This window comes from Amblyomma maculatum, chromosome 7, assembly GCF_055883805.1.
Source record: "Amblyomma maculatum isolate TAMU_Amacu chromosome 7, ASM5588380v1, whole genome shotgun sequence".
NCBI classification, from domain to species: domain Eukaryota; kingdom Metazoa; phylum Arthropoda; class Arachnida; order Ixodida; family Ixodidae; genus Amblyomma; species Amblyomma maculatum.
The window spans coordinates 13,869,746-14,013,924 of NC_139350.1; the positions used below are offsets into that span (position 1 = coordinate 13,869,746).

Genomic DNA, 144,179 nt, shown 5'->3' on the forward strand with positions numbered 1-144,179 from the left:
CATTTTTGGACACCTCTCGCTCTTTCTCGTGACTATAAAAGTCGCTTTCACTTTCAGCGTCCTGTCTGCCCTCTTCATTCCCGCACCTAGCGTGCACTGCGCTATCCTGAGGCCGCAAGCGGATGAGATCCCGAACATCGTCGTCTCCAAAACTAAGGCCCCTTTTTTTAGGCAACATATCCTAGTGATCTGAGCACGCGTACGGATAATGCTTCAGCAGGTTTTGTGAGACGGCTTCATCTGTGTGAGGGACTCCGAACGTTGCCTCGATCTCGACGCGGGCTATCGGCAAGCATACATTGCTGGCCCGATCTGCCTGCCTTTCACAGGCATGCTGGCCTGTTAATTCTTCAAGCCGAATGTCTAATGGGTGAACAACGTCCTTTTTAGCAGCCACGTTACGGAAAACTTTACGCGGTTTCCCATTTCCCGCTCGCTCCCGCCAAAAGGGCTGTATAACTTGCAAGTTGTAGCCATTAGAGCGAGACGAAAAGGCTGCTCTTGGTTTACGGCAACCGGTCGCAATATGCCCAGGCTCTTGGCAACGGTAACAGACGACCGGTTTCCTACCTTTAAAACCTCTTTCCTTTGTCGCCTCTTCCTTTGTGCTACCTGTTGCACATTTCTCTCCAAGTGGGGCATTAGCCGACGCGTTTCTCGTGCCAGTCTTGGCTTCCTCATTTGCATTAAACTGCGCCTGACTATGCCTACCAATCTTCGATCCGAATCGGACGTGCTCTTGCTCCGATTCTCTTCGTTGCAGTTTCTGATCTCTGATTTTGATTTTTGCGGTTACCGAGCTTTCCTAATTACTAGTCGCGTTATTCTCGGAGCGTTTTATCTCTGCAATTAGTAAATCCAATCTTTTGAGCTCTAGTTACCTTTCTTTCGCTCTTTTAATCCTGCGGGCCTCTTCCTCAGCCTCCATGAACTTCTCCTGTATGAAATCCCAGGTCTCGGAAATTTCAACCTCTTGAGCTCCACACTCCGGAATTACCCTCACAAGTTGCGACTCTTTAACGCTTTCCCCGACTTCAATGCCCAACTCTTCATAAAGCAAAATCAACTGCTTTCTCTGGTTTGCTCAGATCCATGGCCACCCTCGAACGAGGACTTTCCCAACAAATTGTAGCGTGATAACCGCTTTACCACGCACGCTACCCAAAAACAAAATCTACTGGCTTTTATAAAAATCCCTGAGTTATCAAACCTGGCAGATTCTCAAAGAAAGTCAAGCGCTCACCATATTGCCGATGCCAGCACCAAGTGTGGACGATCCCATAGCTGCCATACAGTTGATGTAGCTGGGATTCGGGGCCTAGGCTTCACCGCCGTCCAACCATGAGAAGCCGGGATGAAGGAGCAGGAGCAGCCAGGGAGGAGAGCCAAAGAATCGCGTTTTTATAAAACGTTTTACCTGATGGGATATGTGCAGGTCAAGAGAGGAAAACGGAGCTCTCTGTGCAAACAAAATCCATCAGTTAAATATGGTTTCTTATCCCCATTTCCTAGCTGGGGGAACAAAGTTCATCGATACAATCCAATCAGTGGGGGCAAGGGATTACTTGAGGTGCCGCCCACTGCCGAGGGCGAACCTCCTTGCACATCTTCTGGCGGCGAGGGTAAACTTCATCGATGTCTATGACGATTTTGTGCGGGCGATGGAGTTTCGGTACTAGGGCAAAATAGTCCGAGAAGTCGCCGTTTGGCGGTGCTCATTTACTCCGCGAAATTCCAAGGAGGTCACCCGCTTGCCTCGGGAATTCGGCGAGCATGGTCAATGCTGCTCCACGTCGCCACGCGCCTCTTGCCCATTTAGCACAAGAATGGGTTCCCGGCTGTCGCCGCCGTGGCGCCACGGGGATTAAGGCTCGAAGGGCAGCTCGTCTCTATCCCAAAGGAAGGGAGGCGGGAAGGGTTGGTCGCTGCAGCCGGAAACAAAGGTCACTTTGCCGCCGTCGCCACTGCTCCGCTGCCCTTGACGGGGGTTGCTTGACGGCGTCCGGGTTTCTCGCTGTTGCCGCCGTGGGTGTCAAGGTGGGTTAATGCCCGAAAGGCGGGAAGGGTTGGCCGCCGCAGCCGGAAGCAAAGCGTCACTCCACTGCCATCGCCGTCCCTTCGCTCCTTTGTTGGCGGTCGCTCGCCGGCGTCCGCTAGGTATGCCTCCATTTCCAGCTGCTGGAGTCTGCGCACACCTTGGTCGGAACCCCTGTCATAACAGGGCCAAACAGCCGTTTAGTTTGAGAACAACTGTAGGTTCCTGGCCGCTCGCGCCGCAAAGCGCTGAAACCTCAATATGAGGTTTGGCAAAAGAATGTTCTCGTTAGGCTACAGGGGGCTTTTCGACAATTTTCAGGCCAATATTGCAGATGTACTGCGTAGCTTACGACTTTGAATAAAGTTACTGCGATTCTTAATTTTTGTTTCCGCAGTTGCAAGCGATACTAGCAACCTGTAATAACGTTTGCCGTGTCTAATATAGCGCGCTAACACACAGCGCAGACGAGCGAGGAGGTTATGTGGCATCCGATAGGTTTTTCCATGCTAGCTGTCTTCGCTTGTCGCATTAAATATTAGCACTCTGTCCGAGCCACGCGTCGTGTACGGCCAGCTATTGCGCTACCTAGAGAAAAGTTACCCGAGAAACAGCTACACGGGTGTTATGCTGGTTCAGAATGCGGATGAGCATTTCATAGCAACCTTGTAGGTCAGGTTAGCAGCTCAGAGGCACACAAGAGCACATCTTATTCAGTGTCAGGCATTTTGTTTATGGTGGCACTAACATCGTAACTGATCTCGCGCGTCGGAAGACCGCTGCATGCGAGTTTTCCATTTACTTTAAATATGAATTGCAGGGGGAGGGGAGTGGACAAAACAAAAAGAACACGAAGAGCAGTATTCATACATAGATTCGAAAAACTAAATCGTGCGCGTTATAGCCAAAGAGTGCGAATTAACGCCAATCCCAAGCAGCCTGCAGTTGTAAAATTAATAAACTAGCTTTTTTTACTGCTGCTTTCCTTTATTTTAAGAAAGGCGTCCCTAAGAATAGTTACTTAGCTGTAGATAGGTGTCAGCAGGAGTACAATCCTTACTCAATGTTCCATAATGACACAGATTTAAAAAGAGCATTGCCACATATTTGGCTCAGCGTTTTTTACCTGTATAGATGGCTTTTCCGCATTATATTGCCTTTGTTAGGTGAATGGGTACGCCTACCAAATAATTACCCGTCAGGAGAGAACAATGATACACCAACCTGATTCCTCCTCGTAACCTTTTTGATTTCGCTTGGCCGGTATTCTTGAATGACTTCGTCTGGAAGCATGCAAGAAGTTCTTGAAGGGCCTCTTGCGTCATACGCCTATATACCTATACAGATATATAGTGGGTGAAACAGCGCGAAAAGACGATACACACAAGAAGAGACGCACAAAAGACGTACACACGTATCTTGTGAGTATCGTATTTTCGCCCTGTTCCACCCACTATGCAATTGTACCAACTCGCCCAACAGTCCATCCTACTTCTATACAGATATGGGTGAATGGATGGAAGGTATATAGGAGCGTCCTTTTAAACGGGGTTTTAGAGATTGCTATCATGCTCATTCTTAACCTATACTATAATATTGTTTTAGATCGGTCATTCCATTTAGCGAATTTTTATTTCTACATTATTAACAATTTGTTACTCTTCTGCTTTCAAGCCACCAGTCTTCCAATCGTTTTCTGCTAGCTTCTACCGTAGGTTCATTCACCCAGCCACTGGCATCCCTAAACCCCAGAGCAACAAGAAGAGTGACTGCGCCTGCATCGACTTCCGGATGGATACCATCATATTCGAGTATAAGATGATTAATTGCTTCCGTGTATTTCCGTGTCGTGTATATGGTTACATTTCGTTTTGTAGCTGCGTCTTCTAAGGCACCCTGATCTAGCTTCAAAAAGTACGGCACTGCCTCTTGAGTTATCAAAGAAAGCTTCCTTCCTGACTTAAAATAAATATAAATTGGTTTACATGAAGGGAAAGGCGCAGTATCTGTCACACTTGCTCTGTGGACTCCTGAACCGCGCCGTAGGGAAGGGATGAAGGTGGGAGTGAAAGTGGAAGGAGAGAAAGAGGAGCCGTAGTGGAGGGCTACGGAGCAATTTCGACCACCTGGGGATCTTTAACGTGCGCTGACATCGCACAGCACACGGATGCCACTTCGTTTCGCCTCCATCGAAACGCAGCCGCCGTGGTCGGGTTCGAACCCGGGAACTCCGGACAGTAGTCGGGCGTCTTACCACTGCACAACCCCGGCGGGGCCTTTTCCGCTTTCGGTATAGATCCACACTCTGTTTCTTTTCCAAAGAATGTAACTACCTTTTACATTCTGTGTTTTTAAACTCTTGCTTAACGCTTTATATCTCCTCGTCCTTGTGATCAGCATACTTACTGGTTAGTTTCTTAGTTCTTTTCCTCCATTGTGAGTCAACGATTTTTAGGTATAAGTTTTTAAATACTTTAGCTGCCCATCTGTTACTGTCCAAATTCCTCAGGCATTCTTCATATAATATTTTACTCTGAGCTTCCCGTACTTCGAAAGATCCCCGGCCCATATCTCCCTGTACCACCTTGTTTGTGGTTTTGCCGTGGGCACCCATTGCCAATCATCCGACGGCACTCTCATTTAATTCTAATGTCGACTGCACGTCCAATTTTAGGCACAAAACCTCATTTTCGAAAGTATGCCCAGGCTCCATAACTCCTTTTCAAATACCACGCAGCACCTGACACCTTTTTTTATCCCCGCAATGTCTATGCTTCATTATCCCGAGATTTCTTCGCCCTTTTTCCCTCAAGGTTTTCAATATATGCCAACCCCTCATTTACCCATGCCGCGAGATATTTAAAACTCGGGGTATATTTATATTAATATCTCGGGGTATATTTATATTTATATCTGCCACTCTTCGTATTCATGGCCTTGTATTTAAGGCCCTGATCAGTTGAGCCGTTGAAAATCATCCGACCCGACTTAATTGCGCTAAAACAGAAACTCAGAGCGTCCCCTTCGTCTCTGTACTTAACTAGAGTTTGCAAGTCTTCCTAACTATCTGCTAACAGCACAACATCGTCTGCATACATTAAACCGGTGAGGCGCTGCTCTACCACATTTCCGCTTTCTATATGACAGGTCAAAACCCAAGTTAATTTCTGGAATCCTCCGTTCCATATTTATCATATAAAACATGAACAGCAGCGATGATAGCGGGCAACATTTTCCTAATTCTTTGCATACTTTGTCAGCTTCCGTACTTCTTATCCCTTCCTATGTAATTTCTACTTTGCTATCCCGGTATATTTACTATAGGAAATCTCTTATCTCATGAACGATACCTTCTTGTTTTAATATGCTCAACATGAGTTCCCTGTTTACGTTGTTGTACGCCCCGTTTACGTCAAAGGAGGCCAAGGTCTTTTTTCCAGTCTAGATATTTCGATGAATCGGGTAAGCACGAACAGGCTATCATCGAACCGCCTACCATTTCTAAAGCCGTTCTGATGTTCTCCGAGTATATTCTTTGACCCATGCTTGCATATTTTATTCCACCGCCTGCATGGCCAACCTGTATATAACAGATGTCATAGTAATAGGCCGGTGGAGGTTTTCCTTTATAAATGAAATTCATTTTACACTGCCGCCAGCTGTCAGGAATGTGCCTATTCGTTATAACTGTTTCCGAAGCTTTGAACAGCGTCTCCTTACTTCTTGAACCAAATTCATTATTTAGCTTCATCGGAATTGTATCTATTCTTGTAGATGTGCTTATGAGAATTTTGTTTCTGCCTTTTTTCACTTTAGGTTCGTCAGGTCTAAGCTATTGTGTATTTGACTATGTTATGTTGTTTCCTGTTAAGCACATTATATGTTTATAAATATATATAATATATATATATATATATATATATATATATATATATATATATATATATATATGTGCGTGTGTGTGTGTGTGTGTGTGTGTGTGTGTGTGTATTGTGAGCGCAGTGCGTGAACTTTCACCTCTTTCATCTGTATAGATCCATCACCATCATCACTGACTGCTGCTCGGAGCGTCGCGCGCTGTGTGCCAGCTGGTTCTAAAGAAAGAACAGACGTTCGTGCAAGTGCTGCCTTGCAAGTGGTGGAGGTGCGATTAGTATTCCCCACCTCTCGCTTTAGACCCACCTACCGTTCTCCCTGGAGCTCCGTTCAGGCCTTCGCTTGCGTCATCGGCTCTGTGCTATGGATGAGGGCACCGGTGCTCGCTCACCCCCGGCGTCGCCTGCTCCTACTGCGGCTGCCCCTGCCTGGACAGTCACCAACCGCCAGCGCGATCCCCAGATCTTTGCCGGCCTTCGCGGTGAAGATGTCGACGACTGGCTCGACAACTACAACAGGGTGAGTACATTTAACAGCTGAGATGACGCTCACCATCTGCTAGACGTCGTCTTTTACTTGGCCGACGTCGCCAAAACCTGGTTCCTCAATCATGAGGATGACATCGCTGACTGGCCTACATTCATGGACCAGCTAAAGAAAATTTTCGGCACTCCGGCTGGTCGCTCAGAGCAGGCAAAGAAAAAACTCGAAGCTCGTCTCCAGCAGCCCGGCGAGTCCTATACGTCCTATATCGAGAACGTTCTGGCCCTTTGTCGCCGTGTCAACGCTGCTATGCCTGAACTTCAGCGTGTTCACCGCTTAATTAAGGACATCAACACTGCTGCTTTCAGTGCCTTCGTGGTGCAAAAGCCGTCGTCCATGTATGACATCACATCTGCATGTCAACGTCTGGACGAGCTACAGTCGTGCCGCCTCATGCAAGACCCCAGTGATGGCGGCTCCCTCATAGTTGGAGATTTGCGGTGCCTAATACGTACAATGATCCGAGAGGAGCTCTACGGCCTCACCAACCCATTTGCTGTATCTCCAACTCTTCCACCAGCAACCGTGAACTGGCGCAGCATCATCCAAGCTGAACTGAGGAATTTCAACTGCACTGTGGCACTTGCTCCACCGCCCATTGCCTCCCAACCTCCCTCGCCGCCTCCCATCACCTCCCAACCTCCCTTGCCAACCTATGCCGAGATTACTTCACGAAAACCCACCCCGCCTTACACGACTTGTTCGGCACCCGTGTCGGGTCACGTCGCTGCCATGGCACCATATCCTACAGTGCACCGTCCTGTTCCAGCCTGGCGCCACTCCCGCCCTGTGTGCTACTATTGTGGGATACGTGGCCACATTCCCCGTGTCTGTCGCCGCCGCCAGAAAAACAAGCAACGCGGTTATGCCTCCTTTGAACGTGCCCGCGTGCGCCAGCCTGATGATTCCACACTGCCTTAGTACGACGTTTACCGGCGTTCTTCCTCTCCTCCGAATTTCACCGATGTTTCACGGCCCTCGCGTCCTTCCCGACGCCAATCCCCTTCACCTTTTCGCCGCACGTCATCGCTTCGTCCTGCCTCGCAACCCTTCGAACCTAGAACGGAAATCTAACCGAAGCAGTTTTTGGAGGGAAAGCTGCTTCGAGTTCAAAATCTACAATTCCTCCTGGGCGATTTTCGAATATCTTAGTAAAGGATTGTACGTTGATGCCCTCATAAACCCGGCGCCGCTTATTCCGTCATGCATTTCTCTCTTTGTTCGCATCTGCGCAAAGTCCTCATCGATAACCAGCGGCATCATATTGAATTTACTGTGCTTCCCACGTGCGTTCATCTCATGATCTTGGGGTGGGATTTTTTATCACCGGCGTCTGCCCTCATCTCTTGCCGTGAGAGCCTTATTCATCTTGCGGACCCCGATACATTACCGACTTCTGATTGTTCACCACCACACGTATTCGCAGCAGTTGATTTCGTTTTGCCCCTAGGACGCGAGCAGCCGATCATCGTGGCACTGGACTACCATCTCAATGGCGAGGCCTTCGTTATGCCCGCTCCTCGGTGGACCTTCGACGGCCTAGCTCTTGCCTCGTGCCTCACCTCCTTCACCCGTGGTTGCGCGGTGGTTGCGGCCCTCAATACAACTCTCCAGCCGTTCTTTCTTCCCAGAGGAGGCACAGTTGGGTTTATGTTTGACTGCGATCCCGTTCCCCTCAACACACTTTCCAGCGCACCACCGCCTGCTGCACAAGCCTCCATTTTCGACATCCTCTGCTCTCGCAGCCGCCATCAGCCCTGACCTTACATCCGAGCAGTCCACAGCTCTGCTAGACGTGATCTTGCGGCACCGAGAATGTTTTATGTGTGCGCCTCAGCGTTACGGAAGACCTCCGTCACCTCTCATCGCATAGGGACGGACGGCTCTGTTATTGTTCGACGACGGCCGTGTCGCGTTTCGGCAGCAGAACGCAAAGTCATTGCGGAGCAAGTTGCTGACATGCTTCTCGAGATGTCATCCGGCCTTCCACAAGCTCCTGGTCCTCACCTGTGGTTCTCGTATGAAAAAAGATGGCTCATTCCGCTTCTGCGTGTATTACCGGGCACTTAACAAGATAACGCGCAAGGATGTTTAACCCTTTCCCTCGTATTGATGACGCATTAGACTGTCTCTAAGGCGCTGAGTATTTCTCCAGTCTCGACCTTCGCTCGGGATACTGGCAAAATCCTATGCATGATTCAGACAAGGATAAGACTGCCTTTTCTACCCCCGACGGTCTCTACGAATTTACCGTGATGCCTTTCGGACTCTGCAATGCGCCAGCCACCTTTGAGCGCATGATTGATACCGTGCTTCGCGGCACGAAATGGAAAACACGCCTATGTTATCTCGACGACATCATTGTCTTCTCGTCGAAATTCGCTCAGCACTTACAGTGTCTCACTGAAGTCCTCACGTCCCTTGCCCAGGCGGGTCTTCAGCTGAATACTAAGAAATGCCACTTAGCCAGCAAGACCACCAAAGTACTCGGCCATGTCGTCAGTAAGGCACGAATCCAGCCTGATCCAGAAAAAATTGCGGCTGTCGTTAATTTTCCTCGGCCCCAACGTCAGAAAGATCTTCGCAGCTTCCTTGGCTTAGCCTCCTACTTCCGCATTTTATTCGGAACTTTGCAACAGTTGCGGCCCCGTTACACAAGCTCGTGTCTTCCCAAGTGTTTTACACCTGGTCCACTGAATGTGAAGACGCCTTCAAAGTTCTCAAGCAGGCACTCACTTCCACTCCTGTGCTTCGCCATTTTGACGCTGACGCGCACACCATACTTCACACAGACGCCATTGGCCACGGTGTTGGCGCGGTTCTCTTGCAACGCAACGAGTGTCTGAAGAGCAAGTCGTCGCATACGCCAGTCGTACACTTACTGCAATTATACTATTACCGAGCAAGAGTGCCTCGCCGTAGTTTGGTCGATTCAAAAATTTCGACCTTATTTGTATGGGCGCCACTTCACCATTGTCACAGACCATCACGCACTCTGTTGGCTGTCATCGCTGAAGAACTTATCCGGTCGCCTGGGTCGCTGGGTACTACGTCTTCAAGAGTACACCTTCACCATTACCTATAAATGTGGGCGAAAACACCTTGACGCGGATGCCCTCTCTCGCTGCCCATTGATTCTTACTGCCGCGGCCCCACCTACGGCCTCCTCGTCCTGTCATCCGAGTCAGCCTACTGCTGGCCACCTGAATGTTGCACCCATCGCTATAGCTCCACTCGAGATCAATGCTGATTTCTCGTCCCTGCAGCTGACTGACCCTTACCGCCGCACAATCATCGCTCGCCTCCGCGGAGAATCAGTTGTCCCAAACAGTCGCTTGCGCCGTCAGCTTCGTCGGTTCCGATTTCACCATGGAACACTTTACCGCGATGTTTATCACCCTACGGGTCAACGCTGGGTACCCGTTGCACCTCGCTCCCTTCGTTTTAAAATTATGGAGACTTACCACGACGACCTCATTGCTGGACATTTAGGCCACTTTAAAACTTACGACCGTATCAAGAGCCGCTACTTCTGGCCTGGGCTTTCTGCCAGCGTCGCCAAATACATTTCATCATGTCCGTCTTGCCAGAATCGCAAGCGTTCAACATCCCCTCCTGCTGGCCTACTGCAACCTTTACCTTGCCCATCTGTGCCTTTTGACACGGTCGCCATTGACCTGTTTGATCCTCTCCCTTTGACGTCAGACGGCAACTGTTTTGTTGTCACTGCCATCGACCATCTAAAGCGGTACGCTGAAACCGCCCCTTTTCGGTCCGGTGCCGCCTCTGAAGTCGCCGATTTTTTCCTGCGTGCGATACTTTTGCGTCATGGAGCTCCCCATATTCTCATTAGCGACCGTGGAAAGACATTTTTTTCTCAAGTCCTTGAGGAAGTACTGCGCGCAGCCAACACCGTCCATAAGACTTCGTCTAGCTACCACCCTCAGACCAACGGACTCATCGAGTGCTTTCATCGCACTTTGTCCGACATGATATCCATGTATATCGCTCCTGATCACCGGAACTGGGACAACGATTTATCTTTCGTTAACTATACGCGTACAATTCTGCTGTTCAGCGCACTACTGGTTATAGCCCTTTCATTATAATTTCTAGGCCGTCAACCATCGACAGTATTCGACACTACTTTCTTCTCTGCTCCCTCCTCTACGCCTGAATCTCTGGGCGAAGAGTTTGCCACTCGTATGACCCAGTGTCGCCATCTTGCCCGTTTGAACACTGAAGATGCCCAACAAGAACGCAAAGCCCTGTATGATCAACGCCATCGCACTCCCTCCTTTTACCCCGGTGATGAAGTTCTCCTGTGGACACCAGTCCGCTCTCCTGGCCTGTGTGAGAAGTTCCTCCATCGTTATATTGGCCCTTATACAGTACTCCAACAAACGTCTGCGGTGAACTATCGCGTTATTCCCTCGCACACCGTCGCAAGTCGACGTCGTGGCTCCGAAGAGATCTTCCACATCTCGCGCATGAAGCCTCATGCCCGTCGTCCTTCATCCCTGCAATCAGCGACCAGGGTGGCTGCTCTCTTGTCGGGGCGTTTGCGTGAGCGCAGTGCGTGAACTTTCACCTCTTTTATCTGTATAGATCCATCATCATCATCATCGCTGACTGCTGCTCGGAGCGTCGCGCGCTGTGTGCCAGCTAGTTCTAAAAAAAGAACAGACGTTCGTGCAAGTGCTGCCTTACAGTATATAGTCTGTCCACTGTCTTTTCTGTCTCAATAATGCTTTAAACACATTATTCGCATAAGACATTTCTTGGTTGACTGTGATCAAATGTGATTTTTTTTTCTATAAAGAGAACTGAGGAAAAACGGGCTAGAAGTTAGTGGTGTTTTTTGTTACCCCGAGCTAGTGTTTCTGAATGGGGGTCCACGAATAGCATTTAGCAGTGAGCGCCAATTTTGTGTCTAAATTTATTCGCCACTAGCGAATTGGTTTCGTCTAGGGCCCGTGGTTTTAGTTGACCACCGTGACCACGCTGATAAAGATATTTCGGAGAGTTAATTTTGCCCTCAACCAATTGCTTAAGTGAATTAATTTGCGAAGACAGGCTTTGATAAAAGGAGCTGCTTTTCTAGGTAATACGCGAAAAATGTCTCAAAAATTGCTTTGGCCTGCTTGCAAATTTATATTCCTGTATCATAAGTTTTGTGGCATTATATGAACGATCCAAAAAGAGGATTTTTATAATTTCGTTGCGGTTGAATACGGGAGGTACCGTAGTGGAGGTACATAGAAAGGGCCCGTGAGGTGGAAAGATAAATGTTACACGAGGAACTAAAGTGAATGTTACCAAGCTGAGATGACGCAGTGTCAGCCACTTTGGCGGTGTTCGCTCTGGTGGGCCAACCTTAGCATTTCGCATGGTGGCTGTCGTTATGCTCCGCACATTGGGCTGCACAGAGCTGTTTATTTGGACATCGAGAGCGTGACCAGTCGTCGCTGCTTTCACTCTCCTTCTAATCGCCCTTTCATCCCTGGTTCTTTGTCGTCTTTCATGCAAGGAAACTCTTCGTCCAGATTCTGCGTGACGGCTGATGCAGTGTCCTTGTCCTTGATGCTGGATGAAAAGGGTGGACGTTAATTTTTCACTTTTAGGATCCCACATATAAAGCAGTTTAGATGGTACAATAGAGGACTAGCAAATCTGCTAGCTGGTGGTCGCAGTATGCAAGAAACGTTCATTATTGCATAAGAATTTGACAGCTGTGGAGGGGTTGAAATACGACAGCGAGAAGGTTACCGCTTCAATATGCTCCCTAACTCGTTCTCACGCTGCCATGCTTACTGTTTCAACATTAAAATTCAGGGCTATTTTAGCCCGTTGAATAGTGTTCTTTAGTGCAGCTAATAAATATGAAAGGTTGTTACCGAATGGTGACCCACTAGAAGAAATATTATCCCGTATTCTATAAAAGCTCGCAACAAACGTTCGTGCGCTTTTCGACAATGTAGTAGTGTTGTAGGCTAAGTGTTACTTTGGAGGGTAGTTTACATACAATGCACGTGAAAAGGGACTGACAGCAAACATGAAGGCCAAGTGACGCCACAAACATGAACTCATGAGTGTAATATCAAATACCTTCTCCTTTTAACGTCATCCATTGTGTCAGGAAGAGTGAGCCTGTAGGTTTCCGGTAGCATTAATGCCAAGACGACGGACAGCACGCAGACACCACAGTCGACGGCTTTCGGAGCCCAAGGCCCGATTATTATTCCCTGAAATTCACAGAAATTGGAAATGGTGATTTTTACGTAGTATAGATTAGATAAAAATATGTTATCATGAGGTATTTTCGAACAATAAAAGCTTTTTCAAGGGTAGAAATATGATAATTGGTATCTGCCATTTTTACTATGTTTTAAAACCTATCTTTTTCATTGAAGGCCAGACGTTATTCTCGTTTGCTGTGGTTTTTACGGCAAGCCACAAGCTTTACTGCAGGGTTTTCTGCAGCTCAAATGACTTATTACAGCTCTCAGCCTGCAAGAACATGCGTCAAGAAGGTTTGATTTAAGATGATGAATTTTGGTGTTAACGGCAATACACGAGAGCTCCAACATTCACTGCAAATACAGTATCTACCCTATCCCCTGAAAGCTGGAACCTATTCCACAAAGGCTTTCAAGAATATCGCAGATATGGAGCGTGCCTCCATCAGCTATTCCGAAGACTTCATGAACTCTGTGTCTACTGTCCGGGATTTGAAGCGAAAGCTTCACTATGCTAGGTAGAGCCGGTCTTTTCGTCGGCTTCAATTTGACCTTCATTTGACCTTCAAGGAGGTGTCCTCTTCCTCGTCGCTCATGTGGCACGCGGAGATGGCGGAACTTGGCTCTTCTGCTGCATACATTTCACCAGAAATCATAACTTGACATTAACAGGATTGAGCGTAGGTATCCACAATTCTGTACTGTCCACCCCAAAGTATACAGCGCCTTCATTTCCACTAAACATGGTTTAAAAAGAGGAGCAGCCGTGTTTTCTGCGATGTCAGTGCACGCTAAAGAACCAAGTTGGATAATATTACTCCGCAGCCCTCAGTTGCGCAGTTTCTACTATTTCTGTGTTCACTCCCACCTTCCTGCCTTCGCTCACAGTGCGGTTAGGTTCCCGCGATAATATCGGCAGATACTGCGCCTTTCCTTTCTTATAGACCAGTTTACAATTTACAAGAGTAAGAAAAAAATTGAAACGTGAGGTTCAACTAATTAGGTGTAGGTGTACATCATACCGTGGTGTACCACCAAGAGTATTATGCTCCTTCGTTACCCCGAAACCTTACTTAAAGAAAAATGATGAAAAACTGTGGATCGAAAAGGTGCTCTTAATGAGGGTGGAAAGCTCGCAGCTTGCACTCTATCACTAGCTTCAAGCTATTCTGAAACCCCATCAATTCTTCGTTGTTTTCTTTTTTACTGGATATGAAATATTTAAAAATATTTTATAGACTTCAGAAAAGCCGTTTATTTGCTTCCTCATGTCTCGATTCTTAATATTCCTACTTCTATTTTTAACTGTGTTCAGTATTTTTATTATTGTCTACATGTATTTAAACAGCGTGTATTGAATGTTTCCTCGCCTGGTAATTTTACTGTAACCTCGGGAATCGCGCAGGCGTCCGCATTAGGTCCTCTGTCTTTTCTAGTGTATATGAGTGATATTGTGTAACATATGACTTATACAGTACGTTTACATGAAGTGATTGTATCATCTGTCACAGTATGAAGAATTTTTCAGACTCCTGTCGTTCGCAGTGCAACTTCGACCGCGTACAACAATCGAGTTTGAAGTGCAAGATCGCCCCAAATTCAATAAAAGGCCAGCTCATTTTCTTTAGACTCAGGCTTTCATGGCTTCCTATAAATGAAATTAAATCGCACTGTCCACAGTCTCTGAATATAAATTACCTTGCTGCTTACTTTTCCTCCAATTGTATACGTGGCACAGCCATATCGAGCATGATGCATCTAGGCTTGTTCAACACCTTTAGACGAAATTTTAAACGGCCCTTTTAAAAAGTGAGCCTGTATATTTCACTTATATCCGCATAAATTTGAAGTACACCTTTCTTCTTTGGTGCCTGCGAATTTTAAATTTGGCTGACGTGCTAGAGTGTGTACAAGAGCTACAAAGCTCGATGTTCTCTGGAAATATTATTTCAACAGAAGTGTTACTCACATACACTGAAGCTTGGGTAAGAGATTTTATCTACACAAAGAATAAATTGTCTCTTAGAAATATTATAACAAATTTGCTAGGGGAAATAAAAAATCGTGATTCCTTTGAATAAGCTTGATCATAGAGTAATTTTAGAAAATTTCAATTCAAAACGAACAATTATCAATGCTAATTTTTCTTCTAACCATTTATGACAGGAATCGGCTACCTCTAAACCTTCGACTGGGGCTTTGGATTAATGTTCCTAGACATACAGTCTGATATGTTACAGCGGCAGCGGTCTTTATTTTCCACCCTCTCCTGATGTCCGGTAGTGGTTACATTGCATGGTTTGGTTCGGCTACTTATTTGTTTATTACGTATCGTAGCCCTTGCATACTGGAAATGAAGGTGTTTACAATGAATTAAGAAGTAAATAATGAATGAGAATACAGGGATAGCATAAGATATTCACGCAGCAAGAATATGCGAAAAATGCTCTTCATCTTATCACTTCATCACGTTTGCTCAAAAGAATCTCGCATTCATGAGTGTATGCTCACGACGTGCACCTTTGTCAGTTGTTTCATAGGACGAATCAGAAAAATAGAAAACGGAATCACGGGCATTGCTAATAAGTATTATTAGAAACCTGATATAAGCGACCACTTTTGTTAGTCTTGTAAGTGGGTTTCTCGTATCGAAGGCGACCCGACAGAGCCTTCGCAAAAGTGACCGTCCTAGGCTTTTGTGCCAACAACTGGATATCGCGCCGTGCGCTCGCGGTGCGGCTACTCCAGAAGCTCATCTTCCACTTAAAATTACCCCGGCAAAATAATGAATGACAAATTTGACGACCCAAGGTGATAACAACACACAGCGGTGGTAGTGTGGCTTTAGGCACAAATGGACTGTTTCTCTCTTATGTCGGCGAAAATCAGCAAGTGACTTCACGGATTCCACGATATAGTTGACAGGGGAAGTGCGCTCGAGGGTGCGTTAGGGTTCATAATATTTGGGAAGAAGTTTGAAGGAGAGGCCGAGAGCTGTAGATGCCACGCGAAGCCGGACGAGAGAGCCGGGGTTGGAAGATTCAGGAATGTGGGTAGAGTCCATGAGTGATTTTTGGGTCACTGCTCTCCAGATGCCAAAGATTCAGCGAGCTCACGGCATTCATCAGCGTGCTTGGAAGCTACAAAGACAGTGGTGCATTCGGATGCATTTGGTAGATAAGGAAGGATCGTGTCCAGCAGAGAGGTACGTTCGCGTCCGTAGAGCAAAAACATTTGTGGGAAGCCAGTAGTTGCCTTTGTGGCAGTGTTGTAAGCATGCGTTATGACTGGCAGGAGCCTATCCCAGTCGGAATAGCCATGCGCGACGTACATCGAGATTATGTAGCCCGATGTGAAGTTAAACCTTTTTGTCAAACCATTCGTTAATTGATGGTATGGTGTAAGAGTCTGGTAGGGATGTTAGATTTTTGCAATAAAGATTCCACTCCGCTGAAAGGTAGGTATGCCCTCTGTTACTGAACAGTTTGTGGGGTGCATCATGGCGCAGAATTATGTGGTGCAAGATTAAAGATGCCAGATGCGATGCCGTAGCCTCAAGGAGAGCCGAGGTTTCAGCGTAACGAGTCAGGTGATCAACAGCTATGATAACCCAATAGTTGCTGGAAGTAGAGTATGGAAACGGGTAATAAAGGTCGATCCCAATGTGGTTGAAAGGCCGCGAGGGGCAAGGAAGAGGCTGCAAACGGCCCAAGAGAGGTGTTAGGGCCAGACTTGCGACGTTGGCAGTTAGCGCTGGAGCTGACGTACTTGCGAACGTAGGTGAAGATACCATGCCAATAACGGCGAAGACGAAGCCGAGAGTATATTTTAAAGGCACTGACATTAGTGTACTGTGGGTCATCGGAAATAGTGGGCATATTTGTGACCTCAAATGAGCAGGGATGGCAAGTAGCCACTTCCTACCGCCGGATGCGTAGTTACGGTGGTACAGGAGACTTCGCGAATGGCAAAGGAAGCAGGCTGGCGGTGGGGCCGATGGATCTGAAATGAAGCTGATAGGTTAGCTATCCAAGGATCCTGTTGCTTCTAGCCGGCCATGTGCAAAGTATGTGGCAACGAAGAGCATTCGACGTAGAAACAGCAGGCGCTGAGAAGTGGTAGGAAGAGCGGGTCAAGGCATAGGCGTCGTTGTGGTTCCGGCCGAAGCGACAGATTTATTTATTTATTTGAGTACGTACAGATCGCCCCACTGGGCACTAGTGTACGGGGGATACGAAAGAGAAAGTCAAAAGCACTGTGAACAGATGTACAGTATTTGCCAAAGGTGTAGAGCCCAGGGGGTCTGCTTTCGAACCACGTCGTGCGGCTTGTAATGCATTTCCAAAGTTTCAAATCTTATTTTGGTAAGACATTTTTTATGCTACCCCCTCCAATGGGAAGGTTTCCGTGAATGCTAAATCAGCGCCACTACACTGCTCAGAAGCAGACCCCCCGGGCTCTACACTTTTTACAAAGACTGTAAATTCATACAAAATGCCCAGAAACAATTCAGCTAAGAACGGTAACAACACTTGAGAAACGCTGAGCAAATCATGAAAGGGTGAAATATATATATATATATATATATATATATATATATTGTGGGGCTCCGCAGCCCTTTAGGTGTTTTGAACCGCGCGCGCGTCTTTCTATTTGTATTGTGTTTGCACGGGCAGCGCCAGTGCGCATGAGCAAGCAGATAATCTTGGGGGGCGTGATGTTAGCGGCGACAAACGAGGGTAGATAAGCGCGCCAGAAGCGAGGCGCGTGGCTTTTTTTGCCCCGGCGGAGAAGCCGGCGAGCGTCATGGGCCAGCAGGGTCTGCACGGACGACTGAAAGAAGATCGACGACACGAAGATGGAAGCAGTGCCTGCAGGAACAGCCTAGGCGTATTCCTGTAAGTTGCTGTCCCGCGAGGAACAATCTTTCTTGTGTCGCCGTTAGCGCTTTGGCCCCATTGCTCGTTTTATTCGCTCCGCAGTGTGTTTTGTTTCGCCGCGGTAAGGCCCTGACATTCTTCCCGCTTTCCGTTGGGGTTCTATTGTCGCGCGCATGAACAGCCTGTTCTCAGCGCAGTAGCTCCTTATGTTTCTTTGTTTCGCTTTTTTTTTGTTTATCCGGAATAAACCGGTGTTTTTTAAGAGACTGGATTTGTCACTCGTCGGGCAAGACCATGGCTCGCGGACCCGTTTTTTGAAGGCGAGGCCTTCATCTGGCGCCCAACGTGATTTTTGCTCGAGCTTTGGTTTGCCCCGCGAGTGTCGCAACTTTAGTGAGAACATTCCATGTTTTCATGCGTAGCTATGGCGGATAATAGGGAGTTTTAGAATAGGGGGACCCCAAGGCTTGGGGCCGCCAAGGAAATAACGTGCGGCAGCCCAACGTGCTGGCCGAGCGGCGAGTTTTAGAATAGGGATTTTCCCGACGCAGCGGAGCCGGACTTGCGTTCGTCGATTGCAGCGCCACGACGGTAGCCAAGGTAAAGCATTTTAATATATAAAAGCCAAACACGCTATCTTATTCGTCAAAAAGTACTATTATTGTGCAAATACTATCTTAAGACTACCGGTTATATAAACCGTTTTCGTCAGACAAGACGAAATCGGCCAATTGTCAATCCAGGCCGAGACCGGGAAACCTCATTTGAACCTTCCGCGCTTTCTGCCGTCTGGTCCCCATGGCAACCAAAGGAGGCAAACTCGCTAAGCCTAGCAGCTCGGTGAATCCGGAAGCAATCTGAAAACATAGTGCGTTTTATCGCTAAAATTTGGTTGTGCGGGCATCATGAGACATAGCATAAGCTTCGTTAGCCTTTCGTTTTCCATGAACGCGTAACACCATAGAGCGGTGACGACGAATGTGTGCCGAGGCGAGCGGCCGCCGCTTGGCCGAACGCCGCCATGTTGCGGTAACCCAAGCGACCCAAAGGCGGCTTGGGGCGAACGGTATTTCCGAAAAATAGGGGCCGCCCCTAGCATTAACCCAAGACCCCAAGCGCGCCCTACGTTCTGCGCATGCGCATTTCAACGCCCCAAGCTCCTTGGGGGCCCCAAAGCTTGGGGCCCCTATCCTAAAACTCTCTAATGTCAACTTACCTGGCGCAAGCGCCCAGTTGAAAGCTGAATTTTCACCTCCCACCCATGCGGGTTCTATGCATCAGCAATTAGGAGACCAGAAAAGTGAACCGTCGGATTTTCAAAGCGGAATTATTGGCCTACTGTCCCAGCTACTTGCGTCAAAGGCACAATTTAGAGAAGTGATGGGAAGCGAGCCAGTTTCGTTAACGCCCACTCCCTTGTATCGCGATAACCATCTACAGCTAAATTTGGCCGTGCCGAAGTTTGAAGGATATGCCGAAAAAAAAATCTATTTGCAATTTTCTTCATGAACTCGATGACTATCAGATAGCAATGACAATTTCGGACAGTGCTCTTGTCACACGTGTGATTCCTGTAGCTTTAGTAGGTTCTGCAGCAACCCGGAGGCATAGACAGCGGCCATTCACAACAAAACAGGACTTTGTACAGCGTTTTCGGGAAGAGTTTTTGCCGCCTGACTACGTCCTCCGTATCAAGGATGAGCTTTGTGCCAGGACGCAAGTCGAACGCGAGGGTTTGCTCGAGTTTTTGCGCAGTTTTCAAGAGCTGCACGCGCGGGCAGATCCTGGAGCTCCGGAACCAGAGAAGGTGGCTCATGCCATACATTGGCGCCATCCGAGGTATCAGCCATGCCTCCAGCGCCGCCACTTCATGGACTTCGAGGACATGGCCAGGGAGGCCTCCCGCATCGAGGCATCTTTTCTGGCGGAGCTCAACTACAAGCCACCTCCCCCAGCGGAGACCTGCCTCGAGCCGTCCTGTGCATGACTCGGAACATGGGCAGCCCACAGCATGATGACCCCCAGCTGCTGCCTGGGGGCAGGCGACTTCCACGAGGTCGTAATCCCTGGTGCGCCTCCTCCTGAACCAAGCCGACTGCAGGGGATGGCAGGCCGGACCATGCCTCCTCCGGTGAGTGACCGAGTGCAAGGGGTGGCAGGCCGGACCGGGCCTCCTCCGGTGAGTGACCGAGCGCAATGGGTGGCAGGCCGAACCGGGCCTCCTCCGGTGAGTGACCGAGCGAAAGGGGTGGCAGGCCGAACCGGGCCTTCTCCGGTGAGTGGCCGGGCGCAAGGGATGGCAGGCCGGACCGGTCCTCCTCCGGTTAGTGGTCGAGTGCAAGGGGTGGCAGGCCGGACCAGGCCTCCTCTAGAGAGTGACCGAGCGCAAGGGGTGGCAGGCCGAACCGGGCCTCCTCCGGTGAGTGACCGAGCGCAAGGGTTGGCAGGTCGAACCGGGCCTCCTCCGGTGAGTGACTGAGCGCAAGGGGTGGCAGGCCGGACCGGGCCTCCTCTGGTGAGTGACCAAGCGAAAGGGGTGGCAGGCCGGACCGGGCCTCCTCCGGTGACTGGCCGAGTGCAAGGGGTCGCAGGCCGGACTGGGCCTGTTCCGTCTGCTGCCTGCTACAATGCGGGCGAAGGAGCGTGGCCAGCACAGAGCCTGGTGTTTTGGTCATCTCATCACCCGGCGGCCAGGGTATGGGGCTGCTGCAGACGTCAGCCTAAGCGACGTAAGAAACGAGGAAAGAAGTCGTCTCCTCTGGCCTAGATAGCCCCGGCACCAGAGGTGATTGGCGGCCCCTTGGAGCGTGAATCACGGCCCTAGGACATCAAGGACCAAACGGTAAACGATTCGCCATCCACTTAACGCCTTCAGGATACCCGCCCTGATATTGCACCGTTGGTGGCTGTCAAAATAGCGGGGATGGAAGTGCCCGCTTTACTGGACACAGGTTCCACTGTTTCTGTTTTTGACAATGAGGTCAAGCGAGCATGCGATGCAAGACATTTGCAGTTACGAGAAGTGACCACAAAGCTTTGGATGGCATCACCACAGATAGCCTCGGTAAACTCTGCGGCACGTCTGACAGTTACCCTGAATGGTCGCAAAATAAGGCAGCGCTTTCTGCATCTTCGCGGACTCTCTTGGCCGGTAATTTTGGGCCGTAACTTCATCTCGAAGGCAGGAATCATTGTCGACCTAGATTCAGGCAGCTACCGGTACGGCAATACTTCAGAACCACTCACGTTCATTGCAAACATAACAGAACACACAAATCTACTGGTCGCAGACCCCCCCTCAGCTGGAGTGGCAGAAAGAGGTGTTCTCACTGTCCTGCAGTCTTTCACATGGTCACAAACGGAAAGATTCAGAATCCAGGCGCCACTCGAGCTGTTCGCTACCATGCTCACGGAGGCTCCTAGAAAAGCTAACGTGCTGACGCACAGGATTGACACCGGCAGCTCCCGCCTGATCCGTTTCAACCCCAGGCCGTTGAGCGTCCACAAGCGAGGAGTAAGATCCTCAAAGAGCCCTGGCTTTTCCCGTTGTTCTCGCGCCTAAGAAAGACGGCACAGCACGGTTATGTGTCGACTGCTGGCGAGATGTCCGCTCGGCCCCACAATATATATATGTATATATATATATACATATATAATGGACTGTATCCAGTCGTCTCATGCGTGGCGGTATTAAACGCATACGTGATGAAGGGCAGTATGGTGTCCCAGTTCTTATGCCCTGCGTCCACATACATGGCTAGCATGTTGATAAGCGTTCTGTTGACGCGCTCAGTCAAGCCATTTGTCTGGGGATGGTATGGCGTCGAGTGTCGGAAAGTTACGGCGCATAAACGCATGAGCTCTTCAACAACATCAGCAGTGAATTGTCGGCCCCGGTCAGTGATGACAATTCGTGGCGGCCCGTGTCGTAAGATGACTGAGTGCAGCAAGAAAAGCGACACCTGATGCGCCGTAGCAGATGGAAGAGCGGCGGTTTCACAGTAACGTGTGAGATAGTCCACGCAGATTACAATACAGCGATTTCCATCCACGGACTTCGGAAACGGACCTACGAGGTCAATGCCTATTTGATCAAACGGTGCTGTCGGGGTCTTCACAGGGTGCAGCAAGCCAGACGGAGTTGCAGTTGGACGTTTGTGGCGTTGACATTGCTTGCAACTGGCAACGTATTGTTCAACCGTCGAGCGCATTCTGGGCCAGTAAAATCTTTCTTGAGCACGGTGGAGTGTTCTAACCGATCCCAAATGCCCAGAAGTTGGATTATCATGCATAACACGCAATACGTCCGTGCACAACGTCTTGGGAACTACGAGTAGGTATCGCTGGCCGACAGGCGAATAACTCTTTTTCCATAGGAGGCCATCATGCACACAAAAACGGCTTGTAGGTACGTTGGCTTGGGCAAAGAGAGGCTGCAGACTGGTATCATTTTGCTGTTCCGTTTTGAAAACATTCGTGTCGGGGAACGCTGGCTCGAGGGTCGATATATAATTGTCGAAATCGTCGCTTTCAGGTCCAGTCGTGGCCATTGGCATCCTAGAAAGACAATCTGCGTCTGCATGACGCCTCCCGCTTTTGTAAACCAGGGCAAAGTCATATTCCTGTAACCGGAGGGCCCAGCGTGCGAGGCGACCACATGGGTCTCGAAGGTTCCGCAACCAACAGAGTGAATGATGGTCAGTTACGATAGTAAACGAACGTCCGTACAAATATGAACGGAAACGCTGCACAGCGAAAACTACAGCTAGGCATTCCTGTTCGGTGACTGTGTAGTTTCGCTCCGGCTTGCTCAGGGTACGACTTGCGTACGCGATAACATGCTCTCGTTCATTGTGCCGTTGGACAAGGACTGCACCAAGACCGATTCCACTAGCGTCCGTGTGTACTTCTGTCATTGCAGTAGGATCGAAGTGACGTAAGATGGGTTTCGATATTAAAAGAAACTTCAGTTGACGGAATGACGCGTCGCAGTCTGGTGTCCAGTTAAAAGTAGAGTTTTTGTGGAGAAGGCACGTTAATGGGTAAGCAACGTCAGCAAAGCGATGTATAAAGCGTCTAAAATACGAGCACAACCCTAGAAAACTGCGCAACTCCTTCACTGTCTGCGGGGGTTTAAAAGACTCAACAGCGGCAGTTTTCTGGGGATCCGGCATTACACCATCACCATTGACAAGGTGTCCTAGCACCAGCGCTTGGCGCTCTCCAAAGCGGCACTTTTTGGAGTTCAGAATTAGGGCGGCGTTGTGCAGGCAATTCAAGACACGTACTAGACGGTCATTGTGTTCTTGGAAGGATTTCCCAAATATCACGACATCGTCCAGATAGCAAAGACAAATGTCCCATTTTAAGCCGCGCAAAACTGTGTCCATAAAGCGTTCGAATGTAGCTGGCGCATTACACAGCCCGAATGGCATAACATTAAACTCATAAAGGCCATCTGGCGTTACGAAGGCTGTTTTTTTCTTATCTGCAGGGTCCATTGGAATTTGCCAGTAGCCAGATCTGAGATCAAGACAAGAAAAATAGGACGCACCAGAGAGGCAGTCGAGGGCATCGTCTATGCGAGGAAGAGGATAGACGTCCTTTTTCGTAACAGAATTTAAACGCCGATAATCGACGCAGAATCGCCACGAACCGTCTTTCTTGCGTACAAGAATAACAGGGGCAGCCCAGGGGCTAGATGACTCCTGTATCACCTTTTTCTGTAGCATGTCCTCCACTTGCTCATGAATGACTGCGCTCAGATGGGGACACGCGATATGGCTTTTGACGAATGGGACGAGCCGAACCAGTGTCGATGCTATGATGGGTCCGATGTGCAGGGCGAGAGGTTGGTCCATCTGTTTCAGAAAAGTCAAACATAGGCGAAAAAGGTAGAAGAATATCCACAAGAGTACGGCGTTGAGGTGAGCTGAGATCGGCGCTGATCATGCGGGAGATTGAAGTTTCATCAGCAGGCAAAGGTACGATGGCACTCGTAGCATCTGTGACCAAAGCAACGACGTGGGGCGCATCGGGTCCACAAGAGGCAAGCTTCAATCCCGTTGGTAAAACTGCGGGCTCGGACGATGGGTTGATGGTCCATAACGAGGCACTACCATGATGCACGGATATCATACAGTGAGGGATAATTACATTTTTCTTCAGGCATGCTGAGTGAACTGGGTGCACCATGGCCTGGAATGAAACCTTCTCAAGAAGTGGAACGGACACGGGGACGAACATGGCAGACAAAGGTGGAACTACTGTGTCTTCGGTAATACTAAAAACTGTTTCTTCATCACGGCCACTTTCAAAAAGTGTCGGCAGATGCGAGCCATCAAAATGAACCTCTTGACTTCGGCAGTCCACGGTAGCGCCACAAAACTTCAAGAAGTCCATTCCTAAAATGATGTCATGCGTAGAGTGGGGTAAGACTACGAATTCGGCTTGAAAAATTGCACCACCCACAGACACTTGCGCACTACACACACCCAGTGGCCGCAACGCCTCTCCACTCACACCACAAAACGTTGAAGCACGGTCATATTCAAACATCACTTTGCGTCCCAACAAGCGCCTAAACTGATTACTCATCACAGACACAGTCGCACCCGTATCCACCAAAGCTAATGTATACACACCATCAATAAACACACGAATTTTGTTTTTGAGCATTAAAGTTGGAGGGATGTTGGCACACAGCACATTTCCAGCGGCCTCACCCCCATTGGTCGCGCTGGTTAGTTTTCCTGCTGATGATGCTGAGGCGACATGGGGCGCCGTCGTGGTGATGGAGAACGACGCGCACGGAAGGCGGGTGGTGGAGTAACACTTCTATCAGATGCAGGGGAGTGGTCGCGGATATTCTGGTTATGGATGTTGCGGTAATACCCACGCTGAGTATTTGATTGTTGAAAAACGGGATTGTATTGCCGATTGTTGGGTACTGTTGGAAGCGCCGGACGGTTATAGCGAGGTGGGAACCTACTGCGGCAGTATCTGGCGATGTGACCTTCGACGCCGCAGCGGTAGCATATCGGCGGAGAAGGTAGAAAATGCTGTTGCGAATAAGAGCAGGGAACAGCTGGGTGCGTCGTAGGTCTGTCTGAATGCTCATACTGCTCAGGAATCCTGGTAGATCGAATGGAAGATCTATGGGCACTTGAGGCGACGTCATACCTTGGGGCGTCAGGCACCGACGCATTCCGGTTGGCGAAATGCATAGGAGGATAGTCAATGGAAGCTGCAACTTCAGGAGCTTGTGGGAAAGGCTGAACGGTAATCGCTTGTGGTGGTGAAGCCGGCCGTCTAGATACCCTCTGGACAGAGACCTCAGCAGATTCGTGCAGGGGAAGTGGGTTGAGCCGCAGGAGTTCTTCCCGCACGATTTGCCGGATCGTCGACGGAAGATCTAGTTGGGCGTGGTCATCAAGGCTGGCCACGGTAGGCACGTTGGCCAGCCGCCCAAATTTTGGCACAATACGACGCGTTCTCAGAGCTTGAAAAGCGCGGATGTGTTTAATGACATCGGAGACGGTTTCAAGGCTGTCTTTGGCGATTAAAAAGTTGTATACGTCAGCCGCGATACCCTTCAAAATGTGGCCGACTCTATCTTCTTCGGGCATGTTGGAATTGACACATCTGCACAATCGGAGGATCTCTTCTGTATAAGTGGTACAAGTTTCATCCGGCAACTGAGCTCTTTGGGCAAGGGTCTGCTCAGCCCGTTTTTTGCTCGGTACAGAGTCACCAAAACGCTGTTTGATCTCTGTGGCAAACCGTTCCCAAGTTGTCAAATTGTCCTCGTTATTCTCGAACCATGTCATCGCCGTGTGAGTTAGAAAGAAGACGACATTTGTGAGCATGGTGATAGGGTCCCACCGGTTGTACCGACTAACTCGTTCATAATGAAGTAGCCACTTCTCAACGTCCTCACCTTCCTCTCCTGCAAAAGGTCGTGGTTCCCGGTAAGGCTGGCAGGGAATAGAGCTGGAGGGGGCAGGCCTGTCACCAGCCTGGCTTGCAGCGTCGCGGCCGGCGCGGTTAGAATCGCTGTGGTCCATGATGTTTGGAAGCGGTGGCAGTCCAGCAAGGCGGCGACTACGTCGAAACTCCAGTGGTTCTTGCTGCGCCGTACTTGGGGATCGAACGGAGCACCTTCCACCAAGTTGTTACGATGAAATAGCAAAGGGGTGTTTATTTACAGTGATATGGCAGTGGGATAAGGTGAAGCCTACTAGCCCCAGGCACCAACGCTTCGTCTTCTCCTTCTGCCTCACCATCACCATCCCTCATCGTCGTCATTAGCGTGACAATATGAAAAGAGAGAGAGAGTACCGGATGTGATATTCGGAGGTCGTGGGTTCAGTTCCCACTATCGGCGCGTTGTTTTTTCTTCTACTTTGTGTTTAATCATCTTGCCCCTAAACAGATTGCATTACTAATTGATGCGATAATTGAAGTAAAAATTTAAAAAAAGACAGAGTACTATCCCCAATGCTTTCCTTGGCCTCGCTGACTGTTGGCTACATTTATTCTTATATATATATATATAGCGAAAAAGTAGCATGCAAAAGCTCTCTGTTGATAAGGAGAGCAGTCAATAACGTATGATGCATAGTACAGTGAAGCATCAGTTAGTCACCGTAAATGTGTTTTAAGAGCGGCTGGAAAGCTGTTGTCATCTAATAAAAATATTGCGTTTGGAAGGCTTTTCCATTCACCTATTGTGCGTTAAAAAAAGCTCCTTTAAATACTGATGTCCGACAGGCAGTTTTGCGTCTTTTATGGCCATAGTCTCTTCTACAGGAAATGTATGTAGGAGGTGCAAGGTAAGCATCATGGTGAATGCCAATGTTTTTGTTATAACACGAATTTTTTGTTATACGATACCACGAATATTGTTCTCTTGGAGTGACTTGTCTCCAAGCGACAGGTCTATCGGGCTATCCGGCCTGTTGAATCTTTCGACAAAGACAACCATAACAAGAAATGGTGGTCTGTGACCGTGTTGAAAGGGCTGCCGTACACGAAAAGGCGACACTTGGAGATCGCCCAAATTAGGGCTAGGCATTCCTTTTCTATGACGGAATAATTAGATTCTGCTTTGATCAATGAACGGCTCGCGTAGACAACGACCTACTCTTCAAAACCGAGTTAACGTTGCGCAAGAACAGAGCCGAGTCTGACGCCACTGGCATCGGTATGAATTTCAGTTGGAGCAGTTAGACCGAAGTGCAGTAAAATGGTAGGTGAGACGAGGAGATGGCGCAGAGTTCTGAAAGCTGTGTCACAGGAGTTTCACCAATCACTAAGGTCTTTTTCACCGTGCAGGAGGTTCTTCAAAGGTGCGATAATGGCTGCGAAATTTCCGATAAAACGTAGGAATTATGGGCATAGGCCCATAGAGCTGCGAAGTTCCTTCACAGTTGACGGGTTCCGGAACTCAGCAAGAGCGCGAAGCTTGGCAGGATCAAGAAATACGCCGTCCTTGCAGACGACGTGGCCTTAAATTTGAGTTCGCGAGTGCAAACGCGCCACTTCAAATTTATTTGGATTCCAGCTTGGGTCAAAAAGTTTAACGTGGACACCAAACGGAGAAGTTGGCTTTCGTAATCAGAGAGAAAACGACAATGTCATCTAAAGAACAGACAAGTTTTAGACTTCAGGTAATGAAGTACCGAATCCATCATGCGCTCAAAAGTGGCTGGCACACTACAAAGTCCGAAGGGCATGATGTTGAATTTGTATAGGCCATCAGGTGTTACAAAATTGGTATTGGCAGGCGTGGCATCCACTAGAGGGAGTTGCCAATATTGTGATCGCAGGTCTGAAGACGAAAAGAATTCGGTTGCTTGTAAGCAGTCGATAGCATCATCAATTCGAGGCAGCTGATAGATGTTATTGTTTGTGTTGTTGTTAAGGTGCTGATAATCGAAGCAAAACTGTAGTGTCATCGTTTTTCTTTACAATGAAGACAGGCTAGGCCCACGGACGCTAGAATGGCTCCCCGCTGAAGCAAATCCTCGACTTGGTCTTCACTAATCTGTTGTTCAGCAGCCGAAACATGGTATGGGCGTTGACGCAGTGGCTTGTGTGTACCGGTATCAATATCACGGGTGACGGTAGCTATGCAGCCGAGGCGGCTTTTTGAAATATCAAAGGAAGAATGATACTTGTCCATAAGTGAAGCTGAGCGTCGGGGTGAGGCGAGGCTTGCTTCTGCAGAACCAAAAAAGTCTTCGGCTGCAGCAGAAGTAGGTTCAAACAAAGTAAGTGAGTAGGCAGGAAGAAGCAGGAGTCAGTGCAACAGTTCGGGACGATTAAGGCATCGATGAGCTGGACGTGACCAAGGCGCTCACCATTAACAAAAGAGCAGGGGCGCAGAAAGGGTTGGAGACTTATATTACGCTGCAGCGGTCTTGGACAGTGAGCACAGCGGAGGGTTGAAGCAGGGCGTAATGAGATGAGAAGCTTTCGGACGGGGTAAAAATAACGGCGCCGTCAGGTGCAAAGAGGCAGGAAACAAGAATGGTGATAAATGAGCGCGGAGAGGCCTCGATGTTTCCAGCCACAGGCAGCTTGCTGTGCGCAGGAAACAAATTGGTATCCGAAGGGGATTTGCACGGGAGAAGTTCGAGGTCGGCGCGAGCGCAGTCAATGATGGCGTGATGGACGCAAATAAAGTCCCAGACTAAAATGAGGTCTTGTGATCACGACGAGATAACGTCAAATTGTATGGTATATGAGGAGCTTTGAATGACAATCCTGCCTGTGCAAACCGCCAAAGGCAAGACTCGCTGTGCATTAGCGGTGTAAAGCGAAATATCAGGTAAAGACGTCGTCACTTTGCGCATGCAGCTTGCCGCCGGGCCGGATTATCCAGGGTTCAAAGGGTTCAGATAAACTTTACCTTCCGCGTTCCCAGGGACCCCCCAGATCTCCAAATTTCAATGAGAATCAATAGGTTCCAGCTGGCTTTCAGTTGGGCGTCAACTTGTAGGAGCTAGCAAACTAACTGACCTCTGTCAATGCTGCTGTTGAGGTCAGTTGTGTGCTTTATTAGTGTGAGCGTATGAAGTAAAACGTGTGAGATAAACAATAAATAAATAATTCTAAATTGTTTCTGCTAGCTGACAGCCACCTCAGTAATTTGCAATTTCTGTGAAGGGAGACGCGGGATTCCAGACAGGTTAAAGTTGAAGCTCTCGTCAAGACGCCAAAGAAACGCTTCAAGCAAAATGCTTGAAAACGCTTATAGAAACATAAATACCTTCGTTCACTTCTTAAAATGTGGAATTTAAAATGTAGAGCTGGTATATGAACATATGCTCGGAAGTTGAATTTCTGTATTATATTCAAACACATATTTTCTTGGTTGAGTGCACATGTAACATTCTGCAAAAAAATTTGGGAGAGGGATTAAGCTTCATCTTTTAGACGCGACAGCACGGCCTGTTCACCCTATTCAGTATTCGCCCTATTTTAAAGGAGCATAAACACTCAATTTTGAAGCGTCAGAAGGAATACGATTGCTTTCTTGGTTATACAGAGCTGCTGCCCAAGTAATACCAACGTCCCGAACACATTTTAATTTGATTTGAAATACTAGCCAGGCAAGGACACCGTTTTCAAAATCTATCGACAGTGACATCTCGGGGACGAAAACGTGTACATAGGTAAGCAACATGACATCATCAAACAATGTTGACGTCGAGTCAGCAGAGCAAAGGCCAGTGACGACACAGGATATCTCCGTGTCTGCCCATCGACTGGGATCTAAGGGAAAGCTCTCCGCTTCTGCACGCGTGACTCGATGACGTTTCACACTGCCATCGTTGCTGCATGTTACAATTACATCATTTGGTGTAGATTTCGCGGTCGGCGGGTTTTTCAAGCACAATGCTTGGGTATACTTTGTACGCGCACACGAACACACAGATCGGATTCCGAAAAGGGCAAGCACAATTTATTCACTCGTTTCATTGACGCCGCACTTGTGCAACTTGAACCTGGTGTACATTAAGGCCGCCTGTTGCACTCGGGTCTCAGGACCAAGAGCATTCCTGCACAAGCGCACAGCTTTCGGCAACGGCGCCGTGAGCTGGCGCTCCGGGAGACGTGAACTGTGCCGCCGCTCCACACCTGCCCTAGACGTCACTGGGCCTAGCTGGTTTCATATCGAAGCGGCAGCGGACGGCGCTTCGGATGGGGTTAACGCTGTAAAAAACGATGGACTTTCGAGCCTCTTTACTGGGAAGCCTATCACATAAAATATACATCCTTGATTCGCAAGGCACCTTCAGCAGCGGAGCTAGCAGACGCCAGGCGAGTCGCACTGGATAGCAGCAGCAAAGTGAATGTGGAAAAAAATTACGAAGGAATCAGTGACTAAAGTAGTGAAAAGCGAAAGCCTGAGTGCCGCATTCTGCTGCGCTACTGGCACTAATTAGTAGTTATTGAATTATTAGGTAATTGAGTATGTAATAAATACTAATTAGCAAATATGAACTGATTAGAAGTTCAGTAAGTAATTCATTGCTCAAGAATTAGTTAGATTTGATGAGGTCATTATTGAATTATTAGGTATTATTGGTAATTAAATATTTCATTATTTAGTAATTGATCATTGATTGACATATGGCCATTTAAGACACAATCGCGCATAGTGTGGTGGTGCGCTGTAATTGGTCGAGACCTCTATTACGTCATCCCGCCTCGGCCAATCAGAACGTCGCAAAAGTGGGACATATTTTGTCCTCGACAGCTTGAGTCAATAAAGGCCTTCGCCTTAAAAAGCTCGCTTGTATCGCTGTAATCACTCTACCAGCACCTCAGTATTGGTCAAACAATCCTCCCAATTTATTCGTTATTCATGTTCCTTTGTACGGAGTTGTTATGCCCGCCAATAAACATTTATCCGCGCGAAATTACCGATAGCGGAGGCTACCGGAGCCGATCGCGGCGGCCACGGCTTTGGATGCCTTGCCATGGCCTCTGAGATCACCCTCGCGCGCGTGTTTCTCTCCGGCCGTTCCAATCGGCACGTGCCCCAGCCAAACATAAGTTTATCAGTTCCTCCAGGCACCACCAGGCGGCAGTGCGCGCCTATGCGTCGATGCATCGTCCAGCCCGCTCGCGGCGTATCTCCGGTGGCGGTTCTCTCGTTATTTGCGCGTGTAATTGACGAAAACTTTGTTACGAGCGTGTCACGTAGCCTTTCATTTTATGCTGGTTTTCCAGCAAAGACTGACCGCAAGGTGTGTCCGAAATGTTTCACAATTTAAGTGTTGTGTTTACTACCGAAGCGGAGTGTTGATGTTCTTGCTGCGTTCACATAATGCGGTCCGTTCTACCTAGAATTTACGCATTGTGCTAGTGTAGACAGTTTTCTTTGCTTGTGAAACAGTTACTCGTCAAGACTACCTCGTGTAGGTGGTAGTCTTTGAGTGCCTAACGGTCACTCGTGAAGCCGGCAGTCAATCAACGTTACGAGCATATGCTAGAGTGGTCAAAGGCATGCATATTTCTCAGCTGCAAGGTCTTGTTGCAGTTTAGTGAACTGATGAGACATTCGTTTTCTTTCCCATTTTTAATCCTAAAGCTTCTGCACTTGCTTGCAAATATAACAAATTGCAGTGAAGCGTACATCGCTACATTCTGTGTGTAGCGTACATGTCGCTACCTTATGTGCTTACTTCGAGAGGTGCTCTCTTCTAGCTTTCTGCAGCAAGAAAGGACCACGCCACTGAAACCACGAAGATAATCATAGAAAAGTTGCTTAGGCCACAGCTTATCAATGCAGGAAAAATAGTAATTGATCAAGCAGCTTACCAAAAAAAAAAAAAAATTCGCTGAGCAAGATAGGAGCTGCGTGTTTAGTCTGGCGAGTTTTATCTTTGCGAATAGAAAACTACGCAAGTAGTCATCATGTGGCGATTCAACTTTGTAAATAATGAAATGTTTGTGTGTACTTCTTGATTGTGCTTGCCCGTATTGTTTTTCTCTTTGCAAATAGAGAAACATGTCTTTTTTTAAATTGCTCACAGTGTTTGCCTCGTTATTTGGTTCAGAAAGTGGCTAGTATCATTACAACCGGCGGATGTTTAGTGCCAAAAATATTTTATTAAGTTCCGCATATTATTGAGAGTTATTGAAAAATTGCTAACTAGTGTGGCAGGCATGTATGATAGCGCCATTCTATCTAATCATAATTCGTTTGAATTAACCCATTTGCTCGGCTTGGCCCTCTGCGTGTATAGGCACAGGAGTTAAAATTTAAAATAAAAGCACTGCACCCAGTCTGTAGCATATGCAAACAAGTGAAAACAAGAAATAAGCTGAAGCAACACTTGCTGTTGGGCTAGTTGGTTCAAATCCATATTTGTAAACACAGCTCGGAACAGGACGCAACACAAGAGAACGAAGGTAGACAGGACGGAGCGCTGTCCCGTCTACCTTCGTTCTCTTGTGTTGCGTCCTGTTCCGCGCTGTGTTCCCAAATATAAATAAGCTGAAACTCGCGTTATAATTGCGCACATTTATGCTATGGGGGGCCGCGTAGTTTACAAACGAGGCAATAGCTTCTCCTTGCTTTCGATCGTATAAGCTGATCCGTTTTTAACGGGATCACTTCCGAAAACCTCGCATATACTCATATGACGGCAGAGGTGCCTGAATGTGCCCCTATTACCCTTCACCTTTATCGAACTTTTTTTTTACTACGCAAGCTTGCCATAAGGCATATTATAAAGACCCATGTAAATTGTTTTCCGTAAGGACTCTATCGAACTTGCGTGCCTAGGATCTTCCAAGGCTGCTTTAAAACCGTGCGAGAGAAACAAATAGCTATCGTGACATGGATCTAAGTAATAATCATGTGGCTGTGGCGGAACCATTTAGAGAATTGCATTCGTGCGATGGATGTTTATGTAAGTCACCGCACTCGTAAACACTGTATTTAGCGAGTTAATGAACTCGCAAATGTACGGCGTGTATATACACACTGACAAAAAAAAAAGAAAAGAAAAGACGCGGAACCGCAGCAAAGAGTGCCAGAGCACGCATGCATGCTTCGGGCAGGCATGCAACTTCGGGTAGTCGCTGCCTAACTTTACGCATGTGGGCCTTATATTATTAGTACTTTAACGATAGCGAAATTGTTGGCTGCCGTCTTGGCCTCGGCATTTTAAAGCTGGCAGCTCGACTGTGGTACGAGCGCAAGCTGAGGAAACTCGTGTTTTATTGGCCTCGAGATCGAGCAGAGTCGCCACCATGCGGCTCAGCGGCGAAACCTACTCAGTGTGGATGCGTTTTCGCGTTGCGTGCCAGCCCGCAGTGATTTACGCACGCGCATGCGGCGTGTACAAGAGTGTTTTTTTGTTTCGCGGTTCCTGTGAGCTTTTGCTTACCTATATGCCTCTTGCAAAATAAATATGAACAGTCTACAACCCCACACTTCATTAAAAAAAATATACTTGTCCGTATCGAGCATGTTATGCTTGTATAAGGACATCACCCATCGCGGTCTTCGGCGCTTGAGAACCTTTGACATGCAATGTCTCAAACGAAGTGGTACTGTCGTTACCGCCGTGGCAAAACAAAATAGATCGTTGCCGTCAATAAAAGTTAATGCAAATACTCAGAAATCGCATATTCCCGTTTCTGTTTGAAATACCGCAGCTACTAAAACATATACCACCGCAGACTGCTTCATATAGCAGAATGCAGTTTGAACAGACCACTCTATGCCTACTATGCCGTCTGTATGCACGGTAGAGTTGTGCGAGTACTTTTTTTTTCTTTTAAACCCCTGTCGCGGTTATCTCGATGGTAAGGGCGCTCGACTGCTGATTTCAATAGCGGGGGATTCAATCAGAGCTGTTTCTAAAGGCGTTCCTCTGCTGTGGGATTTGACTGCACAATAAACAATCCCACGTGGTAAATGTGAGTTAATAATGAAAAAAAAAAAACGACACAAAAATCAGCCTCTGCAATCATCCGTCATAGCCGATGCCGCTTTCATGCGTTTCACCCGGGCCAATATACATTTCTTTTCTTTTTTTGTTGTTGTTGAAGGCTTCCGCTCATCCGTAAAAGTTTTAGTGAGCACATTTTGCTTTACAGAAATGCTCGAATGTTTTCTCTGAACCTAATTGTTACCCTAAATATTACATAATACTCCTGGATCAATGTACTTTACTGGTAGCCTATTATAATCATTATAATCCCTTTTCGTCCAAGTGCTGTCTTCCGAGCAAGCTCGTCATTTCTGACAAGGGAAGTAAAACAGTTTCATGCGGGCTTAACATCAGTGTTTAGTTCGGGAATAAATACATTTTTATAGTCGCATGATAAGATGACCTCCATTTCTTTCGGAATAGTTTTATATCCGGCATCTATTTTGGAAGCAACCCTAATATTTTACTTCGCATAAGATTTAGTCACTGCGAAATAATTCGTGATAAAGAAATTTTCAGCCAGTAAAATTGCTTCCCAGTACATGACAGTGCCCATGAGCAGTTTATAACGATGTCTTCGCAGCGAGTAATTCGTAGCTTGCACTTTAACGTCACGGAAAAAATCGCTGATTATTGTAAATTCTGTCGTGTTTAAAAGTTCTCTCACACGGTGAAATTTATTCGAATTGCAAAACAAAATAATTACACTACTAATTTACCGTTACATATTAACATCACACACATCAGAAATCCCTTATACTTTCCTCGGTTTCAGGAAATCATTTACAGTTAGTGGCGCATGCAGTAATACACTATCACGTTCTATGACAGTGGCCGCAAAAAGCATCTCGGCAAATTCAATCCACTCAGCGCTTTACACGTGAACAATCAGCTATCCTGTGCGGCGAGGTTTTCTGTATAGTGTCGGCGTGATCTCATTTTTGGGGAATACTTGTGCGTGGGTGTCTGGGCCAGAGTTGATGTGCATTCAGTCTAGAGCAACTCGCCATGCAGTGCGCTGCCAATGCTACATTTAGCCTGCTTAATCCTCGAGTCAAGTAGGATATAATGAACCAGGCTTTCTCGATTCATTCTAAAGTACTGCAGGTCAGAGCACAAACCTTGTATCTGCGTGGGCTTGACACTAAATTCGCCGGTCTCACTCGCATGAGACACGCGCAAACTGTTTAAAAGTCGATAAGAAAAAACAAAGCTGTTCTTAGGCAGGCCCAAGCATTAGGCGCGTAAACGCCGTACAGCGCAAGAAAACGTGGAAAGTAAATGTCGAAGACTTGTGTTTGCGTGCTTTGTTTTCCTAAAATCCACTCCTCTTCTGCTGCATTGGCGAAATCCTTGCATTTTTTCTGCAATATTGCAGAAATACTGCAGAAGGCACGTTTTCATTGCCAGCAAACCCGTCGTAAACTCGGAAGCAGACCTACGCAGCGTGCGTTTCTGCGAGCGCCGGCGGCTGCCGAACCACACTACCGGAGTGACGGTGGCGCCACCTCTAGGTCGGTCTTGCGGCGAATAGTTTGCGCCAAGCTGCGGCGGAACACTTGATGCATTAGGGTGCCTCGATGCCCGCGGGGGCGCGCGCATCGAGGCACCCTAGATGCATAGATGGCGAGCGCCGCGGTGCGGCGAAAGACGCTGCCACGCCCCTTTTCCAACTTGCGCTCTCTCCGGCCGATTGGAACGGCCGGAGAAAAACGTGCGCGCGGAGATGCTCTCGGAGGCCATGGCCTTGCATGTCCAGATCGGTTTGACAGCGCCAGATGGCGCTACATGCTTGGCCGGTGTAAAGTCACTTGATAATTTGAAAGTAGCGACACTCTCCTCCGCGCCGCGCTTTCCTCCTCGATTCTCCTCGCGCGGCGGCGCGAGCGCTGCGCACGACACTCTTTTTCTCCTTGACGCCCGCCGGCCGGCCGCAGCAGTGAGTGAAGCGCGAGCTTTTGGGCCAGGTCTGCGCTTCAGGAGTGCACAAAATTTTTGAAAAATTGCGAAAAAAGCATTGAGAAGGCCGAAAGTAAAGTTGATGAATTGATTGGTTTCTTCTTAGAACTGTTTGAATGGGGAGTACTGATATACTAAGCTTTCAGGCGAGTTCTGTGCTACAGACACTTTTTAAGTCTCATGATAAGGTTTTACTTTGTGCACTTAATCTAGTACTGCCTATGACTTTGTGTTTGTATTTTTTTTAGAGCTTGAAATCTGTCACCGCGGTAAAACTTCGGAAAACGATCCAGGCTGGTTCTTTGAACTTCAAGATCAGAGAAGGTCAAAGCAGGACTTAGTCTATTTCGCTATACTGTCAAGCTATCTCTCTAAGCATAGTATATGTCACGTGATCAACCATGAGATCGGATTGTTGGTTATTTGTAAATGTATTTCGATCAATTACTGAGCCAAATTAATTGTAATTTAGTAAATTGCAATTAAAATATAAATTTTAGCTGCAACATCGAACCGTATACCGTTGGAAAACTTAGGCCAAGTGTAATGGCACTGTGCTAGTTAACGATCCGAGTATAATCTGCGTTAATTAGTTAATTTTGTATAAAACCAAATTTTGAGCCGTTCCTTGCTGCTTCGAGGCAAGGAACAGGTTTGCCACGGCAGTCTTGATATGATGCTGATGGAGGAATTAAATAATTTTATGAGTATGCGGCCCCTCACTGACTTCGCGTGTGGTTAAAAGACAGCAGGGTACACTGGGAGAAGTGGTGGGCCCTATTGCCGACACACTTAAGTTCTGGGGCAAACATGCTGTGGTCTCATGCGCTATGTAAAAGAGCTTGATTTCATTGAACGCAACAATCAAATAAAAAAATTACAAGGTGCACCTAGGTCTTCAACGTGCGGAAATGAGAAAGCATATAACTGCCAATTCATTAACTATCGCTATCCTATCTATCGCTATATCTACTAATGCCAGAGACCTATCGTAACTGTCAATATCCGCAACGAACACTATCACCTCACTATCCGGGCCTATTACTATCATTTACTATTATTATCCATAACAGTCACCATCCCTACCTATCACTATTCATAACCATTACTATTTAATCTGATGCCGCCCAATGACCCATTGACAACTTCAATTTTCATTGACTTACGTTGTCAGTCATATCTCTATTATCTCATAATATCTGACGAGACAACTATACATTGACTTTTAATTCTTATACTTTCTTGTTTTCTCATAAATGGAGGTGGGAAAAGAGCAAGTCACAGAAATAACTGACTACTATCAGAGCGAGATTCATGTCTCTGTCGAGGAGGCTTCCTTTACTTCAGGACAGGTCGGTGAGAGAAAATTGATGGAACTGCATTTGGCCTGTTTTTTTTTCGAGTTCGTGTAATATTGGCGGCTCAAACTGGTCTTTAGTGAAATGTAACTAAAACATAGACCGATGAGTTAATCACTCAGGATAGGTGAAAAAAAAAATCGTCTTGCATACAGTTGAAATGAGTAATATGTTACAGTAATAAGAATTGTTGCTCGCAAAATGTTCCCCTATTTTTACATCATAACTATAATCATTATTGATTGTTAAGTTTAGTAAATACAGAAAATTGATGCAATGATTCCGGCTGATTTGACATCGATGGGATAACTTTTCTCGCAATAGATGAATACGCGGAGTCGCGGTTTTAGAGCTCCAGCTTTCAAAGCGAAGGTAACCTGCCAACGCCTAGTAGTCATGGTCAAAGTGAAGCGTGTGTGATCATATGAACACCTCCTGCACATTGGTCGTATCCCTGATAAAACTAACGCATATTTTTTAACCTACGCTTGCGTCGAAGCATGGCATCACGAAGAATTGAAAAATAAATTCCCGTACGACCTAACTAGTGCAGATTACCCGCAATACCTCGGGTTTACTTGCCAAAGATTTTTTCAGGGCCAGCATTAATTGCTCCCGAGTAACCGACGCACACTACAAGTACAAGCTGGAAAGGCTAGCTCCTCTACAAGCCCAAATTTTGATTTTTAGTGAAGGAGGCCAGGGATCCTAGCATAATCGCGACAAATGCAATCGAGAGACTAATTTTTCAGTTATCTCTGACAGCAAAAAGCAGATTATAGCGCCCTGTTTCTGACTGTACAGAAGTCGAAGCGTGTTAAATGATGGAGCCTTGGAGCCTCGCAGAATATTGAGCATGCTGCAGAGGACAACCTTATTTTTATACAATGAACATGCTGCCGCCGCAAAAATATTGAGGAGCAAGCAGGAATAAAAAACGCAGCGTCAGGTGACGCTGCGGGAAGTGAGAAAGACACCCGACGTCGCAAACAACTCTGTTCTTTCTAGGAATAAACGTCTTTCGACTAATCTTGTGAATCCATTGACTCGTGCCCAAGCCGTCACGCTTGCCTTGAGATATCATGAATACCGCATAACCATCTTCAGGCCGCTTGCTGCAGTTGTACGTGCAACAGCGCGGCATAGAGCTTGCACGCTGCAATAAAAGCACAGCGCGCAATATTCGTTCGCCGAGACTAGGAGAAAAATGGCGCGAAGGAAAAAGAAAACACAAGGAAAACGCCAGACGCGCGTCGGTTTCCAAGGGCAACGGCAGGGAGACCAATCGTCGCTCAGGAAATCGGGCGGAGAGCCGGCCTTCAGCGAAGGGGTGCGCAAGGGGCGAGGGGGAGGCGAGGATGTAGCGCGGCGGCGGCAAAGTTCAATCATTGGCGTAACTTTCAAAGTATCAAGGGGCTTTAGGCCGGTGTAAGGGAGGAGCCTTAGGCCGGCACCACACAGGCTTGCCGAGTCGGAACCAATCAGCGCGTGAGCATGGGCAGGGTGACTGACATTGTCTGATCGGGTCGTGTTTTGTTTTTTTACTGCTAAAACTATTTTTATTCGGACGTCAGCTTGGATCTCACAGCGCCAGCAAACCGGACTGAGGGAGCAGCACCTTCATAGTAATCTGTATATTTGTTCAACATATCTAACCAGCGGATATTTTCTGCACACAAACCGCCAAGCTTTTGTGGCTGCTGTTGGTTCCTACTGGCGCTTGCGAACGGGTCGAAATCAAAGTGCTTGGCAATGTCTATATAACATCCGCGCCTTGGGGCGAAATGACGTCGGAAAACTAATTATGCTACTGTGAAACACTGTTCGACGACAAAATTTTCTTGCACGTGCGACTGCAAGCAGACGAAAAAAACGCTACCCGTTGCGTCATTAGATTGTGTGCGTACGTGTCGCCAGTCTTGCCAGCAAGAGGCGCTCGTATGGCGTTCGCTGAGCATGATAGCTACTGCTTTCACCCCGTTTCAAAGGGGACGCTCCTATATTCCATCCATCCATCCATCTCACATCTTTGACGTCATCGCGCGCTCCTGCTCGGAGAGCTCGAAACCGAAAGCGATCATGATAAATGCCCTGATAATTAATTAATTAAGCCGTTTTGGAGCTTTTTCGGTCGCAGTTCCTCTTTTTTGGGCCAGGGTGGATCGTGTAAAGCAAAAATACCGAAATAGAAAATGTGAGTGTCTATACTCCTTCAATATAGTGTAGACATGCGAACAAGGATCTGCAATGAGAGCCGGCAGATCAAAGCTATTAACGCGGTCCTTTATTACACTTCGGGAATTAAAGTGCCCACTCTATTTTCTGTGCCCATTGCAATTTTCGCTACCACCATCTACGGCTGTGGCGGCGGCTTCTCGGTGGAATTAGTTTCATCCTATATATCGTAAGATGTAAATTTATTCAGCAAACTGATAGCAGAAAATATGTGACACATGCAAAAGTGCGTCTTTTGTTTTCAAAGCACAAATTATGTGCAAAATATGAGTTCCGGTAAAAACGTTCACGAAATAATTGCCCCCGGAGCAAACGACGCCGGAAAAAAGTAGCCCCGGGAAAAAACGTTCCCGGTGAAAAACTCCCCATTTGTGAAGTAGGAAAAAAAAAGCGCCCCAAACGGTGCAAGCCTTCGTTATGTCATGCGAGTGCCGTGCCTTGTGCTCGGCATATCAGAGGTGCCTGCCTTATTTTCAGTGCAAATGACTTTTAACGATCTAACCTTAGACTTTTATAGCTTTGAAGAAAAATTAATTTCTATTTCTGTTTCCTTCCTTTTTTTTCTTTTCACATGTAGTTTTTTACGCTATAAGGCGCAGACAGTGCCAGCCAGTGCTCTCCCTGTTGCGAGCAGTTATACTCTCTAGTATACAGCGCTTGTTGGCTTGGAAGTCGCCTAATATCGAACAGATGGGAGACGTCCGTAACAACAACAAAAAAATTATTGCAGCGAAGCAGTGACCGCGCCTTGTTCTCGTTTTTTTTTTTTGGCTGGAGGAAGAGCTCGCACCAGATATAAGGCCAGACGCTTGGAACGGTTTTTCACCATGATCATGGTAAACAACACCTTCCTTAGTACAGCATGTACCGTCTGTTGCAGAAGTTTGCAGCCCAACGCGCCGAGCGGAAGAGCAGTATCGCTCCCAAAAGGCGGCGCTGCGCCCGCCGGCGCTGCCTGGTGACGCAGCTATATAGAGTGAGGAGGCTTGTCCTCTTCCCCTCATCCCGCGGCTGAGAGCAAAGATGTGCGATATGGCGATATCAACCCCGGGATGAGGGGAAGAGAACAAGCCTCCTCACTCTTTACAGCTACGTCACCAGGCAGCGCCGGCGGGCGCAGCGCCGCCTCTCTGGAGCGATACTGCTCCTCCGCCCTGCGCGTTGGGCTGCAAACTTCTGTAACACACGGTACATACCCAGCAGAAATACACCAACAATCCTTGAGCATCAGCACAAAAGAGACAACCCTCGTCATCATAAGACCATGACGCCCTTGGTTGTGGGCGATTACCGAAGAATACCATGCGGTGAGTTTTCAGATAGTAATGTCAACCAGCCCATTCAACTTGTATTAATGAGTGCTTAATGAGCTGCGGAGCTCGGGACTACGCACTGTATGGAACCAGGCAGATGGCATGCTGGGAAGGGCATTTTCGCTATGCTATTTTTAAATGCCTTCTGCAGTTTTTGTAAGCATGTCAGGCGCCTAGAGGGACTAGCAGACCCACTTCTCAAATTATCGCTACATTTATTCAGAGAGTAAAAAAATGATTTAAATGCGCAATTTCTGGCGAAATCAGTTCTGGAAGAATTCATTCTGAGGGACCATTTTGGCCTTGGCGACACTTTTCCTAGGTGACGCTTTCTCAGGGGGTTCTTTTTTCGTGGACGTTATTTCCATGGCAGAATCTTCCGGAGACGTTTTATCCGGGGTCGTTTTTACCTACACCGCAAAATGTACATATACTGTCTTTGTAAATGTGGATTATCTTCATAAATGTAAAAATATACAACTGATTATTTAAGCGTGTTTACACTTTTACTTTGTGCTAGATCTGTAACGATGTCATTTTTGCAGTCGCCATTATTTCGAAAAAATTTAGCTGCCCTCAACATGAAAACGTTTGGAGTAACGAACATTTGCCGTACTTTAAATCCGCATATGGAACATAATATGACTTTTTCTGTAGAATCACTGCCTTGGACGAGCTTTAATTTATCTTGATGAGAAATTAACAAAACTTTTAGATGATTGAAAGCATATTACGGGAAGCATTTGCGGAAAGCCTATGAACAAGGCTCATCTTGATGTGTTCTCAAACGAAGCATACCATCCTGGGCTATTGAATTAGACAAGAAACTAACATCTCGAGAAGTTTATTTTCCAAGAATGTGCGTTCTGATTATTGAGGACTGTGTTTTTGTCCTATCATTTCCTAGAATACCTCAGTCTAGATCTCAATCTGTCCGTGTGTTTTGCGTTAAAGTGTATGATCAGGCGATGTTCATAGACAGTCCGCATATTCTTATAGTAAATATTATTTTGTCTGTAGGAAATTGTAAAACACGTCAAGTCTCATGTATTACAACAGGGGGCGAGGTAGGGTGCGTGACGGGGAGAGGAGGTAAGAGGGGCCCTCTTAATTTTTGAATCGGGCCCTCATCTCTGTTATTCCGGTCCTGGCTTGCAGCAGTTTTCTGCTCATCACCGACACAGCAGCGCCTGTATTCACAAAGGCCAAGACAGCCACACCCTTCACAACTTAAGCACATTCTCAGGGACGCGAAAAAGCCTTATATTTTTCGACGTACTCGCAGTTCTTGCCTCGGGGAACTGCGCTGATTAGTTTTCCTTAGGCGCGCTGGTATTTCGACGCAGCGGTGAAACCGAGCGCCTCGGTGATGAAGAACGGCAGCGAGCAGGTGGTCAGTTGGCAGCAAAATCAAGGTCGGCGGAAGCGGAGGGACGTGGGGTGTGTTCAACAGGCGCGTGGCGTAGGGTCGTGAGCAATCTGTAAGCGCCACGACACGGCGACGAAAGTAAATTATGTGTCCAGGTACACCGTGCTCTTAACAAATCGGTAGATTGTCCCGAGTACGCTGAGGGTTCGAACGAAGAGGGGTCGTCCTAGGGGATGAAGAGCTGCTGGCGGCAGTGGAGGGCGAAACAGAATATCCGAGTAGGGGCGGGGGCGCCTGACGACTTCGGCGTACGTGGCGGGCGCAGCGACAGGAGCCTGCTGAAGAACGGTTGATAGCCCCTTAGTCACTTGATCTCAAATCACAACCTGAAGGCTTGGGGTCAGGTTAGATGAAGTGCCCGGAACACAATGAAGAAGGGAGAGTTGTCGTGCGACCTCCTCGCGCACAGTCCTTAATCTGGTCAAGCAGCAAGCTGCTGGTAGCCGACACAGCCAGGCTGGAGAGTGAGTCAGGTTGCAGTTCCATGGATGGTGGTTGTGCTGGAGTGCGCGGTTTGCAAAGCTCATCATAGGTGTGGCAGAACCTGAAGATATCGGCAACGGGGTTGGAGTTGCAAGCGACAAGCATCTGTAATGCGTCTGCCTCGATGCCTTTTATTATGTGCCTGATGCGATCGGCTTCCGGCATGGACGCGTGAACATGGGCGCACGGGCTCACTTCTTCTACTGTATATAGTTTGTGATGAAATCACCATGCAGCCGGCTTCTAGATTGCAGGCGCTGCTCGGCGCGCAGCTTTCAGACAACAAGGAGGCCGAAGATGTCCGACAAGATCCGCTTAAAAGCAGGCCAGGTGGCTGTACAGGTGGTAAAATCTGCTTCTAGGTTGTGACGCGCCACGCACAGGTGCGCCGCTAGTTCCGCCGCTGGCGGCGCTTGCTACAAAGGAGAAGGAGGAGGATAGCGGTATCCCAGCATATGCGCGTGCAGGCGCGGAGAGGAGGAGGAGAGTCTCCGCTCTGCGCATGCGCGCGCCGGCGCGGAGTCTGACCGAGAAACCGTCTGCTGGCATCGCACGCTCAGTGCATAAAAGTGAATTCTGTCTAGAACGGCAGTAAACTTTGATGCATTCATCGAAACTCTGATTGTGTTCGATGCAACGCTCAGTCACCCGCGGCCAAAGCTTTTGCTTCACATTGAGATTAGCGACGTTTAACTCCTCGAATTTTTTACATTCTGCGAAATAGGAGTACCTTATTACATTTAGACAGCACGTATTGCCGAAAATTGCCCAAGCATGTCATTTCATTTATAACACGCGCGTCCATGAAACGAAACGCGTCGCGGCGTACATGGTGCTCTGCACTTATTTCCATGCACAAACTGTACTGCATGGCAAACACCCGGTCGTATCCGTTAAGATGCGTCAGCTTTCACAAATGAAGCTCGCCATTTAAGTTTCGTGATGTAACTCTCTCATTTACCTGTGGATACGCATCCATTGCGAGAGCAATAAATCTGCACCGAACGAGGTATATAGATGACATGAGTTGAAATGGGCTCGCGTTTTATGGAAATCGTGAGCAGCGAACAGTCTGTAGACATCTCGAGGTGTGATTTCAGTTTTAATAGTAATTCAAGCTCCATTCAGCTTAGAATTTGTGCCGAAATTCGAAATGCTTTATGATGACGGTACTTTCAGATTTAGCTCGCTCGTGAATGTTTACACGCGCTAACTTCGTGTGCTTCTTGTACTTCCTCTTTCAACCTTTTGTTTCTGGTAAATCCGATGGCGTTTTTACCCCTTCAGTGACCGGGCTTGTAATTGCAAGAAATTTGAGCATTGCACTGGAAGTGGGGCAAGCAAATGTCTGCCAGTCCTTGATTTTCTTCTACCGTTCTGTTTTCAAGTGAGGCAATTGAAACCTTCTGTGGGAGCACGAAAAAATACAGCTTGAACCACATCCTTGAAAATGCACGTGTGCTCCTCCGCACACACCTTGGCTGGACGTAACCACCAGCGAAATGATCAAGTATTGCTCTGGTAATTTACATAGGCACCGTACGAATGCCCTGACTAAATATCTACTTGAGTATGTCAAGTACATACAGTGGTGTGCTCACTTCAGGAATCTCGTCTTGAATCCGGCTTCATCGCTTTGCTTAATTGCTCTACTTCAAGTTGCAGACTCAGTTGACGCTTGTCAGAACTCCCAAGAGAAAGTCCGGAACGTCGGGTGGTTGATCGACACAAGAACGAAGAGTCAGCGAACCTTACCTAGCCGCAATGAGACAAATGCTTACCAAACACACGCTGCGCTTTTTGCATAGCAAGACCGTGCAAAAAAAGAATGTTTGTTCGACATTCGTAAGTTTCATACTTGGGCCACGGCCGCTCGATGGGAACGCACTGGGTGTGGCCTGCTGCGTCGCGCCGCCGTGAATGGGCAAGCGCGTCCTTGGAGAGTTTACAGTTGCGCCCGCTATTTCCGCTGAGGGCGCCACGGTTCGGGGACACGTCACTGCCGGGGTCGCCGGCTCTGAGCGCGCGGTTTGCTTCCTTTCTGGGCGCGTTCGTCTCGCGTCTGCGTGGTAAACGCAAACTTTATTGTGTGCGCGTGTGCAAGCGCGTTAACGTTGAGACGGGATGCGTTTGTTTTTAAGGCGAAAGCCGTTCTAGGCTCATGGAGCGAATATCTGTGCGCAAAAGCTGTGCCTGTAATCTGTGCGTCGCATCTGTGCACTGGTGTGACAGTCGCAAAAGTGGACGTGCAAGGAGGGAGATTAAGAATGAAAATGATTGATGGTGATAGGTAATCAATAAAAGTTGTAAATAGACATTGATAAAGGTAATGACTAATGCTAATGACTAATAATGGTTAATAATGACTAAAATGATTTGTAATGACCAGTATATCAAACTACGACATGTAATGACCGCAATTGATTAGAAATGAGTAAAAGTGCATAGCGATGTGTGGTAATGACTATAATAGCTAGGCATGACTCATCATTACTGTTAATGACTAAGAAATGACCAATATGTGAAACGACGACATGCAATGACCACTGCTGATTCTAAATGAGTAATCTGCTTAGCTGTGAGTGATAAGGGCTGCAATCCCTTACAAAAATGAGTTTTGAAACTCTATTGTTGGACTATTGACCGCCTTTTGAATTTACTGAATTTCGATAGACATTCAACCCCAGCTGAATGCAATCTTTACAGGGCCAACAGAATTTTTATTGTGTTCTACCCAATAGACTTTTTGTGCAATTTTTTCTATGTGCTTTTTGTTGTCAGTTTTCAACGTTCACGAACAATTAGCGGGTACTGTTCATGCTGACCCATGTTTTTAAGTACTTTTAGGCACAAATGATAAGAGCATGATGTGACAATTTCGTTATGAATTTTTGGTCTCACTTGTAATCAACTATTGGCCACATTCTGCAAAGGGAAATATAAGAGCAGCATGCAGTTGCGTGCTCGTTCATGTTATATAAAAGTACATATTAACGGTGCACACTTAGCTCAAGCTTCGCAACACAGTGAAAATATGCCCTAAAAGCTTCATGATGGCAAAGCCTCCACTAATAATGCAAATACATCGTTGAATGTCAATCAGAATCCGTAATGGACCAGCTTCTGTATGTCGCAGAAGGTAACTTTAGTGGTAGGACATATTTTATATTTATCATAAAACAAGTTCAGTGAGTCATCATACTAACAAACAGGATCCTAGATTGAACCTACCATGTAGGGCAGGACAGAGCTTTTTTAAACCAGTTCCAAAGTTCACTATATATATGCTTCAGGGTCTGACATTCTGCCCAAGCATAGGTATTTTTGCCCGTAGCTTATTGCCGCAAAATGAGGTGCAGTCTGTATTGGAATCCTCCACCGCTCTATGTCTTTGGAGAGTTTTACTGTATTTTTGTCTTTTCTTTCCTTTCTTAAAGTGGACACCATGCTAAAATGAAGTCACTTTAAACATTGAGGGGTTCTAATAATCACCGATTGATCCCACGGATACTATAGAGTTAACACGCATAGCAAAAACATTCGCGTATGAAAAAAAAAAGAAGAAAAAAACAAGATTGCATGCGTCTTCTAACGGCGACTCTTCTTTTCAAGGAAGCTTTCGGCCGCCGCCTTGCTTCTGTCCGCATCCCACTTCCCCCGTGCCCCGCGAACGGCGCCAGCATGTCCGGAGAGGTCGAGGGTCGCTTCCTGTCGGCTGGGGGGAAAAAAGGGGGGAGGGAGGAGGGGTTGCTCCCGCTTGGTGTCCGCTCTCTGCCTTTTCCGTGGTTTGTTTTCACGGAGATGACCTTGGCTTCAGCAGTCGCGCAGCGGGGGTGGCGGCTTTTCACCGAAGCTGTTCTTCTGCGCCCCGTTTTCTTTGCACGCAGACGCGGGTACGCTGAGTGCGGCGATGTGCCAGTTCAGTTGGCGTTTTCCCGCCACCGTGGTCGCATCTTGCACTGTGAACGAAGCACCGTATGTAGGTTTTTCGCTGGTGATTATCACGAAGATCGTTTTGTTCAAATTGGAGCGCGATCGTACGAATTTAAGTCTTCGGAGGACTCCGCTCTTGGGCGGCAGCTCTGCGCAAGGAGGACGTGTTTAAGAAGTTCAACAGTCGCAGGCGTTTTGGATTCTAAGCGAAAAGCCGGCGCGGGCGGAGGGAGCGTCTGTACTTTGGTGAGTGTTTTACTTTTTCCTATTCGTGTTTGTGCCAGTCTTGTACAGTGTGTGTTACAAGGTGAAGCCCGCATGTAAATATTTCTAGCAGACAAACCAGCCTCGTCGGAAAAAAAAGGAGGGGGAGAGAGAGAGAACGAGGCTAGTCTATACGCGGACGCTGGGGCCGATGGAACGCCAGCTGGAATGGCGACATTTTCTTTCTTTTTTTTAACCGGTGACCGTTTTTGACGGATTGTTCGGCACAGTGCTGTACTCTTTCGATACGCTACTCGCGCTGAGACGGACACATTATCGGGATCATAATATGCCTCTGTCACACATTGTGGATTATTGAATCTGTGCAGCTCCGCCATTTTTGCAGTGTTTGTTTTTGTTTCCACTCATTTTAGTGCCTATAGTTGGTAATTTTGCTTCAAGTTTTCTGGGTAGTAATGCTTGTGACCTGCGCTTTGCTATTTATATTCACAATGGGATCTTTGACGGCAGCATATATTGTTTATCAGGGAGAAATGAACGATGTGGTAGTGCTGCCGAGCTGTGGAGGCGGCGGTCGATGCCGTCTAAGCAGTGAAAGACAGTGACAACTCATTTTAGACAAGAAATTTCTTGAGCTATGACGTGGAGCAGCGCACAAATGGCTTTGCTCTATTTTTAGGTTAGTATATACCGCAGCTTAATTATGATTTATATTGTTTATTTCAGCATCACATGCGAGGAGTTCCCGGACGTAGCAGCGTTTTACGCAAAGAACAGCCTGGCGTCATACCTTGCACATGAATTGAAATAAAGCAAATAAACAACCCAGCTCATGTTATGGGTTCACCAAAGATGCATATTTTTTCTTTCTCATTAACGCGCATTTTTTATTTTGTGTTCCCTTTCCGCTGCGGATTAACAGAAAATGCTGCGTGATCAACGGTTACCCAGGAGCAGGCACGAGGTGGTTTACATTAATGCAAAAGTAGCACAGCACATATCCTTGCTGCAGTCAGTCAACACATTCTATGTTCTGCTCGACCAATCAACAGTTTAGTCAGTTTAGTGTAGGTTAATGAGCGAGTAAGTATAATGGGGCTTAAAAGATCAAGATCTGTTTTGTTCTTTTATGCCTCACTATGCTTATCAATAACCAGCACTGTTCAGACAGGATTGTTGATTGGTCGGGCAGAACATAGAATGTGGTGACTTATCGCAGCTAGGAGATGTACTGTACTACTTTTGCATTAATGAAAAGCACCCCGTGTCTGCTCCTGGCAAACCGATGGTCGTGTACTCTTTTCTGTTGTTCAGGAGTGGAAAGGTAGCAGAAAATCAAAAAGCGTCACTTGCGGAGTTTCTGAAGCATTTGAGCCTGAAATCAACAGAATTTCAGTTGCGCGAATTCCAAAAGCGCCCTTAAGAAACACATGGGCCACTATTTCATAAGCGCTCAACAAGAGGTCAACACTGCATCATCCAAGATGTTGTCGATTATCGACAGACTTTCAACAGCGTGTATTGACACAACGCTTTCGAATTTCTATAGAAACCCTACATGCATTTTTGTAAGGGATGACTACGCAGGCAGACTCACCATGACCGGGAAACGTTCAATATATCAAACGCCGACTTGAAATGATGAACTGTGGCAAACAATGAGAGGAAAATGATAGGAGAAGGGTAGGCTTTCGCCGTCCTCCGCTATGAAGAGACATCTAAGAGACCCTCTAATTTTGTCAGATGAGCTCGCTTCAGGCAAAGACAGCAGCGAGGAGTGGAAATGCACTCGGTTCCTCTGAAATGAAAGCGGCGCTGAGGTTAAAAAGTCCAGATGCTGAAGCAAAATGCCCTATCAGCTGCCATAGAATTTGCTACAAGGGACAGCAGATTGGACTTGTTGGTGATTAATTGTAGGTTAACCGTGCAAACAACGTGACGGGAACACAGGAGAAGACGGCACAACCGTGCTAGTTGTGTCGTCCTCTTTTCCTGTGTTCCCGTCATGTTGTTTAACCTATTTAGTTACCAGGGAGCTGGCCAGTGAACTGGGACTTTTAACAATGTTTTGTTAAGCAGATGTACACGATGAGGTAGCATCAGAAGCTTTTCTCGCAGGTTACGTTGCGAGGACATATGAGAAAAAGCTACGAATGTTTTTTTTTTATATAAGCATGCAATTTGTTCTAAATTTTGCCGCGCTAGTCTGAGTGGCCTTGCAAGCAAAGTAGCCTGTGTATACAACGTTTGTTTATACTCTTGAGACTGTCTGAGCCGATGCGATAAAATGAAAAGCCACGTTCGACAGAAAATCCGGCGCCCGCTCTGTCGGCAGAAATTCGGAAGAAACCTCTCTGGTAAGAGGCACTTTAGTTGGTGATATGGCCATACACCTTTGGCGTAATGAGAACACATGACATGTTCAATGTGGCAGGAGCTGCCAAACCAGAGAGAGTCAAAAAGATGTAAGAGTGAAATGGGAATTACTGAAAGCGGGACCCTTAGATCCCAAGTCAGGCACACTATACTCCTATAGGGCACGTTCGTACGGCTTCGGTAAAGAGGGGCTTTATATAGCTATGTGTAAGGTGCTATATCATATAATGCGGTGGCTTAAGACTGCATTATAATGATATGCGACAGAGGCGGCAATTACAGGATACGGTGAATAAACAGGTAGCAAAGTGCGGGCACTCTAACGAGGCTCCTTAAGGAAACTTAAGAACCCCAAGTTTTGTTTATCACTACCAGATTGTTGCTTATTTTATGCGATATTTAGTAATCGTTTTGAGGCGACAAGTCAGTCGTGCAAGAGCCTGTTGCAGGAAATATGAGCCAACTGGACCAGTTACAGGTTAATCAATACCAAGGACAATGGAGACTTGATGTACCCCGCAAAGGAAGTAATCAAGCTTTGTCTGCTTACGAGCACCTTCATTAACAGGATGATGAAGTCTGAAGAGGTCCCGCGAAGAAGCAAGCTGTGTAAACATTTGATTTCATCATTGTTTTCTCAATGTACACAGTACCTGCAGCTAATCTATAAAAACAATGATCGTGCCCATGCTAAGGCGATATGCAGGATATCGTTAAGTTGCTGCCTCTACTAATAGCGAGCTGGGCTGGAAATGTCAGTTCAGTTCAGTTCAGTTTATTACCTTAAGGACCCCCTTGGGGATATTACATAAGGGGTGGATTATACAAAAAAAAAATAAGTACAATGGTTGCCATGTGGGTTGAACATACAATATGATCTGTTTGTGCTTTGGAAAAGTTGGATGGGCAGGTAATAGTGGCGATGCTGTGGGAAAGGCCGTTCCGATCTAATGCTGCTCGGGGGAAGAAGGAGGCAGCGAACGTGGTCGTATGGGTCCGAGGCCGGGCAACTTGAAGAATGTGACCAATGCGATGCGATATGCGAGCTGGTGATGTGATATAGCCTGCGTAACTGTGGGTGCTGTAAAAGAACTTATGAAACAGGTTTAGGCTGGCAATGCGGCGACGAATAACAAGGGTTGATAAGGCGGATTCTGCTTTTAAAGACGACACGCTGACTTGGTATGAATAGGTATTGTGGATGAATCTAGTGGCACGGTTCTGGACGTATTCAAGGGCATTTATGAGGTATATTTCAAGGTATTCATTGTTTCAGGTTTATTGAGGTATGTCAACTCAACAGTGGAGCGATGTTTATGGCTATGGCATAAACCTCTCTCAAGAAAGCTTTTCCGTCTGCAATTGGTAATTTTCTTCCTTTTTTGTGTGACCATTAAATAAGCGTACTCGGCTGCTCGCTGAATCTCGGCTGCAGTTGCTCTCTGAAGCGTGAACATTCTTGCGATCGCAGCTAAGAGTTTCACAACAGGAACACTCGATGCGCGTTCTTCCATTGAAAATTACTAACCAGAAAAAAATGTATTGGTTTGCGAGCAGCCAATAAAAATAGTAATAAAAACCTTCGGCGCATATACGTAGCACCTTGAGGCAGACCGGCTCTATCTAGCGCGCTTACTTTGTTCGGTCATGCGAAATGCGGGAAGCCATGACGGAAAGCGTTCTGGCGTATAAAGTTTAAGGTCTCCAACTGAGTCGAAGATCCCATGTTATCATCTAGATTTAACCTAATAAACCTCTTCATATTTCCACCGTAGCATTTGTCAGAATAGAAAGGTTGGTTACATGTCGCATTTTCACAGAGGTTGCTCATACTAGGACATTTTTTTATTGGATAGCGCTGGCAGCTTAGAACAGGTTGACATCAATTTGTGTATAAAAGGTCTATGCAGGAATGAGTAAATGGTATGAAAATGACACACGGAATTCGCGACATAGTTAAGTGGTTATGCATTAGGCTACCACGGCAGCTGAAGAGCTTCCAATTATTCACAGCCGGGTCACATTTTCATGTGACAAACAACTGGATCCGAATGCAACATCACGGTAATGCGAGCTATCCAATCGGGTGGCCTTGAACCACCGTCACTATAAGTGTTTCGGGGTACACTTCAGTATACATCCTTGCCGAGCAAGCGCTAAGTGCTGACATGGTCACACTAGACGCGACAGTATATACTAATTCGTGTTGACAAATTGTGTGAAGCGTAGCTTTATATCCTTGAAATAAAAGGCTTCTACCACGCCGACGCCTCCCTCAAAGCGCAGCCAGGCGCAGCTCTCTGCGCGCGGCTGTCCCCGAACGGTGGCGCCGCGGCGGTGGCGACTGGAAGTAGACGCCTCCCGCTGGTTTCGGGCGACGTAGCAGGCCGCACCTAGTGCGCTTCCATCCAGCGGCCGTGCTTGGGCACACGAGGCGTCAGTGAAGCCCCTTGTGGAGGAACTTGGATGGTTCAATTGGTGATGAAGAACCCCAGCTGAGGATGCTCACAGATACACTAGCTATATCGTCACATGCAGAAAAGAGGCATTGTGCGTGACTTTGACTGTTCTGAGCATTTTATTATCATTTATAACTATTATATTCGCAGTTTTTCAACTTTTGTTTCTATTTTACATCCGATATTCACGCGGGAAACGTCTTTTTCACATTATAGAAAAGAAATGCGTAGGAGTAGAATCATTGCTTGTATATAATGAAAGTAATACAATTACATTTTGCATATATTTTACAATATAGTTGTTTAAGCGCAGATTTGAATAAATGCGCATTTTTTAAAACACCTTAAGGAATTTCCTGGTCTTTTTTAACTACACCGAAAGAGTTAAGAGTAGACGACATAGCGCCTTTAACACCCTATGTTCATTTAGGGAATTATTGCCATTAATAGACTGGACTAGGCTATGGAAAAGCGTTAAGCTAGTTTGTTTGTGGTCGTTTTTGTCAAAAAGAAGGCCACTATCTGTCCAATTCCTGGGCGGAAATCTACAGTTACAATAAACGACATATATTAAATGGTAGATATCTAGTGAGTTCTAATCGCAGTCGCAACCTATCCCTCAGCTCGCTAGCTGAACGATGCTAAATAGGACACCAAAATTGCGTCACCACTATTCAACGCTGTACACAACGCAAGTGCGTAGAAATTATATTACAAATTCATGCGCAGAAGCAAACTGTGCCACTTCTCTGTGGCCGCCGAAACTACCCCACGGTGGTTGGAAGGAAATTCGGTGTGCAAAAAAGAGGGTAGCCGCGTCTTACCTGTCGCTCATCCAGGTGAAAGTGAGAGGAAGCGGGAGTTGAACGAGATGGAAAACAAGGATCGCTTGACACGACCGAGGAGCTTGAGTGACATGCCTTGTTGACACCTGTTAGCTCGAAGAGTTGAGGAGCTCGTTCACAGAAATTTTTGCGCTTCCGCCATTCGACGTCTTTAAAATTAATATACGAGCTTCTGGAAGTTAGATGAACGGGTCTGGTATGGCTCCAAATTAAGTAAAACTTGGCGAGAAGGTTCTTGTAATGGCGGTGTCTACCCTTTTTGCCATACTTCAGCGTATTTGAGATTATGGGGTAGAACGTCCCAAAGCGACTCAGGCTACGAGAGACCCTGAGCGTATTTCATATTTCTGTTTCTGCACTGCTGCTGCCTCTTATTTCATACTGATTTGCTCAATATGTCTAGTTGTTCTAAGTGTGCTAAACGAGGCCCTTGATATTACAATAATAACACTGATACAAAGTGTTACATATTTAGAACCAACCTAATTAACAAAGTAAAATTTTGTCATCTTCTGTTGTCAGCAATACAAAGGAAGAAATAGTTGATTTTCAGACAAGTGTAACTTTTAAAAAGACACAAGTGAATCCATGAAACAGAGCAAGGGATGCTTAAATGTTCCAATGCAGCCTTGTGTGAACGAATCACGAACCCTAAAAGACGTGTTCTGGAACCTCCCCAGTGATGGCGATAAAATAACTTTGAAATTAAAGACTTTGCTTGCACTCAAGGGGAGCCTGTACTTTCCTCGTTCAAACCATCGGCGAGGAAATAATTGCTCTGTGTCTGAGGGCGCATATATATATATATATATATATATACGATGAACAAAACCCACGAGCTCGAGGCTATCAATTAGCCTCCGGCAGAGCCTGTCGTCTAGATACTGCACCTCGAAATCATCAAATATAATAGCAGGATCGCTAACACACGCACATGTCTTATTCTTAATAACATCGGCCTCGCACACGTCTCGTGTACGACGGTCCTTATGCCTGTATGAAATATCTGTCTAATCTAGAAGCGGAAGGCACTTCTTTTTTGTTTCGTTTTTACAGGTCCTGCAGTGTTTGCGACATGGTAATACTTATTGGAAGACAGATTATTGAAATACTTCCTAACCAAATATTAATACACCTTCCCGTCTGACCGACATAAGAACACCCGCAGGAAAAGAGAAATTCACAAACCACACCACACACACAGGCAGCCTAACGCTACCTTTGATTCACACGGCAAATAAAGGGTTACGTGTAAAATAAAAAACCGCAGGTCACGTTATGTGATTTCGAAGGAATGTCTGGATGGCGCTAACGCTGTAAGACAGCTGTCCCTGCATGTCTGGCTGTAAACAGTTGTAAGTAGCACGCAATCTACGAATCCCGCTTCACGAGAGCAACCGAAAGTTGGAGGGGAAAAAATCTTCGCCCGCATGAGAAGGTGCCGCCAAATGCTGCTTCATCATACCTGCTGCTTCGTATTACGAGCCTTAATTTGAGCAATGCCATGTTGTTCATTGATTCCCTATCTTCACACTGTACATCACTTTGCTAATTACCACTTGCAGAAAATGTTATTTCCTCCTTTTTTTTTAATCATTTGTGAGTTTTGCTTCTGATTGTAAATAAAACATGGCTCTAGTTTTTGTCGCTGCCTGCAATCCGATTCCAATATACGAAAAAGAAAATATTGAGCAATAATTTTTCCCAAATCCACAGCTGCAAAGGCGCTTTCGAATGTGTGGCAAATATCTGCTGTTTATGCATAGGATTACAACTCTAGTATGTTTAGTTTTTCACCCTGACCCAATATCTGGAAAAATCTAGCAAATTTGACCTTCATAATTTAGAAAAATTGGTTTTTAAATGTTGACAAAATAGATTTCAACCTAATAAAGATCCTAAACGGAGGATGGCTGCCATGCTGGCTCAATAGTCAGCGCGATTGACTAGGGAGCCCAGGTGAATCCTACTCTAGCGGCCACGTTTAAATGTAGACCCAAAAAACGTATAAATATCTTGAAGTTGTGGTGCACGTTTACGGACCCTCACAGATGTTTAAGAAAACCTCAAGAGCATCTTCAGAGAAAGACTCCGAGGAAGCAGGAATAAGATGTTTTCAAGTGAGGTATGTTTTCCTTTATATCAAACGCGCCCCTATTCTGATGATGATATTAAGCGATTTAAATGCGGAAATGCATAACTTTATATTTCCACCTTGCATTTTCCGACCAACCGCCCATTAGCGATGATAGTAATTTTAAAAGGCCTGATGTCTTTGCAGCGTGGAGAAAGGAGTGTGGTCAAGGAAATTCAATTTCAATAAAAGTCTAAAATAGGTTCCTCGCAGCGCACTTGTACGCCCCTAGCGATTGGTGCGGCGATGCGGGCATGTACCCCAGATAACTGACTACAGCAAAATCATGCACACCGAAAAGGACACCTCGCTCATGTGATCGTTAGAGCGCAATTAGAGCGATGCTAGCAGTAGGGCTGCTAAACACTGGGGCGAAGTTTGTTGTCAGGTAAGCACAAAGAGAAGGACATAATAGCAGCAATTTTAGTGCAAACATACGCACAAGACACAACGGGAGCTATCAGTTAAATTAAGGAAACCGACAAAAACTTGAGGAGGCTTTACATGCGCCATAAGAGTACGTCACTGCATTGCTCATGCAAACACTACTACGCTGCACAAGCGCCAATGCACTCTGCATTCGCTCAAATGAACCAAAGGACATTTGTTGTTTGTGCTCTCTCGGCATGCTGGGGGCCTGGTTCGATTCTCAACAACTAAAATTGACCCCTTTATAAATGCTAAAGCTTTACTTGCCTCATAGGTGACGCGAGCAGGAGTAGCCAGAAAGTAGGACAGACGCTGACATCGCACAGCACACGGACGTGTTCCGTGTTTTGGTGGAGGCGAAACGTAAAAGGCGTCAATATGCTTTCTGATCTCAGTTCCTGTACATACTTCCTGCTCAAGCTGACTCAATGTGCCCAAATTCGTAGACTGCACCCAATTACTCGTGGTTGCGCCGCAACTAGTCCACTGCGCCATCCACCCAACTGAGAGTGCATTTATCGTGTACTGTAAATGGTTTGGTTTTGTTTATGGTGGCAATGTCCCAAAGCGAGTAAAGCTATAAGAGACGCCATAGCTTTAGTCCACGGAAATTTCGGTTACCTGAATTTTTTTGGCATGCACTGAGAGCATAGAGGCGTCTTACGTTTTGTCTCCACCGAAAAAGACCGCCGCTACCGGGATTCGATTCTAGTTCCTTTTGTACAGCACTGAGCGCCCTAACCACTGCGCCCCCACGGAAGGGTGTACTATAAATGGAAGGTCACAAACCCCTCACTTCCATGTCGTGTCTACTTGGCCTTTAATAATACGTACCCCTAACGGCGCTGCTCCAGAAAAAATTCTCCCAGAAGCGTAGCCGACTGTCACTGACTATCATAGCCTACGTGCTGTTGATACGGCAGCACGTTGCGGAGCAAGTTTCTAAAAAAAAATGAAAGTTCCGCAGCTTTGGTAAAACAACAGATCTGGCGAAATCTACATCATGATGCTTCAGAGTATCTCTGGATGGTATGTTTCTTTTTCGAGCGTTCAGGGATTTATTGTGCATACCAGCAAATTGGTGTCACTAACTTCATCGGTAATTTTGAGGACTGATCAAGAGAATTTCCTGCAGAAGAAAATTTGTAATTAGCAATCAGTAGAGGTTCTACTGCAAGCTTGGGAATGAGATGGCAGGTTGAAAACGCTGTGATCGCTTCATAGACTAAGAGGTAATGGGACTGTTGAACCCAAGCTTACGTTTGCTGCTAATGCCTCATCATCCAGCTTTCGCTCACATTACCCAACGTCTACAAACCAAGCAGTGCACTCACCAACTCTTTCGTGAAGGGCGCCAGAATTGCGCCAATGCGGCTAGTCGTGACCGTCCATCCTGAGGCCAGCGTCCGGATCTGGGTGGGATAGAGCTCCGAAATCTGGATGAAGTTTACGGAGCTGGCGCAGGAGCTGAACAGTTTAGTCATCAGCATGAAGCAGAGCTGCACCCACCAGATACCTGCACACAAGTAGAAGGACTCAGGGTTGTTGCATTCGAAACTTAGAGGCTGAGACCGAGAGCAAGGGTAATATTTATGTTCATCTGGCATGGTTTTGAAGAGAGGTTGAGATTTACTGCTATGAAATCCTAGCTTCACGTCCGGAAATATCACTGCAATTGTTTTCTAGACAACTTGCATTTAGACGTGTGACTGAGCTGTGTACTCCCCATATATGGAACAACGTCCGGCAATTCTCTTGTAAGGATTTCCCTTCTTCATCGTTTTTTTCTCGCTGTAACGATTGACGATATATAGCTCTCTAATTGAAGAGAGTAATCATTCTCGTGAGTTATGCCTCGTTTGCGTAATTCCGCAAATCTCACCTTTATATTAAGGTGCACGGACACAGCGTTCGCAGCCAACGCTGTAGATACCAAGAAATACTAAATACAAGAAAAGATACGAAATACCAAGAAATAGTTCGCCCTGATGTCGCCTTAAAGCGTACACGGCAAACGGGCGCGAGAGCGCAGAGCTAGCATCTTGGATATCCGATGTGGCGTACGGTCCCTACTAGGCAGCACCAAACACCCTAAAATGCCACTCACGTCAGAACTGTGAAATGAGTGCATGGCGCAGCATACTCTGCGCCTGCTCAGCAGCTAAAGTAATGAAGATGTTCCTTTGGACGCCTTTTTTTACAGCATCAAAAAATAGGCACAGAATACCAGGTGTTAAAGCAGAGATTCTGGTAATTCTCTACCGGCACATAGCGGCAGTTCATTTGAACAGGGTGATCATTTCGAAGTGTGATAATATACGATACTAACATTAACACGCATTGTCAGGTCAATATCCCCAGGCAGCACAAAGCATTGGGCCAATGTTGTAAGTACGACGGCAAACAGTGGCCCTACATTGGACCAGCCTAACCAGCATGCTCCCAACATAGGACATGCCAGTCAACACCATGTCCAACAATAGCGCAGATGTGTGTATTTCTAGACGCAATCACTGGAAAATGAAAAGCTGGAAGACTCGCGAGGTTACCATTTTAGTTTTGGGCATTCACACGGTGGTAAAAAAATGACAGCTTTTCGCGCAGAATGCGAGCATGAAGGCCCTATGGCGCACAACATACATATCGGCAATAAACAACAAAAATAGTTTGTTCCGCCTATTAGTTTAGAGTTAGACCATTCCAACCGCGCTAGGCGGTGGCAAAGGAATAAAAAAAAACTGTACAGGAATGAAAATAATGTGCGCTGTCGAGTCATTCGAAAAAACGAATGCAGCCCAGAAACACTGTTTTAATGAGGCAGTTTTCCATGCCCTTTCCAATTCTTTCATTCTAGTAAAATAATTTCGAATACGTTGCTTGCTCACCGAACGTTATCGTCTTTTTGTGCAATCCGCGTTAAGGTGAAGGTGATTGCGAAAAACGTCTGTGTGTTGCCTGATGCCACAGCGCATCAGGACCTCGACGCGCACAAAATTGATTCTCCATCATTCATTGCTGTGTCTGTCACCGTCGATTTGCGAAGTCGAGACAAAACATGAGCGAAGAAATACTGTTACAGCTGGAGAATGATAAGGACGAAGTGGCGCACTCATTTGTGGAAGATTAAGAAAAAGAAGTGCGTCGAACGGGGGGCCCTCGTAGCCTGGCTCCTTGGCTGTTCCTCAATGCATATATCTTTAATCCTCTTTTGTAAATATATTTCTTCATGTTACAAAATTATATGCCAAAATTTAAAAACCTTGAACAATTCACAAATTCCTTAGAATCTTCAGAACTGCGCGGTGCGCTATAATTGGACAAAGGCTTTATCGAAGTGGCCATAATTACTTGCGCAACAAAATTATGCAAGGTGTTTTTAATGGTTTTGAAAGCTGAGGTAGTGTAGAATAGGTGGAAAACGTTTAAACAATGTTAAAACTGTTTTTTTTTTCCCTAAAAACTTTCAATGTTCGCTGTTTTCTCTAAATTAGCGCGATCGTATCTCTGTATCCAAATGTCATAAAAATATGAGTTTTAGCTGTTTGCGGATAATTATGCTGAGAACATATTGTGGAATTATTGCTGCTCTACCATGAACCTTTTCTGAAATAAAGGCCTTCAAATTAGGAAAATTTTCGTTTCCTGGGCCGATCTTGAGAATTTTTATAAAAACACCTACTCATACCCGAAAAGCGAACATTAACTGAATACAAATAAAACCATGTATATATTTAGTCAGATAATTTTCAGCTAGCTAACTTGAACATAATTTGTATAATCTATAACCAAAGTTGGCGTGAATAGAAGAGAAGCTCGGAACTCCGCCTCTTCGACATTATTAATCAGTCATCACGCAACAATATATATTATTTTAAAGTAAATATAAAAGGTCGAACGACCATCCTTTGTTCGATCATAGGTGGCGAACGGAAGGGGAAAGATGACGCGCGCATTTGTCGATGCACCAACTGTATGGATTTACGCAAGAATGTGGACGGTAGATGGGAAGACTTTCTATTTTTTTAGAAAATGTTATGTCCGTGGTTGGCTTGAAGAAACAATGCGTTTGCGAACACACAAAACAAAAGTATTTATTAGAACTCGACTCAAGCGGTTCGCGCTGGCGGCCGCTCATCGGCGCGGTCCGAAGTCACGGCTGGCCGGTGCAAGCAGAAGAGGGCTAGGTAAAGGAGGAATTGAATGTTGAGAGGATCGTTGGTCCTTCGTTCCTACGCGCAGCCCTTGCGAACACAACACCGCGGCGGGAATCGCGCACTGGTTGAGCGGTTCGTTGTTCCCTCTCGCCTACGCGTCTACGTGCAAGACACAACAGAAAGCATCCCAGCTGCGCTGCTGTGCGGCCTCCTCCCGAAGCGTTCATTTCAGAGCTTGTTGAAGACGCTACAAGACTTGTGACAGCTTCTTAAACCTTTCTTTAATTTCTTCCCTCATTAATTTTCTTTTGATTGTGCTGCGCATAATTTTCTATTGCGCCTATACATGTCCATGTGCTCCGGTTTGTGCTTGCTACATATCAGTGAATAGCTGAGCTGTGAAATGTCGCCGGAGTACGGATTACAGCAACGGCGGGATACCATCGGCATTATCGGAATCAATGAACGCCGTCATCTTAGACCGTGAGTATATATCTTTGCAGCATGCCATTGCTTCATAATTGGTTCTATATAATCTCCTACCAGTCCCAAATGTTCTCTTTCCGTATTCTCCTCGAAACAACTGCGCGAAGCATGACTTCAAGAACTAAGGAAATTTTCGTCCGGGTTACATGCAAGCAAGTGCGTGGACTTATTTGCTGGCTGCGATATGAATAGCATTTGCGCCCAAAATAGAGGAGCCGTGCGTAACAGGTGTGTGTGCCACCAACGCGCGGCAGAACACTGCAGGCAGCCATTTGCGCAGTTTTTTGACTGTGCAGCGCGCCGCAATCAATTAGTAACCAGATACTATGCGTCTGGCTTTGCACATATATTTTGGACAGCGTCTCTTCTGCGCGCAGGAAGCCATGTTCGCTCAGTTTTTGGATTTTGTTAAGAGTTGAGGGCATTTTTTTGTTTTCAGATGTACAAACAAAGTTTTGAAAACTGTTCGTGCCGTCTGTGCAAGCGAATTTTACAGTGGGGCAGACATTATGTGTGTGATGCCGCTTGATGATTAGGCTATAATTAGGTCATAATGAACCTCCACTTTTATTCTTTTATTATGGTTAATATCATATTGAGGAATTGAAAGCCATGAACAGCGCAAGTGAGCCCCTTTTCAAAATTTTCTTAATCGACGCCCCCCTTCTGAGCACGCGCCTTCAGGTGAGGGCGTTATCAGAAAGCGGCGACAATAGGAGAGCGATTTCGCAGACGCGCTTCAAAGGCGGGGGAAATAAACAACACAAGCAAAAAGGCACATAAGCCGTGTGTGCACTGCGTCCCTGTCACTGCAAAGTAAACAACGTGCACGCAGGACACCTTGTAAAAAAACACTGACGGCCGGTATCAGGCAACCATATCGTCCGAAATATATTGCTCGCGAAGCGCTCGATCACGGCGCGCACTTTCAAGCGAAATGGGACAGGACGTCAGGTCTGCCTGTTCGGCAATTACAACTCTTTGTACCTCACGTACCGTACCGTATGCATGTAGTGCACGCCATAGCCATCGTGCAAAAATGTTGAAACCGAAGCAGCGATCCACGTATTCTAATTCTATAGGAAATAATTTGGGAGTAGAAAAGAGCAACTTAATATGATCTGCATGGTTCTTTAATGAACGATATTTATAAATGGACGGTTGAATAGATACAGTAATGGAGTATTCCGCTAGAATTGTTTACGGCCGTGACCGCAATAAATATTACTCATATTGCTCTTAGCTTTAAGCTCCGGCACTGATAAGCCTATCTAAAGAACCGACTGGCTGTGACAGGTTGTTTACAACGGTTGATCAAAAGGTAGGCCATCATGCTATTATTGCAGGCATATTTGCTCCTTTTTTTACCTCTGTTTACTAAAACTTAATTTTGTTCCCCATTCCTAGGGACGCTGCACCTCTTACAACACTCACTGTTCAGTCGCTTTCAGTCAAGGTAAAAAAAGGAGGAAATGCGCATGCACTCAGATATAGCCTGTCTTTCCGTTAACAGCTGCAAATAACACGCCACTGCTGCTCGGTACCTTGGATGAGGTTTTCATAGGGTTACCTGAGATGCCTAGCATTGTTGTAATATTTATACCAATCACTGCAGTGAAAAAGAAAGGTAACACTGCATCACTTTAACTGCTGCATGCACCTTTAAACATGCCTTAATTTTATTGCCTATTCTTATAGACGCAGGACCTTTTGCTATAGGCTGTGTTCAATAAGCAACCGTCTTTCATTGCTTCAATTTCTATCTCTCCACCATATTCTTGTTGCTATGGGTAGGATCATTTGATTTCATTGTTCAAATCATATTGTTTTATCATGTGTGAATGATTAAGCCTGCACCTACATGCTTTCATTTTTTTTAGGTGCGCATCGAGAGTGTTTTCTACGTAGAAATGAATCGATTAAGTTGTATCACTGGTGCGAAAACCAACAGTTCGGTACAATCAGAAGATTTGTGTCCTGTGGGTGGCAGGGATATAAAGAAGAGGATAATCAGTAGAAAAGCCTGCCTAAAAACTTACAGAGATGGCGCAAAAGCGAAATGCTGATCAGGGTTAGAGTCTGATTGCTTCTGTTATCCCATTTCACTTGCTAGGTTATGTGACATATATGAAGCATCTTAGTATATTTTATGGTATACTCAGTGAAAATTGTGTAGACATTAAATTTTTTCTCGTTCACTTATTTTGAGTGACGCACGAATTGGAATAAAACGAAGTCATCCACACATCTAATGCCCATAGACATTAGATGCGTGGATGAGCTCATTAATTGTGTTCCTATGTGAAAATGCAATAGTTTGTCAAATATATTAATATTTTAAAAGTTGATTTTTTTACTGTTAACCGGAGTGATACTTATGCTCCATATCATAACATTATTCGCCTGTAGTTTGTATCTGCTCTTTCCTAAATTGTATTCTACAATGTATACGTGTGTCATCTCGTACGTCTATTTAACTGGCGAACAATTTGCAATCGAATCCCTTTTGTGATGTTGTTTCAGCTACAAATAACGGATGACAGTTGTGACAATATAGGTAGCTTTAGGTATAACATATAGCGCGAAAATCTTTAATATATGCGATGATATTTTTATTCACCGCATTGGCTAAACCAGCCTGTTTGAAGAGACGAAATGAAAACAAATATGGATGTCTTCGGACAGGAACAGTAATCGTGGTACTATGACCATTTTTCTTTTTCAATTAAATTTTCATATGTCGTGGGCTAATGTCTCGACACAAAGCAATGACCCTTAGGTTTGCAAGATGCGGCGTAGTATTCTCGAAAAAAAAAACGCCTATCACTAAAGCTGGAAAACGCCGTTTTTGTCGTTTGAAAAAGTTGTACGTTTGGAGGCCGGCTGGTTGCGTAAAATTTTGTCATCCATTGTTTTTTACTCACCGCAATTGCGTAACGTTTATTTGTATAAGAAGTTTTAAAAGTGTGTTTCATTGATGCAGTTGATTTAGTAAAAAATCGCAAACTTTGCTTCAAGAACAACGCGCTACAAAAATCTTAATGTTCAACCTTACATACTGGCGTGATGCGTTACGTTGTTTGCACTAAAACATTCTGTGTTTATTACGCAGGTCATATTGTTAATTTAAGGCAGAATTTGGAGCTCTAAACTGCTATGTGTGTTCTCTGTAACGCCACCAAAATTATTTCGCTGGAAAGCGATTTGCTTATGATTGTAATTATAAAACTTACACATTGAAAAATCATCTTCAAAAATATAGCATTGTTAGTTGTGGTCAAAGCTGAGGAATGGAATAATATATTAATAAACTAGATTGAATACTATTGCACCTAGCAATAAAAAAGAATGCAGGACAGAGAAAAAGTTCAGCCTTCAGTTGCGTTCTGCGATGAAATTGACAGAAATAGTGAATTAATACCATTTTAAGCTATATTAAGTATTTTCCCAGAAGCAGAAAAAGGGTGTATAAGTGCTGACAAGGTTTTAAATTTTACTTAAGGTAAAATGTAACTAAATTCAGCAAATACTAAATTGAAGTTTTGATGCCTACTCCATAAGGGGGAGCCATATAAGCACATCTATAGAACAGAAACAGGCATTTTTATATTTCTAATATTACATTTTGCAGAATTCAATATATTTACTGACTCATATGAACAAAGTACTTTGCGTTGTTTCCACAGATTTTGATAAAAATTGATGTTGCGGCGGTTCCTTCAATTCTAATCAGTTTTCCATATTTTATTTTACTTTTTGACCAATTTCAAAATAATATGCAGAAACACACACAAATCAAGAGCTTCAAATTTTTTTCAGAAATAAAGAATGGAACCTAGATAATGTAGAGAAACAGTTTCTGTGCCAAGACAATTGGATCTTGCAAGAATGCAGGCTGAGTTTGGCCATTATCAGCACAAGCACTCGGTTTAATATTTAATGTTATATTTTTAAACGGTATAACGCAACACTTTTTAGTCCGTGAGATTTTTGAGGTACTGAAGATTTTTGAGAGGGACTTGAATGAAAATCGAAGATGATCTTTTTTTTTATTGCAGCAAATTTGCCCTTTACTGCTGTTTTTGAATTCTGAGCAATTTTCATGCGTTGCGGAGAACACACCTAGTGGTCTGGAGCTCCAGATACTGCCTGGAATTAAGAACATGCGTCAGGAAGTGAAAACATATTTAGTGCAACTAACCTAATGCATCATATGCCAGTACATAAGGTTAAAAATGAATATTTTTGCAACGTATCGCTCCTGAAGCAAAGTCCGCGATTTTTTAATACCTCAACTGCAAAAACAAAACAGGTTTCTAATAGTGTTTGTAAATGTAAAACCTGCATATATTTAGTGAGTAAAAAATAGTAGCTGACAAAAATCATGGTATCCAAATTTGCAACATTTTGAAATGGCAAAAACAGCGTTTTCTACCTCTAGAGATATACCATACGATTTTTTTTTCGAGGAAACTACGCGTATCTTGAAAAACAAAGGTTAATTCTTTTGTGTCTACATATTCGCCCACCCCATATAAGAATATCATTGTAAACGAAAGATGGCCATGGGACCTCGATTATGTTTCTTATCTAAGGCACCCAAATACGCTGTGACAAAGCCAATATCAAGGGCTTTTTTTTTAATATTCCATATTTCGAACGGTTGTGCCATCTAAAAAAAATTTGAAAGCTAGGCACACCTTAGGTGTCGCCAGCCCTCACTTTCTGTTACAGCTGCACTTGCTAAGCTGAATTAATACGTTGAGTACTTTATTTTAGCCACGAATATAGCGCTATTACGTGTCAATTTAAAAAAAAAGGCTGCAGTGACGTGATTCCCGTAGAATTTGTAAGTGAAATCTGTAAACCTTACAAATCTACCCATATATATGATCTCTTGCAGGTTTTATTCTAGCTACATTACACCTGCTGCGCCCCATAGCTTGAGCCAAGGGTTATAAATAAACCATTAGAAACAGACGATGGAAACCGGTGGCGCATTGCTGGCAGCCACTTAGGACAGCGCCGAAAATTTTTATTTTGTACGTAGGGAAGTGAGATTATTCGCTTCAACTACTAAATATTCACTTTAGACAATAAATAGGACTTACACAGTCGGTGAGCACGTTCGGAAACCCCTGTTTCAATATTTGCGGTTAGAAACCTCATGTGTACCTTTTTTTCCAGCTGCAGATAAATTCCGGGTTATGTAGATACCGAAACCGTTACCAGCCCATTCGCGCACCTCAATTGTGCTGCTCACAACATGGTTTTGAGCGGACAAAACAACCTGCCGCTATGATGGCTAGCCCCATGCATGAGTAAGGGTGATATGCTGGCGATGGTTGCTTCGCGTTGGCCCTTTGGCGCACATGAAGGATCGAGTTACAATGAGCGTGTTGAACTTTGCAATTCGGATAATGACTACAAAGCGGTAAGGATACAAATGAGTGGAACAATATTTTTCAGCTGTAAAATACAAATAGTCTTGTTGGACGAATGTGCTGGCGCGGACGAAGAAACCATAGGCAACTTGTAGGTCTAACGCTACACAGGGCTGTCGATCCAAGCCAAGTCCTCAATTGTATTGTCCGGGAATCTGATTTTTGTATTTTCGTGGTTTCCTATTGTATCTGGCGTTCAAAATGCAGACGTCAGGGTTCTTTATCGCAAATAATCAAACGTGGTTTGTGCCGGTACTCTTTAAAGTAGCAACAGCATTTATTGTGTAAGTCATTAATCAGTAATTTAGGTAAATAATGTCAATTAGGGATTCCAAACAAAACATTCTCTGCGGCGCTCAAGGTAGCTTCCAGCAATATGTATCTGGTTTGCTTTGCCTGCCTCCGAAATGTTTTTTTTTATTCCTTGGATCAAATTTGCTTGTACAAGCAGTATATGTGTAAAAATGGTGCAACTCATATTTAAATTGACTTCAGATATCATCCGATGACTAAATCACCACTGATCCCACTGAAGGTCCTTATAATTGCCTGAGTGACAGCTTTTGATCACTTTAACATGCTAGAAAATTCATATGAATACGGAATGAAAGCTGATATTTTCTTTCGTATATTTTCTAGGATGCCTGAGGAGAGGCAGCGTGTACCTGGTTGACGTCCTCTCCAGGAAGACCGCGGCAGCCATGAAGTGATGGCTCGTAACAGTGAAGTAATGGGACGGCGGGCACAACGAGCAGGAAAACGTGACATCTTCAACTCAGCCTAGAAGCTGAAAGTCGGAATAAATTGCTGTGAAGGCCCACAACCTTAGTGAGCTGTAAGTTCCACTTTTTTATTAGGAGGGTTTTGAGCCTCTTTCGAGTATTTAAGAAAAAAAACAATAAAAACTGCTGTTTAAAACTACATTTGTCGATGCGCAGGCCTTTTTAAGCTGCATACGTATGGGGTGCTTTTCACCTGCCCGGAGAACACCATTGCTGATGCCAAAAAATTAGAGCCCGCTTGGAGGAGAATATGCGCATCTCAAAATACTGCCGCAGCGCTAACGTCCATGCACAATCGAACTGCAGACGTTTTAATGTGTAAACCATAGGCCAGGGATGAGTAGACTCCTAATCATACCTGGATAAACCACCGGGTAGCGTGTACCGCCGAAGTGGTTGGGCCATGTGTGGGTAAGCCATGGCCCATGCGTGACCCTAGCGCGGCAGTAGGCTGATAAAGTCGGCCATACTCGTCGGCCCGAGGTCGATTGCCGATAATTGGCCGTTCTTAGGTCATTGTCAATTCCCGACTTCGGGCTGAGGTGGGTGGCCTAGGTCGGCCCGATGAGTTTTAGACGGTCATATTGGCAAGGGCCGAGCGCGGGCCGACTATGCGCTTGCCGCTTGGGACTGCCGTGTGACAGCTATAGGTATATTCTGGCTAGCGATGACACAACAATCGAACATTGTTCGAGCGTACGCACCCGGTCGCAGCCATCCTCGGCAAACTGGCAGTGGAGCGATAATCATTGACTTCAATACCTGCAGTGTGTTTTATGAACTTCAGCAGAATTATAATAGATTGTAACGATCGAGTGGCTAGATTTCCGTGTTCGCACTTCAGCACTCAAGAGCTGTAAATAAACGCTTATGTGTGACAAGTATGCAGACAGAGCTAGTGATTTGGGCGTGTGTGGGAAGCGACATTCACCCGTTTAGGTGAGCTACCCACAAAATTAGCCGAAAGCGTATATCAGCTAACCAGCGGCCAGTGCAGCAGTCGTGGGCTTAGATCGCTTGTGTATATTATATCTAGCCATTTAAAAAAAAATGCAAATGGTCGCCGAACATTCTCTTGGTAACGATATTTCGTATAAACTGTTTGCACATCGTATAAAGCGTAGGAGCGGCAAAAAACTAGCGCGCCAGTCATATGCGGAGACAGCCGACAATCAAGAACTGATTCCTAGTGTGGAATGAAACACTGGCTGTCTCAGCCGTATTGCTATGGAGGCGATCAAAATGCAACAGGGCACATGCTATGCAATGTATGTGCGTCTTTCATCGTAATAAACCCAAGGCAGCTGAAACTAATCTGGAACTCATCAGTATAGTGTTTCTCATTTACCATGAATTTCGGTACATGAATCCTGGAATTTTCTACATCTTCCTAAAATAATGCGCGCGATTTTATATGCCTCGTAATAGTGTTGTAAATTTTGTTTCCTCATTGTTTTTGTGCAGGTGCCATTTGCGAAAACGTTGGGGTGGACGCTTTGGAGGCACACGCATTTATTCGCAGGTGGCTGCCTGGTTCCTGTGACAGAGGGGGTGGAAAAGGCGTTATGCTGAAACCTCCCTTGGCGAACCAGGCAGGCCACCTGTGAATGCAATTGCAGGGTCAGCCCCCTCACTACGCCTATGAGTGTGCCCCTGGCCCCTTCCACTTCCCGAGAGCCTGTCCTGCCCTGCCCTGCCCAACCCTGCCACTGCCCTGCACGCCCCTGCTGCCACTCTGCCTGCCACTTCCCCGCCAGCTGCGGCTGTGTGTGCCCTCAGCATTGGCTATTAACAACTGCCGTCTAGTAACAATTGCAACAAATATTATCTTTTTGTGAACCCTGCCCTTTTTTTGTGAATGTCTACTGGTTGTTCATGAGCGGAAATTTGAATTATTTTGGCCACTTCTATTTGAAAGGCCATTATTGTCCCAGCAAGTTCGATGTGCTGTCACGAATATGGCTTGAATGAAAAAGGCTGCATTTTATGGCCTGCACAGGCAGTGTTACAAAATGTGTAATCTTGAAATCATCAATGGTACATGAATGGAGTAGTCGGTGTACCCATGAACCATTGGATGAATATTGGTATCGACAATATGCGGCATGAATGGAGTAGCCAGTGCACCTGCAATGGCTAACCATTGGTATGATATTGGCATTGACAATGGGTCATCAATGGAATAGCAGGTATTAAACAAATATTGGTAATACAATGATTGTATAATGCTGGACAGTATTGGCAAGAATCATGGTGCATCAATGGAACGTCTAATATTGTGCCTACATTGGTGGCTCCAGCTTGGTTGAACACTGGACCAGTCTTGGAACGAAAGATGGGCCAAGAATGGAGAATGTAGTAAAATGCCCAAATGCCAATATCACTCCAATATTGATGCCATTCTTTTCCAGTGATGAACCATTGTTGGACCAATGCTGGTGTGCTGCTTGGGTATGATGTATCAAGGAAACACCTGCTGTTTCTAAGGTCCGCATAGATCCCTATAACATACGACGCGCTTGTGGACCGCAACGTTCAACACCGTGTTTTACTGGGAATCCATTTTAGCCGAATGATGGTGTAACTTAAGAAAATTTATGATTTTAGGCTGACTGGCTTCCACATCTCTTAAGGTGGCTACCTTTGTTGTTGTTGTTTGTTTGTGTTGTTTAACGTCCCAAAGCGACTCAAGCTATGAGAGACGCCGTAGTGGAGGACTCCGGAAATTTCGACCACCTGGGGTTCTTTAACGTGCACTGACATCGCACAGTACACGGGCGCCTTGCTTTTCACCTCCATCGAGAAGCGGCCGTCAGGGCCGGGATTCAAACCCGCATCTTTGGGAACAGTAGTCAAGCTCCGTAACCACTGAGCCACCCCGGCGGGCGGGCTACCTTTCCCGGTCTATTATTAGTTGTTTCTTTCCAGGGATTGCAGCTCAGCAGCGGCCAAGTGAGTAAAAAAATACTCTCTTTATATAGCCCTTTCTGTAGATAATCGCATGCAGTAAGTATACTATGGACGAAAAAAACTCATGTCCTGCCAGTAGCATGGTCGTCTCGCAGAGCAAAAAGATAGATTCCCGTATTGATCAAGTAATTAAATTTGATCTTCAGGTCAATTATTTTCCTTTTGTTAAAGAAGGCTTCCGGTGAATTTTGAAGGATGAACTTCAGTGCCCTATGCATGGGTTGCAACGTGCACTGCATAGAAAGATAGAGAGTGCGCAGTGGCGTGGAACACCTAGCGCCTAGTTTGTCAGAAAGACCAGTATCGTCTAAGTAACCGAATATAAAGTTCACAGTGCGTCTTAGCTGCCTGGGACAGGTTAACGGCTAATACATAGTAGATTGTTGGAGGTACTTCATCCGAATGAAAAGGTGTTCATAATGCCCACATTCCCCAGTCTACGCTGGGCAATAAAACGAAATATGGTTTAATGTTTCTAGCAATCCACTGTTGTCGCTATGTGGACTGTTCTCGTAATCTGTACGGAGTTGTAAGCGTTTATGAACGCATAATTTAGATGAAGTCAAGGAGCTTCCAGATGACGAGGAAGTGTGGGCGTTTTTTATCTCAGATGCGGGTCTATAAAGTGCAGAAATTGGTTATATTACGTCAGTAAGCTATAGAGGCAGTTTTTCTCGTGAGTTCATTAATGATCCATTTGGGACACCTCGCACATTGTGAAATAAATCAGCTTCTAATTCCGGTTGTGGTGTCTGCAGGCTTCTTCATACGCTTTTAAATTGACCATGGTTTCATGCCGAGCTGCAATTTACTGAAATGTAGTCGAATGGTCTTGAATAGAAATCATGTAGGTAACGAATCTTGAGAGAATATAGTCGGTGACGAGTTTTGTTAATACATTGGAAGTATATCGCAGCATGTATTTTTTGGGAATCCGCGAAGGAAACTTATGGCCGGGACTGCAGTAGAAAACATAGGAGACAGCATCGAAAATATGCTGCCGGTGAAGATGTCGTACGCTACAGGCGCGGGGACACTTTTGATCGGTCGAAGGCACATAAAGGCGGAAAAGAATTGCTCTGCGAAGTGAAGCCATTTTTGATGGTTAGGATATCAACATAGTATTTTCTGCGAAGAAAGAACAGCTTGCAGTAGCGCCGTTTGTGGCATGGGACTCTTCAGAAAAACACGCGGCCAAATCAGCTTCATATTAATAGGCGAAAGCGCCCTAGAAATAAACTTTGCGGGAGGTATTTTTTTGGCTGAGTGAGATTACTGACGTCCATCAGATCTATGAAATGAACAATGCGAAAGTTGCTGAAGTTTATGGGAACCCATTGAAGGAAGTGCTTCTTCTTATGGACCACATGCCGGACACGGGTTAGCAGAGTTAAATGGTATAACGACGAAGACTATCGGAATGCATTATGCTTACGCTACCACCTCGCTGTTTGGGAGACCAAGACAGATCCACAGGCAGTTATTCAGTGCGGCTTCTGGTAACCTTCTTTTTGTTGGTGATAGTATGTGAATTACCTGTGAGGAGTATCAAAATATTCCTTGAAAGTTTTATTTTTGGAAACAAAACTATGGAGGGATATTTACAACCCGTTCATACTCCCTTCATAATTATGAACATTTGTGATGTTTCGGAAACTCTCTCGCACAGCGTTCTAAATGAGCGTACTGAAGGAAAAATTTTGTCTGTAACAATTCCAAGCAAATCGCTTGCATCTCAGTTAAGGATGAGTACGCTCACCTAGGAGAGCAGGTACCTGATAATTTTTAATGTTAAGACTTTATCACTCCATCTGATGAACAAAGCCGTCGGAATTTGATGAATCCGCTCATGGTACATAAACCGCGCCATGGAGACCAAATGTGCAAAGGAAGGAATATCGAAAACGGCTTGCGACGGAAGTAGGGTCGATACTGTAAGGTGATCATCCGAAACTCTACGCGCGTGCCTCTCTCCCCACGTTTCCGTCTCGTTACGCGCACGAAAATCCGATCATCGGCATCGACTCGGTCTGAAAGCGGCCGTACCGTCAATTACGCAAACAGGGACGAGGCGCGCCTGCGAACATAGCTTTGCTTAGTGTTGTGATCAACGTATGCATTCCTCCGTTCAATAGCAGTGTTCATCGTGCGATTATTCAATGCGCCTAACGATAGGCCGACGAATAAATTTGAATACGAGGGACCGACGTGATGCGACAAAAGCACCAGCAAGACACAGAGAGCACGAAAACGAGAGTCCAGGTGATGCGAAAGAAGATGCCTGAAAAGCGGCAGCAAGACGTGCAGAAGCGCAACTCGCAAACTGTGCGGAGGACGAAGAATTGAGACGACGAGAAGCAGGGGCAGTAAGTGCAGGAAGCAAAACGCCGAGGCAAGAGCAGGCGATAAGACTGCATACAAAGCTTCCACTGGCCGTTTCAACAATGCAATCATTCAAAACCCTTCGGGCAGTGCGTGTAGCATCCGTAGTCGATTTTAGCTCACTAACGACTTGAATGCTTACAGCTGTAGTTCTCGAATATATCTGCGTGAAGGCGGACACAAACTCAGACAAACATTCAGCTGCAGCACAATAATAATTTAGAAATTTTATATCTAAGCATTCCTAAATATATCTGGCATATGTTTCATTTTTTTAAAGCCGGGGCATCACATCTTTCTCTAAAGAAGGAAATACCTCGGGAGACCAGATACATGGAGGCCTTCAGTAACATTGTCTCTAGATGTTTATAGTTGAAAGGGCGCGAATTTGGCTCACTCCAGAAGCAGATGTTATCGACATAAATCGTAAGCGTATTCCTTCGTGTAGCTTTTATGTTCAGTCTATTTGGATGACGTTGAAGAGGGCAGGGCTAAGTGGAACCTTCCAGCTGTGCAACCTTTTCTATTGCCTGGAACAAGCTGGACCAGTTAGAGTACTCAAAAATATATACCGCTCTTGTAAATAATTTTCAGTTCATCTGTATAACTTCGGTCCGATTCAAAGGCTGTCCGGCTACCAGTGCAGCATTGTAAAAGGAGTCAAAAGTGGCTTTGATGTGAAGCAAGAAATCTTTTTGCATGCACATAGCACGACTAGCCTTTTCAAATGATGAGACGAGGAATATGAGATTATCAATTGCAGACATGTTCAGGTGAAACCTGCTCATTTCGGTGGATATATTTTTCAGGTCTCATAGAACCATTCGGTGCGCTTGTATATTTTTCTTTCCATAACTTTACCAAGGCAACGCAATGCGGTGTTAACGGAAACACGTTAAGCTTGTTTAATTTTTTCAGTTCTTATTACAGGCAGAATTTTCGCTAGCTATAGTTATGTAAGTCGCTCTACACTTATTGAAGGTCGCTGAAATATTCTATAAATCGGAGGTGAGATTTGCAGTGCAGCTTCGCGAAAGCACTGTAGCTTGCTGTGTTATGGCTCGGAAAGACGCGCTTGGCCACCCGGCGATATATGAGGTCAGTTCTTCCTTCGTGTACGATAGATTAAATGCAGAAGTTGCCGCTTGCGAGACGCCCAGCTCACAACCTGCACTTAATACTGGCTATAGAATTTCAACTCGCTGATAGCAGCCACCAAAATTCTTCAGAAATTCTTTTGGCAATCTTCTTTCAACACAAGGTGGTGCAGCGAAGGGGTGAAGTTGCTGGAACGGTACATATTGCTCTAACAGTCCGGCAAACGTTCTCTGCTGGTTGGCGCACATCCGACGTTGAACAAAAGTCTCGCCATCTTTGTCGACTAAGTTCATCCAGGTATCGAGGATTGTTTTACTTAGCCCACCGAATGGCACGGATGTATTGGAGACTTCTCCTGCGGAGAGATTTGCTTTCTGCTCGCCTGAGAGTAGCACACAGAATTTTAAGTGTGTCGTAATTTAGTGGTAAGCTGCGACATTTAGTACAAATCTGCGCATTTTTTGCACAGTGCAACCCCCCCCCCCCCCTTGCTGAAAATAAATCATCGTAACCTTCTCCTAAATCCTCAAATAAAAAAATGCTCAGGGTGTTCCACCCCAATCTGTACATTTCTGAGGGGATTTCTGTGCGGACATCTTCACACGGACATGCAAGGATTGAGTAACGGCCGTTTCGCTGTATTACGAACTCAGTGCACCGGACAACGTTTTCGGCAACTCAGCATGCAACAAAGGTGATATCAAATTAGGTGGTTGCCGTCGGGCCTCTAAAGTAGTTAAAGCTGCAATTATTCAGATTCAATTCATTGTTTTCAGATATGGTCTGCAAGCTTCGCACCTCGCGCACCCGTATCTAAGGCGTTCCAAATTTCGTCGTGAGTATTGAAATTTCTACAGACCTCGTGGCTGTCAAGTCCCGAAACCTTGAACAATCGAACTGGTTTCCTGTGTCCAGACAACCAATTTATCGAAATAATATAGAGGGGTGCATTCGAGGCTACTTATGTGCGCAAATGTGAAAGCATTGCGAGTTTCAAGTCTAGTTCAGTTATGGATTCTATCCAACCGTCTTTGCTTTTCTGACGTTTACAAGTTTACAATTCCTTTATTCACTTTATTTTCATTCGGCGTTTCTTTGTTCCTTAGCCTTTCTTTACTTTTTTGTTGTTTGTTATTTCTTTTTTTCATTTGCATGGTTTTATTCTATTTTTTTTTCTTTTTTTAAATAATTATTTACTATTTCATTCCATTTTTTATCACTGCCACTGTTGCGATTTCCCTGTCTGCCCTACGGCGTTCTTACGCTAGACAAGGAGAATTATGCAGTGGTTCACAGTCAGTCGGCTTAAAATTGTAGCGTGCGCGCTCTGCTGAGGAACGGAATTACGGTGGCTCAAGTCCTTATGTCCACACGATCCCTTTATTTTCCTCATTTTCAGTGATTGTAACCTTATGAGAACACGCCGTGGTGAGAACTTCGTGTGGACACGAATCATGAGAAAAGAAATGATTTCAAATCAAATGATCCACGACCCACAATTTGGTAACCGACAGTCAAAGGAAAGCGAAATGATCGCACCATGCTTTTGAGTCGAGAGCACATCACCAGCGTTCCACCAGAATATGGCACCAATGATGTGAATCGTAAATTCAGTTGAGGCGGTCGTTTAGAATTCATGACCAGCCCTTATTGCGAGTGCTCATGCGGAGCCTATAGTTCTGACCCCCAACGGCGTTTATAGGAATAACAACTTCTGGATACAATTTTACAATGGACGTATTGTCAAAGAGGCTTGGTAGGTATCCTAGGAATCCTGAAACGTCTTGATTGGCGTTGATATTTTGATGCCTTTCTCAGATCGTCCTTTCGCGTAAGAGTGCCGTGTCTAGTAGCGAGAGCAGCTGTTTGTCGGGACTTGTGTGCGACGTTGCTGTAGCTCTTGATACGCAGTGTAGATATGGGCTTGCCATGCTTACTTTTTCTACTGCTGAATACACATTTAAGGGGGTCTTGTCTCGTTGCTTTCATGTATCTTGGATTAAGTGTGATGTATTCGTGAAAATCACCTCGGACTTTGGTTGTGGCCCGTTATATGAAAATGAGCAGCGGCAATATTATCGCTTAGGTGGTACCCCCGTGCGTGGTCCACAGCGCGCGCAAGTGTAGCAGTTTTATTTTACGGTACTCAGCCTATGAAGCATGGTGTGGGAAATCGTGGTCTGTGGACGTAGCTTGTGCTTTCGATGTGCATTCCTTGTGCGAATTGCCGCCGGCCAGACTGCAGCTCACATAGCCTCTGAAATGTCCCCAAATATCGTCATGTCATTGGAATTTTTAACCTTATGCTGCTGTGCCAAGATATCCTTTTACGGGATGACTACAGGAGCCAAGCGTAATCCAAAAGCCACCTAGCATAACTCACTACCAGTAGGCAGTGGTCAACCTAATTCTAAGACAACTGACCAACAACATTCCTCTATGACCTTGACACCATCTTCACGAACGTGAGTGCTATGACTCTTAGCTGAGACGATGCCTTAGTCGCGAAGGTACTCCTGCAGGTTTCTGAGTACGCGACAAAGACATGCTGAATTTTCCCATAAGCAGCCATGCATGAACAACGAAAGCCGGCCAACGATGCAACTCCCGGCAGTTCAGGTAAAGAGAGCAGTTGGTTCGTGGTGGGCAATGTTAACAATTAAACGACAGTGCTTACATTCTTGATAATTACATATCTAGGAACTTTTCTGCTCCAGAAAGTTGAGCCTTCCGCCTTCCACAGTTAGCCTGAAGGCTGCAAGAACGCCACCAATACTTTTTTTTTCTCTCGTAGGATTGTGCACAACTGTGAGGAATGCCTATCACATGTACTTTGTGCCGCCACCCAATGGCTGGCAGGTGGCTTGTGCATCGTGGAGTACCTCAATTTTTCCGTTTCTTTTTCCATTTCTTCCCTCCTCACATGTGGGGTAGCTTAATGAGCATCGCCTAATTAATCTTCCTGCCAGTGCTGCTATCTAGCGGATGAAAGATGAAACGTGTTAGCGGCGCAATGTTGGTTTGGTTTGGTTTTTGGGGTTTAATGTCCCAAAGCGACTCCAATTATGGGAGACGCTGTAGTGGAGGACTCCGGAAATTTCGACCTCCTGGGGTTCTTTAACGTGCACTGACATCGCAGAGCCCAAGGGCGTCTTGCATTTCGCCTCCATCGAAAAGCTACCGCCGAGGTCAGGATTCGATTCCACATCCTTGCGAACAGTAGCCGAGAACCGTATTCACTGCGCCAACCGAGCGGGGTCCAAAGTTGGGGGATTTAGGTCACGGGATTTCATGGTGCACAACACCTTAGAGGCTTTCTGGGCTTGCCCATTATTTCATTTCAAGGTTTAAGAGAGGAACAAATATCAATTGGTGATGCGTGGACCTTGCTCTGAGGCTCATATTTCAGAACGACTTTGCAGGTAGAAATTATGCGTTGGAAACAAAGGCGAGGAGGCACCGAGAACGAAAGAAATTCAGAACGGCTGCCAGTCTGCCGACGTTAAAACGAGTAGTGCACTAGGCAAGATTTCTTTTCATAGAATGTCAGACTGAAATTTATTGTTAATATCTTGGCTCTGTTTGTTTTCTTTTTGCCACGACAATCGTATTGTGGTTGTTATGGTACAGCGTCCACGCCCGCATTGCTCGGATAACGCCATATCATGATCGCGCACTTGATCGTGAGTACATATTTGTGAAACTTGCTGATTCTAAAGTGTTAAAGGCAGCCCAAAGACATTGTGCTGCTTATCTAAATGATACGGGCTGGATCTCGGCCGTGGCGGCCGTTTTTCTGATGTCGGTGATAAATAGATATTCCTGAGTGTCGAGATTTGGACGCACGTTAAAGGTCCCCAGGTGGTCAAAATTAATCTATAGCTTTCCATTACTTCGCGTCTTATAGCCCTACTATTGCTTCTGCATAATATGCGTTCCTGCTTACATTTATATGCGCCGCAAGATACTAAATGCTCTGCGGAGTGACAGCCCCACCAATACTGTCGTTGCTGCTCTATAGGTGCACACCATCGCTTAGACAAGTCCGCGTGGAAAAGTAGATCTTCCCTGAGAGTAGGCGAAGACAGAGCCGCCAGCCATGAGCAGTAAATGCCCTACTTACGCGGCTTTGATACGCTACTTACAGTTGGTATACGCAAATTTTCGTTTCAGGTTCGTTCACCTGCGACACTCCGCAAATAAAAAATTTGTATGAGAGCAAACCCAACGTTAAGAATAAAAAAAGGCACCAGAAGCCAACCGGCAAAATCCGCTTGAGAAACTACTAGCTGACCGACGCTGTGTGCCGTAACTGCTAACAGGTAGGAGTGTTCGGCAGATACAAGATAAGCGAATAACTCACTTTGGGACCTTTTTCTGCATCTAACTTCGGCAATCCAATTATTACGTCTCGAAAAACACTCAACGCTCGCGAGCTGCTTCTCACCGACGTCGCATCATGCTCGCGGCGAGAAATAAAAGAGTGCAAAAAGCTAGCATCCTCACATTGTTTCCCTTGTTATACTTAATTAGTGTTCCTGTAAAGCAATAAAGAAAGAATAGTTCGGATCTTTTATAACGATAGATGCCAACTTGCGCGTTGCTAATTTTGTTCGATTATATTCACTGCGGTTTCGGGGATCACCTAAGATGCTGGAAACTCTCGCTGTCAACGCAATAAGCGCCAGATTTATAACGTGTATAGTATGAAAAAAAAAAAGAGTTCCGGCGCTAACGAATGTGAGCAGTATAAAGGGGGTAAAAGAAGCTAGGCAGCACTGAACGTAAGTTGTGTACACTAAACAAATGTACGGAAATGTCGTCACCAATATGAATAAGGTGTTTAAATTGTTCAGGAGGCTGTACACAGATTTCTACAATACACAATGTAGTCAGGAAGATTAATAGGCAGTAGCCCAGAGTGATTGCGTATTCCGCTACTCGTTGTCTAAATTTCCCTCTTTCGTCACTATATATAGTGACGAAGGGGGCCGGGGAGGAGGGTTAAGGAAGGAGACTTTAGACATATTGAACTGGAAAACAGCTACTGATGATCAAGTGACTACATGTTCATTGAAGCACAGTGACGGAGATCTTATGAAAACTTGAGAACACTATGTAATTCAAGGTTTATCTAGAGGCTATCAAGGAAAGAGGCTATCAAGCAACCTTAATCTTGACGAGAGAGGAAGTCTAAGACAAGGATTGCACAAAGCTAATCCGCCGCAGAATCTGGACAACCTCAAAATTTCATCAAACAAGAAATCATTCTCGCTTTTATAAGGGATATTATTACAGAATTGTGCAAAGCAAAGGAGGACGACCAGGAACTTCGAAGTGCCTCGCGATCATCTGGGCAACTTCGAAGTTCCGTCCGTCTCTTTGCGGTCGACTATTTAAAGTTGTGAGAGGTCACTATGCGCTCTTTTGGCTTGCGGGTTTGTAAGACCCTGCAGGCCGCCTTGGTTTATTGCGCCTACGTAGTCAAGAATTTGATATTCCTGTGGTCCACAAGATTGGGGGAAATAATTTCGACGCAGACTATTTATCCGGAGCCCCCATCAACGCTCCCCAGGAAGAAAACTACGATGACGCCTTTTTAAAACCGGTAAGCCCAGTAGGTTCACACAGCAACAGCAGCACTCGAACCCTGAACTCCGAAATCTGGCCCGTTACCTGGAAGGAAAGAATCCATTATTTCCTGCTAGGATCAGGCATCAGCTGTCCTCCGCGTTGCACAATAACGCCCTCGTGAAGAACTGTGTATCCAACAGGACCGTGCACCTTCTTCTTGTCGTTGCAAACTTCATAGAGGACATCCGGCATATTCCGTAATGAGCCAATCGCAGTACATCTGTGCCATGCATGTACATTGCACGAAATCCGGTAGAAGTATTATTGGCAGCGGTTAGCTGCCGACGTCGCCCATAGCGTCAAAACATGAGTGGCAACAACACAAGGCACACATGATGCAACCAGCTGGGCTACTTAAACCGGTACCACCCCCAACTAAGCTCTTTTAATAAATAGGGAAGGACCTCCTTGGACCCTTCCAGACTTCATCAACTGGAAACAATTTGATTATCGTGGCCACCGGCTACATGAACCGCTGCACCGAACTAATAACCTTGACTAACGATTCCGGAGTGGAAGTCGCAAAGTTTTTTGTCGAATGAATTCTCCTCTGACACGGCGCCCCACAAGATCTTAAAAAGGACAGGGGAACAGCCTTTACGACGGAGCTGACGCAATCCATCTTGACATCTACTCATACAAGCCATCGACGTACAACGGCGTACCACCCCAAGACAAACCGACTTACTGAGCGTCTAAACAAAACAATGACGAAAATGATCGCCATGTACGTTGATGTCGACAAGACGATACTTCACGTAACGTTTCCGTATAACATCGCCGTCCAGGAGACTACCAGGGCGACCTTGCTACCTCGTTCTAGCTTGTATATGGCAGTGAACCCACGACCATGCTCGACGCGATGCTGCCTCACGTACAGTCGAGGTGAACCTGGGCGCCATCGCCTACCTTCAGCGTGCAGAGGAAGCTCGACGACTCGCACGTCTGCGCATTAAAGACCAAACACGCACCGACGCCTGAGGATGCAACTTGTGACGACGCAACACAGAGTACAAGCCGGGAGGCCAAGTCTGGGTATGCACGGCGATTCCCCATCAAGGACTAAGCGAAATGTTACGGCGATACCTTGGGCCGTACAAAACCCTTCGCCGCGTTAGACAACTGGACTATGAAGCCATTCCCGATGGTGCGACAGCATCCCAACGGCAACGCGCGCCCAGAAATCGTATACGTTTTACGTCCGAACGTATTCCACGCGTTAAAAAACAAACATGGCGTTTGAACTTTCTAATATTAATGTTTACTGTTGTCTGTTTATTGAGAAATATCAACACGATGTTTAATTTTTTTTTTTCAGGAGGGGGAGGAACGGGAGTAATACCGCGAACCATTCCAATCTCCATTTATTTTTTACAGCTGCCGGCATGCGGCCTTATCACTCTGATTGTAGCGCACGATTCGATTATCTAATCTTTGTTTCTCGATTATCTAATCATCGAGAGGAACGGCTTTATCATTTCCTTTGTTGTGGAAGATGCTTCGAGATTTACTTAGAAGGATTCCAGCCAGACGCGTGTGTTCTAAAATATTCCAGATTATGCTAGTCACCGCTAGCGGTTTCCTCTAGATGTTTTTTCGCTGCTTTTAAATTGCACGCTGATGAGTAAAACAAGCATTCGTAGATCTAAGATAGCCGAGCAAGCTTCCGCTATTGCCGCCGTTGACTGCTTAGTTCTTTTGAGGGCGCCAGTCAGCCAAATAGTCAGCCAAGTCGGTCATTGGAGCGCAACATCAGTCTCCTTATTTGTTATAGGCAACATCGTCAGCACTATGACACAGCAGATATCGTTTACACTGCCAATTAGGTGATCAAGAATTTGGCGAACTATAACACCCTCTAAATTTGGGGTTCATAGAATACAATAAGGCATTTGAATTTGTCTAAATTTCAGTCATTACGAAATAAAGGTGCAGAAGAGCCACATGTAAATACGCCACCGGTGTAATTATGCCACCGTTCCAACTAGCCAGATGTCTCTTCTAATTTAGACTATGATTTATTCAGGACAAATTGCGCCGCTAACCCGTTTTTCTCTATTAGCACCCATGTACGTAAAAAAAAAACCACATCACAAAAACTGCACATCCTGGGCAAAAAAAGAACTTGGGGAGAAGGTTAGTGCGGATGACTGCCGCTGCTGGGCACACACCGCGCTGTGACACTGCTGTTCGCCTCAGAATATTGGTATTCACATACAAATGTAGGCCAGTGCAGATCAGAGGTTAGTAGGCGCCGCTAGCTACCTTGCAAAAGTTTTTATCATCGTCTGATCACTGATGATTAAAACGTTTCCTTCCGGGGACAATCTCTAACCATGACTTCACACCTTGTATCTGAGACCTTGTTCTTAGCTGTGCGTTCGTATCTTCATGCTGTCTACATCCCGAGTGGCCTAGAACTGCTGAATTTTTTATCTTTGTTATCCAATGCTTTGCGCACAATTTCTCCGCAGGCAGACCCGCGCACACTATCTAGTGGCCTGCTGACGATATAGGTTTCAGGTCGCAACCAACTCTGCCCGCGGTTTAGGGCTCTCTCCCCATGGAGTTGAATTCTAGGCTGCTTATTACCTGTCCGCTTCTTCTAGTGTGCTAATTCTTACCGTCAATAAAAAATCACGGTCAAATATCCCCAAATGTTTCAAATGTTTTCTATGCCATTTTTACGGACACAAATTGTCTGCGGCCAATTCTCTTTGTTTCTTCAAGGACGCTTGTTTTCTTCTTCGTCTAAACACCGTGGCCAGCTTTCTGAGTATCCTTGGAATTTTAGCGGCCAGTTCTTACCACGCTAGACTGCTTCCGGATCGCAGTCCTTCTTCACCTCATAGCTACTTCTGGCCGGCCACCTTAACCCTCCTCTTACGGAGTATGAACGTTTCATATGCTGCGTGTCTATCTTGTGCTAACTCCGAGGCCCAAAACGCTTGAGGCCGACAGTGCATGCTCGTCTGAGTAGCTCACTACTTCTCATATCCACCAGATCTGCCGAGTCGATCGTAACAGTGTGGTCTCCGCCCTTGATTACTCTTAAATTTGGCTGTTTGGTTTGCAGCGCCAATTTTAATTCACGACAGAACGGGACTGACCATAAAGCCACACAAGTGCCCTGCATTGTTAGGGGCTACTAAGGCAGCACAGGGACTTTCCACTCAAAGCCTCCTCCCGTACTTTACCCTCAGGCGCCTCTGGGTATCCTAGTTACGATGACGGAACTTTGTTCAAGCACTGAGCAGAGAATGACAATCGGGACATAGAAGACGAGTAACTGACCCGAAATGTGATTCGCGTATGACGCAGCGAAATGTGCTGTTTACACACTTTGCAATTTCAATCAGAAACATATATTTAAAAAAACTATCATGGTGCCTTACATGAACGTGGCACCTTTCGATGTAAAAGTTAGCGCCGAATGCATCGGCCAGGAGCCTACGCAAGCATTAGCAATTTGGGACATCGTTACCTGGGGGCACGAAGATAACAGCCAGGGAACACAGGGCCGCAGAGACGTAGAGGAAAACGTAGGCTGTGCGACGCTTCATGCAGTTGATAAACAAGATGGAGATAAACTTCTGAGGATATTCCATACAGGCCATCACTGCGAAGCTGAGGTAAGGATTCGAACCGAGCAGGATGCTTGTGTAGGTCAGGTTGTAGTATAGTAGCGTTGACAGAACTCTGCAAAATGGGAAATGATCAGCTCAAATTTGGCCTAACCCTTTCAGATTTGTTAAGAATTCAATGTTATCCCGTCCATCGCGAATTTTCCGCTAGCGTGCTTCATCTGTTACAAAACTTCTAACTGATCAAGAAAGCTATCATGTTGTCACACACTCCGTAATTCCAAAGGGCTCATCAGGGTTACGTGAACTTGTGATGTCGTCACATTTTGAACCAGTCAGGAATATTTGCAGCCGGGTCGGCAGGTAGTCTACCAGCTGTGTCAGCAGGTACAGTGGCATAAGTTCAGAGTGATTGTGACGTAATCCAAATAGGGGTAACCTCGCCCAATCAAAGATAATTACCAAACGCCGCTTAGGAATAAAGGTCGTTTCCCCGAAAAGCTCAAGGGTAGCAATGAACCCTATCATGCCAGCCCTTTGGATATCGAGCCAGGCGCTGTACCGCTGCACTACTAAGGAGCATTTGTTCAGTGCAACCCTTTAAGTACGGTAAACTACAGGCAGGAATAATACAGCGACAACAGATTATATTTAAAACCACTATTTAGCCCTTCTCAGTAACATAAGCACTGCTCATTAACAAATTCAGTAAACAAACCACGCACTATTTACTTAGAGCTATTGTGCCATTGTCGGTATTAATAAAAGAGACAAAAATAAAATATAGGAGCCCGCCACAGCCAGGCAGAAGCTTTCATGGCAGTGTTTGGCAGCAGAAAGCATGAGGAAGTTAGTAAAGCACGAATTTCAATGCTGAATCCAGAATCTATCAAATATCGGTATGATACTTTATGATGATGTAAAAATGAAAAAAAAAAGATAGGGAAATGCTTATCCCCCTCTAAACCTAAGTAACCAAAGCGAAAGCTTGAAAGCTAAGAGGGAGCGGAGGCTATCTAGGAAGACGGAGCGAGCTCCGCGTTTCCAGCGTAGCTGCGGTTAAGTGCTGTCATGTTTGTTACGCGACTAGGCAGAGCCGAGCGCGCGGTTACCTCGGTTTCGGTGCTGGTCGAACTGCGTCATTGCTGACACGTCGTTTCTCCTCGATTCAAGGAAAAGACGCGAAAACGGAGAACCTACGGAGAGGAGTACTAAACGCTTGTACTTTGAAAACTTTCTTTAATTTGTTCGCTAAATTTAAGGAGAATTTTCAATTAGGCAGGTCTCGGACGGCAAGTGGCCAATAAAACGAAGGAAAGAACGGTATGAGTAGAAATGTTGGAGGCACACCTGGTCGATCCAGGCATCATGTGGATAGCAAGTTTTTTAAGAACAGGTTATTCAATGTTATATAGGAAAGTTTGCTTTCTAAGATACTCAAGCTGCCGTGACAAGTAATACTATGACACTCTTACGATTTGAAGGACATGATGAGTGTTGTTCTCCGTATACATCGGTATCGGAAGAGCGCAGCGAATGTCGGCTTCTTCAGTGATCGCTCCTGAAAACAGGAGAACGGTGCAAGATGGTCACTTACAGGAACACTCAAATAATAAATGAAATAAGTTTAGATTCATTGCTCAACGACTTAATTATTTAAAGATATTAGCATTGACTAGCAGTGACTTGCTTGCAACACACTCTTTTATATAAATCCATTTCTTGCGCGAGACTGACAAACTTGACTGAATATCTTTTCGGTATTAGATATTTATTCAACTTTCTCAGGAAGGCAAAATATAGGTCTAAAAATTATTTTTCACTATTCATTTTGCATAAATATATATACTGGATGATATACTAGGCACGACCTGTTTGAACATTGTATTTCTCAGCATGGTAGGAACAATGATGTTTTGCGTGTGCAACAATAATTGCAGCATTTAGCAGTATTTTGGCCCTGAACGTTTGAACGAAAACATTCGTTCACTAATTCCCATGCTCCGAGTTGGTTGCACTGAGAGCCCAAGGAAATCTGAACTCGCATTCGAGAGCTTTTCTTACAATTAGGGACACTAGAGCGTATAGCTCAGCCGCAGTACTGCAGTGGTTAGGGCGCTCTGCTGCTCTGCTCAAGGATGAGGGATCGAATCTCGGCCACGGCGGCCGCTTTTTGGGGGAGACGAAAAGCAAGGCGTCCGTGGGCTGTGCGATTTCAGTGCATGTTAATGAGCCCCAGGTGGTTAAAATTTCCGAAGCCCTCCACTTCGGCGTCTTTCATAGCCAGAGTCACTTTGCTTTGGGACGTTAAATCCCATACACCAACTAAACCTGGGGCGTATAGTGAAATAAAAAATAACAAAACAAATGAATGGAAGTATAGTGCCAGGTGAAGCGCAATGTCGTAAGCTTAGACGTTCACCCTGAATAAAAATGGTTGACAGAAGCGTTACGCAGCTTCATTATTTTACTTGACAGGCTGCTCACCCTCTCCATTTTTTCTTCGTACGACTTTATGATGTCCGTCACATCCACATCAGCCACTTTGTTTTTCTTGATTGCCCGACTGAGGACTCTTTCTGCGTGATCGAAATGTTTCGTGGCAAGCAGCCACAATGGAGACTCAGCCATGAATCTGCAGAAGAGACAACGGAGCCGCGTTATTCAGTATTTGGCCCTTGTTGATGCTATCATCATCATCATCATCATCATCATCATCAGCCTGATTATACCCACTGCAGGGCGAAGGCCTCTCCCATATTTCTCCACTTAACCCGGTTCTGTGCTAGCTGCATCCACTTGACCCCTGCGAACTTCTTAATCTCATCCGCCCACCTAACTTTCTGCCGCCCCCTGCTACGCTTTCCTTCCCTTGGAATCCAGTTTGTTACCCTCAGCGTCCCTCGGTTATCCTCTCTTCGCACTACATGTCCTGCCCATGTCCATTTCTTCTTCCTAATTTGTTGATGCTATACCTTACTCTATACCCGGAGCATATCGTTTAATTTTTCGTTAGTTTGCTTCAGTCTTGGTAGTTTTATAGAACTCTGAGGCACACGAGAAATGGACGCTTTGGTTACGTTTATTAAATCAGAACTGAAGGAAAGTCCAAAAACACAGTGCAATCTCATTGGTTAAATATATATATAGTCTTAGTTGAACAACAAATTGTCGCGCTGTTATTCTGGACGCCTGTGTGCGAAATTATTGCTTTATTACGTCTATTTTCATGAAAGGCCAGCAAAGAGGGCATTATGGATAACACAAATAGGCAGGAAAAGATTTCTATAGGTCGAAGGACCAAATTAGAACAATGGCATGGAAACTCAATTGGACTGGCTTCCTGTTTGATTCTTGGGAAACCTGCGCTTTCATGCCTGTCAACGTAGACTTCTCACGTTAGTTTCTATTATGGTCAAGAATGCAAATACAAAAGATCTCCATTGACTTCGGACAATATTATCCAAGTCGTCACTGCTGACAATAACCTTGCTAAATAAGCAACCATCAGCTTGATTGCGCTCACAGCCGGACAAAAGCGTCTCCAATATTCCTCCAAATAGCCCCGTCCTGTGTCAGCTGCATCCAGTTGATCCGTGCAAACGTACTAACCTCATCCGCCCAACTAACTTTCTGTCGCCCATTGCTCTACGCATGATGATGATGATGATGCAGACATGAGTAAATGGTGAACGTACGCGCATAATTGAAACACTGGCGATAAGGGCTACAAAAATTCTATTCAATGCAGTTGCATGTTTCTTTCTATGTACGGTTATGATAGACATGCAAATCTGTAGAAAATACATATTTTTAATTCAACTTGCTGGGTACACGCAATGCAATGAAAATAGAAAAATACGAGCAGCTATATTAAGGCGAGCTGTTACGCCGACGTGTTTCAATAATTACAATATGCACTGCGCAAAAGCTCACGTCAAAAAAACCCTGAAGCAAAATTGTGCAAATAGAGTAGTCTCACAGCCAGATGAGGACGTTGAATAAATAGCAGAGGGATATGGTGATCTGCATATGCTGCCAGTCTCTAATGAGCCACGCAATGCCGGTCAAGGTGACGAGGCCCGTTGTCCAACCGCCGCTAGCGACCAGCACCCCTATGGCTCGATGTCGCGTGGATAGCACCTCGATCACTTGAAAAAAGGAAAAAATATTGACTTGAATGGCTTAAAAAGGACATTTTCTCATTGAAAAGACTAAGGGCACATTATGATATACTACATAGGCATTTAAACTTGCTTGCATCTAGCCTTCGTGTTCGGTAGCGCCACGTTGAGTGCGCTGAACAGTGTTTACTTGAATTTAGGCACTATGATATCTATGGGAAGCTTGTTTTCAGGTACCTCCCAAAACGAAAGCGACTGGGCATTCTGATATACTTCTAAGGTCATTTTTTACGGCGGACGAACGGCTGCTAATTCAGCTCTCCAAATGCACCTTACAACAGAAGCAGTCCATTATTTGCCGTTGATTTACGCTATGCACGCTTTGGAGGCTTTAAACATACGTGGCTGCTATTGGTGATTTACACAGCGAGCGGCAAGCGCTCACGGCATCACAGGTGCGGGAGCTCACGGCGTGTGTGCCGCAACGATTGAAAAAGCGCTCGTGCACATGACGCGTATTTTATAAGGCATCCAGCGCAGCAGCGTTTATAAAGGTGCTCGTGCAGGTCGTGCATGAATTTTCGATTAATTTTCCGTTTGCTGCCTTCAGGCTAAAATGCGCCCTCGTGAATTATTGAGACACGGAATGATTTGCAGCTCAGTCGCAGTGCTTCGAAGTATAGCTTCCATGTGTTCTTTCGGGCGTATACGATTTCCATACGGAAGGCGTTATCAGTTACCTCTGAATGTCATGAGTGCTGTTATGGCGTTGCAGCGCACTAACTTGAGCAATGACAGTAAGCTTGGGGCAAAGAACTAATGATCCATCACGCAGCCGGTGCCGCAAAAGGTGATCTGTATTGCTGTATTTCTCCACCGGGTTAAGTGGAGAAATATGGGAGAGGCCTTCGCCCTGCAGTGGGTATAATCAGGCTGATGATGATGATGATGATTGCTAAGGAGACAAGGCTATTCAGTTGATGATGGCAGGTCTATAGTTACGCATCTAAACAAAACAGTCCTGGAGCAGCACTTTTCTTAAAAGCGGACAGCGAGAGACTGATAAAGCTGCGGGGCTCATACTAAGCGCTCATTGCGCCATTTGGCATCCTGCCATATTTTATGTAATTGCTCATACGTACCTATGGTGAAAGTGGCATTCTGTATGCCTCCAATTCCGATGGAGGCGATGAGGCGGCCCATGTTGTACAACCAGTAGGTAGGTGCAAGGGCCGTCAGCAGGCCAGCAATAATGGGAAGTGGTAAAGAAAAAACGAGAGACTGCCTGCGGCCATACCTGCGGCGGTGGTAGCAGTCACGAAAGAAGCGAAACCTAACATACTGATGTAAGATGGCATTGCACAGTCAACCAAAGAGATGGTGCAAACTGCACATGTCCCTTGCACAAGTTCAGAGCCACACCGGTTGCGATATTTCGCATGGTACGCGACAATAAGGTTGCATGCCTAAATTATCTGTAGAAAATCCGTGCTACGCCTAGATTATCCCAATGCAATAATACATTCGTGCTTACCCATGATCTGTGGCCATTAACAAAGTCTAGTTCTTCAAGAAATGTACTTTTAATCATGCGTGTGCCCTGTGCTATCGAGCAGCAGCCAGTAACGGCATGTGGTAAGTTTAGTAAGGCGCATTGATTACGATGCTAACATTGGCGTGTCGTGTAAAGATCCAATCAATTCAATTTTGTTAGTAGCTTGAGTGGGTTGTTAAAAGATGCGGCCGCGAGTAGCTCGCGCATGAACCCTGGCAGCCACTGCGATTTCGCAGCGTCGACGCTAAAGTCGCCGAAGATGATGTGAGGAGTGCCGGGTGCCCGCGTCATGCATTGGCCATCTCGCGGGCAAGCGGCGCCATCTGGAGTTATTTTTTGAATTTCAACGCCTACGCGGCGCACACGCTAGAAGATTTCCAAGAGTAACATTTTTGTGCTTTCGCAATATCTTTATTCTGGGTGACAATTAAAAACAACGTTCGCAGTTACTACTGTTCCACTTGATGATATTTTTGAAGCAGTTATAACAACTCACGACAGTTCTTTAAATTTAGCCGAGCTTTTTCAGGGCACCTCTGGATGTCATGTAGCATCGGTGGATGGAACCGTGACGGGTAATGGGAGTTGTAAATAAAGCGGTGAAATGCATTCATGGTTTTAAAAACCTTCAATATTATTAGGACCAGTAAACTGTGGCTTTACTGCGATATTTATTTATGAGTGTGTTCATATAAGAACCGTAATCTATTTCTTGCTTAAAGATAAGTTTTTAAATACAAACAGCTAACTGACCTGTCGGCGCAAACGAATGAAGCTCGGCTTTGCAACGTACTCCGCTGTTTGCTCGAAAAAAGAAACCGTATACTATTAGAGCTTGAAAACGCCGTTTTTGCCATTTTAAACGTTGCAAGCTTGGAAGCCTCCTACTGATGCATTGAAATTTTTTCGTACATCAGGTTTTGCTTAGTAAATCTGTGCAATCTGGCTTTGATTGAAAAGCTCTACACAGGGGTTTATTGCAGCACTTTTTTCATGAAAACAAAAACTGTTAACATTGCTACCAGAGCAACAAGCCGCAAAAAGTCAATATTCAGCTCTACATTCTACCAGGATACAATAAGGTATTAACAATAAAATGTGTTCTCTGTATTATGTTCATTATGTGCTTCACGTCAGGCAAAATGTGTTGCTCCAGACCAGAAGTTTTTACTCCACACCACTCGAAATTAAACACAAAAATGGCAACTTATTGCAATTGAAAAGACAAGAGAACTTTCTATTTCTAATAAAATCTCCCCTCAACATTTCTCACTGCTTTATACATATGAGGAAATAAAAATGTCAGAATATTTTGTACATAATTTTAAAAATAAATTCAAAATTGAGTGTATATCATGCAAAAAGCTAATTTTAGACCCTATATTTGTCCATGACACATCGAGATGCTGCCATATTAGCTTTCTGTGTGTAATAAGCGCATTCAGTTCTTTATTTCACGTAAACTTTGCACCTCTAGATCATTAAGTTGTTTTCCTACACCGCTTGAAGTTAGGTCAAAATTCAAAAACAAAAATAATGGGCAACCTCGAGCATAATTAAAAACAAATGCTAGAGAGTACTTCGGACCACTAAAGTGCCATGAGGCGAAAGCCATTATAGCGTGGAGGATCGTAGCCCTCTCCACTACGGCACCTCTATCTCCATCTAGTTTTTCACTCCCACCTTCCTCCCTTCGTTTACGGCGTGGTACGTGTGTTCGCGGAGAATGGGGACAGATACTGCACCTTTTCTATCCTGCAAATCAATTTCAAACGCCGCTGACGCCTGCTGTACTAACGCCTCCTAGACATCTAGGTCTCGTTATGTTTGCTGTGTGGTGTAGCGTTCGAGGAAGAGGCAAATGAAATGAGTCGCACGGACACCTGTAAGGACGCCCGGCGGGGTCAGCTTCGTAATACGCATGAATCGCCTGGTGACGTCATCACCTGTCGTGACGGTAAATTGCGTGCCCCTTGTCGAACACAACCAGCATTTCATTGAACGAATCAAAGTTCACCGGCGTTCTGTATTCGTTTACAGGAAAGGAAACACGCAGTATCTGTCACTCGCGGTATCCCTCAAGAATCCTCACGGTAGACAAGGGGAATTATGAAGAGCGTTGCACGATCCGAGGCGTGGCGCAGTTGGTAAAGCGCTGGGCTGGGGATCCAAGAGATGCAGGTGAGATTCACGTTAGAGACATGGTTTATTCATTTATTTTTAACTCTCGCTCTTAAAAACGTGACACCCTCTACTACCAGCCTCTGCCGATATCTCCTGCTGACAACGATGAGAACTTAAAGGCTTTCGTCTTAAAAGGATGCAGGGGATCTCACGAGGCTCGGGCTCTGCTCTTAGATCCAAAGGCCACGCCGTTAGCTATGACCCCACCCGTGGCCTTTATGAAAAACTCATCGAGGCATAGCCAGCGGGCCAAGCTGTTTATAGGGAGTGTCCAATGTTTCTCGCCCTTAGGAGCAACCGCGCGCTCCGATGTTACGGCATTGCCTCTCTTACCGCTGCTCAGGCTGTCCGACGGATGAAGGGGTGGGGGGAGCGAAGGAAGGCTGCCAGTCCCTCTCACCCTGCCCTTTCCACAGTGTCTCCGAGGGAAGGTGGAGATGAGAGGAAGGATGGGAGCTTCTTGCGAAAAGGGGGTGAGGGTTTTCGTCGCGTCGTGCGAGAGAGTGAAATGTTGCATCCCCACAAGGGTGTCTTTGATGTTTACTAGAGTCTCCCAGAAATAATATTCACAATATCGCAATGTCAGGTAATAAGAACAGGTACATTATATTTTTTACAATTATAAAAATAAATAGAAATTTGAGCGCATGTTTGTATTCAACAGGATTGGTTAGGCCTTCCTGTTAGGAGAAAGCTTCAGAGATTTGGCTTTCTATTTAGGGAATATAGTTTACATTCTTTTCATGCAACATCCAAAGATTTTTGTGCTGAGAGCTTGTTAAAGTTGATAATAGCATAAAATGGCAGAAATTCGCTTTTTCATGTAATATTCATGGAAGAAAACTTTTTCTCTACCCTGTAATTTTGTTCACTTTGAGGTGCGTTGGTATTCCTGCGAGTTGGTAAAATAACGCGATAGCGTCTAGAAACTTGTGTCGCAGAAAAGCCGGTGCAGGCGTTGCGTTGTAACGCAAAAATCAAATTAAAATAAAGGAATTATACAAGTTTCACGGAAACCCACGGAGCCGAACATGGTTCCTTTGCAGGAGGCGAGCAAGCACCCACTCCCCCATAGAACCGCATGGTGTCGCTCCAAATAAATGTGGACCTAATGTATGCGCAATCCCTTGTGACTGTAAACTAATGTTTAGGTGTGTCATTAGAAACAAAGTAATTACGGAACTAATAGTTAAATGAGTAGCAAAGAACATCTCCGCTTTGCTTGCCTGCGATGCGGAGCTCACTGGAGAATTCCTTCGATCGTACGGCGCTGCCGCAACAGATGACGCGAACCGCCACCCGATGATACAAAACGGCTAGCCAATGAAACGGCGCAAGGAGACGAACACAGGAACAAAATGAAAGATGGCCTAGCTCTGATATGCCTGGATATACGTAGCGAATAGCAGTGACTACCTCGGGATCAGAAGTTAATTTTTTCAGTCTTCTACGCCTTTCGCCAGCAGCTAAACTCTCCGTGGCGTCCATGTCTAGCGCGTCTAAGTTCACCGGCGTTGTATAATTCGTTTACAGGAAAGGAAAAGCGCAGCATCTCTCACTCGCGGAAGGCAAGAAGCGCCGCCCGGCGGCGTTGGAGCGCACTCGTTCCCGCTTGGTCCTCATTGCTGACGGCCTATGGGGGACGTCACATCCTTATCGTCACCCTAGTTGAGTGACTTAATTTTAGTCTTAGGTACTTTCAAATTGCGCGCCACTCGCAGTATCTGTCCCTCGCGGAATCCCGCTATCATTCGTATACAAGCGGAATTATGAAGAGCGTTGCACGACCTGGGGCGAGGCGCAGCGGTGGAGCGCTCGGCTTGGGATCCAAGGGATGGAGGTTCGATTCACGGTTGGAGACCACTTTTCTTTTTTTACTGTGGAGTCGCATACCTCTTAAGCGTTGCTAGGCAACGCCGGCAGAGCTTGACGAGAGGGTTGCGCAGCTGGACTTGGCTGTGACGTCAGTCGGGGTGCGGCATACGGCATGTGTCGTTCCGTTTCGCGCATGCGCAGAGCTGGCACATCTGTGTACCGGCTCACGCGAGGCTCGGCTCCGACCCTCGGTCGCAGTGAAGCTTTTGGCTTCAAAAGAAACAAAAATAAAAAACAGAGGAATAGAAAGAGCACCTGAGAGGGCGCTCTTTCTATTCTTTCTTTTCCTGTGTTTGTCTCCTTGCGCTGTTTCATTGGTTAATATGAACCAACTAGCCCTTCAGCAATTACTTCTGCAAGTACTGTTCGTCATCCATCTATCGATCGTATGTAAGCAAGCGAAGTAGACGGACGTGCGTCTGGAAAATTCTGGAACGTGTGTGGGATGGTTGCAGTGTCCGCGGTGCCCTCTACTAGTGCAGGGCGCTCACGTATGAGTCGTCGTCTTCTGCGAGTGCCGATGGCGGATTAATGTCTTCTCCTGCGCGGAGAACAGCATTAGAATGCGATGCGAGCAAGGCCTGATAACGCTATTGCGTTGAACTCTTAAAAGCAAAGCTTAAGCACCCTCCAATTGTTTATTTCACAACAAGAAGGATAAGATTGGGATGGAGAGCATTTGGCAAGCACTCGCAGATTATGACTAGCAGCTTACCGGTATCGCTCAAGAGGAACGTATACAACAGTTGCATCTTACCTAGACTCACCTACGGGGCTGAAACGTGGAAGCTAACCAAGAGGGTTCTACGTAAGTTGAGGACAACTCAGAGGGCTATGGAACGAAAAATGGTAGGGGTAACATTAAGAGATAGGAAGCGTGCAGAGTGGGTCAGAGAAATAACTCAAGTTACTGACATTCTAGTGGAAATCAAGAAAAAGAAATGGGCATGGGCAGGACATGTAGTGCGAAGAGATGATAACCTATGGTCGCTTAGGGTACCAAATGGGATTGCAAGGGTAGAAAAGCGTAGCAGGTGGCGGCAGAAAGTTAGGTGGGCGGATGAGGTTAAGAAGTTCGCAGGGGTCAAGAGGAGGCAGCTTGCACAGAACCGGGTTAATTGGAGAAATATGAGAGAGGCCTTCGCCCTGCAGTGGGTATAGTTAGGCTGATGATGATGATGAATTGTTTATTTCATCGGGAGAGTATTAAGAAATTAATAATAATGTATATCCCAGTTGATTTTCCTAATGCGATCATAGGTGCTGTAGGTAAGCAAAAGGCTTCACAGCATGATAGTTTTGTTGAATTATACATTTCTGTGTCAGCGGCACAAATGAGCGGAAATTCCGAGTATTCTGGTCGATAGAGTTTTCTAAGACTGAGAAAATGCGAAGCAACATAAAGCAAACACGCTATTCCTCTAACCTGCATATACTCTTGAGCGGAATGGGAAACCCAAGAAACCTGCACGCCTTTTTATATGCCCTGATTAGATCACAGCTGATTAAAAAGATCTGCGTGACTGAACTATAAGGCTAGGAATGACTAATTGCCGATCGTTAAAGCGGTTGCGAGCCATATAGGTTACATTGTTACTGTTGGACACGAAGCCTACGAGCTTTGAATCTTATGTTGGCACAGGCAAACGCCAACAGCTTGATTATGATGATTCCTTCGTACCCCGCTTATGCTAGAGTACCAGCCTTGTTCAATAAACGTTTTATAATCATCATTCTTGAGACATGTGCTGATGATGCGTGTGTAGTTTGGGGCTCTGCACCAAACCTGGAACGTGATGAAACCAAAGGAAGCTCTTGCTGCGATAAATAGCCCTTCCACTTCCAGCCTTTCACGGAACGTATGCGCACGGCCTGTCAATGTCCCCATGAATAGCCCCAGCACAGTCGGTGGGAAGCAGCAGATGGGCTAGTATGTGTTGTTTGTCTCATAGCACGACCTTGGACAACTTTCCGCGGCCGAGCGCAGGAGGTTTATCGCATCCAGCCGGCACCTTCGACACAGCTCCGCGTAAACGATCACCTGATCCGAATCTTTCGCCTAGCTATAACATGGTCACTGCTTTCAAAGCAGCATTGCGTCGGATGTAGGTGCATGCTTATCGAAGCAAAGCGATATATGCACAGTGGGACGCGGAGGTGATGCTGCGCATGGCCTGCCGCCTAGCTTTATGGAATGGCCTGGTCAGACGCAATGGTGCTTTGAAAGCAATGAGCGTGTTCTAGCTAGAAGTGGATCACCCTGTACACTGTCCTCTCGATCTTTCCTCTTCACGCCAAGGGTGTAACCTCGCGTACTACTGTCCGCATTGTAATGGATGCATTTATTGTTTATTTGCCTCACTGGTTGATGTTACATTTTGTCCTATTCCTCCTTGTGGCGTTTCCGCTTTTGTACAGCGGTTGCATGACCTATGTTTTCGGTTAGTTTGTGTATTCTCCTCTAATAATCGATATATCTCTACGTTACATTCTTTCATATTTCGTCTCCTTGTACGTCTCTTCCTGTTTCACTAGTGTTTTGTTGCGAACCTTGTGCCGATCGTACAGCTTCTGAAGCCTTACAAAAAGGCCTCCCTATTCTCTACTCCAGCTTGCCTCATGCTGTTTAGTACAGCTTAAAGACAGTTTATTTGGTAGGTGTTAAATGGCGCTCTGGGTGCTAGCGTAATATGTGTCGTGTTGTGCGACCGCTGATTTTCTGAGTCATTAGATTTTGTCATAGTTGAGTCATAGTTGACTTAATAGGGAATGATGTATTATAAAGGAATGGCTTTTAAGCTCTCTGTTTATGAAACTGAGGTATAGTGTACTTCGTTTCATGCGTTGCTTTCTGCCGCGTCACGTTATTCCGAGGTCGTGCTATGTTTCAATGTGAACTGAACAGAAAGGCGGAGAGGCGAGGCGATAAGAGAGACTGCACGTGCTTGGTAGCGCGCAAGGGCGGTCTCCAAGAAGCGCGTATAGCGCTCTCCTTTTAGCCACCGATGGGAAACTTTTTCATGAAAAACAAAGAATAAACTGCAGTTTCATTACCTATTTGATACAGTTTATTGGTCAAAAAGATAATCGTACATCGCACCTATTCCCACTCATCCTAGCGCTTAGGGGCACCTGAAATGCTACTTGCGGTAATATTAAGGCAAGAAATGCATAGCGGATTAGAGCTGGCGGCTTTTCCCTTTTTCTGAGAACAGCACCATCGGTGCTTTCTTCGACTCACTGCTCGCATCTTGCTTCTTTTCAGACGTTTGCAGCGCTGGAGCTGTAGAAACGAGGTTCTAAACAGCCTGTCAAGATGGCTGGGTGGTTGCTACAAGCACCGTGATTATTATAAAATATTGCGTGCGAATTTGACATCGAATGCACTAAATAAACAGTTCAGCTCATCTCACACCGTGCACGCGGTCCTTCTGCCCATGATTACTTGAGCAGAAAGATGACGTCATTGACGTTTACATGACATTGACCATCGCTCCTCCAACTCTTCCCGCAGGTAATCTTTCAGCAACAAGATGAAATCACCACTCACCAGTCGGAGATGTGGGAGAAGATCGTGTTGCCAATCATTATTCCCGCCATGTAAATGCTTTGTGAAGCTGCCCTCAGCCAAACACGGTCACACACTAGGTCGAACTGAAAAGAAAGAAAAAAGTAACATGCTCCACCTTCTTTTTCTGTTCTCATGGACAAAACAAACAACATCAAACGACTCATGACGGAGAGAAAATACCTATTCACATGCAAATTTCAAGCATTTTAAGAAGCTCACAAATGTGTCATCATAACGTGTTCCGACGTTGTCCGTCTCTTTAAAAGTGAGCTACAGTTGTTAAGGTAGTGGTTAGCATGCTGCGACAACTTCCGGACAATCGTTTGTAAAAAGCCATTGTGCCTGCGCACACTCGTATTTGTACTGCGTACACAAAGCAAGAATATATATTTCTTGTTTTTACGTGAATAAAATTTCTGTAAAAATGAAACATACATATTATTCATGAAAACGTTGCTGCTGTAGTGCCCTCTTTCTGAGCCAGGAGTTACTGTGGCGTAATTATTTATTTTATGGCTCAAAACTGTCTTTCCATGCGCCCTTTAGCGCCCTATCTAAAGCTTTACCTTCCCGCCGGTCCAAATTGGCATATCTTCCTGTCATATAAAATGACAGGATTTGTGAAACATCTACCTCTGCCCCCTTTTTAGGCAATATGCGAAGTGCAACTTGGACGCAGCTCTACCCTAGTGGAAAATCCCGTATCGCGACAAACGGGTTTGCACCGGTCCTGTATTATCCCGTATAAATTTGATACCGGTGTGACCAGTCCTGTATGAAGCTTTTACGGGTTTATATCGGACAGGTCATGTCTGTTATGAATCTCAATCCGGACGGTCCAGTCCGGTATAGAGTTAATACAGGGCAGGCCATGCAACTTATACATGACATCCCAGTCCGGTATGAATATGAAACAGGGCGGACCAGTCCTGTATTGAGCTCATATACAGGACAGGTCATGTCTGGTTTAAAAGAAACCGGACAAATCCGTTATGAATGGAACTGATTTGGGACAGAGTATTTCCGCTTCTCAGTACAACTCGGGCGGATCGTGAAGCTCAGCCAGGATGACCACGTCGGAACATGCCTTCACGCTAAATAAGCATGAAACCATACATAATATACGTTAAAACTTTTCTGTATATGTGGAGTACGCGTTGTTTCGTACATACCTAGAAGATATGAAGCCGTGGATGTGTGCGCTAGCAAGTACATACATGCATCGCGTTTTGTTTTTGCATGTGCAACAGTCGCTGCAGCTTGTACGATCTTGCGGTGCATCTTCATGATCTGCGACTGAAGATCTGCCACCTTCAACGCGAAAGTGCAAGCAAGAACGTAGCGTTTCGTTAGCGCGGTTAAAATACGCTCGAGAATAAATGAAACATCGCTGACCATCGAAATATGCGCAGGTCAGCCGGACATCGGGAGTCGCTTCCTCGAGTGTTTACGCATGCAAAACACTTGGTCAGACATAAATTTATTGACGTCGCGGCTCCGCTGGTAGCAGGTGAAGCTAAAACAAGCAGTATTACAAGTGTTGGTGCACCGCATATATCTATATGTAGCAAAAATTGCATGCGTTCGAAGACGATGACAAAACACATCAGCACTAGTAAATTGTGACATTCGGAGGTTTGTCTGCAAGAAAGCGATACATTGTAGAGATGCGGGACACGGATAACCCTTCGTGATAGCCAGGAAAAAGATGCAGCGTGTTTAAAGGGCGATCGTTCAATTACGACCACAAATTGTACACCCGACAAAAATACACAAACTACAAAAGAGCAATCTCGACTACATAAGCAGATATATAACCACCAACTCCGTGTCCTGCCGTGGTGTAGTGGTTAAAGTGCGGGCTTGCTGTCTGAAAAGACCAAAGAATCACATGTAATTTTTTTTCCTTTTCTATTTTCTTTCTGTTTCTTTTTCTTTTTTCTTTTCTTTTTTTTTCTTTTTCAAATGTAGTGGTGTTATGTAGTGTTCAGCCTGTATCAACTAACCAGAAACCGGACGAACGCGTGATTTCTGGAACTGATGCCGGGCAGAGTATTCCGCTTCTGAACAGAAGCCGGGCCGATCGACGAAGCTCAACCAGAATGACCATGCCGGACACGCCAGCGCACTAAATAAGCATGATACCAAACATATTATACAACTGTTCTGTATATAAAGGGCACGCTTCGTTTCCCAAATACCTCGAAAATACGAAGCCGTCGAAGTGTGCGCTAGCAAGCATATACGCGCGTCGCGTCGCTTTTGCGCGTACAACAGTCGCTGCAGCTGGTACTATCTTGCGGTGCGTCTTCATATCTGCGACTGAAGATCTGCCGCCTACAACACGAAAGTAGAAGCACGAACGTATCGTTTCGCTAGCGATGACAAAAAACTGTTCGAGAAAAAATAAACAAACATCGCTGACCATCGAAAGATGCGCAGATAGCCGCACACCGGGCGACGCGTTCTAGAATGTTTACATATTGAAACCGCTCAGTCGGAAGTGTATTCATTGACATCGATGCTCCGCTGGCAGCACGTGAAGCTAAAACGCCCAGTATTACAAGCATTAGTGCACCGGATATCTCTGTATGTAGGAAAACTTACAAGCGTTCGTAGACGATGAAAAACACATCAGCACTAGTAAATTATGATATCGTGAGGTTTGCCTTCAAATAAAGCGACGCATTATAAAGATACGGCACATTTGTGAACCCTCGTGATAGCCTGCAAAGATATTCAGCGTGTTTAAAGGGCGATCGGTGAATTACGGCCACAAATTCTACTGCCAAGGAAAATATACAAATACGAAAGAGCAAAAGTAGCTACATATACTGAATAATAACCACTGTAACCACAACCCGCCTTGGAGTAGACAGTCTCCCCGTCGCACTCGGAGGGAGAGGTCATGGAGAAAACGGGCTCCTCAGGAGCGGCCGGCGCGTACGCGCCAAACCAGTTTTCCCCGGCGCCCCATGGTTCTGCCTTCGTCCCGGAATACAGGATTTTGCTGCCAACGCTACCAACAGGCAAGCTGAGTGAAAACTCTATTTTCTTACACTGTGACCCATCTGTGCGTCCCTACAAAATCGATGATGTCGCGGCGGCGCTCTCGGAGTCCATTGACATGATGACAGTTACGAATCTAGGAGTTTTCCAGTTTAATCATGTTTGGATGCTCACTTTCAAGACTCCACATGACATGGAAGTGTTAAGTGCTAAGGCCGAAATATTTGTCAAGAACAAGAGATGTCTGGTTATTAATCCAAATCAGCAGGAGAAAGATGTGAAAGTCCCCTGGATCCCGCCCCAAATCCCAGACGAGGTGCTAATACACCATTTTCAGCGCTTCGGTGATGTGAAAGGGGTGCGACGCGAAAAGTGGCGCCGCCCGGGCCTGGAGCATATCGGTTCAAGCACGCGAATAGTTCAGATCGCGCCACGGGAACCGACATCACTCGATGAGATACCCCACCAGGTGACTATCTATGGCTGCCCGGTCCTGATCTCCGTGCCCGGCAGAGCGCCGCTTTGTTTGAGATGTCGACAGACCGGACACCTACGCAGGCAGTGCAAAGCTCCCTGGTGTCAGGCCTGTCGCTCCATCGGACACCGCGAGGAAGACTGCACGCAGTCTTATGCAGCCAGAACGAAGCGGGGGGTTGCGAAGCAACCATTGGACGATTTCATGGACGCAGAGGACATGGAAAAAATTGCGACTACCATGGAATCGCCACCAGACAGTGAACGTCCGGCGGTTGCATTTACCGAAGCCTCCATTTTTTCCCCACAAGAAGTAGCGACCCCAAATCCCGGAGAGGCTGGGTCTCCTTCTCTCCCTGATGGTCGGGCCTGCAGCAGCGCGAACTCGGAAGCGGCCGCCGCGCAGCAGGAGAAGCGAACCGAGACGCTGGACGAACCCAGCACCATAGATCTCACTGCGATCAGGGAGGTCGACGAACCTGCAGCTCTCTCGAACGACCTCGAGGGGCCTCAGGGACCGGAATCAGATAAGCCGGTCTCTAAACAACAGGACCGCCGACAACTTGAGAGAGAGGAAGGGGGAAACACGGAGGGAACGACAACGGAAGGAAGGCGAACTGCGGAAAGAAACAGAGACGACAGGTCCGACAAAATCAACACCAACTCCACCGATGCCATTGACGAGCCCAATGTCAAGGAGGGGAAGAGAGAAGGCCGCCGCGTGACGAGGAAAGCCCTTGCAGCCGCCAGCCACCTTTGCGAGGTGGAGAGGGGTACTTCGGTAGGCGGTAGCGGGGGGCGCATGCCACCAGTCCGGTAAGCTTTCCCCCCCTCAATGGATCCCTCCCAGCTGTCGTATAAAGTGGCCACCATTAACGTGGTGAGCCTTATAAAAACAAAAAGGAAAAGATGGCTTCACGATTTAATTAATGAAAACAGCGTCGACGTTGCTATTTTACAAGAAACCAAAATTTCAAGTGCGGACGATGCTAAATTCTTCGTTCGTTATCTTGGAGCTCAATTCTGGTGTTTCCATACAATCACGACATCAAGGGCAGGAGGCACCGCCATTCTCATTAGGAAAAAAGATAACGTCACCATTGTTGACTGCGAGCTGGGAGAGGACGGGCGCTTTTGTCTCGTCGATGCCCTTGTGGGGAGGGAGCTGACTCGCTTTGTGTGTGTCTATGCCCCGAATGAGACAACGGCACGGTCCGAGCTCTTTCGATCTCTCCGTCCTTTTCTTCTTGTCCCCGGAATCGTATACTTCGGAGGTGATTTTAACTGCGTACTCAGCACGAGTGATAGAGCGGGCGGGGGAGGTGGTGTGGATGCGTCGGCGCGGGTGTTAAGAGAGGTCCTGCGAGATTCTGACCTGGTGGACGTGGCGCTCGGACGAACGGGATCGACTGCGCGCTACACCCGCTGGCGCGGTACAGCGCAGGCTCACCTCGATCGCATCTATGTCTGCGGTAAGGCGCTCCAACGCGTCCGAAGCTACACCGTCACTCCTGTGTGTTTCTCTGACCATGGCCTGGTCTCGTGCGTGCTGGGTGCCTTAACATGTCGAACAGGAAAAACAGTGGAAATACGGTGGATAATGAACTCGACTATCCTTTGCAACGAAGAGTTCTTAGATAAAGTAAATAAGGATATTGCTAGGCTTAAGTCTGGATCGGTTAATGCAGCAGAGTGGGAGTTATTTAAAACAAAAGTTAAAACCATTGCCACAGAGATCGGAACAAGAATTGCCGCGTCCGCTAAAGCTAAAATCCGGCACCTCACAGGCACCCTTCAGGGCCTTGTCGAGGCCAACGAAGAGATGCCGGGAGAATTTTCTGCTGACATTCGGAAAGTTAAAGAGGAACTTCGATCAGAACTGGAACGGCGTTATTGGGGCGCACTCGTCCGCAGTCGGGAGCAAAGAGTCCAGTACGAGGCGCAGCCATCAAAGCTCTTTTGTGCCTTCGAACGGGAGCAGGCTGCACGGGTTACTATAAGGGAGGTTATTAACAGCGGCACCGCTGCGCGAGGGCATGGCGAGGTGGCGCAGGCCTTCGATGAATACTATCGCAAGCTTTTCCAGGCTGGAAAACCGCTGGATCCCGTGCCATCCGAAGTCCTGAGCGAACTACCCAAAGTTCCTCAGGAGATTAGGGAGGCAACATTCTCCTCATTGACTGCTGACGAGATAGAGCGCGTAATTGCAAAACTCCCTAAGAATAAATCACCCGGACCGGACGGCATAACAGCCGAATTTTACCAATGCTTTAGAAGTGAACTCAGCCCAATTCTAGCGGAGGTGTTAGCGGATATAAGGAAACGAAAACTTCTCCCGCCTTCTATGCGGCGCAGTAATTTAGTCCTGATTCCTAAGAAACCTTCCCCCGAATCTACCCCCGACGTAGCCGATTTCAGGCCAATCATTCTACTTTCCACGGACTATGAGATTCTGGCTAGAGCTCTCGCTCGTCGACTCGAGACCGCCCTCAGCACCGTGGTGGGAGAGCATCAAACATGCGGCTTCAAAGGGCGCTCCATAAATACCAACTTACACCGCATGAGGACGGTCCGCGAGGCGGCGGATGTAGGGCTCCTTCCTTTGGCCATTCTCCAGATCGATTTGAGGAAGGCGTTTGATCAGGTTGACCGGGCTTTCCTCTTTTCTCTCCTTCATCAGTGCGAAGTAGGTGACGACATAATAGATTGGCTCAAAATTTGTTACACTGAAATTAGTACTGCAATCGTCCTTAACGGTATACCAGGCGCGCCGATACAGGTGAATAGATCAGTACGAGAAGGGTGTCCGATGTCGCCTGTTCTCTTCACCTTGTATCTGGAACCTCTATGTCGCATGGTACTTGCATCTAAAACCATCAGGGGTCTAGATCTCGGCGGCCAAGAACTGCGCGTCCTCGCATACGCGGACGATGCAGCCTTCATTTGCACGTCCCAACAACAAGTGGGGGAGGTGATTCGATTGGCAAACTCCTTCTGTAAATTTTCTGGAGCCGAACTAATTTTTAAAAAATCGCAAGGCGCCTGGTTGGGAGACTGGAGAGGGAAGCCCCGCCAACTTTTTGGAGTAGAATGGACCGAAAAAATTGATGAATATCTAGGCGTTAATCTAGATATTAGCAAAGCGATCATGAACAGGTGGCAACCCAAACTAGTTGCCCCTGAAAGGAAGTTGACCCATGGCGGCCGAGACACATAGCCATGTTCACGAGAGCCTATATATGCAACGCGGTGGTCTAACCGGCGGTACTATACTCAGCCAGAGTGACCACAATCGACAGGGGCTCCGCGGGCAGGCTACACAGATCATGGGCAGTGTTCGTTTGGCGCTCTACGGCAGAGCCCATGCGCCGAAGCAATCTCTTCTGGAGCATGGAGCGAGGCGGACTGGGCCTAGTGAACATAGAACTTAAACTTGTAGTCCAAAGGCTCATTTTCTTTCGAAGCCAAAAGGATAATTTTCTTCGCGCGGCCACTCAGTATCTAGGCTCGGCGCACTTGGCCCCTTGGTTGGCCACAACTAAGCCAATAGGTAACGGTATGAGAGCCACAGCCTTCAACAAGGAGGTAGCGCAGTCCCTGGCGCTGCTGCAAGGGCTTTTTTCGTGGGAGTACCTGCTCTCAGTAAAGCCGAGAAAGCTTTACTGGGACTTGCTGGCACAATTTCTGCAACCTCCACTATATCGACAACCACCCATAGGGGTGGGCAAGACTGATGTCCTCAAGCGCGTCAGGAAGCTGCCCGTTCCAACAGGCTCCAAGGATTTCTTCCGTTTCCACACAGGAGTTCTGCCCGTGAAAGCTCGTCATGAAGAGCGGGGCTTCTTCCTACCATGGGGCGCAAACTGTCTCCTGTGTGGCCGACGGGAGACCGCTCAACATGTCTTTATAGAATGCAACACTGCGAGCATCTTCTGGGACGAAGTACGGGGATTTTTCGCCACGGATTTGGAGGTCACATGGCCAGGGCTCTTGTGTCTCGACGCCTCTTGCGATCGTCCAGAGCTTCGAGACATTGTGATAGTGCTTGCGTTGCATGCCCTCTGGCGTGCGCGCGTGGATGTGGTGGAGTGCGTGCGTTGGCCGAAACCAGCGTGGCGGCATCTATTGGACAAAGCAGAGTGGACAGTGAGTGCACTAGTGCACTACAGTCCTCTGGCACCGACGAAAGCCTGCAGGAGGAACTACGGCGAGGCTGCCGCGCTGCGATGGTCTTCAAGACACGACAGTACGAACGGTTTGGGTGCCGCTGATGCTTCACGCAGCGTTGCCCAAGTTATTTTTTTTTATGTTTTATTTTTATTTTTTTTTCCTCTCTTCTGGTTTTCCTCTTTGTCTTTCAGTGGCGCACTTTAGGCTTATATGTTACACTTGTTCTGACCCTTTCTTACCAGACCTCTCGACATAATTCTCTATTGTGCTTAATCTCCCCTCACGTTTCCTATGGCCGACGTTAACACGAGAAGCAATCAATGCACTCGGCTATTGGTTGAGTTGCAGCCTTGTACATATATATGTAAATAAAGTTTTTTTTCTGTTACGGAGAAAAAAAACCCGCCTTGGAGTAGTGGTTAAGGTGCCCGCCTGAAGACATTAAGGTCCGAGGTTCAATTCCACATTGTGTAGTAAATTTTTTATTTTTTATTTTATTTATTATTTTAGATGTCGTTTTATTTTATATTGTTGCATGCTTTTTCAACCACGGCGACGCGTTTCTTTCCGGAAACGAGGGTCATCAACCATTTAGGCTATTCCGCTATCAGAGCTCCGCGCGGTTTCATTCCGGACTTTCCAGGGCAGTACACGAATTTGCTGAAATAGCCCCCAATCCTGTATCCCAGATCCTGTACAGTAAAACTGTATACGATTTCCTGTACGAATTTTATACAGGATTTTTCAGTAGGGGTACGGAGACAGTTTAAATTGAAGTTCTCGGTAGACGCAACTGTAGGAGGTAATCATCATCATCTTCGAATGCAACAAAGTACGTAGTTTCTAAGGCTTTTAAGATATATAGATCCAGGCGAGGTTTGAATTTTTGAAGTTAACTGGTCGACAATATTATCGGAAAAAGCAGTGTTGGCGAGAACTCAAAACGTTTTCATTATGTCATCGACATCTATGATGATTTTTCTCTTCTACAGACATAAGAAATTGCTCCAAAAACTGGAAGCATTACACGCCATGGGCTGAGTTAACTGGAGCCGAGCTCACAATTTAACTGTCTGTGAAAAGAGTTGTTTTGATTCGATAGTGTAAAACGTGCCACAGTGGTTGTGTTTTGCGGAACGCTGTAGTTAAGCCTGCCAGGAATTTCAATCGCATTGAGTTCATTATGATATAATGACATCACACAGTGCACGAAAGCCTTGCGCTTGGCCTTTACCCAAAAGCGACCACCACAGCAGGAATAAAACATACATCCTTGGTATCAGCAATTGATCGCCATAACCATTAAGCCACGAAGAAAAAAATTGCCCACGATTACGTTACTTCCTAATGCGAAATTTGAGCGCAGCTCATCAGCTACTTCACATTCTCGATATACTGAAGCAAAGATTTCCAGCAAGACATGTATGTAGTACATTTACTGATAGATGTTTTTTATTTTCACTCGTATTCCTTCAAGAAACACTCCACTGAAAGTTCTTGACTGTCATGAATGAAGATTTTTAGGCGGAGAAATGGAGAGAGGAATTAAACTATCGGGAGGTTGCGGGAGGCAGCGCGCTGGCCCATAGGAACGTTGCGGGTGAAAAGATAGCAGCGACTTACTGGCGCCGCTGACGCCGCTAGCGAGTCAAGTCAACGTGGCTCTGCGCTTCGGCTTTGTATGCACGCACCATGACCTGCTGATAGTGAGCCGGTGCGTAGGCAACCGGAGGACACCGTCGCAGCCACGCAGGAAGAGGGGGGGGGGGGGGGGGGTACAAGATGCAGCGAAAGGTAGCGGCAGGAGCGCGCGCAGTAATTGGAGCACACGCTCGGTCGCCGCCATGGAGGAAGATGAAGGGGGGGGGGGGGGGGGGGGGAGTGCGCTGCCCCGGCTGCGGAGCTGGTTACGAGGAACAACGTCGACGGCGACGTCGACGCAAAACCTTAGAACGGTCGCCAAAAATCTGTGCTATAAAAAATATAGAAGATTGATTTGCCAATTCGTTCTCTTGAATATTAGGCGCTATTTCCTGTACTTGCAAATCCTACAGAGGAATTGCTCAATAGGTTAAGGGCGCTGTAAATGGCTCAGACATGCCGGATTTAGTTTGCATGGTGCAGTGTTCCTCAACCGGACTTATATAGGGAGGAACCGTCTACTGATGAAAAGACAGAACAATAAAACAGGGGATAGAAAAAAAAATATTTTGCCGTGTTTTTTTAGAAAGGTGGTTCTAATGACACTATTTCGTTTAGAGAAGAAAAATATGTCCAAATATAAAAAGGTTAAATCTGAGAAAAAGCTGGAGAACTAGATCAAAGGGTGGTGTTCATATGAGGAAAGTACAAACCATATTCCAATGCATAAGAGCATTTTTTATGGCCGAATGGCCTTAATAGAGTATAGATACGTACAGTTTCTGTTTCGGGATTTTTGCTTTAAACGATCCACGATGGCCCACAATGGAGGGACTGCAAGCCAGAAAGCCCGAACACACCTCTATTAATTAATTATCAGAGCATTTATCAGGACCAGTTTTGGTTTCGAGCTTTCCGAGCACGAGCGCGCGATGACGTTAAAGATGCGAGCGCCTCCTGATAGCAATAATGTTGACTCTTACGCACACAATCTAATGATGCATACGGGTAGTGCTGTTCATGTGCTTGGAGACCGCACGTGCAAGACGATATCGTCGTCGAGCAGCGCTTGATCATAGCCTAATTAGTCCTCCAACGTTGTTTCGCCCGAAGGCGCTGGTGTTATTGACATTGGCGAGCACTTTGATTTGAACCAGCTCGCCACCGATTCAAGTGAAAAAGCAGGAACCAACCGCAGCCACGAAAGCTTGGCGGTTGGCGTGCAGGAAATATCCGCTGCTTAGACATGTTGAACACAGTTACTGATTACTGTGAAGAGGCTGCTCTCTTAGCCCGGTTTGCCGGCGCTGTGAGCTCCATGCTGGCGTCCGAAAAAATTGTTTCAGCAGGAGAAAAAAAAAGCATGGCCCGATCAGACACCGTCAGCCACCGTGACCTGCTACCGCGCTAAAGCTGCCCATGCTCACGCCTGCTTACGCGCTGGTTGGTCCCGACACGGCAGGCCTGAGTGGCGCCGTCCTAGGGTGCCTCGATGCGCGCCCGCTGAGAGCGGGCGCGCATCGAGGCACCCTACGCCGTCCAAGCGTGTGGCGCCACCTGGCGCTGTCAAGGCGATCTGGGCATGCTAAGCCACGGCCGGTCTCGAGGGAGAGCGCGCTTCTCTTCTCTTACGGCCTCTCCAATGGGGCCTGTTTCCACCGCCCGCCGCGCCTCGGTGGGGTCGCCACCGCCCCACTGCTGCTCCTCCGCTACAGCCGTTCACGCGCAAGGGAAACGCGCGCTCGCTTTTAGCTTCGCCTGCGTCAGTTGCAACCGGCAGATCCTGACATTTCGCCCCATGTGGTTTATACAAAGGCCGCAATCAGCATCGAACATTTATCGTGTACGAGTAATAAAATACAGTCAACAATCCTCTCGCGCGCGCGCTGCTTCGTCAGTGCGGCCGTATACGGTTGAATGAAGCTTCAGGTACACTTTAACATATTTTACCCCTACGTTTTGTACAAAATAAATTTACCAGGCTATGCAATGTGCCTTTGAATGTTTTAAGCAGGTGTAGCCCGACCTGACGCGTGAGTGCATGGTGAACTGTTGAGTGGAGATTCTGCCAACCGCTACCGTTTTCGTTTAGATCAGAAGAGGCACCGACAAAAATTCATGGCGCGTCTCAGATTCAGAGTAAAGAACAAACCTTTACTTATATAGTAAAAATTTCACTTGTCTAGTGGAGTGGGCTGTTCTAGCTTCGTTCAAAACATATCAGTCGGTTGAAAGACCGAAGATATGTATGTAATCTCGCGACTACTTTTAATCAAGGAAATGGGCATAAACAGTTAAGCAGAATCGAAAAGAGCAGCAAACAATAAAAAAATTATATTTCAAAGTTACAGTTTGCACAACATATTCATCAATTCATCTAAATGCGACCTGCGTTTAGAAAATTCAGTCTCAAAATCTTCCTGCACGGCTTGTGTACATAAGGAGTTGGCCTCTCGGTCTTCTCTGTCACTTTCCTGGTATAATTAATTGAGAAGAATTCTGGGAAATTTTTTAAATATCAAAGAAGCGGACCTAATAACATAGCTGCTGTCACTTCCTTTCGGGCAACTCAGTGTTGAATTCTGAAATGCTGACTAAATCAGGATCTTAAGTACTTCGAGAACATTTGTGTGTGGTAGGTGCACGGCAGCTTTTTCGAGAAAAAAAAAAGCTTGTCCAATAGGACAACAAGCTGTGGTTTCGGATAATGCAGTCCACAAGAATATTGTCCTCGTAGAAGATTGTACTACATGGGGCTGCTTCTTTCGCTAGTTTCAAGAAGAATAGCGCGAGCGTCACACCCAAAGTTGAATAACTAAATGATATATCCAGCGACGTAAGGTAAACCAGAATATGTGACAGTGGGAAATGGGATGGTAGGAGATGCCACCACTTCCTTCAGTGCTTTGATTTTGCTCTCAGATGAAACGTCCGTCTTGACAATGTAGTCACGTGCTGCTAGCTGTTACGGCCCTCGCATCTAGCATATATCATTCCCTTCCGCACATTAACCTTACTTTCCCGAAGAGAGCCTCAATGGGTCGCTATATAGGGCTTGAAATGAGTCTTCAGTGAGAGTGTCCTTCTTTAACGCTTTAGAAGTTTCTTGCATACTTTCGATATAGCAGGCGAACTCCTTTGTAAGTCACTGCATCAAGTATCACATTCATCATTTATTGGCCTCTTTTTACCACTTCTAGCACAAGTAGTGTCATGAATATCAAACTATTTTGATTGTTTCCATAATAAGCTTAATACCATGTAAACATTGCATTAAAACAATGTTTATTTGCAAAATTAAAATAATGTTTACAATACCACACATTGCCTAATATATGAATTGTAATACCATTCAAAACTCAAGCCTACAACGTTTACTTTGACTGTTATACTAATACTTTATATCATGCAAGCATTTTGCAATTTACACTACATTTTTAGGAAATTATTTCCATCTTCGGTGCTACATGAATGGTTTCGCATCTAGTGTTGAAAGACGGTTTTGCTGTTGCAGACGATTTGCTGTCATGTTAATCTTGAAGAAGCTTCGATGTGAATACTGCTCATTCAGTTTGTTTGTTTTTTTTTTTTTTTGTTCCTATTCCTGTACAGGCTTGGAAAAAATTCGGATTAAAATGGACAAAAGTAGCTACCATGCCGCAATGTATGTCATGCTTGTCGAACGTTTGCTGAACGACAGTGTTTTTTTTTTATATCTGTTCACGTGTGTATTACGTTGACGACATGCCGCTGCAGCGTCTACCTCCTGTGTTTTTTTTTTTTTTTAATTTCGCGGCTGCACTCACCCCGAAACTCCCGAGCGACAGCGCGAAACCAGGCAAAAGCCACCCGCCGCCGCTGAGGCAGACGCCGTGCGAACAGTGAGCAGGTCGCGCCCATTGCGGCGGCAGAGAGCGTAACTCAAGGAGAAACGTTCTCATTGTTCCCGAGGCGATTGAGAAGGCCGTATGAAAGAGCGCACGCTCTCCCCCGAGACCGGCCGTGGCTAACCGTGACCGCCGCGATTGGCTCCGATAGCCTCCGCTATCGGTAATCTATAGCGGATTTATTCGCGTGCATAACAACTCTGTACAAAGAACCACGAGTAAACGAATAAACCGCGAGGATTGTTTGAACAATACTGAGGTGCTGGTAGAGTGATTACAGCGATACAAGCGAGCTTATTTTTCCACATTCACCATGCTTGTGCTGTCCGGTGCGCCTCGCCTGGCATCTGCTAGCTCCGCTGGCTGCTAAAGGCGTCTTGTGAATAAGAAATTTATTTTTTATGCGATAGGCTTCCCAGTAAAGCGGCGCGAAAGTCCAACGTCTATTACAGCGTTAACCCATTCTTAAGCGCCGTCCGCTGCCGCTTCGATGTGAAACCAGCTAGGCCCAGTGACGTCTAGGTTGTACATGCGAGAATCCCACATCAAAACATCAGCGCCACGCGAAAAAAAAAAAAACGCGAAAGAGAGAAACTGTCCTTTACATTCAAGCCACAGAGTGTTTGATAATTCAGTTTATAACCAACATTAGCAGGCAAAATATCTGTAGCAATAGAGAGAAAATGAAAGAGAATTAGCTCCACGAATAAATGTGTCAGTTCTCACAGTGTTCAAACGAAATATTGAAGTCTGGATGGACGACATATGAAATGGGATGACACCGAAACATAGTTTCACGCTAATGTGGTTGGACAGTAAGAAATATCTGAGTCTCCTGTCCAAATGATGAATACGTGGAGATTACGACGACATAATGACGATAAAGGATTGATTTTTCCTCGTTTTTACTTCTTAGCTCACCGTGTTTGTAAGGGTATCTGTGTTGTCGCCCAGGTCGTACTCCCAGCTTGAGCATTTCACCCGGCTCTCGTTCAAGAACCTCAGTGACCCGTCTGGTTCTTCTTCGAAGGCGTACATCTCACAACTGCTCGGCTGCATTATCCCTTTACCTGGAAGAAGAATAAGAAGAAACGAAACGCTTTCCAGCTGCCATAAGGGTAGAATAAGGCTGGTAGGACGACATTATTAAAGCCACAAAATTCTGCACAGCATCCAAAGTACGCCCAGTGCTTGAGCCGAGCTGCCCACTTCTGATTGCAAATATTACCTTCATGTAATTATTATCTGTGTAGGGCCAAGCTCTTCAAGAGATGGGGGTTCCAATTCACTTCAACAGTCTCCTCAGGAACCTGTATGAAGGACAACAGGCCACAGTCAGAACTGGGCATGGTCTTACTGATTGGTTTCCGATTGAGAAAGGGGTGAGGCAAGGCTGCATACTGTCGCCCTGCCTATTTAACCTATATGCAGAGTGCATCATGAGGAAGGCCGGTCTGGACGAGTCTTCAGCTGGAGTGAAGATTGCTGGAAAACGTATCAACAACCTTAGATATGCGGATGATACCACTTTAATGGCAGCAAGTGAAGTGGAACTCTAGAGACTTCTGATGCGCGTACAAGAAGAGAGTGAGAAGTTTGGGCTTAAACTGAACGTTAAAAAGACGAAGATCATGGCATCTTGCCCTATCAAGTCCTGGAGCATCAATGGACAAGAAGTGGAAGCTGTGACAGATTTTCTGTTCTTTTCTTGGGCGCCAAGATTACCTCGGAAGGAGACTGGAGCCATGAAATTAGGAGACGCCTGCTTCTGGGAAAGAGAGCAATGGTTAGCCTTGACCGCCTAGTAAAGAGCAGATACATTAGTCTGCCAACCAAGATCCGTATAACCCGTGCTATGGTATTTCCAGTTGTGATGTATGGATGCGAGAGTTGGACTGTGAAAAAGGCTGACCGCCGAAGAATTGACGCGTTTGAATTGTGGTGCTGGCGAAGACTCTTAAGAGTTCCTTGAACTGCCAGAAGATCAAATCAGTCGATATTGTCGACCATAAACCCTGACTGCTCATTGGAGGGTCAAATTCTAAAGTTAAAGCTCAGCTACTTTGGTCATCTGATGAGAAGAGAGGAGTCGCTGGAGAAAGATTTGATGTTGGGAAAGGTTGAGGGTCGCCGGAGAAGGGGTAGGCAGCGAACGCGATGGTTAGATGGCATTCTAGAGGCATTGCAGATGAAGCTATGTGATGTTAAGAATATAGTGAGAGACCGGAAAGCGTGGCGTGACATGGTCCATAGGGTCACGAAGAGTCGGACACGACTGAACGCCTGAACTGAACTGATACGGGCGAAAGCCCTGTTAAGCATGGCTTGCGTGGTTTAGCAAAACTGTGTACACTTTGATGATTTGAATTAGGAGGTCGCTCAAGTTTCACCTTAATAGTATTCGTATATAACAGCATCTTCGCAACACCTTAGTTTTCCTCGAGTTTTTGTATAATATTTGTGTAAGTTTTTTATGACGGAAGCATGATGAAGCATCTTAGTTTTTGGTTAGCACTTACAACTAATTGCGTCACGATGAAATCGCGGTTTCATTCAATTATTTTTACACTTTCTTTTTTTTGTAGATTGGATTATAAGAAAGGAAAGATGCAGTATATATGCCACACTCTTCAGTAGGCACCTGAAGCGTGCCGTAAGGGAAGTGAGGGAGGTGGGATTGAAAGAAGAGACAGGAGAGAGAGGTACCATAGTATAGGGCTGCGGAATAATTCCCCCTCTTTGAGATTTTCACTGTGCAGTGTTTAAGAGTGTTTAAGTTAGTTTGTGACGAAAGAAGGCACAATATTTGTCTGACTTTTCGGTGGACACCTACGCATAATTAGACCAAGTACATTTGGTTCTAGCGACTCAAAAGCCGAAGGCGCACCCCAGATAGTACCGCTTGCCCTCTAAGGGAATAGCAGTGGTCTTTTGCAAGTGTGATGGGACGCCGGCGCCCCACATGGACGGCGAGAACTGCTTACGCGACGAGCTGAAATATCCCACGCGGCGGGGCGAGTACCACATGCTGCGCCTTGCCGTGCCTAGACGGAGTCGATAAATTCATCTCTGATCTTCAAATTCTTTCGTGTAGACCGCCGGCTGCAAGCGTGCCTTTGTTTTCTGTTCCTTATCTGTTAAGTTTCAGTGTTACATGCTCGAATTTGGCCTGCTGGATGCTGTTAAATCATGTTAAATTGGGCGAGTTGGTGCGCTTAAGAAAATGAGATTGCTTACTCTGAATCAGTAGTCAAGTAGTTCTGCACGTGTCTTTTTCTGGACTTTTTCTTCCACACCTTTTGTCAATTTAACTTTTTTTCATGTTTTTGTCTCTTACCCCTTCCATTTCCACAATATATATTCTGTAAGCATTTCCAATAAAAATTTAGTTGTGAGCGTGCATTTCCCATCTTTTTTGTCGTTGTCTTCTTTGCGCTAGATTCCCATAATGCAAACGCTGTTAAGAGGACACAGATGGGCGGCAGTAAGCGGCAGAAAGAACGAATCGTGTGGAGAAAATGGAGGGCCGCTCTAACTGACAGACACTGAAAAAGGAAACAAACAAATAATGGGCTCAGAGTCCTTCTTCTCATTAAGTGTTACCCCTGTCTGTCGGTTCGGTATATAAGACTTACCAGGGATGTGCAGTGACGCAAGTGCCCCCCAATGTTTTTTACCCGAAAGGCCTAATTACACCGCTGCTAGCTTTGCGTCTGATTCTACATAGGGATGTTCAGAATATAGGAACCCCATCGGTTTGAAGGACAGTGGAATGACGAGGCACGAGTGCGCATGCGCACAACGCTTAGCTGAAGAGTGAGAGTTGTGGCTTTCACTCTGGGCGAGCGCACTCGCACCCGGTTATTGCACTATCCCCGCAATGGATTGGGTCACCACGTTCAAAAATAACTTTTGTCGCCTTGTCGAAAAGGTGCAGGTCGGAAGCGAAGGTGTTTGGCGCGCGAGGGAGCTAAGAACATAACAAACCGGAAGAATATCACATGTGGACGGCAATGGGGATGCGCAGGGCTACTGGGGATTGCAATTGGGAGGCTCGTCTGAGCGTACACGCATACTACGTTGGTTACGTGGCAGAGCGAGAAGCCGATCGGCAGCCTAGCAACACCGAGGTGCTGCAGAGGGCGGACGCTTCGCAGCAGCGAGAGCGACGCCGCGCCGACAACGTGTGGAGGAGAAACCTTCAGCTTGTGGAAGTTTCTGCAACGAAGGGGGTTTTCGAGCGTTAGGCGTAGGACACGTCAGCGCAAATCAGACACTGGAACTCACAAAGCAGCTCCCGTCGACTATTAACCAGGCGATTGCATACCTTGGACAATTATTTTATGGTCCGCATTTGTATTTTGTACCCCAAAGTGTATAGCAGGCGCATTTTCGCTGTCTTCAAAATATTCTTTGCTTAGATTTCAATCTGCCAGGCGCAGCCAAGTGTTTCCCAGATGTCACAGCCTAGCTCCTGGATTGAGGTACATACAAAATTACAAAGAAAGTAAAAAGCCGCAAACTCACAAACCTGACTGGCGGTGGCTGACACCGCCAGTCATGGCTTCCATGTATTGGGATTGGTGCAGGAGCAATGGATTTCGATGCTCGTTTTGAGCCAACAGTTGCAAAATCCCGAAAACGGTTACTCCTTTGTTTCTGCTCATTCGAATAATTTCACCCTGTTTATAAACTGTCATTTCTTTATTATTGTTTAATTTTGTAGACTATCACAATCTCTTATGCTTTCTTTCTGTATCTTTTTTTCGTTATTTGCTTACTTAGTTCCCGCCATTCTATTCGAATTTCTCTTCTCCGCCAATATTCCTTTCCCGCCTTCATAATTGAATGGTTTGAACGCTCAGTTGCAGAGTCCAAGGACGCGGATTCAGTTTCTGTCGCAGCGATTGCTTTTCAGTGAACGCGAAGACCAGAGCGCAAGTGTCCTGTTTAATCTGACGCCAAAGCATGTTATAGCTTCCCAGATGGTGAAAATTTCCGATGCCCTCAAGTACAGCATCCCTCTTAGCATAAATCACTTTTTGACGTTAAGCTATATCAGCCAATCCAAACCAATCTTTCTTTTCGGTTCCTAGCCACGTACCCGTTAAGGGCACCACTGTGGTAGACGAGGGTGCAGGAGCCTTGTCAACGTTTTGGTCGCCGCTGTGAAAACTAATACTTGCTGGTGGAGCGCCGCAGCCTTTTTAGAAAGCACAAATCGTCAAAGAAATGTTTACCCATAAGAAGACGCAGCGTATCTCGTGTTCCTTCTTTAATTTTAGCCCTAGGTTATTTCGTCAAAGTCAGCTATAATGCGGCTGCAGAACAAGCAGAAACAAGCTCCCTCTATGGTCACATCGCCTTTCTCATTTAAGTACTTGGGTTTGGTGATAACAGTAAAGAAGCACTGAAGGCAATATGAAATGTTGCTGTTTCATTTTGACAACTTTAGTTCGCGAGTGATGGAAATATGTTGAATGTTTTTCACAAAGCAGAGCTCTTATTTATGCTCTTTTTTTCTCTGTCACCGCCAAGCGACTGCTCTATTTAAAGCGGAAAGTTGGGCTAGTTGGTGCTGTTTAGATTGAATGCACATGCTAACTAGCGCTAAAGACAGGGACAGAGGAGAAGCGGACTCCACGAACGCTAGTTTACCCCTGATGTTAATTCGTTGGTTATAAATCACATTTCAGTAAATTTTATTTTATTGCAAAAAATTTATTTGCGTTTCTCGTACTGGTTTCCGTATCGTACGGAGAGCACTGGTTAGGACGGTTTAATCAAGCTCACGAAATGATGCACGATGTTTATACACGGTGCGCTTACATGAGCTCGAATAGCTGAAGTGACAAGACGCTTTGGTCTTTTTTGTTTTAAGGGCACAAAGGCTGGAATATGAAGTAATAGCTGCTTATGCATTATGTTGTGCAGCTTATATAAACGTGCTTGACGAAGGCGAAAAATGGCGCATCGTATCGTATAATCTTTTTGCGCATCGCATTCATCTAAACGGAGGTAATGCGCTAGCAAAGCACATTGGATTAATGCGCCAGGTAGGGAGTGGATTCCGAAGACTAACTTAATTTGGGAGTTCTCTTTGGATGTAAACGTGATCGCATAGCATTTCGAAGACAATTAGGTGCGCTGGCAGAGCCTCAAGAAAGTGAAACATGACATTTGTAGTGTTGAAAATAATGAGCTATTTAAAGAAACGAATTTCCGTCTTTGCTACGCGAGCTCGAACGTTATGTTTTCACGTCGAATATATGAGTTGAAAGCTGAACTCGCCGCTAGTTTGCGTGCATACACTCTTAGAAGTAATCTGATCCTTTCTGGGCCAGAAACTTCCGATGTTTTATGTAAGCGGGCGACAATGTAAATAAATATATGAGAGTTTCTCACATTGACCAAAGCAGTACGACGTGCAAACGCATGTTGCATTTAAAAACAGGCTCAATAAAATCACTTTTAACTGCGGAATAACATCGTATAACACAACGTCACACAGCAGTCGCCGCCCCAGTAAGAAGCCATGAAAAAAAAAAACTGAGACTGGTGTTGTCGAAAGCACAGCCTTCAGCTTCAATATGCGACACCGTGTGCTGCAAACACGGCGCCAGGGCAGACGCCCTACGTATAAACGCTAGCCCCTCGCATTACCGCAAATGCGAAGTGCTGCTATCGCGTTCACGTAAGCAGGGCTCATCATGAGCGCTGGCATGCGCCCCTCAAACTGCGGCCCAGCCACACGACATCTCAAGATTGATTCGTGTGTATCAGTCACAGTAGCGCCTAAGACAAGGATACACTACCTGTTCGCCACCAAGTACTGTATCTCGTCGTATTCCATTTCAGCGGCTGTCACTGTACTGCGTCCGATAGGCTAATGCTCTAATGGATGCGTCAGTCCTCTGTGCGCTTCCTCGCTGTGCGCAAAAGTGGCGCATTGTTATGCCATACTGTCGCAACAAATCAGTCACTTGTATCTCTCCTGCACTGTCGAAGCGAGCGACACGGATTTTCTATATTTTCATGAGTGTTTCAGCGATGTTTTTATACCCGCATATATGCCAGTGTGCTCTCTTTTTCAAACCAAGTCCTCAAGCTGCGGGCGCTCAATTACCATGTAAAGTAATTACCAGCAACCGGAAGGTGGCCCTGGCGCCTCACGAACCAAACAGTTGTAAATGTTCGTACTGTCAGATAAAAACACGCTACTTCATTCAAAGCCCACTAACTGACCAGCACTCTGTTATTGAAGCAACCAACCAAGCGTTTTGCGCATATCTGCACCGTCCACAAGCAGGCGGCGAAACTGTGCGTCTCCCGGCTGCTGCAATCCGATTCAGAGCGCTTTCGCTACCACTACGACCCTGATACCACTAGAAGCGCGCAACTCATCAACAAGCAATATATTTTTTTGTATGTGGGGCTTAACGTCCTAAAGCGACTAAGGCTATGAGAGACGAATAGTGGAGGACCCCGGAAATTTCGACCACCTGGGGTTCTTTAACGTGCACTGACATCGCACAGCACACGGGCGCCTTGCTTTTCGCCTCCATCGAAAAGCGGCCGCCGAGGCCGGGATTCGATCCCGCATCCTTGGGGACAGTAGTCGAGCGCCATAACCACTGCGCCACCCCGGCGGGGTAATCACGAAATATAGTTAAGCCCATGAATTGCTTCTTGGAAAGTCCTTGTTCTAATGCAATGAATCGTGCCAGCCATTTCCGCGACTTCAGTATTTTGGTAGCCTCAATATTTCCTTATAGTTAGTTCTTATCCCAAAGGGTCCTTTATTAAGGCTTTAAACGTGCTCTACGACTACCCGTTCAAGAGACAATCAGAAGACAAGTTGTCATTCCCCAGTTAGCCGAGTAAGGTTACAAGAAGAAACTCTAGCAATATGCGTTGCGGACCTAGTTGGTTCATGCTTGCAAACTTATATAAGAGACGACACAACAGGCGAGAAAGTGAGGTCAGCGCCCTGCACTCTTTGTTGCCTGTTGTGTCGTCTCTGCTGCGCTTATTAGGTTTACGTACAAGAAAGAAAACGCGAATAAAGCAATACAAATCAACAAATAAGTTTGAGTCTGAATTTTTTTTCTTGCTCCTCTACCAAATGAAACCGTTTGAGGAAAAAGAAAGAAAACACTGGGTCGAGGTAATTTTTCCACAGTGCATTGCATTGCGGAAATTATAAAAGCCTTTTTTACAAAATAAGTTCTAGTTTTTTCCTACTCACGTGCTCGGGATACGTTTGGCGGGGCCTTTTACAGAAAGGTATAAGCACCCGAGTCGAAAATCATCCCTCCTTCAACTGGCGTGAACTCCAGCAGTAGTGACCTGAGAAGGGCACTTATCGTCGTAGTTGTTGAACCAGCCGACCGCAAGTAATCACAACGCACTGCACGTGTGGCCAGACCACTTGTAGAAGGTCTGCGGAGATAAGGTCTGTACAGAGGAAGCTGCACCTTGGGCCACAGCTTGCCACTTCGGACTTATCTCTCTTGCACTATAGGTACTTCATGTTTCAAGAGCTGATGGCGCTTTCTCATCGCTCAGCTGCCGGAAGGTCACCGAGGTAAAGGAAGTGTGAAAAGGATTGCCGTGAATGGCTCACCCCCCTGGACCTTTACCGCTTGAATGCAAATCACGCTGTAAGTATCACATCACAGAATGCTCCGGAGTTGTACGGAGCTTCGCCTGCAATAGTAGTCTTGAAGTGCCGTCGCAGCGCCTCTGTTGCATAGCGAGCGTGACTGAACCTATCCGCTTATTCATTTACATCCAACTTTTATATTTACAAGGTCGAGAGAGGCTGCACAAAATGTGGGGAAAAACACAACAAAAAACATTTCGGGGGGGGGGGGGGGGGGGGGGGGGGGAACTTGGAGGTATACTTTTTTTTTATTTGTGACATGAATTTTGTTGTATTCAGGGTGCTCTTGATGGTGACACGAAGGGTGAATGGTGCATGCTTGTTTATGAAATGAGTCACCTTATTGCTTGGCTCGTTAAATTGGGCTTCACAATATTTTGAATCTGTGGTCGACTGCAGGAAAGGTACAATATTCGTACAATGTGTTGCTATTGAATGAGTATTGACCGGCCTTATGAAAAGAAAAAGTGTGGGATCTTACTGCGAGGTGAAAAATCAGTAAGGCCAAGGCATTATTGGAGGATTTTGTGCCCGTGGGGCCTGAATAACTAGAAAATTTCAAAAGGGTTTACTTTACTTTGTTTTCCTAAAGACCTCCTTCTGGACGTGTATTACATCAGGCGTGAGTTGCACATACATAAGAAAAATCAAATACAGCTACAGGTAATTATTGATTTTGAAAATAGATTTTCACGCTTTCTAGAAATGAAGATGGGAATGTGATGGCGGAGAAGGCATTCCAGTCCACAACCGCTGGGGGGGGGGGGGGGGGAGTCCTGAAAAAGCTGCTGTGCGATCAACGGGCCGAGGTATCTGAAAAGAATGCGCAACGCGATGAGACGTGTGAGTGCGATGTATGATGTAAGGTTCCTGACTGAGTGAAATGTTAAATATATTCTGTAGCAGGCTAATGATAGCGATATGGCGACGAAGTACGACGCTCTCAAGACTGGAATTTTCCTTCAGGGATGAAACTGATTATTCTGAAGGAAAACGAGAGGAGAGCGAGCGTCCCTTTTCTAGTTCCCTAAAAGATGTGTTGGTACTCAAGCTTGAAATGAACCATAGTTTCGCGTATATTTAGTTTCACCGCCATAGGTACAGAGATAAGAAGTGTTTGCCCAATTAAAACATCTCCTACAAGCCATTAATTGGGCAAATTGCGCACTCATCCTGAGCGGCGCTTGGTAGGCCTGCTTGATCTCGCAGTTCGGCAAATTAGGGCGGTAACAATGTCATTGTAACTTTCAATGCCAGTCCAACAGGCCTGGATGTCAGACTTCACCGCTTCTGATTCCTTCCTGGATGATTTCTGAACCTGTCCGGGGTTCGGTATTGTTGACTCGACGCATGAGGGTTCTCGTCCTTTTGTCTCTACCTGTACCTGCCTATCTGAGACCCGCCTTCGCACAGGCAACTGCGGTACTCCCACGATTCAGAGCTATAGGATTTGAATGCCGACGTCCATATGCTGTCGTCCCGGTCTTACTGATTGGTTTCCGATTGAGAAAGGGGTGAGGCAAGGCTGCATACTGTCGCCCTGCCTATTTAACCTATATGCAGAGTGCATCATGAGGAAGGCCGGTCTGGACGAGTCTTCAGCTGGAGTGAAGATTGCTGGAAAACGTATCAACAACCTTAGATATGCGGATGATACCACTTTAATGGCAGCAAGTGAAGTGGAACTCTAGAGACTTCTGATGCGCGTACAAGAAGAGAGTGAGAAGTTTGGGCTTAAACTGAACGTTAAAAAGACGAAGATCATGGCATCTTGCCCTATCAAGTCCTGGAGCATCAATGGACAAGAAGTGGAAGCTGTGACAGATTTTCTGTTCTTTTCTTGGGCGCCAAGATTACCTCGGAAGGAGACTGGAGCCATGAAATTAGGAGACGCCTGCTTCTGGGAAAGAGAGCAATGGTTAGCCTTGACCGCCTAGTAAAGAGCAGATACATTAGTCTGCCAACCAAGATCCGTATAACCCGTGCTATGGTCTTTCCAGTTGTGATGTATGGATGCGAGAGTTGGACTGTGAAAAAGGCTGACCGCCGAAGAATTGACGCGTTTGAATTGTGGTGCTGGCGAAGACTCTTAAGAGTTCCTTGAACTGCCAGAAGATCAAATCAGTCGATATTGTCGACCATAAACCCTGACTGCTCATTGGAGAGTCAAATTCTAAAGTTAAAGCTCAGCTACTTTGGTCATCTGATGAGAAGAGAGGAGTCGCTGGAGAAAGATTTGATGTTGGGAAAGGTTGAGGGTCGCCGGAGAAGGGGTAGGCAGCGAACGCGATGGTTAGATGGTATTCTCGAGGCATTGCAGATGAAGCTATGTGATGTTAAGAAGATAGTGAGAGACCGGAAAGCGCGGCGTGACATGGTCCATAGGGTCACGAAGAGTCGGACACGACTGAACGCCTGAACTGAACAAGCCATTAGAAGCAATTGTAATGAATAATGTTTTACGAGGCTGCCCTTTTGCTGGCTAAGTTCTCGCTTCTGCAGGACCTTCAGAGAACAGCCCATTACGTAGTGTCAAAAAGCCCCGAGATATGAAAATGTCAGAAGTTGTGGGAGTGACGGGAGGTGTGGCGTGCTCAGCGTTCATTCCTATAACTCTCTTGTCCATGAAGACCATGGCAATTTTTTGCTCTTCCAGATAGATGTGGCTTTCTTGTTGTTGGAGGCTGCGGCGATTTTATCCTATGAAAACTTCTCGCTGCTGCGGCATTATAAACCCTCATATCTTAAGAGAAAAGAGTCAGTATGCCGTGACTAGAATCACTGGGTCCTCTTTATTGGGAGATTGGTGCAGTTCAGATGGTGTTGGAGAAGTGATTCCGCCATTCACAGGAGACAACCGCCTCTGAATCCGCTACTTTCTCACTCTTTTAGACCAGGTCGGTAATTAGCTGGACGGATAGTATGAAAGAGTTAATTGATACTCCGTAATGTAGCATGGTCGAAGCGGCTCCGCAGATGGGGTGGTTGGATGAGGAGGCGGTCAGCGTGAGTTCGTGAACATAATTGAAAGTCCTGGCGCTAGAATGATTTTATATTTAACCAATGAACAAGAAGGTGGCGAAAATCGCAAAGGCAAGGCAGACAATTAGTGAGAGTGCGCGCTCATTCGCGAGCCGGTTCTAAAGCCTCAAGGCTGGCATTTTCTCAAATTTTGATTGTACGATACTGCGCGCCAGAATGAAGGTCTGGAATCAATTAGAAGCAGATCTCTACATTAACAACTGCGATCCGCGATATGGCCTGAACAATCATTCTTCAACCTTATTCTATAATATATTAAGCTAGTAGACATTCTTAAGCCCAAAACGTGGCGAGCATTTCAGCGATGAAGGGTACTTATACGCTAAATAGTTCGGCGCATAGCTCCGATGGGACAGAGTGCTTGTTCAGGCTCTTGCACGTATTAACTGCGACGCTAACGAAGACTGGTTGCTGGCAGGATGAAAGTGGAAGGTGTGCGGACTTCTTCAAGAAACAATACCTTTCAAGAGCAAGAAAGGTTTGTTCAAAAACCGGGAGAACTCAAACTTTCTATCATTGATGACCGACGACGAAAGGCACCATGAAACGTCCTAAAATATTAAGCCACCACGTGCTGTGTGTGGGGTGCATGATTAGTCGCCTTTGGCAGCTTCATCTGTACGGATGTAGTGATTTCAAATGACCGAGAAATATACAATTATGAGCGAGAATTTACATGTGATATGCACGTTAACGGTCAACAAAACCAGTTGGGCAAATATTATCAGACGTCAGCTCGAATCCCGACTGGCAATGATTGCAGTTAGCGAACCAAAATTAGCAGCGTGAAAGTCAGCTCTGCACAGCTGCATTAAATGACATTTCCATGCCATCCTTACTGCCCAACTGGCCTACCTGCTGTTTTCAAGTGGGCAGCTGAATGGCGCCGCTTCCGCCGGCACAGCCCGATGGTGCTGCGCGTCTGTCAAAAGACCTGACAGCGCAGGTCTTCTCGAGATAAGATATTACCGAGACTCATGATCGCTTACCCCTCACAGGTTGAGTAGAAGCTTCAGTTCTTTCCATAAAGCAAGAACAAAACTTGCTGACGCACCCCGTCCCCGAGGTAAAATCTTGCTGTGCTAACGCAGCTCGCTGACTCACTCAATTGCTTCGTTTCCAACTGAATTGGCTAATTACACCAAAATATGCTTAATGATGGCCGCACTGTTGTTTATAACAATTATAAAAATGATTTTAAAGAAAAAGTGCTACTAAAATGCCTAGGAATGCATCACACGGCAGTAGTACAATGCACGTTATCCCACATAGTGATTCATGCAAGCGCTACGAAGAGGTGGAGCCACAAATGTACTCGTGCCGAATTCATATATGACATATGTTAACCGATTATAAAAATATTTGCTTTCTCTCTTCACTGCGGACGGGCCTGGGATGCCGAAGGCGTGCCTCGTGTAATAAATGATCGGCGAAGCGCGATCTAAAGCCTTGTGTGGCGCCCTCCACTGTTTACGAGATATAAAAAAAAGCAATGCTTCCATACATGCTTACTTAAGGCAGAGGTCTAGAGAAAAATATATCTAGCGTTACGGGCTCCAAAAGCGGGATCCGGCTCGCCGATAGCGCCGGAACAATAAACAGCGGTCCCTCCCAAAAGACGTACCGCATCCTGTCAGCGCGATTCGAAGGGAAACCCTGCGGAGCACGAACAAACTAAGAAACAAACGTCAGCCAAGCATACGCTCATGAAGACTGGGCACTATAGCTGGTTGAAACCAAGGACAACTTGTTGGCGGGCATGCTGCGGCACTTTAAAACATTCACTCAAATGTCAACTCCGTTTCGCACATGAATTAAGCCAGCAAGACCAAGGAAATCACAGGAATTTTTCTTTTTCTTTTTCTGCTTTTGGCATTAATTAGTACCCTACGTTTTTATTAAATACGAAATAGTAGAACAACTTCATTTTAAAAAAAGCGCTAGAACGCGGACAGATAGAAGGAGACAAACACACATTGCAACATTGCACTTGTTTTTTTCTATCTGTCCGTGTTCTGACGCTGTTTTAAAATATTGTTCAACCAACTCGCCCAGCAAGCCACTCTGTTTAGAAAAACAACACTGCTTCTGAGGGGATCTGAACGTATTACCTCCAAATTTCGCGTTCAGAGCTCGTGCCAATGGAGCTTTGGCGAGGCTGCTCAGTCTCCTGCTTTCTCGGGCATTATTGTTGTTTGTAACCGCAAATTGAAATCTTTCTACAGCGTACCCTCATTCACAGCGGCGGGTGTAGTACGTCCAGCGATACTCACAGAGTGACATGGAGCGTGATGGGAAGTCGGGAGCTGGTCGAGAACGCTGTTTTGGATTCACGACTGCTTGAAACTAGAATGTTGCAAGCTGCTTGGCCAACAAATGTGGGTCAAACGAGGGGCTCGTTATGATACATAAATGAGAGAAGGCAGCTGTCACCAAAAGCAAAGAAAGCATAGGCATTTTTTTTTATTTCTCCTGTTGACGTAAAATTTTACTTCTTTTCAAGAAAATGAACTTATATGCAAAGCAAAATAAAATAAATTGGCAGTGGCTTAACGGAGCTAAGCTAGGATGTACATACAAAGGGAAAGCTGTCGTGAACGAATCGTTTCTCTATTGTCGTTGTTGTTCTTGTCCGCCGACCTACGTCGTCGCTTTGCAAATGTCTCTTCTCGCTCTTCGGGAGTTTCCATCGCTCGCTCAGTTCTCTCATTTTTCCTACGTGCTGCTTCTTCACTGCGAGCTATGTCGGCAGGACGAGACGATTCGGCTTTTTTGGGAGAGTAGCGAGCGCTCGCTCTAAGCTTTTGTTGCTTCATTCATGGCATAGCACTACAGACTCCCCGCAGTTCTCAGCGCATATATATGGCTTCGCAAGCGACCGGCTGCTCACGGCTTATAGACCAGATACTTTAGCCGCTCCCGGCCTTGGGGATTGCGGGGCAGCGGTATCGCCGCAGCCGCGCTTCACGGTAGCCACATTTAGCTAGCCTATGGACACTAGAGATCATCACCAAATATATTTTCTCCGCGTGGTTCTGTTGGGGCAAGTTTATTTGCATTTGCATAGAGTTACAATCGATTTGTTATTTATGGGATTTAGTTTTACGTTCATGTTAACTGCGCTGTGGCTCATCACACTGTTGCGCTAATAATGCAATCTCGGTCCCTTACTAACGATAAAAGGTTTTTGAAGAATTGAAAACATTACTCTTGCGTATGACTTACATATAATTCCCACTTCTAATGCCCTCTTCTTCCTTATCGCCAGTCATTTCAAACCTCAGCAATTAGGTTGTGTTGTCGTTTGCGTAGTGGGTGCCAGTCACATCAATAATTAATACTCGATTTGTGTTCATCTGACTTCACAAGCTAACGGCAGGCAAATGTTCTTGCTATTTATTTATGAACACCGCCGCATTAGGATCATTTCTTTTATCCCTGGAACATTATATCGCATAACAAACTGTTGCGCCGGCATGTCAAGCATAATGCATCTTTTTATATCCTGCACGTACCGGTGCGGGCTAAACAATCAGTTTATCGGAAACTTAAGCGATTATTTAAGGGAGACCTTCTTACACTCCTTCTAGCTTCCACCTACTCCCCGCTTCATTTTCACTGCTCCTGATGGCAAACTTCTTGAATAAAAAAAACTAAACGAAGCACGTTTTTTCTTCTGCCATTTTTCACGCATTGCATGATTGAAACTGGCAGTCTTGGTATACGCGATCCGGTAGTAGACGCCAGTGCCCTTTCACTAGGACAATATTGTTTTCTTATCTGCAGTGCAGGAAGGCGTGATTTTTATTTGAACGGAAGAGCGTGCTCCGTTTACTTATGTCTGCACCTGTACATTCCCGTATATGCGAAAGAATAAAGCAGCAAAAAATGCAAACTAGAGCAATACAACTCAGTTTTCATACAGTATATGAATTGTAGCGTCCAAAAGTGGTATCCGCTTGAGATACGCTGTAGTGGAGTGCCCGGGAAACTTATTGACTGCCTGAGGTCCTTTAACGTGCGCTGAAATTGCACACTACACTTCAGCTTCGTCTTCATCAAGGTGCGGCCGTCGCTTATTGTGATCGAAACTGTCTTCGGGCTCAGCAGTCAAGAGCCCTAACCACAGATTCACCACTGTAGGGCACAACCCCGTTTCGTTATTTGTATTAAGCCTTGAAATGGTATTTACTCAGCTGCCAACTCTCCCGAGTTTTGCAGCGACAAGTCGAGTATGGTTAATTTAGAAGCTATCGGTGTGTGTTAAACCGTTGCTTAGCTGTTTGGGCTAGGTCATAACATGTAATGAAATCATGCTGCGTTCGAGGTAGATACTAACAGCAAAAAGCTACTGCGCCCAACAGTTTTGCACGCCGACTTCTGTCTGAAGTAAGGAAATAACAATTAGGAGTCCTGGTTGCCGTACTTAGATTCCTTTAAGTGAAAAATGAAATTGAAAGACGAACCACTGTTGGCCGAAAAAAACAAAAACGTTTCGCATAAGCAAACTTCAGCGCGAGGCTTGTCGATCAGCTTAAATCTGACACCAAGCAGTCTGGTTCAAAAATTTACATCCTCGTGCGCAAAATCTAAAAGTGAAAAAAAAGTGCATTTCTCACACATGAAGGGTAGCAGCCCCCCCCCCCCCCCCCGATAAACAAACGCCACTGCTGCGCGTAAACGGCGATTTACAGTCCGTAGCCTGCATAGTAGACTACTCTCGTATATTACGTCACCGAAGAAAAAGCGGGCTTCAAATCGCTGCAGTACTTTGGAAAAGGGACAAATGGGAGTGGCGATGCACACCACACACCTACATGCATAGGTGGTAGAGCTCGTTACCGAGAGAATTGAAGAACGCTCGCTCACAAGCACGCATTCAACGCGGGCGCCCACGCGACACGCAGTACCCTGGCCCCGGGCGCCCGTCAGATGACACTTGGTGTCGAGAGTAGCAGCGCGCAGCAGCCTGTGTGTGAGGGTAAAAAAATTTCGTCAATATCCCCCTCTGTGGCACAGCACCGCGCATTCGCAGTGAGTCTGAATGATAACGTCACGCGCGGCACTCCGCGTCCGCGTCTCCCAGGTCTGCGTGCCGGGGCGGGGGTGATCGGCTTTTTCTGTTGGAAACTTTTTTCAAACAATCAATCAACCCGCGGAGACCAGCCATATGCAATGGTATGAATGAAGTTTGGCAGGTGTGTGAAGATGAGGAGAAGAATGGAGCTCCGCCCACTCCCTGCACCCCACGTGTGAAGAAGAGGAAGCGGGCGGCGAGCGGGCCGCGCGCCGCTAGCTATGCCGCTAAAAGTCAAACTACGGTGTGCCCGAAACATGCTGCAGCCAGCCCTGTAAAGCATTCCTTTGCAATTATTAGCTGGGGATTAGTTTTCGTTCAACCCGGTAGGTTCTGTAAGCACCTCTACTCCCCACTTCCTCTCAACATTCCGAAACAGTAGGTGAAAGAGCGGCCACAGCAGCTCCCCCACACGGTAACGGCGCCACTCCATCTGCGGCGCACCGTGGCTACCGGCCGCGGCCACCCGACGACTTGAGCAGGGAACCCAGCGGTAGCCACTCCTGTTCCCATGGCGACGGAAGCGGCGGTGCTCCTTCTGCGGCGCACCTTGGCTACCGGCCGCGGCCACGCGACGACTTGAACTTGAAGCCCAGCGGTAGCCACTCCTGTTCCCATGGCGACGGCAACGGCGCCGCTCCATCTAAGGCGCAGGGTGGCTACTGGCCGCGGCCACACGACTTTAGCTGGGAGCCCAGCGGTAGCCGCTCCTGTTCCCATGGCGACGGCAGCGGCGCTGTCCCATCTGCGGCGCACCTTGGCTACCGGCCACTGCCACGCGACGACTTGAACTCGGAACTCAGCGGTAGCCACTCCTGTTCCCATGGCGACGGCAGCAGCGCCGCTCCATCTAAGCGCAGCGTGGCTACCGGCCGCGGCCACGCGACGACTTTAGCTGGGAGCCCAGCGGTAGCCGCTCCTGTTCCCATGGTGACGGCAGAGGCGCTGCTCCATCTGCGGCGCACCTTGGCTACCGGACGCGGCCACGCGACGACATGAACTTGGAGCTCCGGGGTAGCCACTCCTGTTCCCATGGCGACGGCAGCGGCGCTGTCCCATCTGCGGCGCACCTTGGCTACCGGCCGCTGCCACGCGACGACTTGAACTTGGAACTCAGCGGTAGCCACTCCTGTTCCCATGGCGACGGCAGCAGCGCCACTCCATCTAAGCGCAGCGTGGCTACCGGCCGCGGCCACGCGACGACTTTAGCTGGGAGCCCAGCGGTAGCCGCTCCTGTTCCCATGGCGACGGCAGCGGTGCTGTCCCATCTGCGGCGCACCTTGGCTACCGGCCGCTGCCACGCGACGACTTGAACTTGGAACTCAGCGGTAGCCAATCTGTTCCCATGACGACGGCAGCAGCGCCGCTCCATCTAAGCGCAGCGTGGCTACCGGCCGCGGCCACGCGACGACTTTAGCTGGGTGCCCAGCGGTAGCCGCTCCTGTTCCCATGGCGACGGCAGAGGCGCTGCTCCATCTGCGGCGCACCTTGGCTACCGGACGCGGCCACGCGACGACATGAACTTGGAGCTCAGCGGTAGCCACTCCTGTTCCCATGGCGACGGCAGCGGCGCCGCTCCACCTAAGGCGCACCGTGGCTACCAGCCACGGCCACGCGACGACTTGAGCTTGGAGCTCAGCGGTAGCCGCTCCTGTTCCCATGGCGACGGCAGCGGCGCTGCTCTATCTGCAGCGCATCTTGGCTACCGGCCTCGGCCACTCAATGACTTGAGCTTGGAGCTCAGCGGAAGCCGCTCCTGCTCCCATGGCGACGGCAGCGGTTCTGCTCCATCCGCGGCGCACCGTGGCTACCAGCCGCGGCTACCCGACGGCTTGAGCTGGGAGCCTATCTGCAGCTGCTCTAAAGGTATTTAAGGACTTTTTGCTGGGTCAGTTGGTGCAGCATTTTTCAAATAATGGACGAAGCGCTAACAACAGATTCACATGAAAGGAGACACGGAGAAGCGCTCCACTTTTTTGAAAAATGCTCTAAAGGTCACCGTGACTACCGGCCGCTGCTACGCGAAGGAGCTGAGACCTGGAGTAGCATTGCTTACGCAATAAAACGTTGCCGCTGCTGGGATCTGCCCTGCTCCTATCCACGCAACAAAAGTCCGTGGTGACCATAGCCGGCAGCGCATCTGAGCGCTCATCGCTTTCCGTTTGCAGCGGGAACAAACTGCTTTCCTGAATGTATTTCGTTTCCTCCAATGTTGTCAATGCAGTACCACTATGGTTTTTTACACTAGCCAGACATTCGAACAGAGGCAATGGTTCCTTCAAGCCAACGCCACGAGAAATACAGGAGCCATCGAGGCGCTTTAGTAGACCAAACACGAAGGATAGTTATACTGCATGCGCTTTGACTCACATTGACGGAGAAGGACCAGAGAGTAACTAGTAAATACATTGGAAAGAGGACGGAGAAATTAATAACAATAAACATCAGGTTAAGAAGAAAGAAAGAAAAAATATAGTTGATCTCGAATATTTAGAAATATTACTTATATCAAGTTCTCAAGACACTCCCCTTAAAAATCCTATGTAAAAGTATACGAGAGCTTTTAGTGTTTTTAGACTCACTGTTCAACCGGCATTCACTGGATCGAACTTCGCACTTGCCCCTGTGAGGGACGCTTCTCTTTATAGTTTTTCGACTATAATGTGTAGCTCGTGTGACTGGGTCGTCTGCTCGGGCCTTGGAACCTGATAGACGTGCTAAGGCTGTGAAACCGCGTGACGAGGTGAGCGTTGGGCCCGCTTGAGAGGGCTCTTATCAGGCATGCTTTTATTTTTACCGGGATGTACAGGCATGCGAAGAAGGCAGCATTCAGAGTACCTGTTGCAATGCGGTGAAGCCAGCCTAGCTGACCGAAGGCTTGAGGATGACCTCATGTGGCCTGCTTCGCTGCTAAAGCCGACGCGGAAATCAACTTTATTCCAGTTTAAATTCAGTTAATATTGCGCTTACGGGTAGCAGGTCCAGAATGAGACTTTTTTTTGTGATTGGCGATTGCTCGCAATTGTGATGAGATCCTAACTACAAAGTCACTTTTGCTTCACAGAACGAGGTTCGATCAAGGAAAATACTATCCGGTTCTCACCGTCATTTATTTGACGCTCGCGCTCACGTGCAAGAGAGGCACGGGCAGGTGCGCCCAGCGTGCTTTTGTTTTCGACGCCTGGCAGGAGGGGCCCGACGCTCGGCGAGAGCGCGCGAGTATATTGCGAGTCGCCACACCAGCGGCAGGCAGTGTACTGCCGGTATGACGGCTGGCAGCCCTTCTCTGCACAAAGCGCGCCGCTAGCGTTGGTCGACCGTATTCAGACTTCTGGGCTGAAGAGAGGCACCTCTTTTGGAAGGTCTTTTACATCAAATTATCGATACGTCGAAATCTTTTCTGATCTCCGTGAAATTCCATATAGTCGGAATCGACCTTATTTCAGGGGAAAAGAAGCGGACTCTAGACAAATATGGAAAGTCAAAAAAGCATATTAAGAAGCAAGCGTTCTGTGATATCTAAAGGGACATCGGCATTCTCTTTGAAGTTTGGTGAGGGTTTCTTAGAGCGCGAAGCTGCAAAAAGTTTAACCATGAAAATCAAACCTGATCCATGTGTGTGCTAAACGTATTAAAGATCAGTGAACATCTTGTTACTGAAATTTGGCAGTGTCCATCTGGATGTCGATGCGGGCACATTCCTCCTCCCCGACCCCCTACTGTTTAGAAATTACAAAGAAAATGTGGATGATCTGGGATAGAATTTAGTAAGAACTTTTCTGAAAATAAGTGGTTAAATAATACAGCGGTTATGTAAGGATGCTCAATCAGAAATAAACATTGTATTTAGAAATATACCAAGTCTACAACTAAAGTCGTCAAATTTGATGTATTGGCTTCAGTAAATATGAAAAAGTGTGCGAATAGTGACAACTGTCACTGGCTAATCTTGAAGGAAATGTTCGTAACATACATACATACATACTGTGAGTGCAGCCCGTGAACTTTCACCTCTTTCATCTGTATAGATCAATCATCATCATCATTATCGCTGACTGCTGCTCGGAGCGTCGCGCGCTGTGTGCCAGCCAGCATCATCAAAGATGAACTGACGAATTTCAACTGCACTCTGGCACCTGCTTCACCTCCCATTGCCTCCCATCGCCTCCCAACATCCCTTGCCAACCTATGCCGAGATTACTTCACGTCAGCCCACCCCGCCTTCCCCGACTTGTTCGGCACCCGTGGGCGGTCACGTCGCTGCCATGGCACCATATCATACAGTGCACCATCCTGTTACAGCCTGGCGCCCCTCCCGCCCTGTGTGCTACTATTGTGGGATACGTGGCCAGATTGCCCGTGTCTGTCGCCGCCGCAGGCAAGACGAGCAACGGGGTTATGCTCCCTTTGAACGTGCCCGCGTGCGCCAGCCTGATCAATCTACACTGCCCTACTCAGACTTTTACCGGCGTTCTTCCTCTCCTCTGAATTCCACCGACGTTTCACGGCCCTCGCGTCTTTCCCGACGCCGATCCCCTTCGCCTTTTCGCCGCACGTCACCGCTTCGTCCTGCCTCGCAACCCTTCCAACCTTTAACGGAAAACTAACCGAAGCAGTTTTTGGAGGGAAGGCTGCTTCGAGTTCGAAATCTACAATTCCTCCTGGGCGACCGTCGAATATGCTAGTAGTGATTATTGAAGGATTGCACGTTGAGGCCCTCATCGACACCGGCGCCGCTTATTCCGTCATGCATTTTCTCTGTGTTCTCATCTGCGCAAAGATCTAACGCCATACATCGGTCCGCAACTTCGTGGAGCTAATGGAACTCTTATGAAACCCACTGGCCAATGCACAGCACGTGTCCTCATCGATAACAAGCGGCATCATATAGAATTTATTGTGCTCCCCACTTGCGTTCATCTCATGATCTTGGGGGGAGATTTCTTATCGTCGGCGTCCGCCCTCATCTCTTGCCGTGAGCGCCTTATTCATCTTGCGGACCCCGATATATTACCGACATCTGATTGTTCACCACCACACGTATTCGCAGCAGTTGATTTTATTTTGCCTCCAGGACGCGAGCAGCCGATCATCGTGGCACTGGACTACCATCTCGATGGCGAGGCCTTCGTTATGCCCGCTCCTCGGTGGACCTCCGACGACCTAGCTCTTGCCTCGTGCCTCACCTCCTTCACCCGTGGTTGCGCGGTGGTTGCGCCCCTCAATACAAATCTCCAGCCGTTCTTTCTTCCCAGAGGAGCCACAGTTGCGTTTATGTTTGACTGCGATCCCGTTCCCCTCAACACACTTTCCATCGCACCACCGCCTGCTGCACAAGCCTCCATTTCCGACATCCTCTGCGCTCGCAGCCGCCATCAGCCCTGATCTTACATCCGAGCAGTCCACAGCTCTGCTAGACATCCTCTTGCGGCACCGAGAGTCTTTTGATGTGTGCGCCTCAGCGTTGGGGAAGACCTCTGTCACCTCTCATCGCATAGAGACGGACAGCTCTGCTATAGTTCGACGACGGCCGTATCACGTTTGAGCAGCAGAACGCAAAGTCATTGAGGAGCAAGTTGCTGACATGCTTGCTCGAAATGTCATCCGGCCATACACGAGCTCTTGGTCCTCACCTGTGGTTTTCGTTCGAAAAAAGGTGGCTCAGTCCGCTTCTGTGTGGATTACCGGGCATACGGTCTCCTCTCCCTCCTGCCGTCCCAGTCAGCCTTCTTCTGGCCACCTGAGTGTTGCACCCATCGCTATAGCTCCACTCTAGAACAATGCTGATTTCTCGTCCCTGCAGCTGACTGACCCTTACTGCCGCACAATCATCACTCGCCTCCGTGGAGATTCAGTTTTTCCAAACAGTCGCTTGCGCCGTCACCTTCGTCGGTTCCGATTTCACCATGGAACACTTTACCGCGACGTTTATCCCCCTGCGGGTCAACGCTGGGTGCCCGTTGCCCCTCGCTCCCTCCGTTTTAAAATTATGGAGGCCTACCACGACGACGTCACTGCTGGACATTTAGGCCACTTTAAAACTTACGACCGTATCAAGAGCCGCTACTTCTGGCCTGGGCTTTCTGCCAGTGCCGCCAAATACATTTCATCATGTCCGTCTTGCCAGCATCGCAAGCGTTCAACATCCCCTCCTGCTGGCCTACTGCAACCTCTACCTTGCCCATCTGTGCCTTTTGTCACGGTCGTCGTTGACTTGTTTGGTCCTCTCCCTTTAACGTCAGACGGCAACCGTTTTGTTGTCACTGCAATCGACCATCTAACGCGGTACGCTGAAACCGCACCTCTCGCTCCGGTGCCGCCTCTGAAGTCGCCGATTTTTTCCTGCGTGCGATAGTTTTGCGTCATGGTGCTCCTCGTATTGTCATTAGCGATCGTGGAAAGACATTTCTTTCTCAAGTCCTTGAGGAAGTGCTGCGCGCCGCCAACACCATCCATAAGACGTCTTTTAGCTACCACCCTCAGACCAACGGACTCATCGAGCGGTTTCATCGCACTTTGTCCGACATGATATCCATGTACATCTCTCCTGATCACCGGAACTGGGACAACGTTTTACCTTTCGTCACCTACATCTACAATTCCGCTGTTCAGCGCACTACTGGTTATAGCCCTTTCTTTTTAGTTTATGGCCGTCAACCATCGACAGTATTCGACACTACTTTATTCTCTGCTCCCTCTACGTCTCAATCTCTGGGCGAAGAGTTTGCCACTCGTATGGCCCAGTGTCACCAACTTGCCCGTTTGAACACTGAAGAGGCTTAACAAGAACGCAAAGCCCAGTATGATCAACGCCATCGAGCTCCCTCCTTTTACTGCGGTGATGAAGTTCTCCTGTGCACATCAATCTGCATTCCTGGCCTGTGTGAGAAGTTCCTTCATCGTTACATTGGCCCTTATACAGTACTCTAACAAACTCTCCGGTGAACTATCGCGTTATTCCCTCGCACACCGACGCAGATCGATGTCGTCGCTCCGAAGAGATCGTCTACGTCTCGCGCATGAAGCCTTATGCCTGTCGTCCCTCATCCCTGTAATCAGCGACCAGGGTGGCCGCTCTCTTGTCGGGGGGATTTGTGTGCGCGCAGCGCGTGAACTTCCACCTCTTTCATCTGTATAGATCAATCATCATCATCGCTGACTGCTCCTCGGAGCGTGCGCGCTGTGTGCCAGCTGGTTCTGGAAAAGAACAGATGTTTGTGCAAGTGCTGTCCCACAATACATACATACATACATACATACATACATACATACATACATACATACATACATACATACATACATACATACATACATACATACATACATACATACATACATACATACATACATACATACATACATACATACATACATACATACATACATACATACATACATACATACATACATACATACATACATACATACATACATACATACATACATACATACATACATACATACATACATACATACATACATACATACATACATACATACATACATACATACATACATACATACATACATACTATAACGCGACTGGCGGCGATGAGGTATTGGATGTCAGAAGAGAAAGAATAGTCGGTGGTGTTTGGAGGTAGTATAGGCCTCACTTTGTCCCGTTATCCCCTACATTGTAAATAAACATCCCTTTGTTATTTCATCATCAGAACTTGGTGGACGGTGCTCGATTGGACCTATTCTCCACTACCAACGGCGCTACAAGAGCTACTGGATCTTCGCCATAGTTGCCGCCTTTCTGAACTGCCACCACTTTTGACCATTATGAAGCACGCCGCGAGGTTGGAAGCCAGGCTGGCGATAGGCCCGCCTTTGCTAGCCTTCTTCCATTTTAGCCTTACCGGGACCAAGTTCCTTTGCAGGAGAAGAAGGTGAGGGCGTTGAGAAGTGGCTGACACATTATCAAAGTGTTATTCGGTACAACCGGTGGGACCCTGTCACCATAATCACCAATGTCGTTTTCTTTTTACCTCATATGGCAATTACATGGTTTGAGAATAACGAGGACAACTTGCGTACTTCGGAACAGTTTGCCACAGCGTTTAAACCACGTTTTGGCAACTCTGTTTCGAGAAAAATGTGGGCTGAGCAGACCCTTGGCCAAAGAGCTCAATTTCCCAACTCAATTACCCGGTGAAACTTGCACGGCCTATGATGAAAAATGCAAATGCATGAATTGAAGCATGCTCAAGGAAGGTAAAGTCGGCCACTTTTTAAAGGGCATCGTGTATGACGTGTGTAAATTCTTAATCGCCTAAGACAACCTTGAAACAGGCTCCGATGTCATTAGACACATCCGCGTGTTTCAAGCCCTCAAAACGCGGCACGCTGTGCCAAAAGTTGGCCGGCAGGCAAAAATGCCTACTGAGCCAGCCTTGATGACCATGACCTACTCGATTTTTCATCGACTATCTGGCACATCGTGCGAGAACTTGCACACCTCAACCCACTTCTCGCCATGGATCTTCTTCGGTCTCTCGCTAAAGGGTCCCTAGAAGGCCAGCTTCTCCACCACCACAAGAGATTTCAGCGCTGGCTTTTTCCCAAGCTCCTCAAGTTACAGCTACGATTGTCTATACGCCTTTGCATTACGTCAACCCGACTTACGCGGCCTTTATCTTACTCCTCGGCACTTTTCGACAACTCGTAATGAGCTTCGGGCTCATCAACGCTCCGTTTTGCTTTTCGCGGATAAAGGATTGAGTGTTATCAGGAACGGAAGCATACGCTCTACCCTACCTCGATGACACTGCCGTATTTTCCGATAGCTGGGAGGATCACTTGAGTCATTTGCTTGATATTTTAACCCGTCTGCGAGAGGCAGGGTTGACCGTCCGTTCAGAGAAGTGTCAGCTTGTAAAGGCCGAGGTTGAGTACCTTGGTAATTTTATCGTGTTGGGCTACCGCAGGCAGCTGGACGCGACGATCTCCACCTTACGCGATTATCCCAGGCCCGCAACGAAGACCGACATACGCGCCTTTCTCAGGTTGGCTGGATATTATCAGCGCTATATACCGGGATATTCGGAGATGGCGAGTCCGCTCACGGACAGTTTGAGGAAAGGCGAACCTGTTAAGGTGAACTGGAATGCCAGCAAAGAACGAGCTTTCCTCGCGTTAAAGAAAGCCCTGACCAGCCCACCCCGTGCTGGTGGCTTCTTCCTATGAACGCAGCTTCATTCTTCAGCGCGACGCGAGTGAGAGGGGCATGGGGCCTCTTTTGAGCCAGCACGACGAGCATGGGGAGAAACACCCCGTATTGTTCGTAAGCCGGAAGCTCACGGCGCGAGAAGCATACAGCGCCTCGGAGAAGGAGCGCGTTTGTTTAGTGTGGCTGAGGGCCGGGGTTTTGTGGAGCTTATCATGAGAGGTTGCGGCCAATTACTGCACCAGGGTGGCCAACTCCTGTTCTGGTGAGGGAGTGCGTTGCCGGAGGTGTTCAACGGCATCAGGTCGCACCCCAAACCTGTTTATACAATTCCATCGACACGCGGATTTTTTAATCCGGTGGAGAATTGCGCACTTCAAAAGCTTCAGTGCTATTTGGCCGGCTCCCGATTCCTACTTGAGATGGACTACTGTCCACTGACATGACTCTGGATTACGTCTCCGAAAAAATCAGAGGGTGTCTTAGATGTCTCTTAAGAGGAGAATGGCGAAAGCCTACCCTTTCTATCCTATAATTTGTTTCCCATCATTAGCCTTTTGTCAGTATTCGTTGCAGTGCTGCATATAATTATAATTGGTTCAATGGAAAGAAAAGGCGCAGTATCTATCACATTTTCTCCGGCAAGTGTGCGTGTGAACGGTACACCCTGCTCCTGTCACGTGGCGTTCCTTGGCGCGCGTTCAAGTGTGGCATCACAGATGGCAGAAACGCATCCCGCCTTGGCCAATCACAATGCCGCAAAAGCGTTGCACACTTTGTCCACGACAGCATGAGCCATTAAAGGCTTTCGCCTTAAAATGGCGGTTTTCTGCACTGGAGTCTCGCCCTACAGGACAATAATTTTGAAGTGCGCTACCGTACGGAAAAGGGAAATGGGAATGCTGGTGGTCTCAGCCGAAGCGTTTTCCTCTAGGCAAAGTGATAGCTTCCAGGCGCTGCTCTGAGTGTACACTTTTTTGCTCAAAGGGATCTAATTTTCTTGGCCGTATCAATTTCAGAATTTTTTTAACACCACTTGATCATTTGAGGTTAATATATGCCTATTGTATTTTATGTTATAGGTTTATCTCTCAATATTCATGTTATCCGCCGTTGTCCGGAGATCGTGACGCCAGCTGCAGTCTTTGTTCGTCACCAAACTTAATCCAAAATTGCAAACAGTGGCGTGAATAAATCGCCTGCGTAGGTTTGGTCAGCCGTTCTCTCCACCGGACGCCCGTAGAGTGACCAGAAAGAGGAGGGAATTTTTGCAGCCCATAGTTTAGGGCTTGTCCTTTGGATGCCTGGCACAGCTCAAGAGGTGGCTATGCTCTTGCCTTGCCGGGTAGGGGTATTGTGCAGACATCATCACTAATGCCTCTTGAGACCTTTGCCCTGCAGGCATCTCATTTCTGGATAATAAAAAAGAGAACCGGAGACCAGCCCAGCTGATGCGGCCTCTTCGGAGGACACCGATCAGGTGTAGCTCCTTTCGAGGCCTCTACCTGGCGTCGGACGAGCTTTGTGTTCGGACGAGCTGCGGAGACCGCCGCGTGGGATTTTAAGAATGGCGACAACGATCGTTACTGGAAGCAGGTGTCACAGACCCCCCCCCCCCCCCCTTAGCCAGAGTTGGGGTATTGTCCGGCTATGAGCGCCCAAAATCGGCGCCGGCGAGACGCCCTTGCACCTGACACCGGCCCGCCAGAAGGACAGCTCGTCACCCAGCGGCAGTTACCAGGGGTCCCGCCAACAAGTCGGTGACCGGACAAAGGAGAGGAAACGACCGATTTCCGGTCTCTTCAAATATCGAGCACCGCTACAGAGAGCGGGCATGCATTCTACCCTTCCCGTGGTGGGCCACGGGGACAGATTTCAGCTAAGTTGCCTCGTTGAATACCGCCCGGCGATGTCGGGATGGTTGAGCCAACCCAGGTGCAAACACGCTCGGCGACAACAGGCTGGCGCCATCCAGTTAGGACCAGTCAGAGGGGCATGACAACGAGTGCGAGTGTGTGAGAGTGCGGGAGTGTCAGGTTACGGAGACACGCCGTCGTAATCTGGCCTGCCTCTCATCTAGGAAACATAGGCAATCAACCCTATAAAAACTGGCGGCAAGTGTGTGTTGGGGGTCGTAAACAGTCCTCTAGTCTCTTCCACTTACCAAACGCTGCCATGTAAATACTGTATATAAAAGTTTTTCATCTCACTTCAAAGTCCGTTTCAGCCACCTCGTCCTTGTTCTTGCCCCGACAACTCAACCGAGCCTACAACACGCAACCTGGGTTACGACACATACATACATACATACATACATACATACATACATACATACATACATACATACATACATACATACATACATACATACATACATACATACATACATACATACATACATACATACATACATACATACATACATACATACATACATACATACATACATACATACATACATACATACATACATACATACTGCGAGCCTTCTGTGGATCTTTTTTCATTTGTACATGCCATCATCTTTCATTTGTACATACCATCATCATCGTCCCGCGGCGCTGGCTCCGGCGCGTGCCTGGGTTCGTGATCGGATTAAAACGCTAGACGAGGCTTCGCTGTCCTTGCCGTCATGACCTCGCCGTCTCGACCTAGCCTTCTTCCACAAGTGGTGGAGGTGAGACTTGATCCCCTTGCTGTTTTGTGCCCTGTACCTCGGTGTGCATCACCCCCTCCGACTGTGCCCACACGACAACGTGACCCGCCGCTGTTCGCTGGTCGTCGCGATGAAGACGTCGATGACTGGCTGGACACCTATGAACGCTGGAGTAACTACAACCGGTGGGACAATGCTCTAAAATTTCTGAATCTTTCTTTCTACTTTATTGAGGTCGCCAGAACCTGGTTTATTAACCGCGAACCCCACACCACTAACTGGACCACATTCAAGCAGCAGTTCCGCCAGTATTTTGCGGACCCAGCAGTTCGGACTGAGGTCGCGAAGAACAAGCTCGCCTCTCGCCTCCAAGGTCCCAATGAGTCGTACTCGTCTTACATAGAGGCCATACTTGCACTTTGCGGCGTGTTAATACCACCATGCCGGAACCTGAACGCGTACACCACATCTTGAAAGCAATTAATTCTGTGGCTTATATTACCCTGATTGCCCAGAATCCTTCTACTGTTGACGCCAATATTGCGACCTGCCAACGCATCGACCGGCTGCAGTCCTCCCGATTGCAGCCCGGCATTGCTACTGGCCCGACCTCTGCTGACCTGGATCTGCGGGCACTGATTCGAGCGATCTCCGGGAGGAGCTCCAAGCCCTCAAGCCTGTCTGTCGACACGGGTGCGATCATTCTTCCGTACCTTCTAATGACGCCGGTCTCCGCAACATCATTGAAGATGAGCTGGCAACAATCACGCGACCTATGGCGTCCGACCCTCCTGCACCCCGCCCAGCATCGACTTACGCGCACGTCGCCGCATCACCCCTCCTTTTGTTCCGCCGCTCCAACTGGCATCGCCCTACAACCACATCAACGCCGTGATAACGGCTCAGCCTACGCCACCCTATTACGCACCTTGGCGCCCCTCTCGCCCAGTGTGCTACTACTGTGGAATCCGAGGATATATATCCCGCTTCTGTCGTCGACGCATTCAGAACGAGCGGCGTGGTTATGACGCCTTCGAAAGTGACGTACCCTCATATTATCAGCGACGACCTATCCCCAGCCCACCTCGTCGATCCTCTCCACCGCCAGTATCCTCGTCTGAACCAAGTGGTGTCCATGTATCCCGACGCCAGTCCCTTTCCCCATACCGCCGCTCTGTTTCTCCACTTCGACCAGCAACAACTGTGCCTGTCCGTCATTCGGAAAACTAAGCGATGCAGTTTCCGGAGGTGAAACTGCACTCTACGAACTTACCAAAAGTCCTCCTCATCGCCCGTACAATATGATTTCCGTTTTAGCTGAAGGATTACCGGTCGAAGCTTTGATTGACACAGGGGCTGCAATTTCTGTAATTCGCGCTGATTTGTGCCACCGTTTGCGGAAAGTAACGACAGCATATGATGGACCTGAACTTCGTGGAGCAAATGACGTCCCTCTACATCCTTCAGCAAAGTGTACAGTTCGAATTGCTATAGACGGCGTCCGCCATCATGTGCAGTTTGCTGTGCTTTCACCGTGTCCGCATCAGATGATTTTTGGATGGGATTTTTTGTCAACCGCTTCGGCGTTAATTTCTTGTGGCGACCGTGTTATCCATATGACAGACAGCGATTTTTCATCTGAAGTTTCTGAACGACATGATCCCCTCGTTGCCGCCGCTGATACTGTTCTGCCTTCTCAGTGCGAAAGACTGCTTACCATTGTTTCTAACCACATCACTGACGGGGACGTACTCATCGCACCATCTTATCGTCATCTTGCACACTGTATCGCCTTCCCGTCCAGTCTTGTGAGGTTCTGCAACGGCTCAGCGACAGTAGCGTCCACTAACACTTCACGTGAATCCCTCGTGCTCCCAAAAGGAACTTCTCTCCCCTGCATGGTGGATGTTTAACCTTTGTCCTTGATGGTGCTCACCGCCCCTCTGCCTCGGCAGCGTGTTTCGCCAGACGTCTCTCTTTCTGTTCTCACAAAGACTATTAAGCCTAACCTCACGCCGAACCAACGCCAAGAACTGCTGACATTGCTTCGACAACACCAAGCCATTTTTAATGCCACTTCCCCACTACTGGGACGAACTAGTGTTGCGCACCATCGCATCATTACTGAAGGTAACTCTATCGTTCGCCGACGGCCTTATCGGGTTTCCCTCTCTGAACGAAAAGTAATTGAAGAAAATGTAAATGACATGCTCCATCGCAATATTATTCGTCCCTCGACAAGCCCATGGTCCTCCCCAGTAATGTTAGTTAAAAAAAGGACGGCTCGGTAAGGTTTTTTGTTCATTACCGCGCTCTCAACAAAATTACTCACAAAGATGTATACCCAATGGCAAGAATTGATGACGCCCTTGACTCTCTCCAAGACGCCGAATATTTCTCGACTTTGGACCTCCGCTCAGGTTATTGGCAAATACCTATGCACGAGGACGATAAAGAAAAAATCGCTTTCACAACTCCCGATGGCCTTTACGAATTTAATGTTATGCCTTTCGGACTTTGTAACGCACCAGCGACATTTGAAAGGATGATCGATACTGTGCTTCGTGGCCTAAAATGGAGAACCTGTTTATGTTACTTGGATGACATTGTCATCTTTTTTTTCAACATTTAACGACCATCTCACGCGCCTGAATGAGGTCCTCACGTGCCTCGCTTCAGCGGGCCTTCAGCTCAACACCAAGAAGTGCTACTTTGCACAGGAGGAAATTTAAATATTGGGACATCCAGTCAGCCATGACGGCATTCGTCCAAACCCTAAAAAAATCATCGCGGTCTTGAAATTTGCTCGTCCACAACGGACTACAGAATTGCTCAGTTTTCTCGGCCTGGCGTCTTATTTCCGGCGTTTTATAAAGCATTTTGCAAGTATTGCTGCTGAATTTCATCAACTACTTAAAGCACGCAGCCCTTTCGTGTGGACTGAACAGTGCGAAGCTGCTTTTAATAACCTGAACCACGCCCTCACATCAGACCCTGTTCTTGGCCACTTGAGTGACAGCGCTCCAACCATCCTGCACACTGATGCCAGTGGTCTCGGTCTTGGCGCTGTACTTCTGCAGCGTGATGCAACTTCGCGTGAGAAAGTGATTGCCTTCGCCAGTCGGATTATGACTCCAGCTGAGAAAGACTACACCATTACCGAGCAGGAGTGCCTTGCCGTTGTCTCGGCTGTCCAAAAGTTTCGCCCTTACCTATACGGTCAGCACTTCACAGTTGTGACCGATCACCAAGCTCTTTGCTGGTTGTCTTCGCTCAAAAATTTGACAGGCCGACTTGGCCGTTGGATTCTACGCCTGCAAGAATACAATTTCGACGTCACTTATAAATCGGGTCGCCAACACCAAGACGCCGACGCTCTTTCTCGCTATCCACTTTCAGAATCGGCTTGCTGTTTTTCTTCCCAATGCAGTTCCACCTATGACCACAGCCGACCATCTCTTTCCCCGACGTATATCACAACAGTTTCATTTGACGAGTCTGAGAACAAACACGCTCTCCGCTCAGAGCAATTATCCGATGCCTACCGCCGTCCCATCATCGACCGCCATGTTGGCGCTTCGGACCCACCCAATGCTAGGCTTCGCCGACAACTTCGCAATTACAAGCTCGAAGATGGCATCCTACTCCGCTTCGTGTATTGCCCTGATGGAACTCGCTGGATCCCAGTCGTGCCGCGTGTGCTTCGCCCGCGTATACTGGCGGCTCTCCACGATGACGCTACTGCCGGTCACCTTGGTGTTCACAAAACCTACGACCGTGTGAAAAAACGATTCTTTTGGCCTGGCCTATCTCCCAGCGTTGCCAAATACGTCGCATCCTGCCCTCTGTGCCAACGTCGAAAACGGCCGACTTCTTCACCCGCTGGCCTTCTACAACCTGTTTCCTGTCCCGCCACGCCATTCGACGTAGTTGGCATCGATTTATATGGTACCCTACCTCTCGCCGATGGGGGTAACCATTGGATTATAACAGCTGTCGACCACCTTACACGCTATGCTGTGACAGCACCTGTACCGACCGGCTCCGCTCAAGAAGTAGCAAATTTCTTTTTGCGATCAATTGTATTGCGTCATGGCGCTCCTCGGGTGCTCCTAAGTGACCGCGGGACGGCCTTCTTATCGACAGTCGTTGCCGAAGTTCTTTACGTCTAATCCACCCTTCATAAGACAACCTCAAGCTACCATCCCCAGGCTAACGGGCTGACTTAGCGATTTCACCGCACCTTATCGGATATGATCTCCATGTACATCACACCGGATCATCGAAATTGGGACACTATTCTACCATTCTTCACTTTCGCCTATAAAACAGCAGTACAGCGGACTACCGGTTATTCTCCATTTTTCCTCGTTTATGGCCTTCCTCCCACTACAATTCTTGACGCTTCCTTCTTCTCTACGCCCGACTACTCCACATCAGTGCCTACCCAGTTCTTATGTCGTGTGGCCAGATGCCGTCATCTTGTCCGCCTCAACACAGCAGCGCTCCAGGAAGACCGCAAGAGTCGCTACGATTCTACGCATCGCGTGGTCTCTTATCGTCCCGGTGACGAAGTACTGCTTTATAAACCACTGCGCACCCCTGGCCTTAGTGACAAATTCCACCACCGCTACCTTCGTCCCTACGAGATCATCAGCCAAACTTCTCCAGGTAACTACAAAGTCACGCCTGTTGATCCCCCAGCCGATCGACGCCACCGTGGAACTGAAATTGTTCATGTTTCTCGCTTGAAACCGTTTGTGCGCCGCGGTACATCGGGTAGTTAGGAGCGGCCAGGCTGGCCGCTTCCGACCCCCCGGGCAGATTGTGTGAGCCTTCTGTGGATCTTCTTTCATTTGTGCACGCCATCATCTTCTTCTTTCATTTGTACATACCATCATTATCGTCCCGCGGCGCCAGCTCCGGCGCGTGCCTGGGTTCGTGATCGGATTAAAACGCTAGACAAGGCTTTGGTGTCCTTGCCGTCACGACCTCGCCGTCTCGACCTAGCCTTCTTCCAATACATACATACATACATACATACATACATACATACATACATACATACATACATACATACATACATACATACATACATACATACATACATACATACATACATACATACATACATACATACATACATACATACATACATACATACATACATACATACATACATACATACATACATACATACATACATACACGTTCGTCCATGCATCCATCTCACTGCTACAAGGCCGCACTGTGCGCATTTAGACTTCACATGGAGAAAGTGATACTGGTGCTGGCTAAAAATGGAATTTCATTCTTCTCACCCCCTGAGCTTATTTCCTTATAGGTGTAGGAATGACAATTAAACTTTAAACTTTGTAGAAACTTTGTAGGCTTGGAAAACTTGTAGTTTTATGTTTGTAATTCTTATTTTTTGCCGCAAAGCCGCGAAACGATGGCTTAGTGGTTAATGCGCTAAAGTACTGAACCGTGGGGCACAGTCTATTTCAAGCCTTGGTAGCCGTGGTTCGAAGGAGGCGAAGCGCAAGGAGCCCGCTTGCTGAGCCATGCAAGAGCACCTAACCCCTTGGTTAAGGACACTGGTGCACGTGAGAACCAATTCTCGCGCTTTTCTTGCACGTGGACAAACAACGATACATAGATGGTGCTATGCATAGAGCCCTGAAGAAAATGTTGCTGCATGTTTTCACTCTCCAGGAAGTGGTGTGATGTGTGTACTGCGAGGGTTTGCACTCATCGCAAATTTTGACTGCGTCTCGCATAGCCTGAGTCGCTTTGGGACGTTAAACCCTGCAAACCAAACCAAACCAAATTTTGACTAAACGCAACTTGGAAAAATACACAGAGCGAGTAAAGATGTATTCGTAATAACCGGCGACTGTCTAAATATACTGGTCTCAAAAAGGTGCTTAGTGATTCAGTTGCAATTATCCACTTTTATTTGGACCTTGATGGCGCAATATTTTGACAAATCATTAAGGATATTAGATTTTGCCTTACGGCAGTCCGCCTAACTAATTTGATCCCGTTATGAGACCAAATACTAAATGCTTGCTAACATGTGATGAAGTTTTGATTCTGTTATATAAAAATATACACTCTTGGAGCAGAACTGTACTCATAGAGATGCTGTAGATCTATTGCTTGGATAGCATGATCAGTCAGAATTCAATGAAAGTAACTAAGGATGCACAAGTGATGGGGAATTAGCGTCGGAGTCGGACAGCCGCAATAAAAGTAAGGCAAATAACTGTTTGCCATGTTGTAACAATACTCTGAAACGTAAGCGTTCTTATCTTTAGAAAAAGCATTTTCGGGGAAAACGACATGACGTGCATACTACTCGTGATTGGTGATCTCTATGTACATCATGGTGCATCAAATGAAATCAATTCCACGAGCGTTTCCGATTACACCACACTCGTGTCAATCAGTCTGGAAGGAACTATTAGGAATTTGCCTCCAACATAATCGGCCACCAAGACAATTTAAGCGATGCTAGACAGCGCAAGACCGGATTATAATACACTTATTTTGCTGATGCTGCAAGCATTGCTTTATTTTATGTTGAAGAATCAAAACCATATATACGCTACCAGTGAAATGGCGTTGACTATTTTCGAAGCATATCCCACTTTTGATGAAATTTTTATACACATCTCGCGGAAGGCAGCACCAGTATGCACTCTGAGTACTCGCTTTTCCAGACAGTGGTGCATGCATGTGCCATTTTTTTCTTCAAACCTAGCGGACATAAAACGATCTGAATTTAATTCGATTTCGGGCTCAATCGACGTATAATTTTATGGTTTGTATCCTTATAAAACCTAACGAAATGTCATTCCTCGTAAAGGGTTTTCAAAACCACCTGTTATCTAAATTATCAGAAAGCCTGATCACTACTGCTTTCATCACAGCCATGGTGAGCATTGTGATACTCCAATGCCAGTTTATAAAGAAACCAATCGTGATCCAGGAAAATAGCAGCCGAGGGAGAAGCGATTCGGCTTCCAGTGTTTCAACTGCCACAACATTTCGCAAAATCCGCGACTCTTCAACAAAGAATTACCGCCTACTGGTGTTGGTCCTGGTCCTAGAATTGCATGTTTCTGATAAACCCGAGCCTTATTGGTGAGAATGCAGGAAACATGTCACATCTGTGGCTCAAAATATCATAACTACGGCTGATGACTTCTCCTGTAAACAGCTGCCTACATAAACATTTGTGCCTTTCCATTTCCTTTTGCAAGCATATTTGAAAAACAGACTTTCTTTGATGATTTTGTACATGCGAAAACATGGTATATCTACGGATCCATGCATGCGGCTCTTATCCGCATATGCAGGGTGATTTATTAGTCGTTTACAAGTTTTCCGGGTAGATTCCAACAACGGAGCCGTGTAAGACTGCAACAAAATGTTCACTAGTTTGTAGTTCTCTCCACTAATACTGGAATCTTTTGGTAAAGCAGTTTTTGTCAGTCTGTAGTTCTGTAGTGCATATTTGTTGTAAATACGGCAAATTGTGATGCTAATAAAGACATTCCTCTTGTTACAATAGGTTATCCGTCAAAAATTGCACAAAAGTTATGTCGTGGAAAAAGTTTCTGCACATTTTTTCGACTGAGTGTATTAAAGTATGATTGTTACATCTGTGTCGTCTTTGCACGTGGGTTCATGCAGCAGAGGCAGCGAAATTTATCTTTGAGCGCATAATTCTGAGGCAGGGTGTCTCAGCTCTTATAACAGACTGATGCGCTGATTTCACTGCCAGCCGGCTGAAATCCATCATGCGGCTGAGTGGCAATCCGT

General features: G+C 46.6%; 1 protein-coding gene across 1 annotated transcript; it reads right to left on the minus strand.

Annotated features, from left to right (window-relative positions):
* Nucleotides 1-11,851: 11,851 nt before the first annotated feature.
* On the minus strand, nt 11,852-108,801 carry LOC146182727 (organic cation transporter protein-like). The gene is made up of 10 exons (XM_084608257.1): nt 108,659-108,801; nt 94,536-94,639; nt 86,514-86,668; nt 85,230-85,398; nt 83,735-83,882; nt 82,723-82,808; nt 81,148-81,362; nt 56,048-56,229; nt 12,563-12,699; nt 11,852-12,040 (listed from the first exon to the last, which is right to left on the minus strand). The coding sequence occupies exons 1-10, from the start codon at nt 108,794-108,796 to the stop codon at nt 11,929-11,931; spliced, it is 1,446 nt and encodes a 481-aa protein (XP_084464383.1). The 5' UTR covers nt 108,797-108,801; the 3' UTR covers nt 11,852-11,928.
* Between the last annotated feature and the right edge of the window lie 35,378 nt (nt 108,802-144,179).

Bases quoted from the DNA above. Each gene is read 5' to 3' on its own strand.
- LOC146182727 (XM_084608257.1), bottom strand. From the start codon at position 108,796: ATGCAGCCGAGCAGTTGTGAGATGTACGCCTTCGAAGAAGAACCAGAC. The intron at 94,640-108,658 runs GTGAGCTAAGAA...CTTTCTTTTCAG, and splicing joins CAGATACCCTTACAAACACG to TTCGACCTAGTGTGTGACCG. The intron at 12,700-56,047 runs GTGAGTGCACTG...TGTGAATTTCAG, and splicing joins CGCCCTTCACGAAAGAGTTG to GGAATAATAATCGGGCCTTG.